General features: G+C 41.3%; 5 protein-coding genes across 8 annotated transcripts; 3 read left to right on the top strand and 2 right to left on the bottom strand.

Annotated features, from left to right (window-relative positions):
* The first annotated feature begins 949 nt into the window (after window positions 1-949).
* On the top strand, window positions 950-20,318 carry jazf1a (JAZF zinc finger 1a). Its single transcript, XM_026157002.1, has 6 exons — window positions 950-1,079; window positions 2,302-2,682; window positions 12,769-12,841; window positions 14,707-14,903; window positions 16,196-16,365; window positions 17,686-20,318. The coding sequence occupies exons 2-6, from the start codon at window positions 2,568-2,570 to the stop codon at window positions 17,860-17,862; spliced, it is 732 nt and encodes a 243-aa protein (XP_026012787.1). The 5' UTR covers window positions 950-1,079; window positions 2,302-2,567; the 3' UTR covers window positions 17,863-20,318.
* A 52-nt stretch (window positions 20,319-20,370) lies between these two features.
* Window positions 20,371-45,073, bottom strand: tax1bp1a (Tax1 (human T-cell leukemia virus type I) binding protein 1a). 4 transcript variants are annotated; one of them, XM_026156996.1, is made up of 18 exons: window positions 44,896-45,073; window positions 40,894-40,967; window positions 40,394-40,608; window positions 36,922-37,024; window positions 35,957-36,147; window positions 35,567-35,722; window positions 31,041-31,189; window positions 30,555-30,645; window positions 30,248-30,433; window positions 29,843-30,094; window positions 29,250-29,441; window positions 29,068-29,140; window positions 27,471-27,991; window positions 24,649-24,735; window positions 23,444-23,630; window positions 23,153-23,361; window positions 22,415-22,497; window positions 20,371-21,812 (listed from the first exon to the last, which is right to left on the bottom strand). In XM_026156996.1, the coding sequence occupies exons 3-18, from the start codon at window positions 40,580-40,582 to the stop codon at window positions 21,602-21,604; spliced, it is 2,880 nt and encodes a 959-aa protein (XP_026012781.1). In that variant the 5' UTR covers window positions 40,583-40,608; window positions 40,894-40,967; window positions 44,896-45,073; the 3' UTR covers window positions 20,371-21,601. The 4 variants fall into 4 exon arrangements, with proteins under 4 accessions (XP_026012781.1, XP_026012780.1, XP_026012782.1 ...); XM_026156995.1 differs by lacking the exon at window positions 40,894-40,967; XM_026156997.1 differs by lacking the exons at window positions 35,567-35,722; window positions 40,894-40,967.
* A 358-nt stretch (window positions 45,074-45,431) lies between these two features.
* hibadha (3-hydroxyisobutyrate dehydrogenase a) lies at window positions 45,432-68,238 on the top strand. The gene is made up of 8 exons (XM_026157001.1): window positions 45,432-45,584; window positions 47,248-47,408; window positions 47,543-47,652; window positions 47,829-47,950; window positions 58,972-59,105; window positions 61,484-61,560; window positions 66,369-66,525; window positions 66,902-68,238. The coding sequence occupies exons 1-8, from the start codon at window positions 45,515-45,517 to the stop codon at window positions 67,058-67,060; spliced, it is 990 nt and encodes a 329-aa protein (XP_026012786.1). The 5' UTR covers window positions 45,432-45,514; the 3' UTR covers window positions 67,061-68,238.
* Window positions 68,239-87,251: 19,013 nt separating this feature from the next.
* On the bottom strand, window positions 87,252-90,901 carry evx1 (even-skipped homeobox 1). Its single transcript, XM_026156486.1, has 3 exons — window positions 90,252-90,901; window positions 89,210-89,445; window positions 87,252-88,712 (listed from the first exon to the last, which is right to left on the bottom strand). The coding sequence occupies exons 1-3, from the start codon at window positions 90,613-90,615 to the stop codon at window positions 88,185-88,187; spliced, it is 1,128 nt and encodes a 375-aa protein (XP_026012271.1). The 5' UTR covers window positions 90,616-90,901; the 3' UTR covers window positions 87,252-88,184.
* An 8,247-nt stretch (window positions 90,902-99,148) lies between these two features.
* Window positions 99,149-100,748, top strand: hoxa13a (homeobox A13a). The gene is made up of 2 exons (XM_026157437.1): window positions 99,149-99,830; window positions 100,372-100,748. Exons 1-2 carry the CDS (start codon window positions 99,179-99,181, stop codon window positions 100,617-100,619), a joined length of 900 nt encoding a protein of 299 aa, XP_026013222.1. The 5' UTR covers window positions 99,149-99,178; the 3' UTR covers window positions 100,620-100,748.
* The last annotated feature ends 4,810 nt before the right edge of the window (window positions 100,749-105,558 follow it).

Genomic DNA, 105,558 nt, shown 5'->3' with positions numbered 1-105,558 from the left:
ACTGAGCCCATTATAGGGTAACATTAATCACTTAACTTTATGGATGTCATAGATTCTGTTGTCAAAGGCTTATCCATGTCATTATACATACACACATCCTGGTCTTTTGAAGCCCCTTCAGACAAAAGCATTGACATGGTTTAGAAACATGTAAGCTGCTGGCTCTAGCTCACGACACGGCAATAAGTGAATCAGTTCCATTAAAGCTAAATCACAAGGCAAGGGAAGTATTTTTATGGCACATTTCATACACATTTTAAAGGGATTACGTAAAGCATAAAATATATTAAAAAAGAAATACAGCAGCCATTTACGCTAAGCACACTGCTAAAGTAAATACTTGGAGACAGGTATTTACCGTTATGAATATATAAAGAAGAAGTCAGCATCTATTCTCTTCATGACTTATTCAGGCTCCTTCAGATTCCAGATTGTATTCACCAGAAGCAAATATGAAATCTGTTATGTTTTATTGAATCCTGCAAGGTAATAGGTAATAATGTATCAAGACAAAAGCTGAAAAGAAAACTGATCAGTGCCTGTGTTTTTTCAGGTGTAACAGACATAGTCTTTATCAGTTAAAAAGACAGTGTATACATGTACAGTACTGTATATAACCCACTATAAGTACTTAGTTTGACCAGAACCCATTAAACTAAATACGTGTAAACAAAGATGTTTGTAAGGGATAATGTGGGCCCATTATACTGAGAGTTAGTTTGAAATTTTGATATCTAACTTACAAAATAAGCACACACAAGTTGATGTTTAAAAGTTTGGCACTGATCATGTGAAGGACATGCTGTATTTATTACCGGTAATGCAATTTGACCAACCTCTTAGAAGCAGAAATAGAAACTAAAGTTTGTTTTTATGATCTTAATTCACTGCGTTAGTAGACTTGTGCATTCTCTTTTATGCTAAAAAATCTGTTAAAACCATAACTGTGATTTCAGATGTTGATCTTTTTTTTCTTTGTGTTTCAGCAGGGAGGCACAGGTTAGCACCTAAGAATTGGGACAGAGACAACAAAAGGCTGGAAGGAACAATTTGCAAATAATTAGGTTAATTGGCAACAGGTCAGTAACATAATTGGGTATAAAAAGAACATTTCAGAAGACCTTAAGTGTCACGTCATCTGCAGTGCAAAATACCATCATAAGATTCAGAGAATTTGGAGAAATCTCTGTGTGTGAGAAAGAAGGCTGAAAATACTGGACACCCATGATTTTCAGGGCCTTAGACAAGTCACTGCAATGGTTTCAGGAACACTTCCTGAAATTACTGTCTGTAGACAAAATTTAAGCCCTATCAGGCAAAGAAAAAGCAATTTGTGAATATGATCCAGAAAAACCATCATCTTCTCTTGACCATAGATCATTTAAAATGGACTGAGGCAAAGCGGCAAACTGCTCTGTGGTCAGACGAATCAAAACTTTTAATTCTGTTTTGAAAACATGGACATCTCTCTAGTCTTCTGGTCTAAAGAGGAGAGGGACCACCTGTATTGTTATCAGCGTTCAGTTCAAAAGCCTGCATCTCTGAACATATGGGGGTGTATTAGTGCCCATGGATTGGCAGCTAGCACATCTGGAAAGGCACAATTAGTGCTGAGCAGTATATATAGGTTTTAGTGGGACATATGCTTCCATCCAGATTATGTATTTTTCAGAGAAGGCCTTGCATATTTTAGCAAGACAATGTTGAACCACATACTGCATCTAATATAACCGCATGGCTTCATGGTAGAACTGAAAACATCTGGCACATCATGACACAATATATACAGGATTGTTGAGCAGATAAAATCCTCTAACAGACAGGAATAGGACACCTGGTCTCCCTATTCCTAGACGTTAAAAAATGAAAAAACATGGCCCCCTCCAAATATTTTTGAGATGTTTTGCTGCCATCAGATTTAAAATGAGCTAATGTTTTTCTTAATATGGTACATTTTCTTACTTTGACAATTTGATATTTTTCTGTGTTATACGGTGTTTTGAGATTGTCAAATCATTGCATTCTGTTTTTATTTACATTTTTAAAGAGCATCATAGCTTTTTTGGATTTGGGCTTGTATTTCTTTATACGTTTGGGGCAAACAGTAAATTTCCAATGATTCCTTATTTTAAGGACATTAAAAAAAAAATATATATATATATATATATATATATATATATTTTTTTTAAACTAAAAAAGAGAAATCTGTTTCCTTTTGTTCTACTTGTGTGGTTTGTATATTGTGTTTATAACGTATGTATATGTGCCAAGATTAGACTGATTTTTGATACCACTCCGCAGTCAGTGCGGCTGTCATACCAACAGGTAGGCAGGTCGTGACGTATGCCACCAGCCACCCCTCCTCCTCCTCCTCCCACCGCCCCGCCTGCCTCCCAGCTGCGTCCGCCGCTGTCCTGTCTGGCCGCCCGGTGTCTGCTCCGCTGCTCCGCGCTCTGCCCCGTTCCTATCCCCGGACCCGAAACCTCTGCCTCCTCGTTCACCACCCCGGCTCCTGGACCCCCCCCCCCCCCCCCTCTCTGCCCGGTGAATGCACCAGCGCCGTGAACATGACGGGCATCGCCGCCGCTTCGTTCTTCTCCAATTCCTGCAGGTTCGGGGGCTGCGGACTCCAGTTCGAGTCTCTCGCCGAGCTCATCGTCCACATCGAGGACAATCACATCGGTGAGTGGAGCCAGCGGGGGAGAGGGAACTAGACAGCTAGCTGGTATTAGCTAGCCCCCCCCTCCCCTCCCCTCTAGCTAGCTAGCTAAACGCAGATAGGCTCAGCTCTGCATTCCGCTATTCCTGCTTCTTGCTCTCTGTCGAGGCTCGCCGGAGAGGGAGTTATTTATCAACTTTTATATCTGGAAAATAAACTATGCTTTCTGAGATGTTGGGGCCGACTCGTCTGATTAGGAGTCAGCTACAGCAGTTACCTTTGCAGCGGTAACTCGACTAGGAGGGCCGCGTAGGTCTCATAGGTGAAACTAGCATCCCGACCAGACAGCGGTTTCACAGCTAGCGTTGCTGAGCACTGTTTACATTTCCAGGCCTGACGCAGTGCAGCCGTGGCTTTTCTTCATACCGCTTGTGCATTTGAGCTGCCGAAAACTCTTGACTGTCACATTTCTGAAAGCGTCACTCCCCCGTGGCTTTTCTGTTATTTTGGTGTCTAATTCCCACCGGCACTCCATCAGCTGAAGTTGTAGCAGACATGCAAGGATATAATCAGATTTTCTTCCACAAGTACAAGCGCCGACTTGTTGCACCGCTTATTAGATTTTGGTCTGACAGTAAACACTCTGATGACTGCCCCCTGGCACGTATAAATACAATCGTAATCAGTTTGCCCACCATTTAACATAAGAGGCACAGAAAAAGTTGCAGGGTAAACACTCTGGATTATAAAGAGGCATGTATTTATTTAATTAAGTGGTAATTGGTGCAATTAGTAACTTCTATTATAGCAGCATTGTATGTGGATTCTCAAAAATGGGGGAAAATAGAGCTGGTGTAGGTGCATTTTTGAGCTGTTAAATAAAAATACCTGTCTTTGCGTGCACAATAATTAAAATTAAGTAAATTATGTGAATTCTTGATAAGGGAGTGCTTTCCTCCTATTGCCTCAAGGTAGCAGAGAAAAGCATGCAGATTTAAAGAACAGAATAAACTGTCACTTCCAACTAAACACACAATAACAGTGTGTTAGATTAAACTATGATCCACCATAACAAATAAGACTAGAGATGCATTTACGCATCTCTGAATCACTCAGTAATCTGATGTGGGCTAATCATTATTTGTGGGGAGTATCCATCCTCATGAGGCTATGTGAAGGGGGGGAGCGAGGGGTTTACATAGATGCTTCATTGAGCCAGTCTCCATGGCAACTGGCGGTCCCTAAAGGGGTTAGGGGCAGTGTATTTGGCTGAGTTATTGCACACCTGCTGTCTCACTGACAAAGAGTGCTGTCGAGCAACCAGCTGTGTTGAGGACACCCAACGTGATGTCGCGTCACGTGGAGAACAGGACTGATAAACACAAGTGATGTAGTTGGTGTGGTGTTTGCTGGTGGGGAGACGGAGGAGCAGGGTGGGCTGCTCTTCATCTTACCCATATGCTCCATGGATCTCTTCCAAATAAACCCAAGGGTGGAAGAAATCAAAACGTGATTTTTCACCTTGTCCCCACAGAAATGCAGGGATTAATATTGCTTCCTCAGTTCAACAACCCAAACACCACAGACACTGAGTGATGTATGCCCCATCTGGCTCTTAGCCTGACCTTTGACCCTAACTGTCAGATGAACAGAATAGCGGTTTACCAGTCAAATATTCTGGATTAATGAATTGCCCCTCTCCTGGCTTTATAGCACGGTTGGTTATCAGGGGCGGCACAGACATAAAGAGTCTAATCAATACTGCTTTCAGATCAGTTACCATAGGGTCTAGAGTGACACATGGAGAGGATTGAGAGGGGGCGGGGAGGCAAGTGACATTTGGTTTTGACTTCCTTTTCGGTTGTGAATTAGTGCAGTGGCGTGTGATCAATAATCAATCAAAGGATCAGCTAATTTGAAGCTTGAGATATGAGATGCTAGTAGTTGTAAAAAGTGAGGCAGCGGGACTTAAGTCAGGTGTGGAGAAATCAGTGTACGTCTCTGCTGGAAACAGTTAGTTTTTGCTGCAGGCTGTGCTGCCCTCTTGTGGTAGGGCATCTAATGTGCTACACGACCAGAAAACTCCCAAATTTCTGCCTTGTGTTTGGACTCCTGTTCTAATCCGTTATCTTCTATATCGTTTTTTTTATTTGGACTTCTGCCTTGTCTGACACATAATAGCTGGCAGCAAGCAGACCAGATGAGTGTGTCGTGATCCCATCTGTGAGAAACCTAGGAAACGTGTGGATCTACAACACTGATCTCATCCTAAAGGGCAGGAGCCTACCAATGGCATGCCCACACTGTTTAGATTACAGCCGAATGCAATAAGGAAGTGGGGTTAGGTGCACTGTGTTTAGTGTGGTAGTTTTGTTGTGCTGGGAGTGTAGGTAAGGTCTGAGGAATGCAATGATGTCAGGCTTCTCTGCCTGCGTGCACGACGGCAGCAATGTTCTCACCTGCACAAGCACGTACCTGCCCCTTACCTCAGCAAAAAGGACAGGGAGGGGGGAGGCAGGTAGAGATTAAAAGCAGGGAAAGAGATTTAAAAGAGAAGGTTATGAAAGTCAAAACACGGGTGTGAGCTGAGTACAGGGAAATCCCAAAAGATATCACCTTTGCTTGGACAGACTTTACTTGAATCCTTGTTTTTCTTCTGCATTCGGAGTTAAAGGTTGAGCTGAAACTACGGCCTTGTAACATGATGTAAACTCTGCTGAAGAATGCTGATCGTTAGTTTGCAGTGATTTTTTTAAACTTGTTGCTTTTCGATTACAGGGATAATTTTGTGGGTACGATTGGCAAACCACTAGAATTTATTTTTTGCATTTCTTTCTTTGTGATGTTGTTTACAGGGAGACAGCATGTTTGAGGATGTGTAGATTATTCTGTTTTACTATGTAAGTTAAAGCTGAATATGTTAGATATTAGGGCTGGGCCATATTATACCGTTCACGGTAATACCGGTACAATGCTAGGCAACGATAAGAAAATGAAATATCGTGCATGCGCAGTGCCGAAAAAGCACGGCGGTAACGGAGAATGAGAATGGAGAAAGCAGATTGTTGAGTGAAACGGGTGAACCAGAATTAGTTTGTAAAAATGGTGCAACTTAACTGGTTTGGTGTTTGTCTGTCAGATACACAACAAAGCACATTTTTTTTGTAGAATATGCAAGCAGGCCATCGTTATTGCCGTATTTGTCAGACTAAGGTGCTCGTAAATCTGGGAGTAGTCTGGGAGTAGTCTGGGTCCTAAACTCCGTCCTTTAAGGTCCCGAAGTCAAACGAACATCACTGAGAGTTAAAAACTGTCTAAATTCTTCCATCTTTAATAAAATGATCAGCGTTGCTGCTTTACCAGGTGTAACTATGATGTTTAACATCCAGGCATCCATGAAAACGGAATTCATTACATTTAACGGAGTTAGAAGTTAGCGGAAGTTAGCTCGCTAGTTTCGCTAGATTCTAAGCATGATATAGCATGTTCTGACTGAGAGATTTCTGAGAAAAAAAAAAAAATCAAACGTACAGCTCTGCTATCACTTCCAACATAAATGAAGACAGGAAGCTACACAGCAGTGACGTTTGTAGGGTTACTGAAGTTGGGCTAGCTGGTGTTTAATGCTGTGCTACGTGATCGCTAGCGACACAGCTATGTTAGCATAACATAAAGAAAAAGTTAACGTGAAGGTTCCTGATGGTTAGAGACAAATGCAATCGCATGGCAGGATGCTGTAAACCAAACTTCAGTCAGGAGAACAACTGAGATAATCCATCCACAATACAAGGTTAGTCATTAATATACTGCAACAACATAGGAATAGAGCAGCTGTGGTAGAATACAGCATTAATGAATCAATGGTACAGAAGTGGAGGAAGCAAGAAGAATAAGTTGAATAAAGTTTGATTTATCTGACTGCTTTGTTTCGCTTAATGTGCCTTATAATCCCGTGCACCTTATGGTCCGAAAAATACATATTTGAAAGCACCTCTTTTTAACTTCAGTGGATATTATACATAGTTATGCTCAGGATATGTCAGCCCATTTCTACTGGAAATGCCTTTTGGTTAAACTTTCAGCAAGGAATTTACTTTTACACTGTTAAATGTTTATATAGCTTTAATGCACATAAAAAAACAGCTGCTTGTTTAAGTAAAATAAATGGATGGGGTTTTTTTGCGCTAGTAAAGTCCTGGAGTTGTATTTTGTCTCGCAGAAATTATATCGTCAGTTATAACGTTATCGCAAATTTTCAAATATATATCGTGATATATATTTTTGGCCATATTGCCCTGCTCTATTAGATATAACAACATTTTTACCAGTAAGTCACGTGCTGAAAAGGTAACCAATAAGTCGATTATTTTTACAATTATTTTTCATTTTTATTTTACATTGTAATTATATTTTGGACAATGTTTTTGTATTAGACTGATCATTTCAGCTCTATGTATATGTGATTTATATATGCATTAAAAGAAGGATTTCAGCTGTTTGTTCTTGCTTTAGTTGTCAGGTTGTTTCCCATCTCGCTCCTGTCAGAGGGTTGAGAACGGAAGGGGTGCATGTTTGTGCATGTGAGAGGCTGTGCTCACTATACTTCCTGTATGACCTGTCAGGGTGTAGCGAAGCAGTTATTGGACTGGCATCCCAAACTGGAAACTGCAGACCCTCTCTTTTGCTTCACACACACACAGTCACACACACTGTCTTTCGGAAGTCGCACGATCTGAGCGCCCCACCAAGCACTGGGAAGCATAATTACAGAGGAGTTTGCCTTTCCCTCCACCCATATGCCCCCTCTCTTTGCTCCCACTCCTCCTCCTCGCCTCTCTTCTCCCTCCATCCGGTTGCCTGCTGCTTTAGAAACACGTTAAAATGCTCTCCGAGGCTTAATTAGCAGGCTGCATAACAAGCCATGCATTCTTGGTCTGGTTTCAGCACATGCACACATGTAAAGAGACACATACACAGACCTCTCTACACAATGGGCTTGTGCATGTGGACACATGCAGACAGAGTACATTCAGCAGGTGGCAGCAGTGTGCCGCTCGTGAGAGATGGATGTGTGGGTTGTGAAATGAGTGGCTGCAGATTGGGCACAGATATTAATAACTAAAGTGTTTCCACACTGGTGATACTTTGAAACAAAACAGATAAGGAAAACATGTACTGAATTACAAATATGCACATGCATGTACATTAGCCTGCTAAAATACTGTACTGTAAATTTGAAATTGGCAGCTTTGAGGTTCAGTTAGCAAATATATATACGTGTGTGTGTGTGTATGTATGTATGTAGCTTACTGGGTGTACATATGCAGGTCTTCTTCTGGCCACAGCAGCAGGATCAACAGCATGCTCACTTTCTGTCTAGCTCGGCGAGTGGAAGTTGTAAAACCGGCTAACATTTACTGCAGTTCTCGCTATCCGCACCTGGCTAACCCCATTTCCACCAACACCCCTCCCCCTTCTCTACACACACTTACCTCATCCACAATCCTCAGCACCTTGAACATCCCAAGATATTAATTCTGGCATTCTTTCCTCACATTTTTGCCATTCTCACATTAAATTGCCTTCAGCTGATGTTTCTTTCACAGTTAATCCTTTGAGTCAGTCTTATCCTGCTATGTAGTTGGAAAAAATGTGGAATTAACAGAATTTCTGCATTGATTACTCATAAAATGTGGCCTAATCTGCATCTTTAGAAAAAAGTTACAGTTATGGACCTCAATAATCTGACTAAACTAAAACCACACAGTTGTGGTTTTCCTGTCTTAATTGAACACATTGAGTGATCACTCACAGTATCGGCTAATAAAAGTAAGTCAGCTTTTGAATTTAGTCACTCGTAGAAGGAGCAACAGTAGCTGCCGACACAGTGAAGAGGGCCCATATAAAACTCTTGATTGGACACTCTTCAGGTTAGCCACAGCATCTCAATTGGATTAAGGTCACTGTCTTGGTCATTAAAACACTTAATTCTGACTTTGTATCCTTTGGGTTATTATGTTGTTGCCACCCTCCTAAGCCTCAGTTCACGGACTGCTACCCTGACACTCTACTGTGTAATGTTTTGATACAGTGTTCAATGTATTGTTCCTTTAATGATTGGCATCAAGGCTGTGAGGTGGCAAAGCAGCCGCAAACCACGATGCTTCCTCCTGCTTGCAGTTTGTTCGCCTACAAGATATTGCTGACTTTTCTTCTGCTTCATGTGCCGGTTTTTTGAAGGGGGCGTGGAGAGGTGGAAGTCCTGGTATTAAGTAATTTTTTCTAGTGAAGATGAACGAACATTTTAGCAAGACTTCTGCAGGTGTTTTGTTGTAACCCTTTGGTCTTGTTTTCACCTCTTTCAGATGTGTGCTGTGGTTTGATATTTGCAAGACATGCTGTCAGCTTTGTGCATCTCTGTACTGCTTTTTCTTGCAGTCACAGAATGGTTCAGACCTGATTGTAACATCTACTCTTACTTGTAAAGGTTCATAAAGAGATACAATTAAAATGAAGCAGAACTGAGTTCAGGTCATTGCTGCAGCCCCCTATAGTAATCCTAGTTTCTTATATAGGCCCTTAGGAACATTATTTGTCCACCTCTGGTTCAGACTAGCCAGTCATTCTTGAGATGAGCAGCCTACATGAGGCTTTTCATGCATGTCTTTAAAGGAAGTGCTACAGCTGCATCCCAGACTTCCAATCCCATGTCATTAATTGGAACACCTGACTTCCAGTAGCTTTTGGAGAATTTGGTAGTGTTTTTCTAGCCTGGACTGTGAGTAATTACTCAGTGTGTTCAATAAAAGCACGGAAAGTGCAAGTTTTTGTTTGTTGTTAGCAGAATCTGACCAGTGTAAGATTTTTGGGAGTGATATCTATAAAAGAAATCTGTTATTACAATATATTAGCTGAACATATTTGCCTAACATTTGTTATGTGTAGTTATTTATTTACTACACAACCTCAACACACAGAACATGGTTGAAGAGCCTTTCTTCAGTCCCATCTTTATTTTTCACATTTATTGGCCATTATAAACGCTGATACCAATAGACGGACACACAGATAACACTGGCTAATCATATGGGCTTGGCTCTTGTTTTGATTTCAGTCAGATTTTTGTTTGTTTTCAATTAGGACAGAGGGAAAAATCAGTAGCATTGAAGTCCTGGTAATATGAGGATATTCACAAACTTTTTCTTGCAACTGTATACGTTTGACTCTGATGGACTATTTTAAAAAGATCACACTAATTAGGTTTCTTTCTATCACCTCCCCAGATGTGTTTTGTTCTGTGTTTTAAGTTTGTGAAGTAATGTGAAGATGCCACTGTGGACTCTGTGGGAATCTTTTAGATTAAAACCCCCCCAAAACAAAACAGGTTATAAATATTCTAATCCAAACTCATTTGTCATTCCTGTCATCTTTTTGCTTAATCTCAGTGCATATATAGATTTTGTTTTAGCAGATTTTCCCTGTTGTTGTCTAGTCTACTCAGTGGTTTCCAAAAGGTTATTAAAAGATGCAGATAGCTCTCACTAAAACATGTCTCGTGACTCAGGGATGTAGGTTTAGCTGTGTGTATGTGTGTGTGTTTGTGCACAATTATGCATGCACAGAAAGCTCTGGTCTCTACTAGAGATGGACCGATCCGATATTACGTATCGGTATCGGTCCGATACTGACCTAAATTACTGGATCGGATATCGGAGAAAAATAAAAAATGTAATCCGATCCATTAAATATCACGAAAGCACCTCGCAAAACTTGCAACACGCCGTAACTCACCTCAGAACGTTAGCAGTCGGAGCAGTATGCATCACGTGATAGAGCAGCTGTGGCATGCGGGACCTGTCGGTGGTCTGGATAGCATGTGGAGCTTCGCTAGCAACCTGGCATTTCATCTCCGACAAAGTTATCCCCGAGAGAAGTAAAGCAAGTGTGTAAGTCCATCTCTGAATGTTTGTAAAGCATTCCCACGTTAAGCTTAACAAGCGACTGCCTCTCGCTCTCCGGCTGCTACTTCAATCGTGAAACTGCTTAAATGATCAGCTGATCGGCTTTTCTGTCGCGAGTCCGTGTCTCTAGTTTGCTTTTGGCCCACGTTGCACCAGAAAGAGGAAACCAGCGGCTGAACAACAGCAGAACGTTTAAGCTTGATAAGCTGTTGTTAGAATGTATTTATTATTACTTTCTACTCGAGGATCTTTTTCTACGTAGCTGACGCTGGTAACTGTGCAGGGGCGGATCTAGCAAAGTTTAGCCAGGGGGGCCGATAGGGCATGAACAGGGAAAAGGGGGCACAAAGACATACTTTTCTTTCTTATTCTCATTTAAAATGTCGAGCTTTTAATAAATAATTATCTGACACCCAAAGTTTTAATTTGATGTAAAATGAATAGAAGTCAATTACTGTATATAGTGACTATTAAGTCTAATATATACCCTAGTAAGCTATAGTACTTTTTACTTTGGGAAGGTACCATCTGTGCAGTCTGCAATTTTGTTGAAGAAAGATGTTGAATCTATTTAATATTTCTTGAAAAATAATTGATTTCTGTGCATTTTTTTTCACACTGCATCAAATTAAGGTTGATTACGTCGATTAAGCATCATGAGGTGGCGCGTGAGGGGTGGTTCCCTATTTTTTATTTATTTATGTTTGTTGTTGCTGGGAGTTGGAACCCTATTAGTTAGGTTGCTTAATATTTACGCTAAGTACTCTTTAAAATACTAGAATAGGGAGGATGGTGTAGGTCTAAGTTTATTAGATTGATCAGTATTGCTGAACTATGAAATATTTTTTTTGTATACAGGTATAACAGAATAGCTTTAGTGTAGTTGTTGTTTTAAACTTGAGTATGAACTTGCAGACTTGCAAAATGCAGCAAGATATTTTAAAAAACAGTTTTGTTGATTAAAAAACACTATATCGGATTCATATCGGTATCGGCAGATATCCAAATTTATGATATCGGTATCGGTATCGGACATAAAAAAGTGGTATCGTGCCATCTCTAGTCTCTACATCTGAGCAGCAGGTAGGATTATTAAGTCTCAGCTATAAAAGACTGTCAGAAACCACCTCTGCGGACCACCTGGGTATATAATCTTGCTACCCTTTTCCCCCTTTGCCTAGTCTTTTTATTTTGAAAGTCACATATATAGGACTATGTTTTGCATGGCAGACCAGTTGAAGTGGGCAAGTTTCTTTTTTCTGGGTTGTTTTCTTGTTTGCTGGTCTCCTTAGTGTTCCTCCTCCCGCACGGTGGGAAGTCTGCATTCTTTGTTTAATTATGAGGTGTGAAAGCCTGAAAACTGAAGGGCTGAGAAGGCCAACACACCACAGTTGGAAGCATCCAGGGGTGTGTTGTTAATTTTTGCACAGAGATGATCTAGTCCTTGGATCTAAATTGAAATACATCTGCTAGCTATTACATATGTTGCTGCAATTATGCCTGCTAGTGCACACACTCACGCAGACATAGATGGCTTGGCTTAATGTACTGTTTTTTTAAGCTCCTTCTGAACATTCCCAGATTGAACACTTGATGGCACTGGTAGTTCACATATGTAACCCACCCGCAGTGTTTTCATGCACACTTGCTTCTGTTTTCCCGGGGTGTGAGATGGGACTTTGAAGTACACACTGCTTGCCTCAGGCAGTGGAAGTTGCCGACTGTAGCGTTACTGACTTAGCAAGTCATCTGGAAAAAGCCTGTATGTACTCCTCAGCTCATACAGTGTGTACATTCATCACAGCCGCCTTTACTCTAAAGTAATTTTTTTCTTTTTGTAACCACATCCTCCCCCCGGCAACGATTAAGTGGTCTTGGGTCACTTCAGCGAAGGCATTGGTTGTAAATTAGATAGGGCTTGGTTCTGCTGTAATAACGTGCCGTTTATGAAAGTATCTGAAATGTATCTGCAGGGTGCCACACATTGAGACTAATACAGTGAACGCAGTGTGAGACATATCTAGTAATCTATCAGCCTGTCTGGCAGAAAGAATACATGTGTGAGTCAGCTACATACTTAGAGTATTCACAGAACATTTTCCCTCCACAGGGAGTGGTGATTAATCTGAACGTCTCCTTCTCTCGCAGACACAGATCCGAGGGTCTTGGAGAAGCAAGAGCAACAGCAGCCCACCTATCTGGCCCTAAGCTACATCAACAGGTAAGGCACACACAATCGTACACATTCACACACGCTCAAAAGCATCCGTCTACAGAGGGCACCATTGTTCCACCAGTGAAAGTTAACATGCGTGTGAGTGTGTGTATATGTGGCTTGCGGAGAACATCTCCAATGACTGACTTTTCCCATACCCACAGCAGTGACTCATCCACAGACCAGCACAGAAAACCACACAAGACAATCACTTTTGACTCCCTGTGCAGCCAGAGGATTACGGCATGTGTGTGTTTGTGTGTGGTGAACCGATGTGTCACGTCCCACTAAATGCCTCGTTAAATCCCTACAAGATGTAACACTGAGAGAGATAATGGTCGAATGAAAGAGAGAGGTTTGTTTTCTGTGATAATTGTTCAAGTGGCGAGGCTATAAATGTCATTTGTATTTACTGTACATGTTTTGACAGAATATTTAAGGGAGGAGTTCACTCAGCAGCAAGGCCCTGTCTTCTCACACAAATGGACATTTTTCTCATAGCAACAGTGGAGCACAGCTTAACGCCACATGTTAGAAAACCAAATTAGGATATGGATCACAATTTATGAAAAGGATAATAAATAATAAATTAACAGGGTTTTATTAAAGCAGCGATACTTCTGCAGTCAACAGAGGGTACGAGGACAGATTAGCCAAACTTATAAGTAAATAAAAAAATAACATTTAAATAAACAGTTAGCAGCTAAAAAACACCGTGCAAAGACAGCTAAAAGAATACATATATTATTAAAACTGTAACAAAAAACCTAAACTGTGAAACAATATTTGAAATTGCTAATAACTAGTTAAACTTATTAGCTAAGACTTTTGAAACTGTATACCATTTGAATAAGGATTTTAATTTGATTGCTAATAGTATGGATATAGTAGTATAATAGTATAAACATTTAAACAGTTAGCATTACTAAATAAATTGCGACAAAATAAGCTGAAGTTGGGAGTTAAGAGCTAAAAGTGAGGCTTTAAATTGAATCTTGTAGCTAAAAGCATGGATTTCCCACTGCAATGACTAGCTAATGGCAAGATAAACCGTTCAAGAAATCTAAACTAGCTAAAAGTCAGTCATTAGCTAAACATAATACAGAGGTGAAATGTTGAAAAAAGCTGGACAGTATTGGCTGAAAATGTGTCTATCAGCTGAAAATCTTACCCAAAAGTATAGATTCACACGTGCAACTAAATGGAGTGGGAAAACTGTTGAAAGTGGTCAGTGTACTTAATTAATAGCTGATAAACAGAGTTGTAGCTAAAAGTTGTAGATGAAGGATTAAAATAGGCTACATCATTAGATCAATAGTGGATCCGTGGCTGTACATCAGTTTAAAAAGTAAGAGAACTACTGTTTTAATTTATAATTTCATGTAATCACAAGCAAAATCTAAGTAGTTAGGCCTCAGTTGCAGAGGCCAGTGGCAGCCACTAGTTGGTAGGGTTTGTGTCATCCATGCAAACCACAGGCAACAGTTGCAATCTGCTAGTGACCAAAGCAATCAGTATGTTCTTGGTGCCGTACTGTAGCATGTTTGCTGTCTCTAAACCTCTGTCGCTGTAGCCTTAGCAGGGAAAAGGCAAAACTACAACAATTACCGAAGTTATAATAAACTTTCAGTTAATTACCTTTCAAATTAAGAGGTCAAAGTTATAGAAAAAACCCAAAAAAACCAACCCAAGTGGATGAAAATGTGTTAGCATTTATTTGAACAACATTGCTTATATTTATAAGGTTTTCAAGTTGATGAGAACACAGCTGTCACATAAGTTTAGTATTACATGCAGGTAGGAGACCTCTCCACTGATTAATAATGAGAAATCGGATAATGCGAACTAATACAATAACTGTGTGACGTCAGGTTCATGACGGATGCAGCACGCCGGGAGCAGGAGACCATAAAGAAGAAGGCCACACCCAAGTTGTCCCTGTCCATCACGGGCGGAGTGTCCAGGAACAGCACGGCCACACCTCCCCGCCACACCAGCGGTAACCTGACGCCTCCCGTCACGCCCCCCATCACCCCTTCCTCCTCATTCCGCAGCAGCACACCTACAGGTATAACCGGTGTGTGTGTGTGTGTGTGTGTGTGTGTGTGTGTGTGTGTGTGTGTGTGTGTGTGTGTTCAAACGTATGATTGAAAGGGAAAAAGATGGATTGCTTATATGTGTGATGGGAAAGGATATGTTGAAACTGACTTAGGCAATTTAACCCTACTGACACAAAGAGAAAAAAACATGGGAAGCATATTCATCAAAGTCAGACAGCGCGCTGAAGAGCGAGTGAAGATATTTGTAATGCAAATGGAATGCAGCTTATTTCATAGCTGTCCAATGGCTCTGCATCTCAAAGTGAAAACTACAAAATACCTGCTAGGAGTGCACAAGCCTGCTCATCTTATATTCAGCAGTGTCTCTGTAAACATTAACCATTATTTTTTTGGATATTTCTGGCCAATTCTCTGCTAATACTTGCTCTTTTGTAAATCATCAGGAAAATCTGCTGTCACAGTGGAAAGCTTGTAACCAACCACTATGTTCCTGTGTGTGTGTGTGTGTGTGTGTGTGTGTGTGTGTGTGTGTGTGCACTGTTTGTGTCTTGGGAATGGTGGCTCCTGCAGTGAGCAGACCAGTCAACACTTTGTTAATTACATAGCAGCTGTCACGCTGTGTGTTCGCATGGGGCCGTGTGTTGCACAGCCTAGAAGCAGATGTCCAATTCCAGCCCAAATGGTTCCAAACGTAGTGTTAGGTCTGGGCTTACACATCAGCATGGCTACACACACACACACACACACACACACACACACACACACACACACACACACACACACACACACACACACATATATATATGTGCGCGCGCCCACACGCCCCCTTTCAACATGTGCCAGGGTGCCATCCATTTCCTCAAGCTGAGGTGCAGCATTTCCTGTGAGATGGTGGGGGGTCAGTGGGCCTTTATGTCTATGTGTGTGTGTGTGTGTTTGTGTGTGCATGCATGTGAGTGGAAAATGTTCTGCACTTAGTAAAGCACTTTTTCCAGGCTGAGCAATGGGGATCACTCCCACTTAATGATCTCTTTCTCAGTGCCAATCCCCACATTTTGACTCACAGGCACACACGGAAGCACATCACACCATTTCTGGCTTGTGCGTTCCGTGATATGTGGGCTGCTTATGAATCCGAGCAGGGGACAGCACGCAGAGAAATGTGTTAATAAAAAGTCACTTATCGTTTTCTGCTTCTCAAATTCCCAGGGCGTTGCATTCCCGTGGGTATGTCGCTATCCCTGTTTCAGCTGGGTTGACAAGTGTTTTTTTGTTCTGCGTGGCTCCATTATGCCTTTAGGCAGCGAGTATGATGAGGAGGAGGTAGACTACGAGGAGTCGGATAGCGATGAGTCGTGGACCACAGAAAGCGCCATCAGCTCTGAGTCCATCCTCAGCTCCATGTCAATGAACGGGGCCGATGAAAAGCCGTTCGCCTGCCCCGTCCCCGGGTGTAAGAAGAGATACAAGGTAAGGCTGAACCTGAGGGCGGAGCAGGCAGTTCCACGAAGGCATGAGGTTTTACTTCTGAATAAATCCACACTAGAACTTTTGTCTGAGTATCACATGTGTTTGAAAAAGCACATTATAAGATCTGAGGGTGATTAATATTTTCTGCTTCACTTAATTTTTTTTTAATTCATTTTTTTAATAACAGCTGGCAACAAAAAACTCATTCAGCTTGCTCACTATCCAAGCTGCTTAACTAATGGACAGTGTGGGAACATTTCTCCCTAATACCCTGAAGACAAAAACAGCAGCGTGGGAAAAGCGACCTTTGTTGTTGAGGGGCATTCACAGAGGATGAGACTAGCAGTGATATAACAACCAGACACCGCAGGACTTCGGCGAAATTCAGGGACTGATGGTGACGACACTGAAGTATCCATTAGTGATGCAGTGGGCGGGTACATAGTTGAAGTTATCCAACTTTAAAGCGGAGAAAGGAAATTGTTGATTGACAGAAAAATGGTAAAATTAGCATGCAAACATGCTAATATGAAGCAGTCTTAAGGTTTACCTTCCTAGTTTAGTAGTTCAGGATGATAACTTTAACTCCCTACCACTAAACACAAAATAGCAGTTTTGCTGATATCATGTAAATCACTTATATTTCTGGGCGTTTTTAGTCTTTATTGTCTTAGGACAATGTATAGAAGACCACAAAGCTGGGAGAGAGAGAGAACAGGGAAAGACATGCAGTAAGTGGCCTCAGGGTGGATTGGCGAGACATCCATCCCTGCATCTGTCTGTGCACTATTAATAAGCAGTACTGTTCAGATTTTAGTGAAACTTGCACCCAGTAATGGGTCTGCACCCAAATTGTGCTTAAGGTCAAATTCATATTTGCAATTCTCAGTAGATTTTAACTCTGGTGGCTTTATGATATAAGGAGACTCAAAGTATTAAACAGCTGGTGCACATGGGATTTTTCTTTTGTGTACCACATGATAACTGACAACTGATCTGCTACCTATTGTTTTAAAATAAAAAAGTCTAATCGATTGAAATCTACCATGTTTTATAATTGTGAATGAGATAAAGTCAACTCACTGGCGCTACTCTATCATGATGTGTGTAGTAAAAAACGAGAGAGGAAAAACAAATGTTGGATGAAGCCTACGTTTAGTGAAATGTTTCACATTTGTATTTTCGTTGTATTTTCATTGGAATTCTGTCCATAAAATCTGGGATAATGCTCTGGTGTTTTATAGATGCTGTGTGCAATCAAAAGTGGTAATTATAACCCCATTTTTCTTCTTCATCTCTGCATGCGACCACTTTCTTAAGAATGTGAATGGTATCAAATACCACGCCAAGAACGGCCACCGCACACAGATTCGTGTGAGGAAACCCTTCAAGTGTCGCTGTGGCAAAAGCTACAAGACCTCGCAGGGCTTGAGGCACCACACCATCAACTTCCACCCGCCCGTCTCCACCGAGATCCTCCGCAAGATTCAAGGCTAAGAGCCCGCGCTCACACCAATCAACTTCCCCTAAAAAAAAAAAAAGAGTCCTGACTTTCCTTTCCCATCCTATGTACACTAAAGGATCAAGTGCATGCTTTAAGTTTTTTTTTTTGTTTTTTTTAAATCATCTTCTTTTTGTGTGTTACGTTAGTATTTTTTTCTATCTATGTTATATCACTTGTATTTTTTTGGGAAACAAAAAAGAACTATCTTTGTAGTATTTTTATTGATGTACATTTGCACATTCGTATATGCTATCACATTATTTTATTTTCTATCGTTCGACTTACATAAGGTGCTAACTGTAAAAAAAACAACAGAAAGAAAAGACAAAAAACAAAATGATACGAAAGTAAAGAGGAGAAAAGACGGAGACGTGAAACAGGAAGTGCAACCAAGCCCTGCCTTCCTCCTGCTCAGCTCTGAGTGGGATGAAGTTGGCCTCCAGTGCTGATGTAAGCTCAGCGGTAGTTACACTCCCTTTTGAGCTGCAGAGTCCAGCTGAGCTTAGATCTGTGCCTTCACGGTCATTTGTGGGGGTGAAAGCGCTGGAGTTAAGTTATACTTTTAATAGATATATCGATATATAAACAATAGACAGATATGTATGTGTACATAAAAATATATAAAAGTATTCATGAGCATATACATAGTTACTTTATTTTCAAGCTTTATTTTATATATTTTTGTCAGTGTTTTAGATTTCGTGTTCATTTTTATGTATCAGTAAGTGTTCCTTTCATTCCTCATTTGCTGATTGAGCAATTCTGTCACCTCAGAGGTCAAAGGTCAATCAGCTGGCTGACTTTAGGTTCTGAGTTTTTGTTTCTTTGTTTTCCTTACATGTTCTACAGATTAAGAGCTAATGCTCCTTTCAGTTTGACACCGATCTGTGTGTCGTTTGACCATTTTATCACGTGGAGAACGTATTAGAACACGGCCCGATCCGTATCCGCATTAAGCCATCGTTATCTCCAGCGTTTCTTCATTCACAGTGCCAGAGCTGCGTTCCACACGCTTAGCCACAAAAGTGGGTTAAGCGGCACACTGTATTCCAGTTGCCAAGATCTTTGTAGTTGTTTTGTTTTTTCCATGATCGTTGCCAACAGCTCTCCACTGCCAAACATTGACCATACCATGTGCCTGATGAGGGGATGAGGAGAGAGGGAGGGGGAGGGGGGGAGGAAAGGAAGGTGGATGGGAAGAGTGTTGTAATATTTCCACCCCGGAGGTCGCCCCAGACTTGTGGCAATTATTTTCTTGTACGTCGCACCTCCAAAAAGAAGAAAAAGAAAAAAGTCACGGGAATGAATGGATGTACACGAGAAGAATGTTTTTCACGCATGTTTCTGTGTCGTGTGGAGACGTGTGAAAGAAGAAGGTGGATTTTGTATTTGAAAGAGATTACCATCTACGTGTCGTTTTTGTGCGTGTGTGTTTTAGACAAAAGCATTCCAGTCCATTGTGTGTTCGCGAGAGTGTGAGTGGTGTGTGTTTTCAGCAGTATCCAAGTCATCAGCCTAGAGAGTATTACTGTAATCTGTGTCTCATTGCTCGGATGTGTCATGTTTCTGTGCCTGGCTGCTGGTTCAACTCCTATGGAGCAGGGTGGTTGGCTGGCTTGTTGCTCCTGACTGGGATTTCATCATTCCGAGTGAGAGCGCAGTGCTTCAACTCGCCAAGACACATTTGTTCATTATATCATCATTTCCCTCATTGTACAAAAAAAGTTTAGATTCTGCTCAAGGCTTGCAGCATGAGCCCCCCGTTCATTTGATAGGTACAGTGATCTCCGACACGCACACACCGTCCTGTCCTCCAGTTTGGCTATAGGGATTTTTACTTACACAATGTTGTTAAAAGGCAGACTGCAGGATACGCCACATACCCTCAGCGAGTGTGCTACTACATAAGCACAAATCCATGCCTATTTTAAACCACCTGGAACCTGGATCTGTAAAATCCTGGCACCAGGTTACGAGGACATCTGTGGAGCTGCTAGCCTGAGATGATGATAGAAGACACTTCAGTCCGGCCTTTGAGCGTAGGAGAGAAGGTTCTCTGCGGGGACAGACTGAAAGTTGAGCTGTCAAGCACTCGTAAAAACAAAACCCATCCTCAGCTTCAGACTCGGGAGGGCCACTCGCACATATGGGAGAGGAGAAACGGAGGGTGTGTGCTGGAGGGGAGATGAGGGAGGAACTTCAATATACCGTGTACAGTGAATGTATTGTAACGTGCATCTGTTGTCAAGTGCTTTTAAATTATATTTTCGTATGTAACGTGGAGACTGATGTTTCCTTTTTTTGTACGGGGGTACAACAGGTTCTGAGAAGAGTGACTTGTAAATGATGTCAACCTGTCTTTCTATATAAAAGAGAAGCTGCTTAAATGTAAACAGGAAACGACTGAGAAAAAAAAAAGCAAAATAAAGTAAAAAAGCTCCACATCTCAGACTCGTGTTCATTACTTATTCAGCTCAGAAATGAAGAACAAAGCATCAAAATGCATTTAGACAAGCTGACTTTATTCATAAAGATCTTTGCAGCACCACTTAAACCATTCTCACATGAAAAGGCCTGCATCGGACACGTGACATACATACACAGGTTTGTCTTGTGATGACTGGACATGTGCGTTTCTTTCCTTTTTCTTTTTTTTTTAAAAAGCCTGGTTACAACACGCATAATGACTGAAATAAACAAGCGGTGGTGAGGAAGCCCCGTGAAGACGCACATAAACGACATTCAGTCATGAGGGCTAACAGACTGTGACTGTAAAACATGAAAGTACGTAACAAGTCTAACCCCGTGTCCGGCAGCCAGTTTAGCCAAAAACGAGGTTCATTATCTCCTAAGCCCAGCTTCGTACGGCCGACCTAAGATCAAGAAAGTGCACGCCAGGAAGTAAAACATCATTGGTCCTGTCTTCTTTTAAATATGAGGGAGGTAACGATAAGGGGAGGCGGGTTCACGACGTAATTCACAGGTATCGCCACAATTTATATTTCTTTTCATTTATGTACAGTACATTCAGAATAAAGCCTTATTTAGTGCAGATACATGAAAATGTAGTGCTGTTTTCTTTTGTGTTTAAACCATCTCATACGTACAATATTTCATCTCCACCACACAGTTCTTCACTTTTTATGTACACGCACAGGCGACTCTTTTAAGATGTCACATATTCATATTCACTTTGCATTTATGCTCTTATCTCTCGCGTCTTGCGAAGCATCATACTCTGAGGACAAATAAAGGACGACTCACTGCCTTGGATGATTTCTCACTTGGTGTATGCATGTTTGGAGAAGTTAAAAGAACAGGGACGTTTAGGATGCTTTCCCTCGGAGTCCCAGTTCAGCTTTGTGTCTGTGAATTGTTTTGGAACACAAAATATATATATTTGTGCATTTAATCCCTTGAAGGAGAAAGATGCTAGAAAAGCAAAGGATTGTGGCACTATTCCTGAATGTTAATGATTGTATGTTAACGTGAAAGCTGCTAAATAACTTGGGAGGACTAGCCGCCTAAGTACAAACTCTGCTTCCTTTCAGAAGTAGACTACATTCTCTTAAACGTTCCAAACAAAAAGGAAAAAAAAAAAAAAACCCCAGAAAAATCACAACAACAGTGCAAATGATTGTATGTTAACAAGATAAATCAACCAAACCCGAGTCAAAATCAACTAATAGCGACACATATTTACCCATACAGTATGCCGGAACCCCCTCCCCTTCATTCGATTTGCTCAAAGTTGAGGACGTGGCCGTCAAAGTGCGTGAGGACGTGCCGCTCGAAGAGCTGCTGCTGACAGTTGAGCGGGAACTGCTCGGAGCAGACGGGGCACACCTTCCAGTGGCTCTGGACGTGCTGCTCGAAGCTGCGCTGCTCAAAGTGCGGCGGGAAGATCACCTCGCACAGCGGGCAGCGCTTGTGAACGTCACTACTGCGGAAGGGGATGAGGGGAAAATGGATGAGGTTGGGGGTTGGTGGAAGGGGTGATGGATAGATGAGAGAGACAAAAAATTGAAAAAGAAATGTGAGTTTCCGTGTGGATCATTGTAATGGAGTAGGCCTCTTTTGCTCACAGACCAGATTATGACTAAATAATGAAAGCCAGAGACGTGCGCCTCTTGAAAAGCAGCTGTTGAGTCACTTGCAATAAGCAACTGTGTTACCCCCCCTGCAGGGTAATTATTGGCTCTGTGCGCTACTCTTCCCGTAAGAGCAGAAACAGATAAATTAATTCTGTCTTCATGTGATCCTCTATGTTCATAAGGAAGAAATCTCTGACTGTGTCATTTAGCATGTTATGTCATATATACTGGGGTTCAAAATGACGAGGTCTTACTTGGAGCAGTTTAAGTTCTGGAGAGAAAATGAATCAATGGCTACTTTGATACAAATCTTTTTTTTTCCAAGGCAAAAACTCCCAACAAAGCAGCTGTCTGTGCATCTGTTTTTACTGATGCTCTTGTGCGTTACTTTGTTTCATTCTTTATGTGTCGTGTCTTCTAGGACACCTTGTGTTGAAAATGAATGTCCTACCTGGAGTCAAAGCAGAAGCTGCTCCTGGTTTCACTGCGTCTGTTGGGCTGATGATCACAGGACTGCTGAGCCCCATCTCCCACCTTTGGCACACACACACACAAAAAGAAAATTTCCACTATTTGCTCACAGATCTGAATGCTTTAATGAACACCACCTCCAAAGACAATTACAGGAAAAAGGAGTGCGACTAAAGTAAATGAAGCGTGTGTTAGTAAACTATGTGTACCTACGTTTCTATTACATGACAGTAAACAAGGATGCCCCATTATCCGACAGTCTCTAACTCATCTTCTGCCTGTCCTTATGCAAAACCTCCTCTAATTACTCTCCCCCAGCTCTTGTTATCTTCATCTCTCTTGAGCTCTGAAGGAGTGACACTAATTAGAGCTTCATGCAAATGAGTTCAAAGCACCGTCTTTTAAGGCCAAGCTGCATTTCCCTTCGTTTAGCGAGGGAGAAATCCTCCAGAGACGGAGAAGGGTGAAGTAAACGCGGGATTATCGTGGCAACAACAAAAAGCCAGTGTAGGAGAGCAACGGCTGGGATCGCATCACAGTGATTTAAAATATCCCTCAAAAGTTATGTAGAGAGGTCAATTAATGCTGCCAATCATGGTTTTGTATTTATTCAGAAATACAATGCATTATTTATATATAACAACACTACATACACTAAATATAAAATTTTAGCCAACAATAGGTTTTTCAGTTTTGAGCTAGATACACCGCTACTCACATTTTGTGGCTCCTCTGGTGGATGCTCGAGGGTCTCGGGGGGACTTGTGCTACGGGAGGGTTGGATGCAGACCACCTCTCGATCCCAGCCTGGTGCTCCCGGACCCGGGCTAGACGGTGAGATCGGAGGTGCGCAGGGAGGGGTGCAGGATGGAGCCTCAGGTGGGGGACGGGACACGTGCTCAGGGGAAAGTGCAACATCCCCCCGATCTAAAAAGATTAACACATTAAAGCAGCAGGGGAGCAGCAGGGACACAGAGTGCGAGTAAATCATTTCAGTTTCTGACCCGACCTCTTGTGGTGTCGGTGGAGTAAGGATTGCCGTACTGCAGCTCAGCGGGCCTCTGCGGCACCAGCGGCGGAGGGGAGGGATGCTGGGGGTAGGGCAGAGGGTAGCGCAGCACCATTGGCTGCCGGACCTCAGCACCCTGAACAGCAACCTCCTGCTCCCTCTGCCTGGACATGTAACGCTGCAACTGCTACAGAAGAGATGCGAGAGAGCTTTACACTTTACACTTCACGGCCACACCTCATTTAAAAAGTCCTGGATATCCTCCTGATGCTATAAGCGCAGAACCGCAGTCAGTCTCAGTTTTATAAGTCATCAGTTAACATTTCAGCAGAACCTTTCTCACAGTTGGTGAGTGCGTTCATCTTAAGAGTTAAGTTTCCCGTCTACATTGTTTCTGCCCTTTGTGATTATATCTGAAGCAAGCGCATTAGTACCCTACTCATTACTGTAATGGGTGTCAGACTCTGGCTCCCTCTGCTCTGGCTTTGCTGATAGAAGCACTCACCCTCTCCCTTTCTTTGTAACTCCTTCCTTACTCTCCCTATTCCTCCCTGATCTCCTCTCTTTATGACTTCATTAGTGCGCTGCTATCAGGTTTAACATTTAAACCAGGGTTGGGAAGGTGAAACAGACATGTTGTGTGGCATTTGCACCATCTAATGGCACTGTACCAGTGGGCGAAAGAAGCAAGTATAGATGTATTAATTAGAGGAGAGTGGGGAGTGTTGAGTAAGAAAGAAAAAGCTATGGAAATGGTTCATACACCTCCTATAATTGAAAGCAATGATACTGGTCTGGGCTTCAGCTCAGTCTACATTGTCTAAGTATGTGAATTTGATTGTAAGTAAGAGCTATGTTGAGGCTAAAGTTTTATAACCTTAAGTTGAGGTCATTGTTGAAATATGCACAGTTTTACCTGCAATGAATAGATTCATTTATGCACAACTTGTGCCTGCTTAGAAATCAGAGTATGCAAAAGTTTCTAGAGTGCTCGGGCACTATGTGTGGAGAGAGTGCATTAACATTTTCACTGTTTTTAGACCGATTTCCATGGTGACAGTTGATTTTTCTCCTCTTTTCAGGCCAATATGGCCACAATTTATGTGCAGACAAGTGGAAAACCTGAATGAAAGTGCTGAGTTGCTGTTAAAGCAACAATGTTGCATTGAAATTCATTTAGAGAACACTGGTGGTGGCATCTTTACCTCCTGTAATTGCTCTTTGTCTCTGAGAGCCTGGGCAAGGTTGCGTTTCAGTTCGGTGACCTCGCTGGCTCTCTCTGCCATTTGGACCTAGTGAAATAGATAAAGACAATCAACTCACAGCACAGTGCATCTCAGCATTTTTTTTCATTTGACGTACAGACCTGTAAGATGGGCTCAAGAATCCCTTTATCAACAGCTCCACTCATGTTCAACTGTATTATCTTAAACTCATTTAAAACCAGGATTTGCCTACACTTTACTCTTACCAATTATTTTCAGATTAGCAATTTCATCCTCAACGTTTAGCTGTGGCTCAATTTAATAACAGCTCGTTTAATCTATTATGTGTTGATAGGATTTGTTTTTGTTTAGTTGTTTCAGTTTTTCCAAAACTTTTATTTTTATTCTAACTGCAAATCTGTATGGTTAGCCAATAATTTTAATTGCCAACCATAGTTTTAACTAATAATCTTCAACTTTTTCCCCCTTAGTTGTACAATACCGCTGAAGGGCTGTACAGCTCAGGAGTATTTTCATCACGCCACCGGGCGGGGTAGCATGGACACCCAAGTTTGTGAACATGATGACTTAAGAACGATGCAATATAGGATTTTCAAATGCATACCATAGGAGCATCTACTGAAAATCTCAGACCAGTTTGAACGATTTTGATCTTGACCTCAAAGTCAGGATCAGAGGTCAAGTTTTTTGAAAATTCTGTCTACGTGATAACTTGAGGCCGATGTGGCCAAGGATTTTTTCAAATTGATACCATAGGTGCTCTTATCTAGTATTAGGCTATGGGATAGCATTGGCGACCACCAGTATTTTTATTCATACGATTCATACAGCTTTTAGTTGATAATAACCGCTTTACTTGTTGCTTTTATTTTGTGCCAACTTGAGAAGACCAAAATCAGCCTTCATACAGCCAGGTAAGTGAAAATATTTGGTTTTAATTTCACCTGGTGCAGCCTCAGATGTGTGGGCCTTGCTATAAAACACATAACATAACATAAAGCTGAAGCGGACCAGGGGATCGTAGTAAATCTCTTAGCCTCTAACAGAACTGACCCTGTGGGATAGTTTACATGGCCCGTTGCCCGTCTTCTCTAATTTCACCCCATTTCAAAGGTTCCAGATTCCCTCCCTTCCCATGGTTTCTCTTTCTGCTCAATGTCCATCTGTCTATCCCAATTTTTTCTCTCTTAAATTCTGTTAGCTTCTTTTGCTTCCCCCACTTGTTCTCTTTCATCTCCTTTTGTCCTCTCTCGTGTTTTCCTTCTATCATAAATTTACGGCACGGCATTAGAAGGTTAAGTTCAGGTGAAGGGAGTCCGCAGCAATGTAGTACTATGCACCCCCCCCCCCCACACACACACACTTCATCCTATTCCTCTCCCTCTCTCCTTCCTCTGGGTGGCTGATGTAAACAGCCGTAAAGCATGCCGCTCTGCGGCTGCCTCGCTTGTCAGTCTCCGGGGCCATTAAGAGCAGCTTGGGACCCGGGGTGCTCGCCCCAGACAGGAGACTCTATCAAAGTTGAGGGAGAGCCGTATTTACAGCGCCGATAAACACACACTCACTCATGGAGATTAAATGCTATTTGGTACTTTAGTGGAGGTTCGCATTCAAAATGCAAGGTCTCTACTGAATCACGCACACATACCACACATGCTGGCTCACCCATTGGAAGGTATGGTCCATACTGTAAGTAGTAGAGCAGTTAGACATTTGTTGTTCTTCAGGCTTTGTGGTTCAGCAAATTCCATTTGAATGACTGGGTATTACATTAAAGTGTTTATGCATGGCACAGCAGACCGTCGTACAACAATGTTTTTCAGGCAGCTGTGTTTTATTTTAATGGTAGATTGTGCATAAAAGAGCATTAAACTGAATTTGACAATGAAAGCAGCACAGAGGGAGCCATGCATGTTAAGTGAAGATTTAAAAAAAGAAAGAAAGAAAAAAAATCTACCAATAGTAGAGGTACAAATCCCCACAATATGATATTATCACAGTACATGATAGCATGTATATAGCATGATATGATATTATTGCAATTTTTAACAATTTGTTATACACTGAGTATAGATATATAACATACAGGAGTGTCCCAAAATGCACTATATACTTCGTTTTTTCTAATTCATTTCAGGTTTTATTTGGAAAGACTTGAGGCCATGAGCATATGACAGTTTTGGTTTTACAGTTTTTGTAAGCGTATCATTTTTGTGCCCATGGTCCGCCAAGTGACACTGGAGCAGCATTGCAAAATTTCCTACTTAGCAAGAAGCTTTTCAGTCCCCGACGACACTGCTCCAGCACATAACACAATTTATGCAATCCGTGGCAAATTTCTCAAAACAGGATCTGTTCTTGACAAATCACGCAGCAGAACTCCTGCTATTACCACCAGTGATGAAAACACTGAACTCCTGGAGCAGGAGCAAAGCCAGGGAAGTCTATACAGAGCGCTGCACTGGAACTGCACTATGTGGCGGCATACAGCTAGTCTTCAAGGTGCTGGAACATTAAGGCAAGTCTAGCAGGTAAAACTGCAACCACTCCTTTGTTGATGCTAAAAATATGAATAAACTCAGTTTCTGTAATTTGTATGAATTTATTAAAATTGTATAGTGAAATCTGTATATTGTGAATATACTGCAAATTATGTCCTCAAAGTTGTACTTTGTCAGTATTTATTTTAACCAGTATATCTCATTTCTGTTACTTTTTGCTGTGGAATGAGACCCAACACCCTCACAATCACATTCTCTCAGAGCTTTACTTAATCTTAAGGTTATGTCTTTGTGTCTTACTCTGAATCGCTCCTCCTCGTCAGCCAGCCGTTGTTTGAGTGTCTCGTTGATTGCGCACTGCTCCCTCCATTTCTCCTCCATCATTGCCAGCTCCTCCTCCACTGAACGAGTCTGCTCCTTCTCTGCCTCTTCCATGCACCTCTCCTCTACCTCCAGCAGCCCCTGCTCCTCGGCACCGTCCCTCAGCTCCTCCATATTCAGGGCCCCTTCCACCTCACTGTTTTCCTCAGCGCCCAGCCTCTCGTTCTCCACTTCTACCCAACTCGCCATCCTCAGGCTCTCTTCCGGCAGGCTCTCCTTCCACTCCTCTTTTTCATTCTCTTTGTCTTTTTCATTATCATCCATTTGTTTAACTTGACTTTCAACCTTCACCTCAGCTTTCTCTTCAAGTGTATTCAGTGTCTTCTGCTCCTCCTTCTCTGTGCACACTTGTGTATCAGCATTTGTGACTTCCTTGTTGCTGACGTCTGGAGTGATTGTCATCTCAACAGCTTCTTGTAGGACTGCCGCAGCTATATTTCCTGTAAAAACACAAAGTTACAATTAAACCTATTTAAATGTAAAGAGTTTTACACAGAGAAATATGAGCTGAAGGCATTAACCATAATTCAGCTCCTTGGCACTGGGTGGAAAACAGTGGGTCTTTCACTGAAACCCTGTGGAGAAATCTGCAGCAGCACAAGTACAAGGGTACAGAGTGGAGTTTTTATGAGCGAACTTATTGCAGCCTGGCAAAAGTGATCCAGAGGTGCACAAGGACACGAGAGAGAGACTGCCAAAATAAAAATTAGGCGTTTGATTTCAGTCAAGTACGGAGGTGGAAACATTATGTTTTGTGGCTATTTTTCTGCTAAAGATACAGGATGACTTTCCCAAAAACCCAAAAAGAATCCACACAAACATGTGGCAAACATGCAAACGCCACACAGAAAAGCACTGGCCAGATGGTGGAGTCAAACTGTAAGGCAACAGTGCTTTAGCAAATGACGTGGTTCTGATGAATTCATCAAGCCATGACCTCCAGCTTACAATGGAGCAGTTTTTAGCTGAATGTGAAGTGGTTAGGTTAAGAATTAGTGCCTCCAAGTGTGAGGCTGAAAAAGGGTAGAGTGCCCACTCCAGGTTGGGAATGATTTGTTGTCTCAAGTGGAGGAGTTTAGGTATCCTGGCGTCTTGTTCACCAGTTAGGGGAGAGTGACATGTGGATTGGTGCGATATAAGCAGTGATACGAATGCCAAACTGGTCTGTTGTGGTAAAGAGAAAGCCGAGTATGAAAATGAAGCTGTCGATTTACTGACTGATCTTGTTCCTACTCTCACCTATGGTCGTGAGAAACTGAGATTGTGAATACAGGTCCGCAGAGATAAGGTAAGGAACTCAGTCATTCACTCAGAATGACTGAGCTGCTACTCTTCCACATTGAAAGGAGGCAGTTGAAGTGGTCAGCCAGAAATGCTAGAGAAATTACATCTCTTGACTGGAGAAGGAGGCTGGGGAGAAGGAGGTCTTGGCGTCTTTGCTGTCTCCCCAACCTAGACCTGGATAAATGGCAGAAAATGGACAGATGGAATATGCCCTTTATCTGAATGTATGTACCTCCTGTTGGTGACTCTGGACTAGGGGTCAGTGGCTCCAGTGTTGTCTCAGTAGATGCATTTCTCTTTGGCTCCTGCAAAGATATACACATCAATGAAATGCAATTTTGCTGGTTTAGGCACATATGGAACTGAACGAAATGTTTCTTTTCAGCCTGATGAGCATTGCTAAAAATTACTCACCCCTTGGGACTCCGCTGTGTTCAGTTTGGCCACCTGTCTGCGGAGGCGCTGACACTCCCGGTACTTCTCCTTATAGTGCTCTGCAGCCATGTGGAGACGCAGCTTCAGCTCCTCCACTTCCCTCTGCAGCTCAGCCTCTGCCTCTGACACCACAATCATGCTGGGGGTCATGTCCCCATTGGTCCCAACACCCTGAACACACAGTGTTAAAAAAATTGATTAAATAAAAACAAACAAAAAAAGTATTTGTGAATTCATTTATCTCCATTTTAATATAACAAATATTTGAGACTCAGAACGACTAAGGCAGGAGCTTTGTAATCTAACACAGTTCAAACTGTTCAGCAATAAATTATAAACAAACAAAAAAAAGGCTCAACGCCAAAATCTTCTTTGCACTGTGTTCTTTGTTAAAATGGTAAACAGTTAAAATTTCTCTTGCTTAAATCGGTTGTCCTCAGTTCTCATATAAAAATCATCCATCTAAATAAAACTGAAAAGTGTGAAAATTCCTTTCCATGTTTAGCTACAGATTTCCCTAAACTTCTTTTCCCTAAACACAGGGACAGATATTAAGGAAGTCGACCACTGACCACTTCCTTCTGTGCAGTGCTCCTCATGCGGTCAAGCTGGCTCTCCATGCGTTGGCACTCTGCCTGGGCATCAGCTAAACTGGCACGGAGCTTGTCGACTTCTAAGCGGGCGCGGTAAAGCTCGGTCATCGTGTGGTCGCGAGTACTGGCTGAGTCACGCAGCTCCGAGGCTAGCAGAGAGGCCTGTTGCCGGGATGCCTGGAGCTGCTCCTCAGCCTGACGGAGCTGCTCACGTACACGGGCCAGCTCTGCCTAAAGACAGAAAGAAGAAATTTAAATATAGTGCAACTGATTTTACTAAAGCTATACCATCAAAATGCTAACCCTGCGATTAGTGGACATTTTTGTTTACATTTTGAGTACTACTTTAGTGTTGCCAGCAATAATATGCACAAGCACTTTTACTTTGTCAGCTTTGTGTGCCAGCAGCTCTTTCTCCAGACTGTCTCTCTGTGCAACGCAGGCCCTGAGCCTCTCCAGCTCCTCTTGGAACTGAGCGATGGTCACCTCCCGGTTCAGCTCCACCGCCTTTAGCATCTGAAGCTCTGCGCTCAGCTTAGTGTTCTCCAGTTCTGTGCTGCGCAGGTGGGCCTACACATATGGCGAAACAGTTAAACAGAACTGGTCAAGTAAGAATGCAGACAAAAACACACCCTCGGCTGGTACAAAAAAAAAAAAAATAGTCAGCCTTTCACGTAAAACACTTCTTCACCTTATAAAGATCTCGCTCATCCTTCTCATTCTTCAGCTGGCTCTCCAGACTGTCTCTCTCTGCTGTCAGCTTCTTTAAGCGATCACGCAGACTGAAAGACATATTGAAAAACAACTTCTTTAGTGCTTTCTTGTGTCTCATATTATAAATCTAAAGTTTTCTTACAAAAAGCTATTTAGTGATTAAGTGGACACCTTAAACATGGCTTTACTGATGGGTATAATCTGTGTGTGTATAAGGCCGGAAAATATCAAATGAGAGCCATCAGATGCCAGTGAAATATGTTAAAGCCAGGCTGACATATTCCTGTGCAGCATCTGGCACAATTTTGTATGCATGTTTAAACCTGGGAAGTAAACACGCATGCAAAACTATTCTACACATATTCCACATCTGTGAGGCTGATGTTAAGCTTGCTTAGATTTATGTAAACAGTCTGTCTTCAAATGGATGACTGATGGTTACATGTTGCCATTCTTCACTCACCAATCCAGCTCTGTCTCCTTTTGCAGGCCCCTCTGAGTGACTCCCAGCAGGTCCTCCTCTAGCTGGCGTACCCGGTCCGTAGCCTCTGTCAGCCTCCGCCTTACCTCCTCCCTCTCTTCTGACAGGCCCTGTGAAGAACGCAGCAGCTCCTGCGGGCCAGAGAGGTAGCTGTACATCAGCCTGACAGCCACTACAGTCAATCTCAGTAGCTGAAGAGCTCTATTATAGCCCTGCCAAACCCATTCACTATATTTCAAATACTACTGTCTCTATATATTTCTTATCATTTGTACAGCATAAATAGAATTTTTTTTTAATCAAAAGTTATGGTCAGAAGCTTAAACACACACAAACACTCCTCTTGGCCACGAACATCATAATAATTATGGACTTTTTGTGATTTTCTTTAACTGTCCTTTTTTCAGGATCTTTAAGGACTTTAAAAACAAGAATTGGGTGTAAAAGTTTGAATTTATTTTGGATTTTCCCAAATCCTTCTCTCAAACATGTCAAAAGTATACATACAAGCTCATACATATACATACATTCACTTATATCTTTTGTGAAGTGGTACTGAAGGTTCTACATCATCTTGACAACAAATTGTAGCTTCAGTTCGCCATAAAAAGCATTTATTTGACAGCACATATTGGACTGATCGTTAGTTAGAACAATGGGAAAGTCCAAGGAACTCAGTGAAGAGAGGGAAGTCTAAATTTACACAAGTTGGGAGGGTCTTTGGGAGACATTTGCAAAGAACTACAGATTTCAAGATCATCAGCTCAAACAACTGTATGTAACTCCGCTGTGTCTTTACCAAGGTTTGGAACTATCACCCTCAGATGAAAGGAATTTTGTTAGGATGTTCAGGATCAACCCAGGAAACACAAATCACCACTGTCCACAGTGAAGCAAGTTTTACATTGGCATAGACTTAGAGGGTGCTGACCAGGAAAGAATCCTCTGCTCCAAAACTGACACCTTCAAACTTGACTGAAATTTATAGCTGCCCACATGGACTAATGTCACATAATGCCTTCATCGTCTCATGTGACTTTTATGCTCACACAAAACAAAGATAGACAAGATAGATTACTGGAGGAATAAAGATGAGGCTTTCAAACCTAAGAATGCTGTACCAACTGTCAAGCATGGTAGTTGTAACATCATGCTCGGTGGCTGGTTTCCTGCCAGTCATACTGGTACACTACATGGAATGGATGGTATAATGAAAGAGGAGTACCTTCAAATTCTTCAACTTGGACACATGGGTGTTCCAATGGAACAATGATCTCAAACACACATCAAAACTGGTTTTGGATTGTATTAAGTTTATGGAATAGCCTTCCACAAGTCTTGATCACAATCCCACTGAAAACTCTTGGACTATGCTTAAGTGCCAGATCCGTGCCAGGAAGCCAGCCGATTTAAATGAAACTTTTCCAGGAAGAGTGGTCAAATATTAATCTGAATTATGCCAGAAAAAAAAGTCTGATGGAGGTATTATTTGTTAAGGGACATTTAACCAAATATTAAAAGTTTTTTTAGTCTGTGCAACTTGTGTATCCAATTCTTGTTTGTCATTAAAGATCTAAACTATGCAACCATGCCATCCTGTAAAAAGTTGAAAGAAATCATTAAAAGCCCCAAATTAACATTGCATTTGTGCCCACGATGACTGTATGTAAACTTCTGACCAAAACTGTATTTAATTATTTATTACTGTTCTCGACCTCTACGGCATATTTCTAGTGCAGCTGTAACATGTGAATTCCCCTCTAGGGGTTCAATAAAGCCTTATCTCATCACTCATAAATAACTGGTTACAAGTTATGACTCATTAAGTCTTTTGTTGGACACAAAGCACAGAATAACTATGTAGATTCCAAAAAAAATGTTCAGTAGCATCCTGTAGTGGAAGTACAAAACAATTTACTGCTATCAAACAACACATTATATCAGTTTTGTTTTCTCCGTGTGGTGTGCCTGCAGAGGAAATACCTTGTTTGAACTTGCTGCGAATTAGCAGTGAACGACATTAAATCATGCATAGCTAATATTGGTTGTGACAGGACAACATACCTGTGCACACACCCTTCCTTTATTTTGTAGTATGAGCCCTTAACACACCCATTCTCTTTCACACACTAGGAAAGACAGACACACAGTTACACAGTCAAGGACATACAAGAGACAGACAGAGTGCACATGCACACTCCAACACATACTCAGGCCCGTCTCCCTCTGGGCTTGGCTCTGCATAGATTACTGTATGATTTTTACGGCTGGCGTTTGGGAAGCACTTTAGCAGTGCGTAAAGACCTTATAAAAAGTATAGTCGTAAAATTAGCAGCCACAAAATATGTACTTATGTTTTCACGTTAAGAAACTCAAAGGATATTTTCATCAGCGAGCCACGAGCTAACGCACCTACTGTAAATGTTTTACAAATGACACACACACCCCTATTCACACAGGTCGTATATCTGCAGATGGACATGCCTGTTGAATGAAAAGCAGCATGGTAATAACAGAGCGTGTGTGTGTAATTTATGGCGATTTTGTCCTTCATAAAAAAAAAAAAGAAAGAAAAAAAGGGGGGGAAAAAGGAGCAACAGACTAACTCAAAGCAGCCTGTGGATCTACACCAGGAAGCTGCACTAGGGGGCGATAAGAGACTGGCTACAAGCTCAGAAAAACCTGGCAACTTTCTGGGTTTCACTTCTCTCTGCCAACTCCCCTCTCCTACTTTTATTGAGCTAGCTTGAGGTGACTGTTTTTAGGCGTGTGTGCCAAGCTACTGCTTATCAAATGAGGATCTCATAAAATGCTAAAATGTGACTCATCCTGGTGAGTGAGTGAAGAAGGTGTGAGGGACATAGCGGACGAACTGGGTGTAGAAGTTTTTTTTTGTTTTTTTTTTTAACTTTATTCATTTTGACAGATTTTTCTAAACGTATCATTTTAACTTGGATTTAAAATTTATTTCCTCGTCATGCCAATTAAGAAACTCTGAGGGAGAGAGAAAAAAAGCGAGAGGGAAGAAAATAAGACAGTGAGAAAGCAGTGGCCACTGCATCGCGTGACTGAGTGGTGTTTGTCCCTCAGGCTGGGCAGGGCTCTTTTTTCAGACAGGCGGTTTTGCGGACTACCCTCCTCTCATTCCACACACAGACTAAAAGGGTTTGCAAGCCGGTGGCATAATGAGCGCGTTTGTGTGTGTGTGTGTGTGCATGCTTGTGCATGTGTAAATGCACATTAGAGGGGCCCTGTTGTGTAGAACCTGAATGTGAATGTGACAGCCTAAGGGGACGGAGGGGACGGGGGTTTGTGCAGGCGCATGCACGTGGGTGTGTGTGTGCGTTTGACGTCATGTTTGTTCACTCTGTGGTTGCGATGGCATCGTCCCTGACGCCAGATGCCCAAGAAAAACTGTGTCCCAATTCCGTTCTGGCCCACTGAGTCAGGTCGTTAAAGAGGGAGAAAAAGACACACACACACACAAACACATGCACAAACAGACACACACTGAGCAGCTTTTTGTGTGTCTGTCAAACATGGAAACAGATTATACATGAATTTAGCCCTTTGAAGTTTTCAGACCTATGATCACTGGTGAGGAACTGGCTCCAAGCCTGTGTCCATCTACACACTCACCTGTACACACCCATACACTAAATACAACTACACACACACACCGAAACTGTCTTAACTCTCTTCAGTCTCAAGGTTGCATATATACCGTTTATTTATTTTATCCATGTACGGACATTTGAACTCTATTGAGTATTCCCAAATATTTTTGCTACTACGGGGCTTAGGGCGAGTGAAGACTTCAGATTTTTTAAATACCATTCTAAATAAAACTTCTGACTTTTAAACTGAAGACAGAATGAGCTCTGTTACTTAACGTTAGGAATATTAATTGCTTGGTTTGTGGGTTGGCTGAGGTTACCATCGGACATTAAAACAAGTTCATCATTGTTGGCGATGACAACAAGCAGATGAGAGATGTAGGCTACGGGGCTAATCCAACATTGCTGACGTAGGCCTGTCATGTCACAACTGGATAAAAACCTGTGGGCTATTTTAAGGGTGGGAACATTGCTCAGGGTTCCAAATTTAACCGCAATTAAAAAAAAAAACGAAAAGAAAAAACGAGAAATACCAGTTATTTATTTTTAGACTCATTAATTAGGATGGACACTTATACAGGAGTTTTCTACTCCTAATTGAGAACTCAAAGTGCTTTTTTACTACGAGCCCCTTTTCACTCACACACACACACATTCTGACTTTATTCTAGGCCTAAGCTCCTTGTCAGACATTCATGCACAATGAATGTATCAGCGGAACTACATTTCAAGGATTCTTGAAATGAAGACTGCAGGAGCTGGGGATTGCACCACCAACCTTCTGATTAGTGGACGGCCCACTCTACCTCCTGAGCCACAGCTGCCCCTACAGGTTTCCCTCCCCCTCCGTGGGAGCCTGTACTATTCAAAACTTAGCCCACTACCTCTAACCTGGTTATGTGTCCGCAGCAGGCAGCACGTCTCCCTCTCCTGCTCCCTTTCCCTGGCCAGTCGCTTCTGCTCCTCCTGCAGCTGTTGCTTCTCCTCTTGCAGGAGACGCATAGCTTTCAGCAGTTCCCTGCGCTCCTGCTGTGCTTCCTCCACACGCTAACAGGTGGAAGGAGAAGCAGAAAAAAAATCAGATCGACTCAATTTGAAGGGGATTGGTCACGGTTATCTTCTGGTCTTCTGCAATTTATTACATTTACCTCTCATTTTTCCCCTATTTAGAGTGCTGATTCTATAGTCAGTTACACTGCAGATCGCTGTTTGATGACTCAAGACCAGAGGGGTTAAGAAAACTGGGGAAATAAATAAATAATAACATTTTGTGCATTCTACCTCTAGCAGGCCCGTTTTGGTGGTGACGACCAGTATGTCGGAGTTGCTGTCATCCTCAGTAACAGTCAGCAGCTCTTCGGTGGGCGTGGCTGACCTGAACTGGAAGGGTGTGCTGGCTCCTCTGATGTCACCAGCGTGAGTGACGTAACAGAACTGGTAAAACTCTCCATCAGATTTAGGAACATAATAAGCTGCACAGCAAAGAAAAAAGAACGTAATGTTGGCACGTAAGGGGGGCACGTTGTGTCCTTCCTTATAATCGTTCACATATACACATATATCTCCTGAAATAAAAGCTTAAGTGTCAGGTGCAGCACGAAGAACTTAAACTGTGAATCATCCAAAGCTCCTTCTTTATAGACCAAGAATAAAAACACGCAGCTGGAAATTAACATAATGGGTTCTTTTATAGACCAAACCTGCTCAAAACTGTTCTAGACTGCCTATATTTACAATATCACCCCAAATATCCATCCAACTGTTCTGCTTCAAAGCAGAGAAAGAAAAAATCACCAGCATTGAGAAAACTTATGCAGAGGATTTAGCTAGAAAATACATTACATATGCTGGGTTCGAGCATTCCAAGGTTACACTGGAAACTGAAGCACATTATTCAAGTGTGAGCCCTGGTCCTCTAGGGCAGTAGAGGAATATCCAGAAGCCAACTGGTTTTACTGACTCCTGACACACCGCAGCGTGCTCTCATATTTTCACTGTGTAATGTCTGACCGTTCCAGGCCCAGTAAAACCAGTTTGCAGGCCCTCAACTGTCTGTGTCTGTGTGTGTCTGTGTGTGGTTTGAGAGGTGCTCAGGTCCCAGGCCTCAGTTTGCGGTCGTGTTCCCTTATTAAATAAAAGTGCTGGTTTTTATATGCACTGTAAAATGGAGGAGTAACTTTGGAATACCCTGGGTTTGTATAGTGGTTTAAATAGTATGTAAGTGTGCGTGCTTGTGTGTGCTGTACCTTGAAACACCACAGCCCTGTGCGCAGTACTTCCTGGTTCATAGTTTTCAGGCATAGGAGACCAAACGAAAGTGTAGTAATCTCTGGCTGTGCTCCAACCCACCTGAGGAGACATTAAAAACAAAAATAAACAAACGATCCCACAGTGTAAAAGTTGTGTGCTGCAGTTCAAATCACGCTGAAGAAGGCCAAATTTTCCAGCAAACATGTGTTAATCGTTAGATCTGATTTGAAAAGATGCTTGATGAAGCATTCTGGAGGATTACATCCAATGTTCAAAGCAAGAATGGAAACATTTAAAACCCCTCATTTCTCCACACACCTCCTCCCCCTTTCACTCCTTTCCCTCAGTTCCTTCCCCTTTTGGACCCACAAAAAAGAGGACCAGCAAAGGTGTGAGAAAAGGGTGGAAGGGCAAGGGGGGCTCGTCTGCATACAATCGTGGGCTCGTGGGGGCTGCAGAGACTAGCCAACAAAGAAATGGGGGGGGAGGGGGGAGGCGAGGGAAGCGGGAGAGTGGATACAAATAAGGTGAAAATTTTACAGAAAATGAGAAGGGAAATGTAATTCCCTGGATTTCACGTGTTGTTAGAAGACAGATGATGAAAGGTCGTCGTGCCCGTCCCAATTCAGCTCCGTGCATTGTAAATCTGTCACATACAGCCGCGCACGCGCCCCGTCTTGGACGCACGCGCACACGCATACCTCCCTGCAACTCGTACTCATAAGTACGCGATGCATTATTGTGACATTACATAACTACGTTTCAGCTGCAGTGAACTCAACCATCTGTGGAAGTGCAGGACGTTTTGTTTTCTTAAAAGAAAAGAAAAAAAGAAAAAAAAAAGAAGAGTTAACCAAAGAATATCACACTTAGATGATCAACAGGCAACGCTTGCTGATTTTCTCTTTAATGAGCTGAGTTTTTAAAAAACTGTTTCTGTAGGAAAATATTAAAATAAATGACTTTTAACTGATTAAATCATTAAATGACTTTCAAGTACAAAAAAACAGTCAACAAAAACAAAACACGGAAGCTTCAGGTGACGACAGTAAATCACCCGAGCTACTCAAAACGTTTGTCAGGCTTTCAGATTTGATAATGTTGTTGCACCGAAACGTAATTGCAGTGTGTGCCGCATCAACCCCATTACGCTGCGTATAATGCTGCTCCAAACAAATGGTAATTGTCAACGTGAAATCTTGCTGCCAAGAACATTCCTTCCACCGCCAACAGCATCTGAGTGAGAAGCGGGGCTGCGATGGGACTCCAGCCAGGTTTGTTCGTGTGGTCATGTGTATTTGCTTAAGAGAGAACAGACATAAATAATTTTGCTAATTGCAGAGTGAAGTTGACTGACACTTGGTTAGGTATGGTGTGGCATTCCAACAGATGAGTGCTGTTATAAAATAATCACAGGCAAAGCAGCTATCAATCATTCATCCAAGGTGTGAGGGAACAGCACGATGACACTTTAATTATACACTCACACAACGGGTTTCTCCCTGCCGACCCAACGAACATGCCACAACCAAAAACCTCCACGGGGCTTTTCAGGGAGATGAATGTGTGTGTGCATTAGCGTGTGTGTGTGCACGTGAGTCAAACATCAAACTAAATCAGGCTGTCAGTAGCCAAATAAAACAAATATGTTGAAATGCTTTTCAGTGACGCAAAGAGACGAAAGAAATAAAGCTAAGCAAGCTTGATTGTAATGGGAACTGTTGATCTTCACTGTGTATGTGAGTACTGTTTCAATGCAACACCATCTAGGAGCACATTTGTTATGGCAGGATCCTTATTGTGGGCTATGAATATTTTCGACCACTAGGGGGTGTCTGTACACAACTCAACTGAGTACTGCCTCTCTGAGCCACCTGAGTCATCCTCTTAGCAAGTCAGCTTTGTTACTCGGTCTCTCGGCTTCATTACTCAGTCTCTCTAGCGTTCAGGTAACGCCTGTGGATGTCGGAGGTAAGAGGAAGAAAATATTCTCTTTCTGAGTCATCTCTGTGGAACAGTTTTGCCTCCAGGACTCAAACACAGAGTATTCAACAGTGAGTTCAAGACGTTTGAGGAAAAAGTCAAATGTAAACAGTCATTTTTTTTTAAATAAGCAAGCTTACAGTTTCCAAATACCCAGTGAAAACCATGCAGGGGAAGTCTGATACTTCATACCTCTGCCAGAGGCTCTGAAGTCTCTCTCTGTGCCATGTACAAGCTGAGTTTCTAGATCAAAAAGAATATCTAGGACATCAAGGCGTCTTCCTATTTGATATGTATGTAGAGCTGATATTAAATGTACAATTCTGCTCACAATGGTACAAAATCCTTCAAACTAATTTCTGGAGCCAGATCTTGACTGACTCCAAAAGTTAATCACCTCTAATTTAGTCTAAGTCTGTTGGAAGTAATCCTTCCAACAGAAACAAAGAAACTAAACCCGCCCAACTGAGGAAAAAGGAGGTAAAAATCATTCAAGTGATTTCCAGTGGTCATTACCATTTGTAAAACCCCTTTAAATACTAAACTTGATTACCTGACAAAATAATTATTAGTTGAAATGGTTAAATATTCTTGTAACAGACAGTATACACTGATACTGCAGAGATTTTGCTGCTGTAAAATAACATCTCTGTGAACACACACAAAAGACAGACGTATACGTCAAAAGGATTAAAGAAGCGTGGTCTGCTTGCTCCCTGCCATGAAGCTCTAACCATCAAACAGGTTTCATTAGCACGGATTACAATAATTACATTTTCCAATCGACTTTTTTTCCAAATAAACGCGGCGTCTTTATTCTTTTTTAATTGAGCTGGTGGATTTGAAGTCAGTTCTTAAACAACGATAAAATGTTTGTCTTTTGACTTTACGAGACATTAAGCTTCCTCATTCGCATTTCCTGTTAATTACGTGTGAGATTTGATGGCCCCGATAAAAGGACGGAGCACGGGGGGATGCTGCTTAGCAGGAAGCAGCGAAAAGGATGGAAAGAGATGGTGAGCCAACATGCCAAAAGTGTGTGTGTGTTCTTAATAGGAATCAGAATGGTTCATAAAGAGTACCAAATGATTGCCTCGTCCCCCTTCCAGTGAGACCTACTGTAACCAGCCCACCATGCACACTCTTCCTCCTTCTGCATGTAGAGCAACCACACCAAAGCTTGCGGTGAGGTTTTAGGCATGTAGAGAAGAGCTCAGCCATTAGCGTCAAGGCGGATGTATGTGTTAATGTGCCAAGTACAAACCTATGGCCAATTAATAAAACGCTAACACATAATCCATGTCAAAAAACACTCGTATAATGGGCGGGAAATTGTTTTATTCACTAAGTATGTCTCGGTAACACAAATGATTCCTATTATATAAACGTCTGGTCTTTAACCGATTATGCCTGCTTTTGTCTTTGAAGCGTGGTCTGAGTAATAGCAGCTGTAGTGTGTGTGTGTGTGTGTGTGTGTGTATGTACCTTGAAAATGCCCACCCAGTCTTTGGGGTGGGGAGTAATGTAAGGGGTCAGAGTGTAACGACACTCCAAGGGTGCCTGGGGTAGGAAACTCTTCCCCACATTCTGAAAAATAACGTGGGCAAAGTTGGACGTTTCCATCACGCTGACGCTGCTGCCCGGCGATGAATCCACCACCTGGAACGATGACATTGTTTCCTGTTGGTCACTTCATTTGTCTAGAAAAGCGAAAACAGCATAGACAGAAATAAGTATGGAGTGAAAAAGCAAATATTTAACACAAAAGCTGTTCCAAAATGATGCAATCTATTAGAATCAAATGATTCCAAGTGTCTCAATTCCTTTATGCTCTGCTGGCATGTTTTTCCTTGACACTTGTACATTGCAAAGCAATGACGTGCCATAAAGCTTCATGCCAGTTAGCTTTTGCACTCCTGAGTCACACGCAATCCTTTTGTTGACACTGTGTTCAGACTTTGAGATGATAAAGCAGTTGCACTTACACTAAAGATCTGCGGAGGCCTGACTTTCTCTCCCACTCATAAAAGTGATGACACCATGTTTACCCTTTCTGCACCTGAAACAGGTAAAAGTGTACACAAGTGTATCTCCCACAGAGCGAAGAAGCAAGCAGTCGTGCTGAATGTTTAAATATGCATATCAAACTGGAAAATTCGGTTCTTCAACTAGACTATAGGCTCACTGCTTCTCAGGAACCAAGTGTGCTACACCTCTATAAGAGGAAGTTTATTAACATTTGTTTTTCTATGAAGAGAAATATGTCTCAAAAAGGTTGCAAAGGCGTACAACATGATATACAAGCATAAACTGAGCTTTACAAATGTGTGAAATGATTTGTGTGTAACTTTTGAGGACTCAACGCACAAATACAAAGGAGTTTGAGCACAAGTAAAATTATTTCACAAATATGTACATCTAAACTGATACTGATCACTTATGCACAATATATTAAGTTTAGCTCAAAAATCCCAAGTTTTTGACTTCTAAAAACCTTTCTATGCGTACAAATGTGTAAAACCACACGTAACAGCTCTGTCGCTCCCTTACAAAACTTTAAATGCATGTGAACGAATCGCCTAATACGCACAGACCATGTCGCATGCCCACATTTAAGACAAATTGAATGCTGCCAGCTGGTTTCAAGTGCCAGTGCAAAACTGGGACATCTGGGCAGCGTTTTTTATTTTTTCCAAACAAAGTGAACATTTCTTTTTCTAAAAAAACGTAGAAAATGTGATTAACCAATTACAGACATTACACGATAGCCTATAAAATATAATATATGGTTTCAATAATCTGCTTTTACATGTTGAACATTCTTCCGCTGGGAAAAATCAACCAGTGCTTACAAACAAATCATTGCACACATTTGTAAATCTTAGTTTACGCTAGTGAATCATATCCCACGCATTTGCAACCCCTTTTGAGATGTATTTCTCTCCATATTTTTCCTTGCTTTAAACATATTAGACCACTTGATTAATTACCAGTTATTATTGGGTTGAACCCTCTTTTACTGGAAACAGTCCTCTTTAGTTTCGGTCAATATTGACATGATAGCATCATACAGTTGCTGAAGAGTTGTTGGCTGCACTGGGTGGGAATCTCCTGTTTCACCACATCCCAAAGGTGCTCTATTGGATTGGAATATGGTCACTGTGGAAGCCATTTGAGTACAGTAAACTCACTGTCATATTCAAGAAACCAGTTCGAGATAAACAAGCTTTGTGACATGGAACAGTATCCTGCTGGAAGCAGCCATCAGAAGATGGGTACACTGTGGTTATGAAAAGATGGACACGGTCCTCAAAAATGGAATAATATAGTAATAACAGGCTTTTTGTTTAAAAGATGCTCAGTTGGCCAAAAGTGTGCCAAGAATATATCCATCACAACTCCATCAGCCCGAACAACTGACAGAAGGCAAGACGGATCCATGCTTTTATGTTGTTTGAGCCAGATTCTGACCCTTCCATCCAAAAGTTGCGGCAGAAAATGAGAGTCATGATGCATCTTTTTTTCAATCTTCTATTGTCCAATTGTGGTGACCCTGTGTGAACTGTCGCCTCAATTGCCTGTTCTTAGCTGACAGCAGTGGTAGCTGATGTGGTCCTCTGCTGGTGTAGCAAACCTATAACAAATTTTGCTTTTTTTCATAACTTGGTTGTAAAAAGTTGTTATTTGAGTTAGCGTTGCCATCCTATCAACTTGAATCAGTCTGGCTATTGTCCTCTGACCTCTGGAATCAGCAAAGCATTTTTGCCTAGAGAACTATGGCTCACTGGATATTTTATCTTTTTCTAAAGAATCTCTATAAACCCTAGAGATGGATGTGGAGGTAATTACCATTAGCTCAACCATATCTGTAACACTCAGACCAGCCTATCTGGCAACCACAATCACAAAAAGTCACTTAAATCACCTTTCTTCTGCTTTCTGATGCTTGGTGTGAACTTCAGCATGTCACCTTGTCCATGTCTACATAGCTAATGTGTTGCCGCCACGTGGTTGACAGATTAGGTAATTATGTAAACAAGCAATTGAACAGGTATACCTAATAAAGTTGCCATGAGTATATATGTCATTATCAATTAAGCAGACAAAAACAGGCCTTCCTCAGGCTGTGAAAACAGAAAAAAAAAAAACATCTGAGAAATTGCTACAATATTAGTAATGAAAAAGTTTGGTACATCCTGAGAAAGAAAGAAACCACTTGTGAACTCAGCAAATCAAAAAGGCCTGGACGTACATGGAATCTAACATTGTTGCATGCTTGCAGAATTTCTTCTATGGTGAAGAGAAACCCTTTCACAACTGCCAACCAAGTGAACAATACTCTCCAGGAGATAGGAGTATTGATATCTAAGTCTACCATAAAGGAGACTGCATGAAAGTAAATACACTGGGTCCACTGCAAGGTATAAGATCTCATAAGCCTCAAGAATAGAAAGACTAGATTGGACTTTGCTAAAAAAAAAAAAAACAAAACAAAACAAAAAAACAACAACAACAACAAAACATCTAAAAAAGACAGCACTGTTCTGGAAAAACATTCTTTGGACAAATGAAACCAAGATCAACCTCTACCTGAATAATGGCAAGAATAAAGGATTGAGAGGGTGTCAAAAAGCTCATACCACATCATCTGTAAAACACAACAGCGGCAGTGTGATGGCTTGGGCATCCATGGCTGTCAGTGGCACTGGGACACTAGTGTTCATTGACGATGTGACACAAGACACAAGCATATGAATGAATTCTGATGTTCAGAGATACTGTCTGCTTGTTGATTGGGCGCCGTTTCATAATACAGATGGACAATGAGCCAAAATATACAGCCGAAGCAACCTAGGAGTTTACTAAAGCAAAGAAGTGGAATATTCTTGAATGGCCAAGTCAGTCACCAGAGCTTAACCCAATCAGGGATGCATTTCACTTGTTAAAGACTAAACTTTGAACAGATAGGCCCACAAGTAAACAGGAATTGAAAACCTCTGCAGTAAAAGCCTGGCAGAGCATTAAAAAGGGGAAACCCAGTATCCAGTGATGCCCATGAGTTCAAGACTTCAGGCTGTCATTGCCAGCAAAGGTTTTCAACCAAGTATTAGAAATGAACATTTTATTTTCTTAATTTAATTACCAATTACTTTTGAGCACCTAAAATGAAGGAGTTGTGTTAAAAAACACTTTAGTTCCTCACATTTCTATGCTCTTTTTGTTCAACCCACTGAAATCTGCACTTCAACTACATATGAGTTGTTTCATTCACTGTGGTGATGTACACAACCATAATTTGAAAAATGGTGTCTCTGCTATGGGCATCTCTTTAAAGACATTTTTATGCAGTACTACACTGCTGAAAAACTAGGGTGTTAAATAGGAAAAAGCAGAGGTATCAGTGACATTATAATTATAATCTCTTGACATTGTTCACGAGTGTATAAACCCCCATATATGAAGAAACCGCCCCACCACTGTGATGAAACAGCTGACTTTAAACTGCACAGTCAGGGCTATTGTTCGTGGTCAAGAAGAATGATGCAGCTGCTTAGCATCACGGTCACCAAGTCATCTCCGTAACTGCGAAGCAAGCTACAACGACAAACCCTAAATCCCTGCATTTCCTATACACCCAACCCTGGACTGATAAACATAACGTGCAAGTCTAAGTCATAAACTGATGCTCGGTTAAGCTAAACAGCTAACGTACAACGTCTGACCACTGATCCGCTTCGACCAAAACACGACGAAGGCAGCACACAACGGCTAAAGTAGAGCACAGCCCTTTAAAACTAGCTCAGTTAGCCTGGAGTTAATCTTATTTGTTATGGCTAAGGAGCTAATATTAGCTTGTGAACAGGCCATGTCCTGTCAAGTCACCAGCTAGCTAAACATTATACTAGTCGGACAGCTAGCTGTCTGGCTGAGAAAAGAGAGCAAAGATTTTCACGAGCGTTATTTTAGTCTGAATTTAAAAAGGGTACCCTTTTCATTGGATTTCCACTCGCAAAACAAAGTGAATGTCTGCCGGCCTGGCCGATGTTTTTGCCAGTGTCCCCGTTGTTGTCAAAGCTCTGGCGATGATGCGTCTCTCTCTTCCTGAAAGAGAAAATGATGCTGGACTTCCGGGATGCTGAGAAGTACCAGTGATGCTGCTAGGAATAGAGGAGACGACAAGAGGTCAACGTAACAACTTTATTATTTACTCGGGTGACTTAAATCACTTTAATTATTATCCTCGCTTATTTCACTTATAAAAAAAAATCTGACTTAATACGATAACTGTTTAGGGTCATTTGCCAACTCTAACAACATGCCATTAATTTAAAAAACAGAAAACAGACTGCGCATTTAACCTCGGTTTTTAACGTAATGGTTTTACGTTTTTTATTTTCATTTAAAACCATGGCAGTGAATGGTTGTACAGACTGAAAGAGCATTTATAAGTAAAAGCACAGGATATCCCGCTTTTGCCTCGTTTTCATTGGCTTGGCAAACTTATCCCCCGTTACGATTGGTGGAAAATGCTGTCGATCATAACCCTTCGGCGTAGCTTTCCTGGCTCTGACAGCTGTCACCGTACGAGGTCAAGGGGAAAGAAGTATGGCTTCGCTGTTCAGAGGGTCTCGATATATATGGTTAAGGTGGAGTAAGCATGTCAACGTTGCCTTCGGTAATGTATTCGCTTATGTTGACGGGTTTTTTTTCCGCATCGTTTCATTCATTTACGAATGTGTGGTCACAGGTAAATTCAGGCGGAATAGTCCTGTTGTACTTGTTAGCTAGCTCGTTAGCCCTCTGAAGAAAGTATGAATACTTAGGTGTTTGCAGTGTGGACGATGTCACCAAGTTGAACATCACTATGCGCAACAAAGACGAGCACACTGAAATAGCAATGGCACGAAAAGCTCATTTTGGACCTCAGTAGGAATATGCGATATGTTGGTTTTAGGTAGTTCATATGAATATTTAATTGCCACTCACAAATCTGCGCTACATAAAACCACTAGCTTCCATTGCATCACTGTTGCAAACACATACTCTGTTCATCGCTCCTACAGTGCAAACAAGACACGCTAGGTTGTTTCTTATGAATTATCTACAGTGACTATTGATTTAAATGATTTCAGTGTAGTTTAGAAGATAACCCATCAACCTCTTTAAATGGGCTGTAACCCTATTAAATTTCTATAAATCAATTATTCAGATAGATTGATGTACTGTCATGACCCAATTAATTTAATAATTGGTGCACAATTAATAAAATAAATAAAACACAACAACAAATCATTCAATAATTTTGTGCAAAAGATTTCTTCACTCCACTTTCTATTATCTGGTTTATGTTTCTGAAGTAAATCCCGTTTTAAAAATGTTTCAGAAGCAAACATGTGCTGTACTGTGTTACACCAGCTGAGTGTGCTACCTTAGAAAGCCATGTATAGCAAGCAATACCTGAGAAAGTAACATCCTGTTATAAGTATTAATCTTTTATTAAAAGTTGCCGTTTGCAGTTCAGTGTAATGCACTGTGCTATTATACTAATAAAGCGATGCAATATTGGAATAAAATTCAGTGTGTAAAAAAAAAAAAAAAAAAGGTGCTGTCATCTTATTCTGCAGTATAAGATGACACTTTTTTCTGTTGTGTAGTACCTTTTGGTTCTATAAAATATATGGTGATTTTGACATGAGGGATTTTAATTGGGGATTTTGGTGCAGTGGTAAATGCATGTTTTTTTCAATATGGACCATAAAGCTGCTTCTTCTTCTTCTTCTTCTTCTTTTGTAGAGCTCTGATTTGTCAGAATGGATATGCCTCTGCATTAGATGTCAGTGTGTCATTAGCACAAAGCTTATTCATTGTTACGTATCCAGTACTTGAAGTTTTGAAGTTTGGTCATTTTAGTCCAGCACTGGAGAATACCCTGTCGTCATTTAAGTATTACAGAGAGATGGGAGAAGTTGGTCTCCTGAGTATGGTGAAGACTTTGCTGAATTTAAGCTTTAGGCCTTTCGTTTGTGCTTTTTCTTCCCTTCCTAATCCTGTTGTTGCAGTCTGGTTGGTCCACTGCCAGAGTTTCCATTGTGTTTTAACCTGTCTGGATCTTGGCTAAGCTAGAAGTGGTTAATAGCCTGACTGGACTGACTGAGATCAGAGATATTTTTAACCACTTTTAATTAGTTAATTTATTTCTGGATAATGTTAGAATTTTACACCAGGTATTAGTCATAGGGAAATGTCTACAGCACTACCTGCAGTAGAAAGCAGTATTGTCTTCATTCAGATTTCGTGATTTTGCTCCTGATTTCAACTAAATCTTGTTTTTACAACAGTATCAACACGATCAATGGCCTCAAAGACACCAGTGGGATTTATTGGTCTGGGAAACATGGGCAGTCCCATGGCTAAAAACCTGTTAAAAAATGGGTATCCTGTCATTGCTACCGATGTCTTTCCTCAGTCTTGCAAGGAGCTGCAGGACACTGGTGCCCAGGTAATAAACTCTCAGTAACACATTGCATTTACACATGTAAACACTTATTTGTGCAATAATTTACAGCTTCTCTGTGCGACAGTTGACAGGCTGTCACAAAATCAAGTGGGGTATTTTGTGGTGATGGTTTTCAGGTAGTGGACTCCCCAGCAGACGTTGCAGAGAAAGCAGACCGCATCATCACCATGCTCCCCTCTAGTCCCAATGTCATAGAAGTATACACAGGCCCAAATGGCATCCTCAAGTAAGACATGTTATTGTTGGTGTCTCTGTGATTTCTGTGACATTTATGTATCTTCTCTTTGTATTTTTAAAATCTATAAATGGTAAGTGGAGATTTCATCGTGTTTAAAAAATAGATAGGACTTAGTTTGATTACCATAATCCATGTGTTCATTTATTCTCTTTTACCCGGTGCAGGAAGGTAAAGAAGGGGACCTTGTTAATTGACTCCTCCACGATTGATCCTGCTGTATCTAGAGAAATGGCAGTTGCTGCAGAGAAGAAGGGTGCTGTGTTCATGGATGCCCCAGTGTCAGGAGGTATTGTGTCAAACAAATTACTAGTAAGCAAGCACACCTCAATTGGTGTCTTCGATTCTGTAAAGTCTTTCCCTTGATTTATGTGTTTTTGATTTGCTCATTCTTGACTTGAAATACATAAAGAAAAAAGAGAGACGTTAGTTGGCATTGTGAAAAGTAGAATTAGACAGCTGGTTTATTTATTCAACTGTGCCAACCACGGTATTAGGCCTGTGACCCTTCAACCTCAGTTCTGAACTGTCTCACACTCTTTTGTATATCTAAACTATTGGACCTTTTGGGTTAATGCTCAGACACGGATTGTAATTACTGAGCGGGCCAGCCAGTAGGTGCCCTCTTAAGGCTTTTATTGCAGCTTTTGACCAGGGGTCTTAAAGGCAAGGTTAAGGTTTTAAGTCCTCATTATGTTGGCGCTGTCTACTTGTGACAGCTTCTTGACAGAGCACAGGATCGCCAGTCGTCCTTAATGGGCTGAGCTGCAGTGGAGAATCCCATGTCAGAGCTTTTCATGTTGATGGAGCCGTAATGGCGGGTATCCCATGTTAGTGCCTTTCATGTCAGATAAAGAGTCGTAAAGAAGAGAGAAACTGCCCTCACATGGAGGACAGGAGAAGAGGGGGAGAGGAAGATAAGACATGAAGGAGATACATCGCAGTAAAACTGTCCATCTTTCTCAGTCTTTCTGTCTTTGTCTCTTTCTCTCTTTCACATACACAACCACAAAGTTCTTCTGATTCAGGTATGCAGTTAAGGATTTCAACATGCTGACACCCCTGCATGTCAGAGTACGAACTCTGATCACGGTCTGTTTCCTTTTTATTGCACAATCTTTAATTCGTAACCCTGAAACTCCCGCGGTCTCCCATACAAACATAGACTTATCCCATTTTCGGCATGTTTACCAGCTGGCGTCTGCAGCACAGAGCGGCTGCAGTGAGTGAGATCAGAGTCTTAAGCTTGTTACTCTGCCTTAGCACATGTACTGTTTAAACACTATAGACAGTGTTTGTGTGCAGTCCCCTGGCAGCGTTCTTCCTCTCCTGTTCCTTACTAGGCCTCTTTAACTGGCTTGAGGTGACCAATGATTTACTTGCTACCTAGCAGGTCTCTGCAGCTAGACATTCTTTCCTTATATGCACCTGCCCATCCAGTGTCACATTAGACATTCATAAGTCATATCCAGAAATCCAGGTACTGACTTTAGAGCACAGTGCCAGCACATTCTAAGTAGAAAATTGATGAAAAATTAAGTGAAAATTTTTTGATAATAAATTATAATTTTGATCCATTGATTTATGCATTTGGTGAGCATAGTCCCCACCAAGGCAAATGCCTTATTCTGCTATTTTAAAAAAGCTATCCAGATCCACATAAAAATGAAAGTGTCCTTCCTTTACTCATACTTAACCTTTCCACAAAGTTTAATAAAACTCAGCCATGTAGTTTTTGAATAAGTGCATTCAATCTCTACAACATCTATCTCATCTCGGTGGTGTTGCCAAGCCAAACTTGTAAAGACAGGTTGTGAAAGAATGTCCCAGTGACAACTTGGTAACCAATTTCAGAGAGCTTAACAACCCCGCTCACCCCACCCTCCCAACCCCACTCACCCCACCCTCCCAACCCCACACCCCTGCTTTGCACACCTCTGGGCAGTTACATGCTCTGTTCCAACCAGGAGATGGCACCCTACCCAAACAGGGCACTGTCATACTTTTTGAGTTAGGTGTGTGTGTGTGTGTGTGTGTGTGTGTGTGTGTGTGTGTGTGTGTGTGTGTGTGTGTGTGTGAGAGAGACAGGGGAAAAATGTGGACGGAAGCGCCTTAGTTCTGAGAATAATTATTTAATATTGGTTAAATTGATAGAGTATGCTTAGTAAAAAGAAAGATAGTTTGAAATAAAAGTTAAGTGAAAATATGGCATCTGACTTAAAAATCATTCATGTCTTGTGTCAACCTGATAAATGGTATCATTATATTTAATTTAAAGTACTTCTCACAGTTTTCTGTCATTGAGTATCATTTATATCACGCTATCATTTGAACATGTTTGATCCCACTGACTCAAGGCAAAGTGTTATCCAGTCAGAACTGGTTCAGTTTCCCTCTGAGCACACTGAGCAGACTTGCCGTGATCTGCTGTACTGTTAAACTTTTGCAGACACAGCCTGCTCTTTTTGTGGTTTGAGCATTGTTTTTATTTTTAATGTAGAATTTCGTTTGATATAAAATAAATCCCTTTTCTGTGCTGTGTGAGGTGGTGTTTTTTACACAGAAATGTGTGTTTGTATGTTGTGTGCGTCACTAGAGGTTTGGCAGGCAGGCGTGGGATCTGAATTGCACAGCCATAACCCTTCTTAAAAAGAGCAGTCAAAAAAACTTTCACTTTCTTCTCATGGGCATCCTGCTGGCTTCCATTCTTGCACATTGACCAACATCTTGGCTTTAGCCCTGCACTAGCCAGCTGTGCAGTGCCACAGCCAGATGTGTTCTGGTACACGCACACACATACGTGGACACACACACACACAGTGTGTGTTCAAATGTTCTTATCTGCACTCTGAACATCTTTTTTTATCCAGACACAATTATATTAACTTAGATTGTGGTTCTTTATGCATGCTGATGTTTGCTTGTGCACACACAACACACGTCTGTCACTGTCTGGAGTCATTAAAAGCATCCACATGCAAAGTTGTCCCACAACAAAACAAGCTCTGATGTCACAGGCCAAGGGTGTTGGCACAGCGATGGCAAAAATAGGAGGTCTGGCTGACAAGCGGTGGGTCGTTAGCAGTAATTACCCAGAATGCCTGTGTTTGTGTCTGTGTGCCCATGGTGGGCTGCCACATAGCTAACGGACGATGGCTTTAAAAAGGCCCTAAAAACCTTTCATTGTGTTTTTCCCATTGCTGGGAAAGTCAGCTGTCGGTGCAAATGAAAGCAAGAGGCAGCCTAGCTGCTGTGGGACTGTAGGAATTTGGGCTAATGTTGCTTGTTTGCGAGGTCTTATAATTCTCCGCTAACTACCTATTTAGGCTGAGTCTCAACACCACTCTAATCATATCCATACCACATCAACTCAACCTTAGCTTTGCAGTGTGTCATTTGCTGACAGTTTGAACGTCATCCTTCAGCTTGTAGGAGCTTGTTCAAGCCAAGGCTGGCGCTAGTTTGTCCATCAGTCAACACTTCCAGTCCACTAGATCTTCTTCCAAAAAAATCAACTTTGACTACGGTTTAAACTGATATGCACAAATAATAAAACAGAAAAAGCAGTATAATTAAGATTATTAGCATTTATTAGTTTACCTTTTCCTGAATACTTTTTAATTGTAAACCAGGAAAGCCTTTTCTCTGGTAATAGTAGTTGGAAAAAGCTTTTCTTGTGCATTTCTTAAGTGAACATAGACCAGAGGCATTACAAATTAAATCTGAACAGTGACTTCCCTTGCTGGTCAGCAGTTAAGTGAGAAGCAGGCAAACTCCAGTGTCTGATGAAGACTGTGTGATAGAGTTCATAGCTAAGGGGAAAAGCTGGCCAATAAACCCTTGTTGTAATTGTAACTGTCAAAATGTAACACTAATTCCTTTGATTACATTTTACCTATTCAAAACTTGATTTTTGGAAGTTTTCAGCTGTGATACTTGAAATAGTCTTCAATGTGTCATTGTACTTACAAATCTTAGTTTCTTTAGCCACATTTATCATAAAATATGGACCAAGTTGTTTTTTGCCTCTAGAGATTTGCAGGAAACCACTCACTCGTTCACTCTAGCTCTCAAATGTTACTCACAGTCTGCTGAAGGTGAAATTCTTTGAGATTGTCAGAGGTGGAAAAAGTACAGGCTCTGAAATGTACTCAAAATAAGAAAGTAAAAAGGAGCTCATTTTTCTAACCATTTTTGTACAAAGGAAATTGAACTTTGTGCTATATTAATATAATAATAAAATAATATTAGTAGATGAGAATACAAATCTTATTCAAGTCCAAATTCCAAAACATACTCAGCTTAAATTAGTTATGTAGAACATAAGCACTGAAAGATCATTTTAAAATCTAACTATTTTCTGTAGCCTACTTTGTAGTGGGGGACTTTGCCTCCACAGCTAAACAGTAAAATGAGTACAGTCAGGGGTTACAGTGGGATCCAGCAGGTGGGTGAACACTAAGATCTGTGTAGTGTCTCAGCATAGGGAAAAAAATCACAGCTTCCAATAACTTCCATTGTGAGCTTTAGTAGATTTTCTTACTGTGCAGGCTGTGATCAGCTGACCTGCTGCTCTTTGTAGATTTACGCAACTGAATTCAACAATATGTCAGCAATTTCACAGCTGTCTTGGCTGTTGTCCATCCCTTACACTGGCGCTATGCTGTTTATACTGCCTTTATACTAGAAGGTATACAATTGGTACAAAGTCTAAATTCAGTGAATAAATGTAAGCATCATCAGCTTAAATGCAAATTCATCTCTGCTACACTTGATGCAACCTAAACCTGACCATGAGCGCCACAGCCACTGTGCACTAGTCCAACACAGTGCTTTACTGCGAATTCACCACACTACATATCATATACAAATTCAATATGTGAGTAAAATTATGACATTACATGCAAGCTTTAAATTTTTAGTTTATCAAGTGTCACTGAGCAGTCCTTAGCTTTAAATCCTGTCCTGCCCTGTCCTGTCTGTCTTCCTACATTTTTCTCCATCTCTGAGTGAAGTTAGCTTTCTCCCTGGAAAATACAACAGCTGTACCTACAACTGCTCACAAACAGTTTGTGTGTTTGCTAATGTTTTTTGAGCTGATAGAAATGTTGCATTTGAAATTGCCTGACACTTACGACATTACCACACCTTACGAACTCCTGCACTCCTTCCAGTCCAGTTAAACCCTATAGATGATTCTGCTGAACCTTAAGTAATGAGTTTGGGTTTTTTTGAAAATGTAAGGAGTAGAAAGTACATATATAAAATGTAAGGAGTAAACATAAGTTATCCAAAAAATAAATACTGGAGTACAAATACCTGAATACTCTACTTACATAAAGTAACAGAGTATTTGTGCTTTGGTTCTTCTAACATAGAAGCTAACATAGATTTGTAATCACTCTGCACCATTTCACTGTTGTGTTGCCTTACTACAGCACAGCTTTCAAAGCTTACACTATATATCTGTATTTTCTGTCTTTGTTGAATAGTTTTTAAAGCGTTTTACACTATATATTTATGCATGTATATTTAGTGCTGTATTTTTACAGATATTTCACTCTGGTATTTTGGAAAAACTGGCAAAAATCTAGAAATGCGACATAGTGTGATAGGTAGAACAGTAATAGGGTAGCACTTGTGTGTCTCATTAAAACCCAGTCTAAATGTTTTCGTGAAACCTAATCCAGTCTGGGAATAGAATTATTTAAGAAGATGAGCCTGATGGTTGGTGGGGACTCTAAGACTGAGTTAAGGAATCAGGTTGGACAGGCAGGGGGTGGTGCTGTCGCAGTCTGTCACGGCTAACCAGTACTAGAGAGTGGCCATCGTCCAAAGACTAGATTAGCATAACAAGCGACTTGCTGACAGGCCCTGGTGACATGGAGGGGGAGTGAGGGAGTGTGTAGGGTGGTAAAGTGACCAGGCAGGGTGATGATGACGATGATGGAGCGGTGGTGATGTGGGGGTTCTAGCCTATGCTCCAGATGGAGGTGGACCCATAGCAGCTGGGAGACTGGTTCTCACAACTCTGCCCCTGTGTCATCTGCTGTGGACGTGAGCGTGCAGACAAATAGTCAGCTGGTCTATACGTCATACAAAAAGTCTCTGTCCATCAAACGTAGCCCAAACGTCACACTGCATGACACTCATCTACACGTGAATTAACATTGTGTGTGTGTGTGTGTGTGTGTGTGTGTGTGTGTGTGTGTGTGTGTGTGTGTGTGTGTGTGTGTGTGTGTGTGTGTGTGTGTGTGTGTGTGTGTGTGTGTGTGTGCTAACAGCCTAATTGAGGATCATTATTAACTCGGTCTATCCTAGATGAGTCTCATTGGGCCGGGCAAAGGATTGATTGTGGCTCTCTCTTGCTTGCTCTATTCTGTCACTTACAATTGACCAGGTACTCCCCTCTGGAAAAGATCAGTTACTGATGATGATGATGATGATGATGATAATAATGGTGATGATCATGATGAGGCCTGACCTGATGGTAAGTGGACAGGCACTGCAAACCAAATTCTCAAGACTGTCGTAACTTTACATGCAACAATTTTGTTTTCTCAAATTTTTTCCCCCCAAACCCAAACTTTTTGCAGTCGCCTGCTCACACGAGGTTCTCACAGAGTATATGTGTGCAGGAGTCAGTTCTCATGGGGCTGCGCTCGTTAAGTGGAGCTGATAAAGTGTCTGTTTTTAACACAACAGAGTGGCATTAGTAAAATTGGCAGCAAAAACCTGTTGAAACTGCTGATTTTTTTTTTCCTGCCGATGTGGGCTAACGCACACCCTCGTCCCATTTCACTTATTTACTCGATATCCTTTCCACTTTTTACGGGGGCCCATTCAGGGTTTTAATTTGTTTGCGAAAAAGATCTGCTCTCGCGTGTAATTATGATGGTGGATCACGTGAGGCTGCATTGTTGGCCTGTAAACATCCTACCCCACTGATTTTAATTCTAAGCAGTCAACTCTTATTCATTTAAGCCTGTTACTCTATTAAGTGTGAAGGCACTTTTCATTCTGAATTATAGATGACTGTGGTTACGCCAGAGTAACTTTGCATGTGCATATAGTTAAAGACAAACAGTCTAGTCTATTGCCAGTGCCAGAGTTTGTTTACACCAAGTACATTCAAACCCAGAGGTGTGATATGAAGTTTTGCGTATCCTTAAAGCTTTCGTGGCATTCTTGCAGTAAGAGCAGTTACATTATCATTTGAGGAAATTGTGTGTTTTGTGGAGCTCTAATGATATTATAGGTGTTGCCTTTGCTCCAAGTGTTTTTCCGTTTAATCTCTCCGCGGGGGGAAAAAAAGCAGGCTTTTGGAACGTTGTCAAATGCGTCATTCATTACCAAACACTGGGAACATCCCTTCTTGTGTGTGCATGTGTGTCTGCCATTTTGTGTTGTTTGTGTAGCCTCATATTCACAAATGTAGTTTAATTTAAACCCACCACCAATAAAAAGTGGCTACTGGTTTACATGCGGCTCGTAACTCTGAGACGGAGCCTCAGAACCTCCAACTGACGTCTTACTGGCGGCCAACTCTGAGATCTGCACCTGCCTCTGATACTCGCATACGTGCACAGATACTGCGTGCACATGTTCACGCTCATTGTCACTTGCTTTGTACTTGCACGCACCACTTCAAAAAGAGCTCAGTTTTAAAAGGCTTATATGGCTGTCATGAATTGCTTTGGTTGATTCTTTCGTGTGAAATGAAAGAAGTGCTAATGAACTTAGCATTTACTACAAACAGCCCAAACCAGAGCTCTGTCTCTGATCTTCCTTTGCCCTCACACAAGTAGTTTCAGTCTCTTATGTTCATGGTTAAAGGCTGTCATCGAAGCCTGCTGTTGAGCATCTGTCCTAACGGCGCTTGATTGCTTGCTTATTAAGTAGTCTTTTGGTAATAGAGGATTTGAGATAAAGGGGCTTGCATGGGCCTCACAGACACTCACATAAGCACATTAAATGTCTTGCCCTTCCATCCTTTCTACAATGCGTTAAGAGACTTTTTTTCTCCTTTCATTCAACCTTTTATGTCAGAGTCAAAGTTAATAGTCCAGCAAACTTCAGCTCGGTCTGAGAATATTTACTTTGGTTGATATTGGGGAGAGGAGGTAAGCATCCACCACTCTGTCAACCCAAACATGTCCCCTGGATGTTGGTAAGCGAACGTGACCGAGGAAGATGGTGGTTCTGCTTCAAGGGAGTTATTTCCCAGGAAAGTATTACGTACCAGTTTGGGAATAAAGATGAACATGCCCCTGTACAATTTTTTGGGAGTGCTTGAAAGAGTTGACATTGTGTATTGTTTGTAGCACTCTGGCATAATTGTGTATGCCTCCATTTATTATTCAATATATAGTTGCTTTGTCATTCCTTGTGGATATCTTCTTAGCATCCTCATCCCTCCATTACTGTCTCTAGCCTGAATCTTCTATCATAGGTGCCCCCCAACCCCACACATATACACACACCTTCTCTCGTTCCCCCTAGGGGGCGTTGTGTAGTTGTGCAGTGCTAATGATCCAGGACTGTCACTCCCGCTGGGATGGATGAGCCAGCATACCCGGCGCTCAGGAAGCCTCATTAGGATTCTTCTTTAATCCGTCTCTGACAGGACCGGCCCGAGAATGGGACGTCCCCTCACACATACACCACACACAATAAATACCCTATGAAAGTACATTCAGCGCATAGACACAATATTAAAATCACACTTTATACCGACATACATACAGACACAAATGCACTTCAGCCCATGCACAAAGAATGGACCCACTGATACCCACACAGTGTATACACACAGTAACACACACGCATACACACACTGTTATGCTAATGATGTGTTATTCTGCTACAAACAAGGATCTTCGATCATCCTGGTGTCACTCCTTATAGAAATCCACTACACATCATAAGAGCTTATTATGGGTGATTAGTTAATTTGAGGGAGGGATGCTGGGAGGTAAAAAGAGAGAGATCATTTTCCTTCTTTGCTGTCATCTCTGCACCGCTCTCTCCTCGTACTTCTTTCTTTATCCCTCTCTCTTGCTCTCTTTTGGCTCACTCGCTTTCTTTCTCTCCTTAGTGAGATATATCGATCAGCACGTTGACTGTGTTATCAATAATCTCCTCTTTAGTCGTCCGCAAACAGTGATCTCCACTAATGAACCAGCACAGTCGTCACACTGCTCTTTCTCATTGTGTGTGTGTGTATCTGTATTTGTGAGGCTCAGCCTGCAGCATAGAAACTGCAAAATGGGATGGTAAAAATATCAGAAGAAAAAAAAAAAGTGCTGGTAATTGTACTTATTATTATGATGATGATGATGATGATGATGATGATGATTATTATTATTATCATTATTATTAGTCATGTATTTATTTATTTATTTATTTCCATTACTTTAATGAAAATGTGAAGAGAATTCTGTGACTTCACTGCACACCACACTGTTCACTATGTGCTCGATACTGGAGTAAAATCCAGTTTCCATTTTTTTAGACTAAAAAAAACTGTTCTGCCATTAAATGGAAACTTTGTTACATCAAATAAAACTTGAATCAATTATGCTAAAAAGAATTTAAGCAAATAAATAAGAAGACATCAAATAGCAAGAAGGGAAGAGAATCCATCATGTCTGTGGACCATATGTGTGTATGATTGGTGTGTGTGGCGGCCGTATGTTGAGCGCATGTTAGCCGTGGTCCGTATGCAGCTGCTGCAGCATGGGCTTTGGGCTTCATTATGTGGCCCTAATGACCTTCTGACAGCTCATCACTGAAATACACATGCACAGACACACACATACAGTGTAGTGGCATGATCATATATGTGACAACAGCACAGCCAATTAAAGAAGGTGGGGGGGGGGATATTTGAGCAATGGAAATTTACTATAAACCCTGTCTTTCCTCTCCTTTCCTTGCCTCTGCAGTGACATCTAACAATTAGATTTCAGCTGCTTTGTCCCCAGTAATTCCCTTTTAATTATTAACACCGACATTATTAGGCTTTCACTGTTAAGGCTTTCATTAAGGGTGGATGGCCCCCGTAAAAGACAGTCAAACTACATATCCTCATTCTACACTTTCCTCTTGTTTTTTTTTTTTTCTTACAGGAAAAATAAATAATAACGTATTTTTTAGTGCTGCTCTATTCTCATTGTGTTTTTGTTGGTAGTGTTTTTTTGGGTTTGAGTTGTTGTTTTTTTAAAATCTACCCTGGTAGAGCTTTCATCATTCTGGGCTATGCAAAGTCATTGTTACTGCAGACATATACAAAAGATGTCCTTTAGCACTGGCCCAGTGTAGAGGTGATAATGAAGTGGGTCTCGCTCCTGTGAATTTGAAATATTTAATCAAAGCATTTGCTGAACCTAACCAAGTTATTTTAATGTGTACATTTAACAACACAGCTAATGAAATTGAATGTAAAGTTCAGAGGGTTCCTCCAGGTTCATAATCTGGTGATTTCGGCTGTCCCAAAAGCATATTTGTGTGTTTATTTAGACAAATATTAATAATAATCAGCTTTAACTGACACTGGCTAATCACTGAAGCATACAGGGAAAGGAGCCATTGCATAAGAGACTCAGACCGGCTGGATTCAGCCTACTCTGAAAAGAGGTTATTTCAGCATTAAGGACCCTGTGGAGAGGGTGGGCTGTGAGTCAGTGGGGTGAGGTTGCCTCCTACAACATGGCACGCTCCTTAAGCCATCAGGCACGGGGAGGGACGCCTAATTGAAAATGATAAAGTGTAAAGTTAATTACCCCTCTCGCCTGTCAATGATACCCCCATGAGATAGGGGGCTGGCCTCAGGCACAGCTGCTCGTGTGTCCGTGTGTGTGTGTGTATATGAAAGAGAAGGGGTGACAAGACAAAAGCCAAGGGATCCCATGAGAGTTGTGCAGTGGATGATGGCAACAATCGGCTTTTAAAGATACCTCTGTCCCTCTGGTACAGCACTACTTAACACGTCTGTCCCACTAAGAGTTTGGCATACACATGCACACAGAGAACAGAGCACAGCTGACCTTTTAGACACAGTTGGTAGTGTTAAACCAGTCATATGGCTGATATATTATGTCTCGTGTGGAAAATTCACATATTTTAGTTCAACACGTATCAACACCTGAACTTTGTGTTCCAGTTTTCATTAACTATTTCATGTGTTTTGCAGGTCTGCACATATGCGTTGAACTTTTAAAGACTAGACATCAATATGTGAAATGTGTGTGTCTTATTAGTGATGTGCTCACATCAGTTAATGTTAATATCAGCATGTGGTGTGTTTAGGTGTTGGAGCTGCCAGCATGGCCAAACTCACCTTCATGGTAGGCGGAGTGGTCGAGGAATACAACGCAGCAAAGGAGTTGCTCACCTGCATGGGAGCAAATGTTATTTACTGCGGACAGGTCGGCACTGGACAGGTAATAAGGAATGTCTAAACATAATGACTGCATAAATACAAACAGCATTTCACACAGGGACATAGATTTGATGCCTCAACCAATACCTCTAAGACACTATGGCCAAAATTATAGGACACCAACGCAAAAAATTATCAATGGAAAAGTGTGGACATTTGAAAGTCTGGTCTTTTTCCGTATATATGTTTACAATAGCTTTCAAAATTTGAGCAGATAACTATATAGTGAGGTTTGTAAGTTTCTACTCATGTTGTGCTTTTTGCCAGAATATGTAGTTATCAGTACATATAATATTTGCCGGAGTATATTGGAGACTGTTTAGAACCTCCAATTAAAACTCTTTAAATAATAGCTCTTCCAAAAAGTTTTGCAACCCACTGGCTTTGGTTCATTTTTCAGAAGTCAAACACAACTTTAATCAACTATTAATTTCATGTTTCATAAATCCCAAACAAACCTTACCTGAAAAACTTAACGAGATTCAGATTTCCAATTGTGTTTCACATTTCAGGACCATGGACAGCACACAGTGTTTACTCCAGATTTCTGATGTTGCTTTAAAGGAAAACAAAACAAACAAACAAACAAACAAAAACACCAGCAACAAAACTTCTATCAACTTTATAAACAGAATAAATGTAGGCTAGAATGCACACATAAGAAATCATGATAACTCCTATAATTATAGAAGTATCAGTTGTTTCTGCTGCATGTAGCATCATCTTGCTTACAGTATTGTTACAAATAATCTTTGTAATAATATTGTAACATGCTGGACTATGCAATTTTGAAATACCGTGCTGTAATTCTTTCTTACATATTGATGGGTGGAAAATGCCCTTAAACAATTGTACCTAATTTGACCAGAACCTTTCTCAACACAAATTTCCACTGTTTAGTCAATCTGACCCCATAAATGCTGCAGCATTAATAAAATAGTTTTATAAGAACATGACTTCTTCCATATTATTACAATTCCTCCAGTAATTTATTTTCATAATGATTTATCCAAAGGATCTAATGTATGTATATTCCCTATGTCATCTTAGATGAGTGGACCAGTCCTGATGAAACTCTGCATAAACATTTCCTAAGATGTTGTGTCTATATGGCATATACAAATATTTTATACAAATCCCACAATTATATATATTTGTTCATTTGACAGCTCAATTGAGCACCAAATGGCCACCTTACAACTGTGTTGTTCATGTTTAGTGTCTACATACTAAAGTTTGTTTTCTTGCGCATTCTACATTCGTTATACTACATATTTTCACAATCAGTGCAATTTTTTTAATCTTCCTGGTGATGCTAAGCAGCCTCTGATTATGAATATAGTTATCGAAATAAGCCACTATACAAACAATTAGTCAAGAAAAAGTCCTGCAAAGCAATGTGGGCTTAAGAAGATGACTGGGTGAGCATCATCAGGTCATGAGACACTTTATGAAGTGACAGTAATTGTTTATTGACCTAATACCAAAGCAAAGCCCCATGCATATCAATGGGATTTGCATGTTTTACCGAAATGAAGTCTGTGGCTTGGGAAACCCACCAAAATAAAGTCTACTCAAACTTCAAATTAACACTGAATCAGTCTATTATGGAAATACATTTTTTGTTTACATGTTAAAAGGTAATTTGCTAAATTGGCTAAATTGGGCTAGAAGTCCAGATTGTTGGGCCTCATTTATAATTGGATAATTCACTTAAAAACTGTTTTGTAGATAGAGGTGGGCTACTTCAGAATTTCTTCATTAGCTACATGTATGGAGATTATTCCAAGTGTGGCGCATCCATTTGGAAGCTGTTGTTGGATCTAGGAGCTGTCATTGCAAGTGAAACAGACCGTCTTTAAACTGCAAATCCTACAGAGAGATGGCAAGAACAATAGAAGTGAGAAACTCAACAGCTTGATGCATTCTGAGGGGAAAAAACAACATGCTAGTAACCTTGGCAGCATAGGAAGCTCTGGACATCTGCTGAGGACAATAGTGCTGGTTTGTGGCAGGATCCTTTCCATGGTTGAGAGGGAAAAAAATCCTTCAGGACCAAATCATTATTATTATTATCCTAGTTATCAACCATAACAAAAGAAATGCCAGATTGGATTTGACCAAAAAAACATCTAAAATGATATAATACGTTGCATTTTCTTGAAAAGAAGTCTTAAAATAATTGAAATGATCCCATTACTTCAAAGATGACCATTAAAAATGTAGCATTTAAGCATTAGTGGCCATTGAAGTGTTTCACTCGTCTATTCCAGAGTCAGATTATCTGAGATTTACTGTTGTGTGTTATATTTTGTTTTGCAGACGTCATCATTTACATAATAATTCCTTTATAAAAATCTTTCTTTCACACCCTTATAGGCAGCTAAAATCTGCAACAATATGCTGCTGGCGATTGGGATGATTGGGACCGCGGAGACCATGAACCTTGGTATCAGGTACTGTAAGCAAATGCTCTGCTAAAAGATAAAATAATAAGGAAGTGTATGATCAGTGGATTCATTTACATGGGAATGATTAGTGTAGAGATAGCTGTCTGTGGGTAGCACTAACACAGCTGTACATAGGTGTACAGGGATTTAGTACATCCAGATCCAGATTTCCTCATTGTTGTTGATGAATTTGCAAAAACGAAAGAACAAGTACAGTGAAATTACAAGGACATATTTTGAGGTTACTACCTTTTAGCCACACATTAACTCTGCTATTATTGCTGTTAGATATAGTTGTCGCAATTACTATGCCAGCGATGTAGCTGTAACTGTAATTTACTACTACAATACAGGTTTAGAAACGTGTGTGTGTGTGTGTGTGTGTGTGTGTGTGTGTGTGTGTGTGTGTGTGTGTGTGTGTGTGTGTGTGTAGTTTATGGGAGTGTGAAGGGGTCAGCCCTGCCCCAAGTCAGAGCTGCCTCTGCTAAAGAGAGATGGATGAGGGGGTGGAGCCACATTGTCTGATTTACATTTGCTGATTGAGCTCTCACCAGAATCCTGCCACACCTCTGCTACTGAACACCACCTAGAAAACCCATCATTCATGATTCCTCCTCGTGACACAAAGCTTCTTTGGCCAGGAAGCTGAGGATGATGGGAGGTGAAGTCCGGTGGATTGCACTGCAATCTTATAGCACTAGAAATCATGTGAGGACTTAAAATGCACCACAGCACCCATACTTTGTTTTGGTCTGTAGAATTTTTAAGTGCGGCTTGCATACAGGAAGCTTATACATCAGTTTTTATAGATTTTATACTCTTCAGATTTTATATTCTGTTCTATTTATGTATTTTCCTTGTCAATAATGGACTGTTTCTTCTGTTTACTCTCTGGCTATAATGCGATTTTACGGCCTTTACAGTGTAAAATGGTATTTGCATCGAGTTTTCTGCACGGGTGTTCATGAGCGTCCATGAATTCCTCTTTGCACAGTGCAGCTGTGTTAGTGCGACTGATTTATCTGTGCTGAGACAGAGGAGGAAAATTGGCATGAGCAGTCGAACATAAATCCCCTCACTATGCCTCTGAAATATGGAGGCATTAAGGGAGCAACGCAGATTTACACATTGCCACACTGTCTCTGAAGCACACACACACAGACACACAAATTTACATCCAGATATACTGAAGGCAGCAGTTTTCTACCACTACAACTTCTCACAATTCACATCATTATAATGTATTCCTATAACAAAAATAGGAATACTAACTACCGCATCTCTTCACTTTGACTGTGAATTATCTTCATATCTTTTCAAGACTGACCCATATTCAGTCTTGATTCCATTTTGTGTGTGTGTGTCTGTGTGTGTGTCTGTGTGTGTTTCAGTTTCCCCCTCTTCTTGCTAGCCAATCTCTGGGGCTTTATTAGAGGGCTTGACAAAGACTGTCATCGTTTAGAGGGAGCCCACACCCGTAAATCTCCCATGCTGCATTGCGGCCCAGCCTCTTATGCAGAAAGAACGCTCTCTTTGGTGCATGTGTGCAGACACACACACCGACACAATTCAAGACAAAGGAGGCTAAGCACTCACAGGCAATTTGCAGGAAAACGGCAATAACATTTTATCATGTTGGACTTGGGCCTGATAGAGCTGCCCTTTCTTTTGTGTGTGTGTGTGTGTGTGTGTGTGTGTGTGTGTGTGTGTGTGTGTGTGTGTGTGTGTGTGTGTGTGTGTGTGTGTGTGTGTGTGTGTGTGTGTGTGTGTGTGTGTGTGTGTGTGTTTCCTTACCTGTACAAGCAGGCAGACACACACACACACAGAGAGTTCTGTTCATGGAGCTAATTTGTTGATCTCAGATGGAAGCTTGGGCCGTCTCCAGCAGAGCGTGACGTTCTCTTAGTGCAAGGAATGGCCACGCATGACAATTATCAGCACACGCACACACTCACACACTCAAACACACTCTCCCATGCAGACCGTTTCTTTCTATGTATTTTCAATTCCTTGCTTTTGGCTTTTGCTTCCCATCCATATTTGCTTTACATTCTTTATTTTATTATTTTAATCCATTTTTTTCTTTCTTTTTTTTTTTGGGGGGGGGGGGCTGCTGTAATATTTGAAAGCAGCCAAGCAGTCAGTAAAAGAAGGATGAAAAGCTGCAGAGAGTATCATAGAGCAGTGGAGAGGAGCAGCAGTGATTTTAATGATACATATGAAGATAAGAGTAGAGACGACTGGCCCATGTGACACTCATATGACACTTTTACAGTTCACCTTGCAAACCTGTGTGTCTGCGCCCATTCATGCGTACAAATACGCAGTTGCCGATGCCCAAGTAGGAGCATACATATTTGCTCCTTTGTTCTTTTTATGGGGAGGACAACAGGCAAATCAGAGTTTATAACAAGACCCTTTTAGCAGAGAGACAGAAATAGGTTCACCACAACATACATGAGCACAAACACATCGTTCCCTTCCTCTCTCTATAGTTGAGATGAATCGTGAGCATATGTTCAGATGAAGATTAAACTCGCGTGATAAACGCGCTTGTTGCCTCTATAAATGGAATAGTAAGTGCTTGTGTGTGTGTGTGTGTGTGTGTGTGTGTGTGTGTGTGTGTGTGTGTGTGTATGTGCTCGTTAGCTCTTTAATGATATATTAAATGGGGAAGAGGCTGGGCTTCCTCTCTTGTGGCGTCTGATGAGATCGAGAAGCTAATCATAATGAAAGAGACGGTTAATATCAGCGCTGCAAATGAACTCCACCTGCTAGAGCTCCCAGGACATAAACACCCTCCCCTCTCGTTTGAATCTTCAGCACCATCTCTCTTACTGTTTTTTTTTTCTTAATTTTATTTTATTTTTATCTGCACCAGCATTACACAGCAACACCGTTCATGTCTGATTATCCATGTCAATCTTGTTAAAGCGTGACATGTCCTCTTCTCCACGCAAATTACCGCAGGCGAGGAACAACACCACTGCGTCAGCTAATAACCGCAGCTGAGTATGAGTGTGTGCGAACAGTTTGTCGTGTGTGTCTCTGTGATGGGAGCAAGAGGGGAACTTCATTGATTTATCGTTAACAGAGGACAACAGCTCCCAGTCAGCGTCTATGGCCGCTATAACAAACGATCTGCGCGCTCGGACGCGCTTTATTGTAGCTCAGCCAGTAACCTTTTCAGCTGCTGACCCAGAACACAGGGAGGGGCTGCTTGCTTGTGTGTGTGTGTGTGTGGGGGGGGGAGGCTTGTGCGATGTCAAACATATGTCCCCATGAGTCCTTAGACAGGAAGGTGTCAGCATGGAAGAGGGAGGAAGGGTAGAGGGGAAGCAGGATGGCAAGGGATGCTTACAGACATAGACTAAGAAAGCTATCATGAGCTAGACTACCATTAAAAAAGAAGAAGAAGAAAAAACCCAGCGCGTGCAGAACCACTCATGCCACACTTCCAAAACTGTTTGTTAAAAAATTAGGGAGTCTGAGCGGACACATAAGAGATGAAGGGGAGAGGAAAGGGGGAGGGAGAGACATGGAGAGAGTGTAAATGCAATTCCTTTTCTTAATTAGTTAGTAGACAGCTAATAAAACTGCAGCAGTAATGGCAGAATGAGAGCCAGGTGGAGAGAGGGAAGGAGGGAGGGTGCTGGCCTTAAAGACCTATGATAGTTTAATAGTCATATTGAGAGCAGAATAGAGTTACAGGCCTGTAAGTAACAGTAAACTGAGGCAGCCAGGACTTGATGTGGTCAGCTTTATACTGGCCTTAAAACCATTAATATGGCATGTTGAACGGTCGACACAGACGCCGTCGTTACACCCTCCCTGCTCTGTTTCACTCATTGCTTCTGTCTGTCTACCCTCAGTCTCTTTCTTTGTCTCATGTGCCTTTGGTTACTTCTTATCATAGTCCGGAGGTTTGTCCTCTTGCATATGAAAGTAGGTTGCTGCAAAATGGGGCAGCAGAGCTAAGAATGTGCCTCTGTGTGTGACAGCGAGGTTTATGGCTCCCCTGTGCTGCTTAACCACTTCTCCTCCTCCACTTTCTTGAAAGAGGGATGAAGGATAGATGTAGTGGTAAACATCAATACTGCATTAGCCGGCATTACAAAGCCTTCAGCCATTAACACTGAGGAATGGTCACAGTGAGGCATAAGGTTCATTGGGGGTCACTACAATCACCAGGCACCCCCACACCCACCTTTTGCCACATTTCTTATGTCCCACTGGTCCTCTTCAACCCAACTCTGTCCCATTTCCTCCCTATATTTTGCATAACTCCTCTTTCCTTGTTTGTGCCTACCATTTTTTAAAGTTTTCCTCTCCATGTCATTCTAAGATGCTAAAAGTTTGAAAGTAAAGTAATTTTCTGACTTTTTTTTGTCTGAAACATGTTGTAATAGTAGTATGATATTTTAGGTTTCTTTAAAACCACCATATTTGGTGTTATTTGGGCTATTAAATCAAATCAAATCACTTTTATTGTCACATCACATGTGCAGGTACATTGGTACAGCACATGCGAGTGAAATTCTTGTGTGCGAGCTTCACAAGCAACAGAGTTGTGCAAAATACAATAACATAAACAGGCAAAATATATACGAATGGCTAAATCTGAAACTAATAAATATATGTACAATATATAATAGTATATGCAAAAAATTTTTTAATTATTATTAACAGCTAGAATTGTTAAAACTGTAATTTAGTTGCAATGTAATTTAGTGTTGTACACCTTCAGACAAATAAAACTATTTCACATGTGTCAAAGACAGAACTTATTTAACTCTATTTTCTTCTTTTTGCAGACTGGGTTTGGATCCCAAGCTGTTGGCAAAAATCCTAAATATGTCCTCAGGTCGTTGCTGGTCCAGCGACACGTACAACCCTGTCCCTGGAGTAATGGAGGGAGTTCCCTCTGCCAACAACTACCAGGGCGGCTTTGGAACCACACTAATGGCAAAGGTACTAAGCTTGTGTTCTGGTTGTATTATTTGTGATTCTTAATGTCTGATGTGTTTAATAATCAGTTCATCTTATCAATACATAAACTGATAATGAAAGTGTTCTGAAATCCAAGAATCTGTATAGAGAATTCTTGGGTTTTTGGGTACAGTGGGGACGAAGAATCCCCCTTTTAACAGGAAGAGAATTGTCAAGAATATTTTTTTTAAATCCAGTATGTGCTCATCATCTAATGAGGCAGACATTTCTTCATATCCTACACACTAAAATAAAGATGTTTCTGAAAACCGGTTTTCTTGAGCTGTTCATAGGATCTGTTTGCACCTGTCACTTTTTCTGACTGCTTGTCCCTCTCTTCTCATGTCTGTGCTTAAAGGATCTTGGTTTGGCGCAAAACACTGCCACCAACACCAAGACACCTGTCCCTCTGGGTTCCCTCGCTCACCAGATCTACCGAGTCATGTGCTCTCGCGGCTACGCTAATAAGGATTTCTCATCCGTGTTCCAGTTTCTGCGTGAGGAGGACGGACAATGAATGCAAGGGGAGCACACTGACTCTGCTGTTACAATACACAAAGACACATAAACACACACCAGAGCTGCACACACCCCTGTGCCCCTTATCCCAGTATGCTCAGGAGATGCTAAGGCCTTGCAGTCGAGCACAGACCTGCTACCCAGTTTTCATACCATTTCGACCCATGTCCCCTCATTACATTAGCTAAATCATATTTTCACTTTATCCTCCTCTGTCTATATGAAGGAAATCATAAAACTGACTCCGATTAGGCTTACATGTAACAGTGAAAAGTATATGTGGTTTTCAGGGTAATAAGTAATAACTGAATTAATGTAAAAGCATGATTATGTTCTTTTTGGTTTTGTTTTGTGGGGATTTGTGCTGTTTGACTGTTACCCTATTACCCAAGTTACCTCAGCCTGTTTATATTAAACTATAAAGGTAAAAAAAAATGGTATAGATTCACATAATAATTGAAATTTAATTGAAGAGCATGAAGAGGTTACTTCATACTTACAATACCCACATACCAGCACTACGTTTAAGGTTACAAAAATAAGCCACTCTTTTTTGTTCAAAGTTTACTGAGTTTGTTACTTTTTTGTTTTTTTGACATTTTATTTCTCCTTTCATTATTCAGTACTGCATTTAATTCATTTTTTTTTTACCTCATGAGTTCACTAAAGTTGCAGTAAATCTTCTGTGGTACACCATTCAAGTATTTCCTCACTTTATCGACCAGTTTTGCTCTACTATTCTGTGAGATAAATATCTGGTTATTTTTGCACCATGTGCATCGCAGTGCGATGTGCTGGGCTGTTTTGATACAGTCACAGAATCTCTTTAATGTTACTGCTTTTCTCTATCTGCTTATTGAGCCAATGAAGTATTATTTTTTTGACCAGTGCTGTTAAAACGTTTTCTAATCACTGCAAAATGTTCTGTCAAGCACCTTCTTCAGTCCATATTTCTCCTCTCTCTCCCTCTATGCGTGTATGACAATCTGTGTAAAGTCAGAGAGGAATGATTCATCCTGCTCTGTGCATAATTCATATTGTTGTGTAGCACTGAAGAGGAATCTGAATGGACTGCCATTTTTTTGTAGTAAAATTCATTATAAGTCTACGGTTTGTCTTTGCACTGTGAAACAGATCCAGTCACACTGTAGCCTAAAATAAAAGCTGTTCCATGTATTCAGTGTTTGTATTTTCTTGTAACATCATTTTTATTTTTATTTTTGTTTTATTAAACTAGATCAAAGCTCAAATGGCTAGCTTCATTTTGAGATGACTGACATGCACAAACTATGAAAATAGGCATTCCTGTTATTATTTTATTGAATATAGCATTTTTACACTAAGAAAGAAGCTCAGATGTAATATTACCTGATAACCAGAGATACTCTTAAAATTCTTGACTGTCCCACTAACTCGAGTCCATTTACCATGTTAGTTCTTATATTGGGGTTTTCTGCTCTACTAAAGCACTCAAAGCTGAAGACCAGCTTGAAACTCAATATCTGCTCCAGTCTGGAGCAGCCAGGGCTAACTCTTGACTCTAATTCTCAGGCCCCATCTTATCTTAATGACCTTGTAGTACCATATCACCCAATTAGAGCACTTCGCTCTCGCACTGCAGGCTTACTTGTTGTTCCTAGAGTATTTAAAAGTAGAATGGGAAGCAGAGCCTTCAGTTTTCAGGCCCCTCTTCTATGGAACCAGCTTCCAGTTTGAATTCAGGAGACAGACACTATCTCTACTTTTAAGATTAGGCCTAAAATTTTCCTTTTTGCTAAAGTATAGTTAGGGCTGGACCAGGTGACCCTGAATCCTCCCTTAGTTATGCTGCAATAGATGTAGGCTGCCGGGGGATTCCCATGATGCAATGAGTTTTTCCTTTCCAGTCACCTTTCTAACTCACTATGTGTTCATAGACCTCTCTGCATTGAATTGTACCTGTTATTAATCTCTGTCTCTCTTTTCCTTCTCTTACCCCAACCAGTCGTGGCAGATGGCCCTGAGCCTGGTTCTGCCGGAGGTTTCTTCCTGTTAAAAGGGAGATTTTCCTTCCCATTGTCGCCAAAGTGCTTGCTCATAGGGGGTCATATGATTGTTGGGTTTTTCTCTCTATGTATTATTGTAGGGTCTACCTTGCCTTGAGGCAAGTGATTTGGCGCTGTACTGTAGCAGGAACTACCACAGTGGCAGTTTTGAGTACTTTAGAAAGTGTCTACATGTCCGTCAGCACACTATATCACAGGTATGCAGGTATGATGTTGACATGAAAATGAGAGAGTTTGAAGATGGGTGTGGTGTGAGTTGGCTCAACTTGTTGGCTCAGGTCTTCTTATTTATGCTAGTATTCCTTATGACATCATACACAGCCTGTCAGTGTTTCAAGGAAAGGGTTAACTCGGACTTGTTTTTTCTCTCAACCTGTAAATGGGGTCTCTTCTTGGAGGTCATATGTTGTATACATCCTAAAGCCTTCTAGCGCACACTTGCATTCATTTAAAAAAAAAAAAAAAAAAAGGAACAAAGATTATGTAACAGAAAAAAACCGTATCATCAACCTTCTGGTTTCATGTCTTAGATCCTGTTTCACTAGTTTTATACCTCTTAATGTTGGAAAATCAGCATATGATCCTGTCATCCTTCTCCTCAGTGGGTTGTTGTTGCATTATTCCTTCAAAATCTCTTCAACAGGCACTCGTATAACGCTTATAGCCAGCCGGGGAGAAATAGCAGCACTAATCTCAGAATGATGCCCTTATTTCCATCATTACAATGAAATGGGAGGAAAAAAACAAGTGTGGTTTTGTTTTATTTCTCCCTCTCTTTTTTTTAGGGTTGATGTTTCTTCGACGTTTTATGGAGCTGCTGTTGTCTAAGTGGCAGCCGCAGCTCTAGCAGACTGTGGCGAGCCGTTGGTGGCAGGAGTTGTGTTGTGGGCTTGTGACTCACTCTGTTATTGTTCCTTGGGAAGTTATGCACTTGCTTCGGCTGCGTGCTTTGAAGATTAACTTCATCTGATTGTAATAGAGTTGAGGTGCTCAGAGCTTTAGGTTAAGAATCCCTTGTTATCTCTTCTATTTTTCAGGGTCTTTTCTCCATCAGGATTTTGCACCTTGGCCTCTGCAGACAATAGGATCTGGTCTTCCTGAGGTCTCCCTTAAGCAGAGCTACGCCTCTGGCTTGGCCTGCTGAATTAGGCAGCTTAGCTGATTCATATTTGGGTGTTTTAATTCGCCTGTGTTTTATAGCAGGCTGCTGAGCCGGCGGTTTCCTCATTAAAGGACACATGAAAGCAGGCAGTAAAGGAGCCGTGGTGAGACCGGCCTGTGCTGACGTCTGAAGGGGACGCGAACGACTGAGGGACCGACCAAGTCTCGAGCCAGCCGGTCTGAGCCGGAGGGCCTCACCCTCTCGGCTGGGCAGCCAGTGGTGGGACACTAGACACACCACACAGACTGTCTCAACACCAGCATACAACACTAAAGTGTCAGCAAGAGTTCAGCGTTTGATGCATAGGTTTTGACTGTACAAATATGTCAGTCTTACAACACCAAAGTGATTTATTTTGGAGGGGTTATTCTACAAGGAAACCTAAATCAACCTGAGCTAAACTAATTTAGAAATTAAAGTTGTGCATATTATACACAGATAATTAATTTTTGCCTCGCTCTATCACTCTAGTATCTGCTTCTGGTTAATTTCCCACCTGGTTAATCCCCCCCCCTCTGCCATTTGGAGATTAAAACAGCCTCGGCACTGAGAGTTGCGGCTGTGATAAATACCTGAGGCAACAGCGTTCATTATTTCCCCATTATAACGGCGGGTGGATCCTCTCTGCTGTTTAACGACTTGCTCTTTAAGGAAGTAAGAGTGGTGGGGTCATGGGGCAGGGAAGGAGGGGCGAGGCTAAGCACCCCGTGATTCATATCAAACGCACGTTAAGTGGCATGCGGCTAAATTAGTGGCTGAAATCTAGCAGGTATTACAGCTCGCCCAGTGGTGTGTAACAAGCCAGCCACTGTCTCGCTGCGTAGTAATGTGGTCTTGATATCTTTTACATGAACCCACCAATAATATTCAGGCCATTTAGCCCTGGTTCATATCCACACCCACAGCGTCTGCACATCAACTCGACACCCACACGTCTTCTTCCTGTTTTGTAGACATCATTCCCCCATTTTGAGTCACTGACTCCGTTTAGGTTCATTAGTGAAGATAATTCCATTTCAGACAGCGGGTCAGCACATTACATGTCTTGTCGACAGCAAGGCGCATAACAACAACTAATTATAACTGTGAAGTCCTCATTAGAATATTTATGGGGGTGTAATGGCTTGGAGTGAAACATGGACCCACTACCTGGTTAAAAGGTTGGATCGCAGCAACGTGAGTAAATACCTAAAGGCAAGCAGGCCATTTAAAATATGGCCCTGCTTACCTTGTGAACTTGTTCTCTACTGTTCCCTCCCACTACTTCTGCCATTGCAGTTCATATCTTCTAATTAATCTAATCAGTTTCCCCAAATTTTTTAACAACACCCCTGGCTTTCTTTAGCATGATAGATTCATACTCATATAGATTCATAAAGCCAAACATGCCTGGCTTTCTTTTTCTACCTTTTCCTCCTCTTACACTGTATACTTCCTTTCTCACATTACCTCCCACACACCCTCTGTCACCTGTGAATAACGACAACATACACGCGCTATTCATCACATCCTACTGCACATGCTCAGTAGCTCTTCATTATATTAATTACTCTCATTGGAAGAGTGATCATCAACCCCGTCAGAATCCATCACGCCGGTTCCCACAGAGGCCCGGGCCCGGTAAATAATCACTAGTGTCGGTAAAAGGGCTCTGGCCCTGCCAGTCCCGTCGGACCCACCACGGTGGGCCCCCAAAACCCAGGGGGGGTGCAGCTCCCACCGAGCTCCATTCATCTCTGCCACCAACTAGGGGAGAAAGTACCAACAACACCTGATCCAGAAGTGCTGCTTCAGACTCGTTATTGGATAAGAGTTGCTGAGAGTGGTGTAAAGGCACTCTTATCCAGACTTAGCAATCAGAGAGGGAAAATAAGGGTAATAAGGGTCTGAAAGACTAAGAAAATATGGAATCCCACCAAATTTATTAACTTTAAAAAATGAACCATGGACCGTTAAACAGACAGCACATTCACACCAGACATGCACAGTGTAGTTCATCAAGCTGTGCAATAAAAACTTTCTGATTTCCATTTTCAGTTTCATCAATACTAAGTATTCCACAGTCAGCTGTTAGTGCAAGGTTCATAAAGACACGGATGAGTGAGTTTGGTGTGGAAGAACTTGACTGGCCTGCACAAAGTCCTGGCCTCAACCTTTGGAATAAAACTGTGAGCCACTAAATATTCCTCAGGCAACTGTTAGTCGTATTATAACAAAGTGGAAGGAATTGGGAATAACAACAACTCAGCAATGAAGTAGTAATCCACATAAAATCCCTGAGCAGATGCTGAGGTGCATAGCTCTCAGAGGTTTTCAACTTTTTGCAGAGTCAATCACTACAGACCTCCAGACTTCATGTGGCCTTCAGATTAGCTCAAGAGCAGTGCACAGAGAACTTCATGGAATGGGTTTCCATGGCTGAGCAGCTGCATCCAATCCTTACATCACCAAGCGCACTGCAACGCATCAGATACAGTGATGTAAAGCATGGCTCCACAGGGCTCTAGAACAGTAGAGACGTGTTCTCTGGAGTGATGAATCATGCTTCTCCGTCTGTAGAAATCGGCAGGATCAGTGTGTGTAACCCTAGATGGCCTTTATTTTGAAAAGACTACAGGAATTATATGAAGTTATGGCCTGAAGTGCCCCTGACTGGGTTGTGTTTTAGGGGTTAGTTTGATGCATAATTCATAAAAAATAATAACTGTTTAGGAGCCATGAGTAAGTAACGTTTTTCTTTGTGCTATTTAAATTTGAAGGAATAGATCTGTAATTTTTTTCTTTTGTTTTATTTCCCACTAACCCCACTGACTGCATGTGGTTAGACTGCGGGACAATGCCAGAGTACCCGGAGAGAACCCACCCAAACACGGGAAGAACATGCAAAGGCCACACAGAAAAGCAACATTGGTAACCAGCAGGGTTAGGTTAAATGGCGATTCCAAATTGCCAATAGATGTGAGTGAGAGTGTGAATGGTTGTCTTTCTCTCTGTGCTCACCCTGTAACAGATTGGCAACCTGTCCAGGGTTTACACTGCCTCATACCCTATGGTAGCTGGGATAGGGTCCAGCCTTTTTTACTGGTCACTGGGGTCCAGGTGCAACACCTTAAATAATAATAAGAGAAAAAAATTCTGGCCCTCAATAATTTCTAGTTCTGGTCATGTGTGGCACTACAGACAATCACAGTTTATAGCAGTATGCTAATCTGATTTTGTCAATGTCACTGCAGTGCAGCGATGCAAAATAGGCAATAAACTTTACATGTGTGTAGCTGAGGTCAAAATGACTGCTGAGTATGAACCTAGGTATGATGGAACCCCACTTTATATCCACTGTAACACTTTTTGTTGTTGTTGTTTTTAACTTATGAAGTAGCTATATTTTTGAAGGTGGGTGTACACTGGGAACTCACTGGTTGGTGTGATCCCACCATGACAATGTCTTTAGTTAAAATCTGTGTGGAGCTTGTATTTATGCAGTGTACTCCCAAATCAATGAAACACAAAATGCAACACAACAAAACATTTGCACTGGGACTCAGGCATAAATTGGCAACAGCTGCAGGACCTGAAATGCTGGCCAAAAGTGTTTGGAACATACTCTAAATATACCATAACCAGTCTTGTAAGATTTACACTTATTGTCCTGAGCATAGCAACTTTCTGATGGCCTCATCTTGCTCCGTTTAAAGCTCTCTTCATGGCCAATTGGCCAGAAACCTCATTCTCATCTCTTGCTAATTGAATGGAGAAAGAATGAGAGAGAGAGAGAGAGGCAGAGAAGGGGGGGGGGGGGGGGGGATAGAGGAAGGACTGATGTGATAAGGGACGAGGAAGAGGAGAGAAAACAAGTAGTGGTGTAGCATGCAAGGCCTCATTGATTAGGTGGTGAGCGGTGCAATGTTTCTCTCCTGACACTTACACGCATTAAAGCTACATAAACACCCATAATTGGTTCGTTTAGAGCAGAGTGGAGGGAAACAGTCCACACATACACACGAGCACAGCCATCTACTGTCTGTATGTGTGTGAGGAATACAGAGAGAAAGGAGGAGCAAAATTAAATGCTTATGAAAAAAAAAAAAACTTGCCGTGTGGTTTGTATGGTTAAAAGATGCCTGAAAATATTTCTGCGTGTCTCATAAGTCCCAGTGCTGCGCAAAGTAGGAATGATAAAACCATCCTTAGAGATTTGGGATGACAATAACACTCACTTCAGGGAGACGAAGAAATGGGAGGGACGCTGCTGACTGTGACAAATTAGCTCTCAAATATTGAGGTAGCCGATTGGCTGTGCCCGTCAGGAGGGAGAGATACGGTTGGCTGGCTGAGTTGATGGATAGTTATTATGTCATTCTAATAAAAGAAGATGCAACTTAGGGGCTTTTCAGTTCAATGATAGTTGTGGTAGGCTGTTCAGCGCTGTCATACGGGATCCTGGGAGTATCGGTGCTCATCTATGCTCATCATCTCATCTTGTGCAGCTCTAAAATGAGAAAGCAAAAGAAAACTGCAGAAAAGTGAGGGGACAACAAGAAATTAGATGCAAAAAGCAAGTGCATGTGTGCATTCTGCCGCGCTGCGGTATGTGAGCTTATGAGTTCTTGATAACAGTGTGTGTGTGAGAGAGGCAATATTCAGGATGTTCTCTGAGTCCCGTAGCACCACATCCATCAGGTCATAAGACCCCCTGACAGAGTGTAACTAGCACCCTCCTATTCCCACCCCAGAGGGCCATGTCAGTGACTGAATGGAGTGCTCCCTGGATGTGGAATGATGGGATTCCTCAGTCTTGCCTGTCATCTCTAATCCACCACTCTCACCCACACAGCTGAATCTTCTCCCTCGTTCTTTCGCTTGCTCATGTTGTGCGCTTGCTCAAATGTTCGCTGAACCCTCGTTCTCCATCTCCACGCAAGGTAGGGCCACAAATAAATTTGCATTCACTGCCAATTCAGATGCTGCATCAACATCGCTGAATCTACATAGCGTTGACACATCCAGGTGCTAAGTCACCATTATGTCTCCCTCCAAGGCGCGGACACACTCGTGCAGGCAGGTCACAGTGGCCCCAGAGCACTGGACTGTGCTAAGCAGGTAAATATAGCGAGGACAAGCTTTATTAGAATAGAAAAGGCTCTCTTACTGTCAGGGGGAACACGGCCAATTGGAACGTATCTTTACCTCAATGTCCACCATCAACAGCCAACCTCATCTGTTCTAAAATAATTTCTACATCTGGGTTTCGCCTTTTCTTTACTGCACCTGAAAGAAGAACTTTATCATTATATAATTCCGTTTGGGTGTTTTAAATTCTGTCTCCCGTGCATCCTCTATGATTGACTGCAATCTCTGTTCATTAAAAAAAAGCATGTGTGACATGTCTCTCTAATGTAACGGCCCAGCAGATTACCACATTACCTCCAAATCAATAACCTCAAAGGCGAAAAATAAGGCTGATTTCATGTCACCTCTACATGAACACACAAACATACACTCTATGCATTTGCACATTCAGGTTCATTTTGCTGTTAGAATTTATTGATAGAGGTAGAAAAAGTAGAAATAGAAAGGTGATGACAGTAAGGTGGAGACTGTGTACAATTGCCTGGCCCTGTCACTGCTAACAGAGCGTGCAAACAAAGATCCATCCATTCTGGATCCTCCAAAGCTCATTGATCCCACCAGCGTCAAGACGGAGTAAGGACTCCTCTCCCTTTCGCATCACTCCATACTCAGTCTGTTACTGGGATCAATATTGATTATCATCCATAAACTGCCTGTTTTTGATCATGTGCTTCCATGTAGAGCTGCTCCAGTTTAGCCAAAAGAGTTTGTGAATGTTTGAGGAAACAAACAAGAAGAGAAAATGTCCAGAGTGACTTTTTATTTTTTTATTTTTTTAATATTTGTGACCTAAAGGAGAAGTGGGAAATACAGGATATGAAAGGAAATGAAAGAATAGAAGGAAGATAGTAAGATGTGGAGGATGTGATGCAAGGTTAGACTTTTTGAATGCAAAATCAGGCTCTAATCACATGTATATTTTCTCTCCACATAGATCTGAACTGGTCATTAGCTGGCTGCCACACATTTGCCACTAAAGACAGGTACATACAAGCATCGGGATCAAGAGTCCATCTCCTTTCTGCCCTCTTTTATCCCACACTCCCACCTCACATCTTTGGCTTCATCCCGTCAATCATACCTCTCAGATAGCCCCATGATTACAATCGACACTCAAATGATGGAAGTGAATAAAACTCATTACTGACAGTCAGCGTGAGTCATGGGCGGCCATTAAAAGTTGCGTCTGGCCTGCAGCCGTCCATTCCTCAGCTTTGCTTTATGATAGGAGACCTGGTTGGGTTCCCGTCGCCTTTCTGCGCCAATCTCCATCAATCCGCAGCACCTCTGCAGAAACCCCTCTTTCTTCATATTTAATGCACCTTGCGTTGCCAGGCATCGACTCTTTTTCGTCCCAGTGGGAGAGCTTTAGCTGTGGGGTTTTGCGAGAGATGTCACAGGGATTGGTGTCTGGGTTTCCAAATGTGGTTTTGCTATAATAAAACAAATGAGCTACTAGGTCTACTTTTTTATGTACAATTAAAGTCCCATTGCCAACCTCTGGAAAGCGAGACCAATTATTTCCTGCGCTACAGAAATAATGGCTGGACAAGAGAAACCCCTGGACCTTTACATACTTCTCAGCTGTTAAGCCATTAGACTGCTGCTGTCCATACTGTCCAGCTGACGATGCTAACCACTACCTAAACAAGTCTTTACCTAATGTAAGCTAAGCCAGAGCTGTGAGCCATCCACTGGAGACCTCCTCCAAACCAGTTGTGTCCTCATAAACGAAGTGCAGTGAGAGAGCGAGAGTAGTGTTTACAGAAACAAAGGAGCGGCTCACCTCTGATCTGCCCTGCAATAGGGGGTGGGGAAAAAAAAGAGAGAGAATGAGAGACAAGGATGCAGAGAGAGAAACAGAAGAATGGAGACGCCAGGGGTTACATGATTGCAGAACAAACTCATAAAAGTTCCATTAACCCGTGAGGAGTTAAAGAGGCCCTGTTTTCATTCAGCAGACAGCCGTCACAAACAGAGCATCACCATAAACCTTCCTTCCTTACCTCCATCTTTTTCTTGATCTTCAGAGCCTGTACTCACACTTTGTCTCATTCCCCTCCTTTCTTCCCCTCCTTTCCCACATATTTGTTCCTCTTTTTACAAATATTTTACCCATCTGTCCTTTCGCCTTCACAGTGAATAACAGACAAAAACAAAAAAAGACGAAATCTTTACAATGAGGAATCCCAGTCTATTTCCATCTCCCTTCCTCCCACACAGATGACCAAAACAAGATTCCCTTGTTAAGTCCGTTCCCTGCTTAATCTGGGTTCCTGGTCTGTGAGTCACAACCTGAGGACGCCACAGGTCTATCTGTCAGCGTCAGTCTGTCTGTCTTATTAAACCACTTTGCCATTCATTCACTAACAGTTTTCATTTTGATCTGACCGCTTCAAAGAGGCGCTCACATCCAAATATGCCAGATGGGAGATCAACCGTGCACGCTGTTTAGTTATTAGAAAAATCTGAACACAGAACACATTTTGATAAATTAAGTTGTGATCTGTGTTGCCATCTTCGCTAATGAGTTGAGATCTTCCAAAGGGATTACTGTAAAGATGGCGCTGCCTTTTTGGTGTTTCCAGTGCTAAATAAAGAACACATTTTTAATTCTAACCAACCCAAACATAGACCTCTGTATGCTCAGGTTCCCCTGGTCAGACTTCCTTTTCTGAACAGTGTAGCCATTGTAAAGATTTAACTGAAAAGGAGAGGAGCTGATTCATCAGGAATCCACTGTGTTTTATCACTATATATGGAAAGAGTAATGACTGTAAGATGATCACTCTAGCAACAGCGCATCAGTTTAAGTGAAGTAATTCTAACAATAAGTCTTTGTTTTTGTAATTGCATGATAGATTGTAGATTGTAGATTTATGTGTAGATTCAATGCAATTGAATCTACACATAAATGTTAGAGTATTTTGGGAAACATTTTTTCCATGATTTTTTTTTTTTAACTTTAAATATAATAATATGTGGAACCAATCAAGATGATATTTGCCCAATTTTGCAAACATGCAGTGTTAAAGCCATTGCACGGGCCTGTTTTAATCCCAATGCCCAACAATTTAAAACACCGAATGCTCAAACAGCTAACCCCACCTCTACATTGTCAGTCACCAAAGTTTAATAGTTTTAGGGAGGCCTGCTCCCAGCCAAACAGTGTGAGTGTTCTTTGAAATGCTCCATTAAGGCACTAAGCACAGGCTCTTAGCTCCTCTTCTGATACCCTCACTATCTGGTACCACCATCTCCCCTGCTCTCTTTCCCATGGTGTAACCTTACCTCCCAAACTGATCTTGCTCTAATGGACACACACTTGCATACAGCCTGCTTCTCCAACTTCTTTAGTAGGCTATGACTAGTTTTATCTATCTATCTATCTATCTATCTATCTATCTATCTATCTATCTATCTATCTATCTATCTATCTATCTATCTATCTATCTATCTATCTATCTATCTATCTATCTATCTATCTATCTATCTATCTATCTAATATAGGTTTTCACAGTCAGTGGCAATTTTGTGGACAGCTACACTCTATGGACAAAAAGCATGGACCACCTACAGGAGAAACTCAGCCATAGAAGCCTATCCAATGAAGCTACAGACTCACAGTTTTTATGCTGATGTTAATGCTTGAGGAGGTTTATAACTCAGCAGTGTTGGAGTCTCAGCACTCAGCAACCCCACTCTGAGTTGCTGTGGTTCTTAAATGCTTCCACTTTGCAATAATGTCACTTACAGGTGATTATGAAGGGAAGAAATTTCACAAACTGGCTTGTTGCAGTTGTGGCATCCTGCATGGCTAGGTGCTTGATTTTATACACATGAGGCAAACAGACCGAAAACACCTGAATTCATTGATTAAGAGGAGTCACAAAGTATTTTTGTCCATACGGTGTAGCTAAATAGCAAACCTAATGTTAGTGTAAAAAGCTGGTTGGTTGGTCTGTCTTCAGATTAAGTTTTGATTTTGCGCTGTCTCATTTTACAACAAATATAAAAAAGAAATCTTATAATAATGTCTCCTAAATATCCATTTGATGGCTGTATGTTAAAAGAGTGAAGTCTGCCCAGTAATTTTATCATTATTTTGATGTCATTACACTTGAGTCTATAGCCTGCAGCACTTTCAGAAGCGAACCTTTTTAAGTTGAGTTGACATCAGCAAACCACAGGTCAGCAGCAGCAGTGAGAGGACAGCACGACTCAGCACTTCACAGTCAGTGTAGGTTTGGGGTTTTCGTGTGTTGAGTCAGAAGGTCAGAGGATTGGGAGATGGCGACGTGGACAGAAGGGGAAGCCCAGATTTCCCAATCACCCCCCCCCCCCCCCACCCATGAGAGACCCAGTAGACTGGGTGTGACGGTCATGGGACAGGGGCATAATGAGGATACATCACTGCAGCAATGAGATACTCTATCACAGGCACACACACCAAGTGACAGGCACTCACAAGCAGGCACACTGTGTACCTACTGCGCAACAGCATCCATGGAGGCCAACATCACACTGATATATATTGTTCTTATTATGCACAAAACATCAAATGATCCTCAGCTGCACAACATTCCCACTGTAAGAGACTAAGTTAACCATTTTGAGTGATCCAAGCCCAGTGCGACTGTGGGAACACTCTTTCCCCTTATCCCTGTCACTGGAGTTGGTTCGTTTCTCTGGGAAAGAGGGGGAACAACTTTTCCTGTCGCCTTTAGTCACCGCCACTGCCGAGCAGTAAAGCAGCCAGCGTGCAGTAAAATAATGCGAGGTGCGGAGAGAGTTGGACTGATGTGCAAAGCTATTGGCTGCCGAGAGGCTCGTAAAATAATAACACTCCATCGTAAAACAAAGTGCTTATTAAATCATTTTAAACAATATCGCACAATGCGGTGCACTCTGTGAGCGGCTCCACAAAACACAAAGATCTCATGGGGAAAGAAGCCGAACAATCAAAAGAAATTTAATAAGCTGATAATCATCGTCACAGTGGGGCTCCTGGGAGACCCTAGTGCTTCTACCAGCACCATCAATAAAATGACACTTGGCCATTATGTGGCTATTACTTGGACTTGAAGAGAGAATTGTAATCTGCATCAGAGGAGTTGTGGAGTAGGTCTTCAGTATTTTCTGCATTTCTAACTAGGCCTGTGGTGTAAAGAAAGACAAACACACAAACACACAAAAACACTCCAGGTCATGAGTGTGTGTACAACAAGTTTATTATTATTATTACCTGTTTATGAACAGGTCGTATATTCGATTTTTATGTCTGAAGAAAATACACCTTTCTCTGCACAGGTGGCCCATAAACACGTAGACAAATACAGCAATTTTTTTCCACCATCAGTGCATAGGAAGTGTTATTAAAAAAGTAAGGAGTCATGATTTCTGTCAGCAAAAAAAAGGATTTTCTTATGGATCAGTGCAGGAGGACACTAGACTACACATGACAGGATGTAAACTGGGTGCAGCCTGGGAAAACAAACCGTGCTGAGTACACTTATCAAGATGGGACGGCACCTTTGTAACAGAATTATTTCAAGGCAGAGTGCTTTTCCTGGCTTTTCCTTCCTTTTTTATCATTGCACAACTCTATCAAACATTTATTGTGCCCTCCAAAGGCAAAGACTTTTGATTTGATAAAAATCTCTCATATTACGTTAGTATAAAGTACACAAATGCCTCAGTTTATATGGCTGCCAGCAATTCTGTAAAGAGAGCAGATTCAGTCTTTTCCATTAAGTATCCAAATCACTACAAGACAGGAATAAGAGCAGATGATCTACTGGTTACGTCAGTAGTTCAGATTTCCCTACGGGGCTGAATTCTAAAATGAATCAATCACCGCAGATAGAAAGTAAAACCAAATAAAATTGGATATTTGGATGATTTTGGATGATGTTGTGCTGCTGCTGCCTTCATTACAGCTACTGAATGTAAAACAGTATTTTTTGTGGGCTTTATTTATTTAAATTTCCTGCTCTCGTGCATGCTCTCTCTGTCCTCATATTTACTGTTTGTGCTCTGGTCAGCATTGAAATTCAGACATCTTCTTTTTCCCACTTTTCTCTTATAAAGACTTTTCTGTTCCTCTATCAAAACACTAACCATGTCCACTCATGTCTACAATCAAGGGTAAATCTGTTTTCCTTGTGAAATTTATTGCAGCAGTAACATCAGTCTCTGCTGCTTTGTCTCAATTGATGCAGAGTAAAGAAAGAGAAAGCACAATTCATTTTTGTGCCTGGATCGGACTGGACTGCCTGTGGAGTGAATTATAAATATCGCCAGGTTGTGTTCTGAAGAAACAAACATAAAGGGTGGAAAAACAATTCACTTAGCTAACACAACCAAACCACTGAGCGTATCGTACAACACCTGCATACTCTTTGTTACTGTACCTTGTACATTGTATATATACAAAACAGTTTTCTTATATAGACTGCAATACTTCATGTTTTTTGTCCAAACAGTTCTGCCACATGTAATCAACTCTAGCTTCTCCACATCTTGAAAAATGTAATAGCCTGAATCCTGCAGATAATTTTTCTTTTCATTGAGATTAAATGCAAAACTACTGAATGGGTGCAGCTTATGTGAACGGCAACAAGCCAAAATTCAAACCTTTTGACAATCTGCATTTTAAGTAAGTAAAATCTAGTCCTATAGCACATTTAAAACCAAAGTCCTTTACACAAAAGTAAAATGGAACAGGTTCTTTAAAGAAATAATGACGCTACACACATTCACAGTTTTAATTTGAAATAACCCAACTGTAGCCAGCCCTCCAATCACAGTTCTCGAAAACAACAGTTTCCAACAGTTTGACTGGAGAGGTAAGTCCTCAGCTTAGGTTTGGAAACAGTCACACTTGATCCTTGTCTGAGGTCATTTGGGAGGTTATTCCAGAGCTTTAGTGCAACAACAGCAAAGGCGCAAACTTTTTTTGAAATAAGCGGAGTGATTGAGAAGCAGACCTTAATGATCTTCAGAGGGTATGGATGGAGCATATCTACCACATATGCAGATGCAAAACCCCTTTAAGACTAAACACAAGCAGTGTCACTTTAACCAGATCCTCTAATCCAAATCCACAGGGAGGCAGTGAAAAACTGCTAACGCTAGAGTAATGTGGGCTTTCTTTTTTTGTCCTGGTCAGTAATCTGGCTGCAGCATTTTGGACTAATTTGAAATAGGCAGGAGATGACTAGCCAACTGTGGTATACAGCACGTTCCAAAAGTATTTAGATATATCAGAGGCATGCATAACCCTTTCCAGAACCTTAATTTTTATTTATTTATTGTTTTTCATCTGGAGATTGTTCTGAGCTGGAAGTCACTGCTGTTAACCACTTAATCTATTTGTCTATGAAATTTCAAATTTGTGTCAAAGATTATCCCACTGTTCTTAACTTGTGTTTTAATTAAAGGAGTTAAAAAGTCCATGTTATCCTTTAACCTTTAGTGGAAGGCCAAACAACATGACCTCTGGTTTGGACTCATTTAACTGTAAGAAACTGCAGGAAGTCAACTTTTTATGACCAAAATGCACTCATTGAGCCTTCTTATGGAACAGTGATTTCCACGATTCAAGGGTATATACAGTTGTAAATCAGCTGTAGTGACGTTTTTTAAATGGACAGTCAAAGGCATCCTTGTATCTTCCATCCCAGTCTGAAACCCTTCCAGAACCAGAAGCTCTAATGATGATAAAAATGAAACATGGATCCCAATATTGTTACCTCTAAGAGACTGAGTTCACCACAACAGCTGTTTAATAGAAGATGACAAACCTGTACCCACTCTAAACCTTTTTTATACTCTATGCAGTGGATAATGAAACCTTTCAGCAACATATTTACAATTTACCTCACCAATCGTTGTCATCAGGCTTGTCTTCCCAGTACTTCTGCCTCAGGGATAGATTGCTGCACTCAAAACTTACAGTAGACTTCTTACTGTAGTTTTGCTTCTTATTTTCACCATATGCCTGTTCAGTACCTCGTGGACACTATTCATCCAATCATGTGCAATGTAATGTCATAATCAGTGACTATCCCTTAGACACTCAGAGCTGTAGATCAGATGGAGAAAAAGATGATGGCTCAGTTATTTTGTTTTAGTCCTTAAATTTAGCATTTGTTTGTGTGTGTGTTTTGCAAGAGGGCATATTTTATGTACAGAATTGGTTAGAAGACACACGTTTGTTGTCACCATCTTTAACATGCTGCATGGGTCAGCATTGTTATATCATTATGTTTCTTGTCATTGCACACAGAAGATTACAGGCTAGCAGGATCCGTGCTTTTCTTGAAGAGTTGGGCTTTTCGGTGGGTTTTCCCAGTGCATACAACTATAACATCCTCGTTTCACTAACATTACACACTTAGGCTGACACCTCTTTGGACAGCATATTTAAAATGACAGTGAAAAGCTATAAGTAAATATAAAGTAAACGCTTTGACTCAACTTCATATAGTATGTCTGAACGAAAAAGTAGAAGAGAGGTCACGTGACCATAAAACTGCTTGTCAATCAATTGTCCAATTGTTTTTAAACCTCTGAAAATGCGAGGCTGTGCATAAAAATTGCTGTAATTTCTAAACGGTTATGCCAGATTTTCTGTTTTGTTAAAAAAACAAAACCTTTGAGTCTTGACTTAAGACTGGAAGTTTGCGCTTCAATCACATTTTGGTTGTGTGATTTTAAATCCACTGCTGAAACAAATTGCATCTTTATCGACCACAATGGACCTAAGTGTAAGTTTTGGTAACTCTTGAGTATTTAACACAACATGCCTTTGTTTAAATTTCGCCATATAGATGAAACCCTGGAAGGTTAACAAATAATGTTTGATATGTGCTGCAAAGTTTGGTGTCAGTAATTTAAAACACTGTTTGTTCTGTGCTGAATCCGAATATAATCCCTTTTCTGTTTGGATGACGTGTAACAGTAGGTCATTTTCAGATGCAGCCTATGTATATTTTTTATTCCTTTTGCACTGAATATAGCCTAAACCTGTTGTGTAGAAGCCTCTGATAACATTTAGCAACTATAATTGCCGTTATATTTTGTCTCCCCTGTGGTAGATGGGTCTGCTGGTTGGTACTTTTCAGTTACAAAGTTGATCCGGCTTGCAACACAATAAGAAGCCTGCAAAAGATTTTCCTTGTTGTTTGAATTAATTGAACCGGTTTCCAAGATCTGCTTAGTACTCGCGATGTTTTGGGCCCAAACGAAAGACTTTCAGTTATCATATATTTAAGGAAGTAGACATTTACAAGGGATAATAAGAGTTTTTGTTATCTCTTGAGTCGTTAAGGCTGTAAACTTGTGTTGAGTTGTGCTCTGAGCCACAATTCTTTCCAAATTATGACATTGAGCTCTGTATTGCTTCAAAGAACCACTCTACAAAACCAACCCAGTTTATCTGGATTGCTCAGGGGACAGATTCTATCTTGGGTTTGCGCAGACGCCCTGAGAAACGGTGTAGCCGCCACTTAATTTGAACAGCTAACGATAAAGATTTAAGTGCATCTTTTGATAGCCTGGATGCGTCATGCTCTGTCTTGCTTGCTCTTCTTTGTCACATAAACACGCAACAGCCGTCACATTTTCTTGCTGCACATAGCTGTCTCCGGTGCACCGTAAATAATGTTGATAAAGACGCCTCCGAAAATGACTTTCACGCGTCCCCCGATTGATTTAACGTGACCTCCGTTTTCCAAATGATATTGGAAGCCTATTTAAACAGATGAAGGCTCAAATTGTCTTGCTTGTATGCGCATTAATCTCTCATTCATCATCATTACTTGGTGATTGGTCCTTCTACGCCTCCGCCAGCCTCTTGCGTTACGACAGGGGTCTGTAAATTAGGATGTAATCCAATTTAAACAGCGGTAACAGCAGCCACAGCTCCTTTTTTTTTTTTTTTTTTAAATTTGCTGTCGGTGGACAGCTGCACTACACCGCCCCTATCAAAATGCTTTGTGTTGGTTGTGGGAGCTGGGGAGACCTGTGCCAATTCGCACTAATAGGATCTTATAAGGCTGATGTAATTGCTGTTATGTGCGCAATCTACGAGCCCATCATATCTTGAAGCTCAGTCACACGAAATATTCCAGCGATTAAATGGCATGTTGATGCCGGATTAGGCCACTGAGGATTCAGCCGTATAGTTTCCCCGGCAAAGAGATGGGAGCCCATATGTGTGGCTGGGTAAATGTGGTTGTAATTTGCCTCACTTTAATGCGTCGTTTTGGCACAGTGTGACTCGAGGTTTAGATGGCCGTGTAGTGCTGCTGCTCCTGTTGAAAGTCAGCTCCAAATTTCCCAGACTGTTAAAAAAAGAGAAAAGAACCCACCATGAAACCATTTCCCCTTTCCTTTTAAAGAGACTACACCTTCTGAATATTCCGTTAGTCCGCCCCGTTCATCTTTATTTTTATGGTGCGATTTTATTATGCACAAACTAAAGCAATTTTCTTGCGTGACCCGCGTCCCCATCAGGCTTAAAGACACCGGCTGATAGTTTACATAAATCTGCCTTGTGGTTTCGCCTCGACCCGGGAGGCTTAAACGGTGTATTATTCCAAACATATGCATTTTAATCAGCTCGGTCACACTTACAAGAACTCCAGTTAATAAGGCCATCAATCAAACGCGTGAGGGAGCAGGGTGGGTTGGGGGGGCGGGGTTGGACTCAAGGGTGCCGTTTTTGTGGGTGCAGTAGAGTTTGATTAGAACGAGTCTAATAAAAACAAAAACAAAAAACACTGTACCTAAAATCATATTTGGTAACTAAATTGTTCTTCTTGGTGTCTGGCTTCACTGGCAGGAATCTTCATATTTCATATATTTCAAATTCCAAAATCTTCATATTTCGGAATAATCAGAATAAAGGCTCGAGGAATGTCACCTAAATTTGAAGCATTTTTTAAAAAATAAAATAAAGAAAATCTTCATGTTCGATTATGTAAGCACGCAATTGGCCAGTTTTTCGTTTGTTGTTGTTGTTGTTTGTTTGTTTTTTACTTCGAGGCCCAATTGAAATACCACACACTTTCTCGCCCATCACTGCAATGACTTCTAATCCACGACCTAAAACTCCCTTTAAAGGATGATTTGTGTGTCTCTCCGCGGGCCGCAGCACTTAGCCAATCCTATTACGCTCCAAAAACTCTTTTAATTTGCTCGGGCCCGGTCAAATGCGGCCAATTAAGATCCCGCTGATTGTTGGCGCTCCTCTCCGAATGATCGATCTCTTTGCATTTCCAATATCTGCAGACACCTAATTCTGTCGCGTCTATTAAGTGGTCGCAGAAAAAAATATGAGTGGCGTTAACGGAGCCCGGGGACCACTTAACTGTCACGGTCAATCTAACGGTCCCATCAGGAAATAGGAGGGGGCGCACTCTGGTGTTTTGACAGCTACCACTTGAGAACAAAATTAGTGTTATTATTGAGGCGGTAGGACTGGCGGACCTGAACCAATTGTGAATGGAGAAGATCCTCAATACGCTTGAAGCTGAACGAAACCAAACCAAAGAAGATGACCGGGAGAAAAGCAAAAACAACAACAACAACAAAAATTTACTTGAATCAGTTTTATTCTATTGCCGTGAGTTTAAAGTGACATATTGGTTATTGGCTATTTAAATGGATCCGAAATACGCGTATAGATCACTCCGCACGCCTTCGATGCTTTGACAGTATTTATTTGCAAATTAAACGATAAGGACAACCCAGTCATAACACAAAAAAACAAAAACAAACAAACAAAAAAAATAGCGAACCAAAAATAAAGTTTTATAATAAAATAATAATAATAGTAAAACAACGAAGAAAAAAAATCAGTCACACATTATTCCGTATTCCCACACAAATGCTAAACTGGTGTAACAGTGCAAAGCGAAAAACGGTTTTAAAGAAGGCCCGTGGGCATTATTTAATCACACTGTCTCTTTTACGGTCATGGGAGAAAACAGAGAAAGAAAGAGTGTTGGGTGGCCTTAAAAATGCTCATTTCTTTTTTTTTCTTTTTTGATTGTCCTCTCTCCATCCTCTTTCTGATCTTTCTCTCCCCTCCCCTCTTCAGATCGTGCCGGCTGTGGTAATCCGTTCCCTCGGCGCCTTGTTACCTTTTGCCTGAAACCTTCCTGGCATTATCATTAATTCAACACTCAAAATTCACCCGGTCTTACATATACATCACTTAATAATTTTACTAGCATCTGCACATTTCGGCCCGGGCCGTCGAGAGGGCCCCGGTGTGGAGAGCTAGCTATAATGAGACGGCCGCAGTCTTTTAACAAATCCCCTTGTTAAAAAAGAGAGATGGAAAGCATCATTCTCGCGTAACTAACAATACGTGTAGGCTGATTTTTGGACGCATAAAATAATGATCAAGACCTTAACGTCATCAATCACGGAGATTTAAACGTTTCTCTGGACCACCCCGCTTATCTCTCCCCGTCTCTCTCTCTCATAGCAGTCACAATAATCTTGTAGAAATCAAATCTGAATTTCTGTCTACGCAGTCTTATTTCAGCCCAATGTCCCCGGATCTTCGATGGGATTATTATATTTCAATAACAGCAGGTCTTTTGCGCGTCTTATAGCTGGAGAGCTTTCTCTTCTCCCCAAGTATAAACTGGCTTTCACTGTTTATATACTGGCTACCCCACCCCTCATGCTGTTTCAGTCCTGATCATATAATACGTTAGGGTTAAAAAGCTTGTGGTTAAAGGCTTATGTGGAGCAAGAGTTATTTTTTATCTGGTCAGAGGCACTTCTTCCCTCTGGTCCAGTGTCACAGATGAGGATTTGCTGAGCACTGAAGGCGTGAAAGTGACAAACGCGTCAGTCCTGCTTGTTGGGGAGCAAGCGAAGTCCGAGCCGGAAGGCCTGGTTGAGATGGCGTTGGACTGACTGGAGTGACACGCCAAGCAGGAGCACGGAGTTCCTCCGGGACCTAGGCCGTGAGTGGGACCTGAGTACAAGGAAGGGTGTCTGAAGGCGCACAGGAGCTCGGGCCTCTGGTAGGGATGAGACAGCATCCGGAAACTATCGAGAGAGCGCAGGGGGGTTGAGAAAGGGGCGGCTGCAGGAGCTGAGCCAGCCCCGACGCCCAGGTGAGAGTAGTAGGGCAGCGGCAGGTGCGATGGAAAGGGGTAGGGCAGGTTCCCCGTGGCAGCCGCATGGCTCATCATGTAGGTGTAGAAGGCCGGATCGGCGGGGTGAGGCCAAGTCATGGCCAGACGCTGCCGTTTGTCTTTCATCCTGCGGTTCTGAAACCACACCTGTGAAGGAGACACAGCGGATCAAATATTAACCACAATCCCCCCCGTGACCTGAAACAACACAAGCACATGCGTAGATAATGTTTGGCTTTTTTACTCATGACAATATTTGGATTTGGGTTGGAGAAACTTGTTACTGTAATTTATTTATTTATTTATTGTGGACTGCGTGACATTTGACTAGCATCCAATCAAAAAATACCAACCCAAGTAAATAAATAAATATGACCTGTGGCTACATAACGCGGTGCCTGCTTCTTAATCTTTTTTTTTTTTTGCTTTGTTTCCTGTATGGACTAATTTGATTTTACTCTATGAGATTATTTTCCATGAGATTATTTCTATCCATACACAAATAAACCACTGGCAGTCATTTACGTAAGCCTGACCATTTTGCACTCGACATGGATTTGATATACATCAACACAAGCTCACAGAGTACGTATTGATGGTCAAGAGGCCTAATTCAGTCCCACTTCCCTGAGATGAAATCTTACTTTGATGGTGGTTTCGGGTAGATTTAAAGCGGCCGCAAGTTCGCATCTCCGCGGCCTGGACACATAGTTTTCCCGGTAAAACTCCTTCTCCAGGCGTGCTATCTGCTCTCGCGTGAATGCTGTTCGGTACCGGCGAATCTGATCTGCTGCGTAAGACAGAGAGCCCTGACCCGGGACATTCTTACTCGGCTCAGTACCGCACTCGTTCGGGTGGCTTGGAGAATCCCCATTTCGACCTGAACCAAAAACAGAGAATAAGCATATTTTAATTACAATCAGGTGTAAAACGCACACATTTACAATTTAAACAGGACCCAAAACAAATCGAAACGCTTTATTTATTTCATTCGCTGCCATTTGAAGACTAGCAGGCTAACTCCATTATTTGTTTGACTTTTAGAAAAATAAGAGACATCCTGACTGCTCGCTTAGCTTCTCATTTGGTGTAGTTTTTAAATTAAGATGCAATTTCCACTACTATTATTTTTTTCTAAAGGTATTTTCCACGATATATTGATTTGATATGAACATTAATTTCCCTTGGTTGAAAATAATCAATACTTAAACTGTATTGTTTTCATTCGTTTGTTACTTTACCATTCGTTTAGTCTACTACTCCAAATGTTTCATGTATGAATGTTTATTCATAAAGATTTCACACAGAATGATATTCACAATAAACTGAGCAGTGGGTGCTTGCACCTTCACAGCTGCCAAAACCAATTGACATAATTTTTTCTTGAATCTCCAATTTTTTCCTGGTGAAGTAGCCCATAAGCACATTTGCAGTACGAGTAACTCGTTGTCAAAGTCAGTGAGGGAAATGTCAGGTTACACTGTGGGTGTCACCTCAGCGTTTGCAGCCACACCGATCAGCTGACAGAATAGCTGTATAGCACCGACTGCAGCTGCAGTGTTTGAACCTGAAGCAGACCCTGGATCTGTTTCATTGAGCATAAATATTCGATTTTCTGTTCCACCCTACAGTGCCAATATGTTTATTGCAATAGCATACAATCCAACATGCACCCACACAGCTTACCTTTAGCTGTTGGGTAGTCCATGCTTTCAGGCGTGCAGCTGACATCAATTTCCTCATAGAAGTCCGACTCTGTGTCTGAGCTGCTGCCGTCTTTGTGATGTTGGTCAGCCTGGTGCCTCTCTCCGGAGGTAGACGTGCCAACCAGCCTTGCGTCGGCGCTCATATTTCTCCGTGCGCTATCCTCCGCCGCTAGATCGCTCCTGTCGCGGGAATAGGGTGCAGCTCCTGGACTCAGACAACCTCTGTGGCCCGGCTTGCCTGGTGGTTCTCGCACGGGGCTCCCGATGGCTTCCGACAAATTAGAGCCGCTCTTGCCAAGCTGACCTCCCTCTGCCAGCATCACCATCTCCTCTCTGCTTTCCATCACAAGCACGACTTAAAAGAAAAAACAAAACAAGCAAACCTCGTCTTCGAGGCGAACCGTCAAAACCAAGGAGATGAATCTCAGGTTGGAGGGGTGTGCGCGTGTGTGCGTGCAGCGGGGATGGCGGTGGGTGGGAGATTGCGTCCTAAAAGAGAAGGAGAGGCTTCTGGAAAAAAAAAGAGGGGATGCAATCCGGTCTGAACCTGAGAGAAGACCGCTTCAGAGTGCCGAGTGGGAGCTCTGGGAGGGATCACCATTTACCCTCTCTCTCCCTCCCTCTCTCTCTTTCTTCAGAGCTGTCATTCTTAATGACCCAGTCTTCACGATGGTCCCCCCTGATGACGACACTCATTGACTGAATCTGTGGGTAAACAGAAGGAGCAACGGCAACGGCGAGATGGGGGTGGGGGATGTCAGAGGGCACAACAAGAGGCAGCAGAAACAAGAAACAGCATATTTAGGATTTACATGGTGATGTATCTGTGGTGTTGGAATATTGAAATATGCATTAAGTCATTATTATTATTATTATTATTATTATTATTATTATTATTATTATTATTATTATTATTATTATTAGTAGTAGTAGTAGTAGTAGTAGTAGTAAAATAATGTTTGCTTAAGACTTAGCTTTTTATTGTATTTTATTGTATTACAGTATATTTAAATTACTAATGAGCCATTTTAACGCCAGTTAATATGCTCAAATATTTTGGGTTTTTTTTTCTACTTATTAAATAAAGTTCAGCTTTGCTTTTGCTCAAATATAACTAATTAACACAGAGTCATTTCGTAAAACTCATATCAGTCATTTAAGTTACATTATGTATTTACATTTTATTCACCCCTCCCTCCCCCGTCACTTTCCCCTCTCTCTTGTGATTGTTATCATCATCTTAAGTGGAGTCAAGTAAAGTCTCCAAAGGTCAGGTCTTGCGGTCAGGGTTTAGATAAAGGCCGATTAGAGATGAAAAAAGGAAACGTTGAACCGAAACCATTCTCTTTATTCTTTATGCCCAAACAAGTTATGAAATGTGGTACCGTGATTTGCATTGCTAATTTGTATGATCATGTGTGCAAAGCATTTGCTGTTCCAAATGAAAGAAATCCAAACAAAAGCATGACACTGTCATGGGGTTCTTTGGATTCTTATATCGGCAGTGGCCGTTTTCCCAGTTCTCCAGACGTGCAGTGTTTCAGCAAAAAGTCAATGAATGGTGATAATGGGAGCGCAAACCTGCTGCACACAGGGCTTGTAGCTGCTGTTTAGAAGTGGTCACATTTGAACTCTGCCTCTGAGGCGTAAAGACATCTTCACTGCACCAACGTGGCCAAAACATTTATTTAACACAGTTGCAGCAAATAAAGTTTTATTAAAAGCTGGTGTGACTGTTTCTAAACTCCCAGCTATCAAAAATATCAGGCATTCGTGCTATAACTTAAAAACAATTACAGCTTGGGGACAACATTCAAACATCAACGTACCTTCAAGTGCAACATTTTAAAGAGCTGAGGTTGATGACTTCCTTAATCACATTGCTCTTTGAGCACACTGAGCTACTTTATCCAGGTGGTTATAACAGAGGTGCCTCCACACGTGCGATTTTTGAACTGCGAGGCTGAGTGTGGCTGCATGTATGTGGATGCATATCGTGTGTCACAGATAGGCGGTGTCATGTGGTCTCACAGAGAGGAGAGGGACATACTGTGGGTTTCCAGCACCCTCCGCTGTCCTTGTGCGCCCTCGCCTGTCCGAAAGTGAGAAAAGGCCCCGAGCAGCAGCCACCCCTCCCCCCGCGACGGATGAGAAGTGAGGGAAATTCCTTTGGCTTTCGCGTCCGACTCTTTCATCTCTTTGGAAAAAAAACCCTCACCTCTCTTCTTTCTTTTTGTTGCTCTATCTATCTATCTATCTATCTATCTATCTATCTATCTATCTATCTATCTATCTATCTATCTATCTATCTATCTATCTATCTATCTATCTATCTATCTATCTATCTATCTATCTATCTATCTATCTATCTATCTATCTATCTATCTATCTATCTATCTATCTATCAAAATGACATAATTACGTCCAAGAAATGAAAGAACTTGTTACTTTTGTTTTGAAAAATCATAAACACTGGTCATCGCGCAGTGTTTGTTGGTCAAGCGCCAAGATCCTCGCTCGTTACGTAATGGGTCGCAGATAAAATCTTGTGATCACCCTGAGATAACGCTTCGAAAATGCTTTTGCGCAATGGGTGACCTTGTGCATTTACAGTACATATTGTGTGTGGCTTAGATAGTAAAGGAGAGCGGATTGGTTTGGAGAGCTTGCTGGGTGTGGAACGCGGTTTACTTATTTACATAAAGCAATTTCCATAGCATGGAACGCAGTTATTATTATTTTTTATTCAATGCACATTTGATCCACATTCTTGTGGCACAAGTGCAGAAAACTGGACTGCAGTGTAGGCGCATCTCCAGTGTCTACTTCTTCAGGGGAAGATCAAAGAGTGGGGAGCGCCCCCCATGGCAGACACTGCAGAATGCGCCCCTTAGTTTTACTAGCCAGCCCAACTTGAACTTGACCATGGAGCCTGCGCAGTCTGCGTGTAATCCAATCCTTGGCCCCGGCGGTGCAGATCTGTCACAATGTTTGCTTTTAGCACAAAATGTGCTTCAGTGCGCGATGAAATTGCGCACGAATTAGTTTGGTGGTTGTTGAGCCAGCCGCTGGCTGAGGCGCACTGCGTTTCACACACAAGGAACCTGGAAGAAAATAACAATTTAGACTCTCCTCACTAAGGTGGCCCCTCCCGTCTCCGTTGCTTCAACTTGGCCTTGAAACGGGATGACGCAGCTACCAGAGAGTTAACTCGTTGACCTTGGAGCGAAACGAGTCCTGATGACTATACAGCTGGAAATCTCTGCTGTAAGAACTTCTTTTATCGCACTTCCCTGCTCCATCCCGCACACCCTACGCTATTACACGAAGGGCTTAGCAAGCCACTGAGATCAGACCTGTATTACCCAATTAAAAGGGGAAACATCACGGGGTATGGCTTACCATTAGTTCAGCAGCAGCAGGGCAACCCACCAGGTGCAAAACCCCGATATTTCACAAGAGTGCATGCAATTCTTTAGTCTGGTATGTGGGTCCCTGGCATCTTTGAGAAAGGTGATATTTACAAGTCTGCCTGGTTGCAAATGTTTTTTTTTTTTTTGCCAGAGTGCCGCTGTCATCAGTCCCCACTGCATGCTCATGTGCCTCTGTTTTCTCGCTGCTCTCCACTAATTTTAGCCTCTAATAATGAGCTATTGAGTTATACTGCCGGCAAGATCATCCTATTCACATTTCTGCCCTCAGTTTTCAGGTGTTTTTTTTAAAATTTATTTTTAAATTTTTCCCACAACCGCCGTTCAAATAATGATGTGTGGATACAAACGGGCATCCCGTTGATTTGCATGTAATTGAAGGCGTGAGACACATAGGTCCCGCAGTGAATAAGCCCAATGTTTTAGGAGTTTTGTAGTTTTACAAATCTCAGTATAAGTTAAGTTGCTGCCTTTACCACACCTGGTTGACTAGAAAAATACCTGCACGGAGACAGCGGGCCTTACGTCAACTCAACTACGTCTGCAATGTTTTTTTGAGTTGTTTGTCTTTAAATTGTTCATCCCGTGGAGTTTTGTTTTGTTTTGTTTTTTAATTAAACTATCCAAGTCTTCATTTTTTCATTAAATTCCAGGTCGTGAACGCCAAACTGTGCAGGCCTTTCCCCTGCAAATGCCTTAAAACCAATGCTACTTTGATAATAATGGTTTTTAAACTATTTTGCAAGTTTCAAAACTCAATAGAAAATTATTAGGAAGATAGGAAAACAGTCCATGCATAGGTATTTGATTTCTGAAGTAACTAAATGCAACCATTCTATTTCAATCTCCACATTCCGACAACATTTTAAAACGGGCGAGCCATTTCAGTCTCTATCTTTATAACCAGACAAACAAACAAGGAAAAATCACCTTGAGGTTAAGAAAAAGAAAACCCAATCAGTCGTTTTGTCGCGTTTTATTGACAGAGCTGCAGTTTTAATGACATTTACAATTTCGTCTTTGCTTTAGGAGTGCAGAAAGAGCAAAACCTCTGTAACGCAGCTTAACAGGTGCACATATTTAACCTCACTCCATTGCTCAAAATGTATATTTACAGTTAAAAAAAATGGTTACGCTACAATTTAGAATGCAGTGTTGCATATTTGGGAGGAATTTTAGCGCTCACAATGCTATTATTGAAAAAGAAAACAAATGCACTGAAAAACCTACTTCGCTAAAAAATATTTTATTTAAATTTTGCAAAAATAATAATAAAAAAATCCCCAAAACACAACAACAATAATAATAATGTGTGGCTCAAATTAAAAATGTAACGATTATGCTAGATAAGGAGAAAATGACTTATTGTCGGCCTGATGGCATTTAAAAGCAAATAATACTCGCTGCAATCGGACGGTGGCTTCGGATCAGAAATACAACAGATGTGGAACCGACTGAACATGCAGTGAGAGGCAGCGCAGATCTGTATATTTACGGAGGTTCTCGCATGCCAATAAAGTGATTTCACATGCAGCTTACAGGCTATAGTTTAGCAGGCTGTTAACGCAACGTTTGAGCCCACGGCGAGAGAAACTGAAGCACAGCGAAAAGTTGCAGCAAATGTGTCAGTCAAGAGGGAACATTATTGGGAACACCGTGGGAGTAAGGATTTCCTAGAGAACTGTAGACCTTTAGTTTAGACTGCATGTGTGTGTCCCCCCCCCCCCCCCCCCCCCCAAAAAAGAAAAAAGAATGAAGTGGGCCAGCTTTCCTTGTTACTTTTATGCAGTCCGTCATAATCACAGTGCAGGCAGTCGTCCAGAAAATATGGAAAAGACAAGTGTGTGACCGCCTTGTGGTTCCCTGCTTTAACCACAAAAACATACTGGCTCTTATGTTTTGACAGCTTTTTTTGACAAAAGCACGTGCGATCAACACCGACATTTGACTACACGTTCTTAGCACCCTGTTTTATGTCCCAATTTATGTTATTAAGGATATAAATTTATAGCTGGGCATAACTTTATATAGACTGCTTTACCAAGGCTTCATGGGCTCAGGCCGCGGATCAAATGCGCTCTTTCTTTCTCTGACTGCATAACTTCAGTGCCAGTACAAACACGGGATTGAGCCTTGATAATGACCTCAGAGAAAAGCCTCCAGGCTCTGCTGCCAAATCCCAAAGCGCAGTCTTAGAAACTTTGCAGGATGCTTGAAATAGATCAAGGGGTGCACGTCAAATTTATGCCATTTAAATTCACTTTGATTTAGTGGAACTTACAGATATAAGATTAATCACCGTTTAGTCTTTCATTTTTTATCCCGCTTACGTTTGTGTGTAAATCAGAGAATACAATGCAAATCCGACAAGAATTCAATAGTGAATTGTCTAAGCGTTTAAAAGGTGTTTCTAACGAAGGTTCCTGCCACACGATTTAAGCACAAGCCAGTGGTGAATTGTGCGTCTCCTCGGCGGGCACTGGCCCCCTCCTGTTGTGTGTTCATTGTACTTTGGGATGTCTCGTGTCTGGACTGACCACATGGACGCGCAGACAGCCCCCATGGCTGGTCTTCTTACCAGAGGAGAGTAACATGAACAATTAAAGGACAGAACGGAGATTAAAAACACGATTCCTGATTTTTTTTCAAGAGTCTCTCTGAGACAAGAAACTTAAAAAAAATGGATAGAATACTTTTATTAAATGCAGCTTGATTTAACATGAACAAAGTCCATATGCCACAGTGTGGTTTAACGCAACCGTGTTTTTTGTTGTTGTTTTGATTTTGTTTGTTTTTTGTTTTTAATAAAAAAAAGCTTTTCCCGTATCGACGAGAACGCCACGAGGCAGTGTAATCAACAGGCCGGGCCTTGTAGCGAGACTCATAAATATTGTTGCATATTGCTGATGAATGATTTCATTACTTGAGCTTTCTTGTACGATGACTTCAGAACCAACCCCGACCAGCTTGTGTTGAATCCTCTTTACTTCAGCCTTACAATTATTCAAATCCACCGAATGCAATAACTTTTCCATTTGACTACTAAATAAATGTTGCATGTGACGCGGTTTATGGGTCTAAACGGAGATGTATTTGAAAAGGTAGAGCCTTTGCAATCCAAATCCATGGAAGGAACAGATTTCCCTTTGATCTAAAAAAAAAATAGACAGCAGCCTAGTTCTGAATGTCATAATCTTTCACTTTAATAATAAGCGTTACAAACCCACGTTTAATGGCTCATTTGAAAAAACAAAACAAAGAAAAAACTTGGTAACGATAATCTGCTATTTATTTTACATTTTAGTTACACTCAAAACATTAAGATTAAATCTCTTTGGGTGTTCTCTCTTTTGGATAAATGTGGAACTCATTAAAAAGAAGAGAAAAAAATATCCATCCCAAATACTCTCTCTCCATCTGCATCATATGCCTCTTAAATCAAGCACCTCCCCCCAAAAAGATAAAACATCAAGCACACTTTTTATTTATTTCTATTTTTTTTTAACACAAACTGCTGTCTTAAGCTTCCTTTTGTTTAACAACCTCAGTCCATCCCTTTTTTGTCGCCCGGTGCCAGCAAGTCTACGGTTCACAATATAAAACCAAACTGCCTAAATCCGTGTTTACTGTTTATTAATATCTAGTTTCACTTGATATATTATCGAAGTTAACGATGTGTTGGAATTTACTGTACAGTTGTTCATATTTTAGATAACAAATGTGACGGAACAATTTTTAAAAATTACTGTTCTCATATAAAGTATTTGGCTTGAAGCTAAACAGCTCCATCCATGAGTAGCAGCTTCTCTTTGGGTGTTTAGTTCCCTAGTCTCATAGCAGAAACAGTACACACGGGGACATGTAGGTGACAATTTATGGTGGATTTGGAAAATCTGGTAACAACCACGAGGGAAAATCCACCAGGTCCTACTGCAGTGAATAGACGGAGAGCCACTGGTCATAAACCACTAACCAGCAGACCAGACACACACACACACACACACACACACACACACACACACACACACACACACACACACACACACACACACACACACACACACACACACACACACGTTTTCTTTTTCACACATGTCTACTAAAAGAAGAAGAAAAAAAGAGAGAAAGAAACACCCCGAAAAGAATAATAAAACAAAACCCCAGCCCTATCCTTTTTACATTTCCAACGCTGGGATTCAAAGGTATAGGCCTACGTGCCACCCAGAAGAAGAAGTAGAAGAAGGAGCGGGTTCGAACTAGTTCGCAAGAGTAAACAGGGGAGATAACAAAATGACAGTAAAAGTTAATGTCCTCCAATAGCGTTCATTGGGACAGGAATTCTCACCCCTCTTCCGCTCTTTTCAAGAGCTCAGACGGTCTCTTCAAAGCCTGAATAGGCCGAGGGACTGGATGGCTAGACAGCAACATTCAACTTGACCTTGGCCTCCAACCGCGTTTACGTCCTATGCAAAAACACGCACGCACACCATGTCGAGAGCTTTTCTGATTTCTGATTTTGCATACTGTAAACATGTCTGAAGTCAAGTGTATAAAATAATCCCCCACAACACGAGATTATCTCTCATGTCCTCTTTTCTCTTTTTTTAAACTGCTATCGAAATACACAAGTGAACCCTGTCTCCTTTTCAGAACTACACGCATGCGCCTCATTATACGTGTTTATATATATTATATATGTGTTATTTCAATACCTCCAAGTTACTAGGATCAAACTTTTTTTTTCATCTTACACGTCCTATCGGATAAAGCGCAAACAGAGGCGTATCAGCGGGAGACAGAAGTACCCTGTTTAATTCCGTGTATAGCGGTGCAATGCACAGATATATCAGACTTTATTTTTACACTAAGAAGGTTCTGTTGTAAAGAGTGTTATAATATTAGAATTTGTACAGCGAGGCAAACAAAGGCAGGTCAGTATGCATGCGTAAAGGCTAAAAGCGTTGCATATGAGTCATATGTAACTGCCTGGGTCACAACGGTTTTCTTTCTTTTTAAAAAAAAAATTGTTGCATACCTTTAAATAATCGACTCTTGTTTGCATATTATATGTGAAAATAAGCATTTCTCCTCTCAAAATGACGAAATTCTATCATTTGGATGCATGAAACCTAAATGAGCGTAAGCACAGATTCATGTAAATTGTATCTTACGTTCTGTTTTGAAATTAATGCACATCATCCATGCTGGTTAAATCAAATATGACAAAAGTCAAACCCCTCGATAGGTGCAGTCACCTTCCCTTCGCCGCATTTTTCTCCATTTAATTATCTGCTGATGTTTACCGTCCTCTTTGCATAGCCCGGTCACGTGACCACATCTGGACCAATAACAGCGCCACATCTGCGCTCTTGTGCGCGTCAGAGTGGCTTTACTCTCCGGGAAGCAGTATCTCCCTTTTTTCAGTCTGAGGGCTTTTTAAAAAAGAGCCATAAGCTTCAATGTTGGATGCCGTGCTATGACAACGTCACTGCTCCTCCGTCCTCGCTGGGTCGACCCGTCGGTGATGTTCCTCTACGACAACGGCGGCGGTTCCGATGAAGTGAGCAAGAACATGGAGGGTTTTGCTGGTGGCAACTTTGCTGCGAACCAGTGCAGGAATCTGATGGCGCACCCCGCATCCCTGGCACCAAGCACGGCGTACTCGTCCAGCGACGTGCATACCTCCGGGATGGGCGAGCCTGTGAAACAGTGCAGCCCCTGCTCTGCAGCTCAGAATTCGTCCAGCGCGTCCCTGCCGTACGGGTACTTCGGTTACCCGTGCAGGATGTCGCATCACAGCAGCATAAAGTCGTGTGGAGCGCAGCCCCCCTCCGCGTATGGGGAGAAATACATGGACACGTCCGCCTCAGGCGACGATTTCGCCTCCCGGGCAAAGGAATTTGCTTTTTATCCAACGTATCCCTCTGGCCCGTACCAACCTGTCCCCAGTTACCTGGACGTCCCAGTAGTGCCAACTATCAGCGCGTCTTCAGAGGCCAGACACGAGTCTCTTCTGCCTATGGAGAGCTACCAACCGTGGACTCTCGCTTCCAACGGCTGGAACAGCCAGGTCTACTGCGCCAAGGAGCAGCCTCAGCCCGGACACATGTGGAAATCCTCCATACCAGGTAGGCATGTGCCTTACACAGAATCCATCCTTTACAGGAAGCAGCTTTTTGACAATTTAAGTCCGATAGTACACACAGCAAATCCAGTATGTATGGTGCAGTAGTACATGGCGTGTTGATAAAATCTCCCTCACTGTGGGAAGAACATCTCAAATGTATGACAAAACAAATGTAAGCGACAATACAGCAAAGGGCGTTAAAACGACTAGATTAATATGAGGACGCTTTAAAATGCGCTAAGTTGCGTTTTCCTTTGAGAAAATTACACAAATACATTTTTCTATTGTTTTATCAATCACTTATCATTAAAGAGTCAAGCCTGTCCAGTTGGTTTGAGGATTTCTCATTTTCATCAATAACCTCAAACATCATGTTTTATTTTATTTTAAAAAAAAGGTTGAAAGTGTGTCACTCAACTATTTACATTTTCTTTTTTTCTTTTTTTTTCGTGGGAGGGAAATTTTATTCTGAGAGTAAGTTTAGAGGCAGATTATCACATGTTCTTTTGTCTCTCTCTCTCTGTATTTTTTTTCCTTCTCAGACGCAGTGTCTCACGCCGGGGGAGACTCCGGGTCTTATCGACGTGGAAGAAAGAAGCGCGTGCCATACACCAAGGTGCAACTGAAGGAACTCGAGCGCGAGTACGCCGCCAATAAATTTATCACAAAGGACAAAAGGAGGAGGATATCCGCTCAGACCAACCTGTCCGAGCGACAGGTCACGATATGGTTTCAAAACAGACGCGTAAAGGAGAAGAAAATCGTCAACAAGCTGAAAACTATCAGCTAGTTTCTTTTTCTTTTTTCTCTTTTTCTCTTTTTTCTTTTTACACATTTTTTGATTTTTAGATGACGGACAAAATCTATGGGAAATTAAAACACACACACACACACACACACACACACACACACACACACACACACACACACACACACACACACACACACACACACACACACACACACACACACACACGGATTAGGGCAAGCAGCTCCTTCATGACCGATTATGATTCATATGTATGTAGGCAAATGTTTTCCCGGAGCTCCCCAGACAAACTTTCCGGACCCACCTCTTCCTGCTACTTGTTGTTAAATATTGTTCAGAGACTCAAGTGGGAGAAAAGAGAAAATGTATAGCTGCAGTAGGCGTGACTTCTTCTTCTTCTTGTTAATATTATTATTATTTTCTTTTGGCATGCTCACTCTCAAAGTGACCTCAGGTGTGTGCGCCACCGAGCTACACCTTTATCTAGACTACAACTTTTTAACGAGAGTGATAAATGGAAGATTCACAGGAAGTGACGGTGTGACAAATTTGGACCTTGTGGGATGTTAAATATTAATCAATCCCGGCTTCTTCTTCTTCTTCTTTTTTTTTTTTAAAAACCTACCCACATGTTTAACTTGTATGAAGTATAGTTTTATCATATGAATCCGTGCTCTCATGCATATTCAGTCCATGGTGCAATTCTTATTATCATGCTTAGATAATCGTCATATGATATGACTGATGTGTGTTCATGTCAATCATAGCTTTTATAATGTGTGTGCGTATTCTTGTGTTTGTAAATAAGTGTAAAAGTAAATTCCGGCGTGATATCCAGGTTGTGTGTGAGTCCCAATATGTCGGCGTTAAAGTCCGTCCCAATAAAATATGGACTTGGTTGAATTTTATCTAAGTTTGTATCCTTTGAGTTTATTTGAGTGATTATAGCTCAATTTAATATAAACATTATTTTTCCTTTAAACGTATTTACCTTACTTAAGAACAAAAAAAAGGCGAATTTTCCTTTTTTACGAAATAGGAATTTAAAATACGATGAAGGCCCGCAGATTTGCTGTAGAGACGCACAGCCAGCTTTTACAGTTATACTATCTCGTAGTGGCTTTGCTGGGTTTGAGGTGAACTTTATCCAGAAATGCTATATACAAATTATATTTAGAAAGTCAAATATTTGAACTGTGCTGTAGACTCCCGTTTGGCTGTGGGATTAGAGGAAATAAATCAGTTGAGGCTGGTCTGTGCTGAAATATAAGCTTACATCGCCATCTAGTGACGACTGTGGAAAATACTGTAGTGGTCAGGACATCCCATTCAAAGCTTAGAGGCCTGAATAATAATAATAATAATAATAATAATAATAATAATAATAATAATAATAATAATAATAATAATAATAATAATAATAATAATAATAATAATGAACTTAGTCAGTAGCCCTAGTGTTTTAGCCTTGACTTTGACCACGCGGGAGAATAAACATACGCAGGAGGAACAAGTGGAACCACAATTTACTTTTTATTGAAGACATATTAAACTTTGCGATATGTCCGAAGTGCTCACACGGACTCACTGCACACTGGAAGCTATTGATTTAATATTAAAGTTTTTTTCTGTGTGTTAAAGTCAAAGTTAAGCGTTTGTGAAAGAGCGCCGAGATTGTGTGTTTTTTTAAACTAAAATCAAAGCAAACAAAAATGTATATTAATATTTATATAATTTGCAAAAAGCCCAAATATTTTCCGGATTGATGAATCAGAAAGTTTCTTTTGGCAAAGTATTCACCTTCGTTGGTCTTTGTTGAAAATGTGAGAGAACAAAAAAACAGTGAACACTTATGAGAATCCCCGTATCTGTTTGATTATGCTTTGTTGTTTTAAGTAGGCTTACATTGAAACTCCCTTTAAAAGGTCTAAGAGAATGCCTTAGAAATTTCGACCTATACCCAACGACTGGATTGCAGAGTTTATTCAGAGGGTTACGTGTTTGGTGTCTTCCCGACAGCACTGTTTCGCACGGAACTGTTTCATTTCAAAACAATGAAAAATAAAAACATGGAAATAAATAACATATTTAATGTGTGCTTAGATTTATTTTCCTAAATAAAATGTGAATTAAAAAGGTCAGAATTTCTAGGTATGGTGTAAATGTTATCGTGTACATTGTGTCTGTCTGTTAAATTGTTATCCTTAAATACTTTCTTGAGAGACTACGTAGAGTTGCGTACTAATCGCATATATATATATATATATATATATATATATATATATATATATATATATATATATATATATATATATATATATATATATATATAGATAGATAATTATTATTAATTTAAACATCTTATTTCATCTTATCATGTTTTTATCACCTAATGACGAGGACAATGTTGTTAATTTATTATTATTATTATTATTATTATTATTATTATTATTATTATTATTATTACTTACTTACTTACTTACTTACTTACTTACTTACTTACTTACTTACTATATAGTTTATTCATTAGCATAATCAATATCCTCTTTGTTGTTTGGTTATAGCCAAAACCCCAGTCGCTTAGTCTGACTAAAAATTTCAGCCTTATTTGTGTAGGTCTAATATCTACTTTATGTTCCTTTTTTGTTTGCTGTTCTTAGGCTTTGAACAGATTTTGATCAGCGAGTTTAATTTACCATTCATACGGTATTTACTTTCGTTTGCGCGTTAAAAACCCACCTTAGTAGGATGAAAACAAACATTTGCTATGGGTTGCATAAAGTAAGTCAACAGTGGGCCGGACTATGAACCGTTTTTAAATGCTCTGTAGTGCCATATCTTGTGCTCCTATCACGCACATGCCCAGCTGGCTGATCAGGACAAACACCAGAGCCATGTGAGACAGCAGTCAGAGAGCAGGAAATGTGATGTTACGTCTCTGCCACGTTTTCTGACGTCGGCGCGGCGGGGCGCGCACGTGTTAAACAAGCACATAGATGTGGAGAAAAGTTTGATGTCTGACTCCAGAACGCGCCTCTGCTCCCGAAAAACACGCACAGGAAAGCGTTGAAGAGGCGGAAGCTGCGGAGCGGAAGTTACTTGTGGCATTACCTAAGTGTAAGTTTATTGGCTACGAGGAAGTAGAGCGTGTTGCTATTGGCTTAGTGAAAACCAAAACAAACACGAAAGTCCCGCCTGCAGCCTGAGAAACAACGTGAGAGTCCAAAGCTCAAAGCACAATGCTCCGCCTACCCCTCTCTCCTCGCGAGAGCTATCTTTGATTGGACCGTGGCTAGAAAACTCTGGAGGCTGGACCGCACTGTGTTCAAAAATTGAATTCTGCTGCCACACTAAGGATAAAGAGTGTATTACAGCTTGTTTTAGAGAATAAAAAGGTTTCAATTAGCATGTTGTAGAATGTCAAATAAACTAGAGAATGAGTTTTGAAAGCGCAGAAATTTCAACGCGTTTCTATTTTACTATCAGCTTTTAATTTACACAGTGGAAGGTAATGATAAAACAAAAACAAAACAAGCAATGGACAAAAGTCACTGTTAGTGTTTTCTTTAAATAAAAAATGCGTCCTATGAAATAACACTGGACAATTTGGCATGCTTAGATTGTAGAAACTGTGTTGTACACGATGCACAACATCACTCCACGCGCTGTCAGCCGTGAATGAGCTCTGCATTCAGGGCCGGCTCTTTGCGTTGCTCTTTACATTGACCTTCGCTGTCTCTGAGCATAATGGAGGACAGGCCTGCAACCTTCACTTAGCCTGCAGTGCAGCTTTCAAGCTTGATAGCGTGATTTTGGAAGATAATCTTGTAATACAGCACAAAGACCCCAAGCGGACATAAGCTTACCCAAGACCGTGACAGCGGGCCAATAGAAGCACTTGACCGAGATTATATGAAAGCCTCCTCCATGCCCCAGTCGGCGCCTCAGTCTTTATAGACAGAGCGGGTTTCCTGTCCGGATATCAGATCATCTCATTTGGTTTCATGTATAAATGCCCCAAAATGTACTGTCTTCATTCACGAAGGGTATACAGACTAGATTTAAGAAGGATGTACCGGCAAGGATGCGTCAGTCAAAGCTAGCCACTCGTTTGTAGGTTTGCGAACACCCCCAGCACAAAATTGTTCATTTTAAATGGTGGTCAACAATAACAAAGATCATTATACATAATATGTCGAATCAATTGTGTGATCAGTTGATCTGTGATAACTTGAATTCTTATTATGTGGGCAAGTCGAAAAGACTCCACGGAAACGAAAGAAATACATCTGTTGTTGTTTTTTAGAACCTGCTGTCCTTCTCTTATATAAATAGCAAATTCACTGAATCATCTTACCTGATTTAGAAGATTCATTTATAATAAGTGAAGCAAATTGTGGGAGTTTCACATTTGTTTGTGAATCCACGTAAAGAAAAAAAAAAGAATTAAAATCCACTTGACAGTTTAAAGTATAATCCGTTATTTCACGATGATTTGGTAACCATGAGGGCCATTTATATTTGTGAACGAAAGTAGAATTTTTGAAGTCGCCCATTATTATTTGAGCTTAGATTCAGCAATTAAACAAAAGAAAAAAGAAAGAAAAGAAAAGAAAAAAAAGAAAAAAGAAAAAAGAAAAAAGAAAAAAGAAAAAAGAAAAAAGAAAAAAAGCAAGAAACTCGGCGTTGCGTCCGCAAGATGTCAACATCTTGAGAAGATCATTTCAGCGCCGAGCAAGCTGAAAAAATATACAACAGAAAAGGAAAATACTGAAGGTTAATGTGGTGTAAAAATGTGACTTTTTAGTAAGAAAGAAAGAAAGAAACGCAGGTCGGGATTTGCGTTATTTGACGCACACTGCGCCTGTTTTAAGACCCCAAACAGATTTTCTCTCTCTCCTCGTTTAAGTAAAACTAAACGTCGCATGGTCGTGTAATTTTATCAAATGTCCTTTCAAAG

This window comes from Astatotilapia calliptera, chromosome 22 (assembly GCF_900246225.1).
Source record: "Astatotilapia calliptera chromosome 22, fAstCal1.2, whole genome shotgun sequence".
NCBI lineage: Eukaryota > Metazoa > Chordata > Actinopteri > Cichliformes > Cichlidae > Astatotilapia > Astatotilapia calliptera.
This window is presented reverse-complemented; position numbering and strand designations above follow the sequence as displayed.

Bases quoted from the DNA above. Each gene is read 5' to 3' on its own strand.
- jazf1a (XM_026157002.1), top strand. From the start codon at position 2,568: ATGACGGGCATCGCCGCCGCTTCGTTCTTCTCCAATTCCTGCAGGTTC. The intron at 2,683-12,768 runs GTGAGTGGAGCC...CTTCTCTCGCAG, and splicing joins CATCGAGGACAATCACATCG to ACACAGATCCGAGGGTCTTG. The intron at 16,366-17,685 runs GTAAGGCTGAAC...CACTTTCTTAAG, and splicing joins GGTGTAAGAAGAGATACAAG to AATGTGAATGGTATCAAATA.
- tax1bp1a (XM_026156996.1), bottom strand. From the start codon at position 40,582: ATGTCATCGTTCCAGGTGGTGGATTCATCGCCGGGCAGCAGCGTCAGC. The intron at 37,025-40,393 runs GTACATACACAC...ATGTCTCCTCAG, and splicing joins ACTGGGTGGGCATTTTCAAG to GTGGGTTGGAGCACAGCCAG. The intron at 35,723-35,956 runs GTAGAATGCACA...TCCACCTGTTAG, and splicing joins CCAAAACGGGCCTGCTAGAG to CGTGTGGAGGAAGCACAGCA.
- hibadha (XM_026157001.1), top strand. From the start codon at position 45,515: ATGGCTTCGCTGTTCAGAGGGTCTCGATATATATGGTTAAGGTGGAGT. The intron at 47,409-47,542 runs GTAATAAACTCT...GATGGTTTTCAG, and splicing joins TGCAGGACACTGGTGCCCAG to GTAGTGGACTCCCCAGCAGA. The intron at 61,561-66,368 runs GTACTGTAAGCA...TTCTTTTTGCAG, and splicing joins ACCATGAACCTTGGTATCAG to ACTGGGTTTGGATCCCAAGC.
- evx1 (XM_026156486.1), bottom strand. From the start codon at position 90,615: ATGGAAAGCAGAGAGGAGATGGTGATGCTGGCAGAGGGAGGTCAGCTT. The intron at 89,446-90,251 runs GTAAGCTGTGTG...TTTTTGGTTCAG, and splicing joins GGACTACCCAACAGCTAAAG to GTCGAAATGGGGATTCTCCA. The intron at 88,713-89,209 runs GTAAGATTTCAT...TCTCCTTCACAG, and splicing joins TACCCGAAACCACCATCAAA to GTGTGGTTTCAGAACCGCAG.
- hoxa13a (XM_026157437.1), top strand. From the start codon at position 99,179: ATGACAACGTCACTGCTCCTCCGTCCTCGCTGGGTCGACCCGTCGGTG. The intron at 99,831-100,371 runs GTAGGCATGTGC...TTTCCTTCTCAG, and splicing joins GTGGAAATCCTCCATACCAG to ACGCAGTGTCTCACGCCGGG.